Source organism: Rhipicephalus microplus, chromosome 7 (genome assembly GCF_043290135.1).
Source record: "Rhipicephalus microplus isolate Deutch F79 chromosome 7, USDA_Rmic, whole genome shotgun sequence".
Classification (NCBI taxonomy): Eukaryota; Metazoa; Arthropoda; class Arachnida; order Ixodida; family Ixodidae; genus Rhipicephalus; species Rhipicephalus microplus.
Genome location: NC_134706.1, coordinates 66542311 through 66643764, shown reverse-complemented (window position 1 = coordinate 66643764; position 101454 = coordinate 66542311). Strand labels below are relative to the sequence as shown.

Below are 101454 nucleotides of genomic sequence, written 5' to 3'. Positions count from 1 at the left end.
CACAAAGCTAGCATTACTCGGCCAGAGTTTGTAAGACTTGGATGGACAATTTAAAACCGCGCATGCGGAGATGCCGCGGTATACCTACCTGTAGTGGTCGAGGATGACTGTGCATAAAAATAGGTCTTTGTCGACAGATATGAAAAATAACATCACTTTTATTTCACACAACAATGTCTGCCTCTTATACAGTGTAAAAAAAAAAGGTGAAGTACTGCAATACTTTATTCGAAGACCCCGAAACATGCGCTTTTGGGCACATCAAAAACCAAAATGAAATTCAAAGGAGAAAGCGAGTTACGATCACAACTCAAAATGAGGCATTGCAAACAAACATAAGAAAACACGACAACATAAATGTATTTGTTCCCATTGTGTCGTCGAAATGTTCATGAACCCTATGTTCTTGCACAATGATTCTCTATCAGATAGCCACCATGGGTACCAACATCTTGATCTGTTAAACAAATGTTTTCTTATTTTTGTTGCCATCCCCCCCCCCCCTAAATTGAAGGGGGTATTCAAGATAAGTAATGAAAGTATGTGTTTTTCTAAAATAGTCAAGGTCTTAACAAACATTTTGCTGGGCCACCTATATGTGAACAAGCTTTCCATATGGAGGCCAAAATGCTTTTTGACAGTTGTAAACCCACCGAATGCTCCACATGGCATCGATTCCCAACGTACGTGAAACCTCACGAATTTCTTTTTCGTCATGCCTCTTCCCCACCAGACGATTCAGTGTCAAACCGCCGACTTCGTAAACAACCTAACATGATGGCACTGAAACTTATCTGTTCAGTAGACTACACTAAGCTTCACAAATGGCATTCCCCGTCACTCCCACATCAAGAGACAAGAATGCAGAAACAAAGCTGCGTCTTCATTAAACATTAAAGACATGAGAAAGGAAATGGTCCTCACGATGTAAAACGGAAACAAAATAAAATAAAATCACATACTCATGTCGCATGGTTCTAAGATGATCGTATAGGATACTAAAACACAATTAAGTCACATTCCCACACATACTGAAAAGGTGCACTAAGACAGAACTCGCTTGATGCAATAAAAGACGAAATATGGCTAACTTTGTTCATTATGCACAGAAAACTGACATGTATGTCATAATAAAAGAAATTAACTCAGTAATGTGATGCTTTGGGCTAGTTGGTTCTAAAAGTGAAAAAGAGGCAGTGCTATTTTTTCAAGATGGAGACGATAGAAAGGGAACAGCACAAATAGATGCAGACTTTCAACTGAAATTTTCTTGCACACAGAAGGTATACGTATGTTACGAAAAAAAATTATCGTACATTAAAGCTTGACATTAGTAAAACATTCGTCACAGAAAAAATAGTCATTCCTAGAGGAGCAAGCATAATCATGCCTGGAAACATGTCATACTTTAATGTTTCCATTCATAATTGTTCCTGCAACATGTATACTTTTCGTGTGCCATCAAATTTCAGTAAAAAGTCACAAGCTTGCCCAGACAGTGCTTTCAACCACTGTCCCAATCTGAGAAAATCAGGCCGTTTCTATTTCATTGTACAGGATAAAAGAGGCAGTGTCATCAAACAGGACCATTTGTCTATGGTTTAGGGCCTGTCGACAGGCTACCCTCACAGCTGCAACGCACTTGCCCCGGTACGGACAGGCCCTTACCCTGCAGTCCTTGCAAGGCCGCAAACACTTTCGGTGGTGAATCTTGGCACATGCATCGACATGCTCAACTTTCGGATATTATCGCATATTATGGGCACTTGGAACTTATAGTTTACTAAGTAGAAATCACAGAGAAGACAATAGGTAAATGCTACGTTGCAGCGCAGCTTCACCCTAACACACCATGTTTCATAAAGGTCGTTCAGGCTGACTGCGGAAAATGCTTCCTGGGCACCCTAATCGCATATAAACCATGGGCAACTAGTGTTTACATGTATGCAGAACCGTAGCACCGATATCTGCGAACCTTGTTTTCGTCGCATGATGCCAAACATGGGATGAAGGTCTGAATGCAAACAGGTGCGCAGACTTTGAACCAATACCGTTAGAGGAGTCAACAAGACTATATGGATTAACGTTTACCCGCACAACTTATACACGACACCAAACACAGACATTAAAAATTAAGGAGGTCTAAAACCAGATGCACATCATACAATTTCAAAGTGCCTCTTTCAAACATATGCATAGAGCATCAATTGCATTATGCATCCCAGATGCATGCAAATATTTTTTTTTTCTGGAACTGGCCATTCAATATTTTAGTGCTGTCATGTAACACGAGCTGTGGCTCCCGCAGTTTAGTTTTGAAAAAAATCCTTCCGGATTAGTGAAAAGCTGCAAGGGCTTGTTTGTTTAAAATTTCCTGCCGAGTTTTGCATGCCGAGACCGACACAAAGCATTCACGAATTAGCTTCGTGCAAATACTCATGTAGCAGCTTTTGAAATTTAGAGTTCTGACATTAGTATGCTCCTCCATCTCTTCTGTTCCAACCTGGGCATCAAAATGTAAATGCCAGAAAAAGATATATTACATTGACTTGGTCCGCATGAGCAAACTTCTTATCACAAAACACACAAAAGGAACAAACACAAATGACTGCGCTTATGTCCGAGCGAAATACTCGTACGAAAAAAGTCGAACCGTCATGTGTGCACAGCGATTCGCGAGCCAAGCAGATATGATAGCATATGCAATAGTCGCGGGTGACTTGCATAATACTTTAAGTTGGCCACTCGGCAGGTACGATGTATGCAGCACAAATGAACACTGGAGCTGTACAACAGACAGACTCGTCCGCACATCGCTGCAGCATAACAGAGAAGCCAACCCAAAGCACGTGACGCTGAAATTTGCCTAGTTCAGTCCTCATCCGACGAAAGGATGGCAGCCCGTTCAATGACCCGACGGGGTCGGGCCAGGTCCCGTTGCCGGCTCGGTGATTGTAACGGTGGCGGTGACAGTGGGTCACTGGAGGAATTGAGTGACCGCCGTGGCCGGAGGTTGTAGCGGCCACCAGTAAGTTGCGCTGCTGCATCAGATGGCACCGGCGACGGCGGTGGCACCGGCTGCGATGTCAAGATGCGCAGTGCTTTCAAACTCGGAGGAAAAGCACGTTATACACATTCACAACAAAAAACGAAACAGAGACATTGCTCTTGCGGGAAATGGGCAGCAAAACGCAAGAAACGCATTATCCCGTACCCACATTTCTAGAACCAGAACAGTCTTCGCAGCTCTGCTCGCAAACCGGCACACGCACCTGACGCGTGAACTTTCCGCGCTGCTGTTTTGTTTTGCTTCACTTGCCGTGGCCCATGGGATCGGACACAGCGGCGCACCGTTGCTCTCAATAGCGCGCTGCCGAAGCTAATCGCGGAGGTGACACACATGCTGCAGCGAGCCGCAAAGAGTAGCAGCTACTGACGCGTTGGCCTTTTCTCCTTGCTCGCTTTCTCCATACTCTGTGTGTGATTGTTTTGCGAATGCATGAGCCATCATGCAAGATGGAACGGCCGCGCCGCTAGTTCTTGCGTCAGCTGTCATGCCACTTTGGAGAGCAAGTGTCCATGGGGAGCTGCGAAACTGACCTGGTTCTAGAAACGTAGATCCCGTACTACCCCAAAAATGCAGAACTGTATCAACGTGATTCCATTGTACCTAACAGTAGTATATTATTTTTAGCTTCCATTATAAGAATAGTTCAAAGGAATTTCGCAGCAAAGCCGCAGGCATGGAGGAAAAAAATTGCCGGTAGCACAAGTGCAAGGCACGTGCAGCAACCAGCCAACACAGGTAGGTGACGTAGGCTTGTTTACACTTTCGCCGCCTTGACGTCTGCATCGCGAGGGGCTCCACATTTCGCTCAGTCGTGCAATTTTAAGTTTTTAAGTATGTTCTAGGCTATGTTTGCCCTTGACATTTTTTAGATGTTGTGTACGTCTCCAGATAGATCTATCTCACTGATTATCTCACCATCAATATTTTGAGTCAGAGCTCCTTTAACAAGCTTTTACTGTACCAGGGGTACATAGCACATTTTGGAGCAATTTTCGTAGCAGCAAAATGTTACTTTCAGAGAACTAAAATACAAATTTGGAGCAGGTTATAAAGATAGAAACATCCATTTTTTATCATTAAATACCAAATATAGAGCAGTACAAAAAAGAAGGCTTATATTTAGAAAAAAAGAAGAAATATGTATAAGTCATTCATTATCACCCAAATTGTGCAGTGTGAACATGAGCACTGCTATTTCAATGAAAGTAGTATTTTGAACCCTCCCCCTGAGCAGTGATGAAGTCCGTATTAGCATTTGCTGCACCTGTCAAATCATTTGACAGACTCTGTTCATTTATATATGAATCTGCCAAGCTCGTGACCTTGAAATTTGGGAGATTCGTAAACCCGAGAATCAAGGGTGGCAAAAAAAATAACACGGGCACACAATTTAGTTTGTTTTTGTATTTTTTTACAGAAGCAGAAATATCATACACTGCTCCATATTGCCACGTGCCAGTGGCAGTCGAGGCTGAGAAGGAAGAAGTTGTGGGCTACTGAGATTAAAAGTAAACAACCGTTTGCAACATCGTGACAAACTGGTGGAGGTGATGGGTCCTTGGACGTCCCATGCGTGCTGGTCCTGGACCGGAAACAACCAACGCCACTACACCAGGTTCTGCTGAAGTCCATTGAAGCAGCCGTCGCCTCCAAGGTCTACCACCCCAATACAGTCCCCTGGCAAGTTCAGCGAGGGAAATGTTTTCCACGACCGCAACCGAGACTGAACATGCAGATGACCCATCCGCTGCCGTACCGCGCGTTGTCAACATGCCTCGCACGCCTAACGCTTTCCACGGCAATCCCAGTGAGTATGTGGAAGACTGGTTGGACCACTTCGAACGGGTGGCTGCCATCAATAACTGGGACAGTCGCCGTAAGTTGAAAAACGTCTACATCCCCCTTCTTGATGCAGCAAGGGTGTGGTACGACAACCATGAGGCTTCCTTCACAGGTTGGCCAGAGTTTTATCGGCTACTTCAGGAGGCCTTCAGCAACCCCGAGCGAAAAGAAAGAGCTGAGCAGGCACTGTCTACACAATTTCAAATGCTGAACGAGGATGTCGCTATGTTTGTTGAAGAGATGTCGCGACTGTTCCAACGAGCCGACCCGCAAATGCCAGAGCCCAAGAAAGTACGACTGTTAATGCGCGGCATAAAGGAACAGCTTTTCGCCGGCCTCGTGTGCAACCCGCCAACAACGGTCTCTGTTACCTCGGGGATAGATGCTGCTCCGGGTCGCTTGCAAGGCACATTTGACCAGGTAAAGTAACAACGGCGCATGCCCGTGGGCTCGGCCACGGTACCAGATATCTATCGCCAGAACCGTGGGTGGGATGACACTACTTCAAGACAAAAAAAAAATTTATGTGCCACTGCTAGGCAATCAACGTGGTAGCTGGCAACGCCAACGTCCGCAGTACGACCGAGCTTGTTCGTGCGAAGAAAACACGGCATACGCTTCTAGATTTAGTTCCTAACTAGTCATAACCTCGTTCAGGATAGAAAATTGCATTTCGCGCGATATGTTCGTGGCTATAGCAATGCATTTGTGTCTTGAAGTTTCGTCATCCCGCCGATAGGTATTCGCTACGATCAGCGAACCGATGAGCGCGCAGCATTATTACTTTACCTGGTCGATCGCATGTCGTGAGCGTAGGGCGGGTGCCTAGAATATTTTAAGTACGTATATTCTAGGCACTATAGTTAGGGTTTGTGCGCTACAGGTGGACGACGTGGCCTGCATTTCTCTTTGGAATTAGCACACCTGACAAAATTTTGAGGCTGGCTGAGCCTTTTGGCACAGCGTGGTGCAATTTCAGCAACTCTCACGTTTCAGGCGCAGCAATTGGGAATTGCATCAAATTGGCACAATTGGCGCAGCTGTTGCACCCCTGCTGTACCCCGACGACGGCATAGGGTATACTCAAGACAGCTCCACTGTAAAATAACAATAATAAAACATTGCAGCCTACCGGAGCCGGAGGCAAGGAAGGTGTTCCAAACATCGACCAGCCTCCCCATGCCGAACGCAATGTACTGGCTGTGCTGGTGGCGGCATCCGAGTCCATCATGGCACTTGACGTGGCACTGTGCTTGGTGTTCGTGTCTACAAACGCATTATCCCCAAAATAACTGTTGCTTGCACCACTGTAGCGTGAATCGTCTTCGCTGCTGTCATCATCGTCCCAGTCATCGAGGGACCACATGCCGGCGTCGGACTCCTCCGACTCCGATGACGACTCCGATGACGACTCCTCGGTTGTGTCGGTGCCTGCGATGAAGAATGAAGTGCGAGGCATTTTCAGCAATATTGCATTGAGCACCATGAATACTGTAGAATCAGCGATGTACTAATTAATTCAAATGAGCACTAGCAATTGCTCGGGAAGGTAGAGTCGGCCACAAAATAATACCATGGACCACGCAAGCGCATGGTGAAATTGCTGCCATTGCTCTGGCGATTGCATAACCAGGGCTAAGCTCTTAACAGCAGATGGCTTGTTGCCAATAGGCAGCTCATATGAAAATTTTGCAGTGCCTCACATGGTCCACATTATTTAAGGGCAGACCGGGCATGGAGACTAGCGTAAGTAGTAAACGCACTTGACTTGTGAAGATTGAACAATTGGCTGAAAACAGTGCTCACAAACACTGCTGTATTTTGCCTGACGAGAGTCTTTCCAGCAATGTGTTCATCTATAGAAAGCTGAATTTCCGAACTAATATTTTCAGTAGTGTTCAATTCTGTACAGTCACTCCAACGCAGCATTAGGCTTGGCCTTGCATGCCACCACACAACCAAACAAGTGAGATTAGCTAACACCTGACCTACGAATCCTGAAACTGAGTTTTGCAAAACGTTCTACGAAGGGCATTTTAGGGTTCCGTGAACGGTCAGAACAGATGCGACCTGCTCGCATTTTACCCTCAATAGCGCAATTTATTTTCTTGGATGAGAAAACGTGCATTGCCTTTTGCCTTTAACGAAGAAATCGCACACTGTATCCACACACTGGGAGTCTGCGGGTGGTGAGAGACCCACGTAATAGCAGCACTGAAAACTTGTCCAGTGCGTGCCATGGAATTTGCATGGTTTGTGGACCCGCACAAACAGAGCTCAAGAAGCGTATGATGGGGCGTTATTTGGTAACACATTTAGGAAAATTACTGTATTTACTCGCGTGATGAACCCACTCGCATAATGAACCCACCCTCCACCTTGATCCTTGAAAAAAGAAAAAAAAAACTTTAAAATGTATCTGTTCATTTTATTTCGGCATGATAGTCAGTGCCGTTAATCATCCAAGCAATGTTAAATTAAGCTATTATATGACAAAATAACAATGCAATGAAAGCAAAAGAAAGTTATGCAATTATGCTAAACAGTTGCGAGCAGCGCGAGCGCGGACAACGTCAATCAAAATTTGAAAGCCGCACCTTGTACGACAAAGCGCCTTCTGCAGAATACAGAAGAAACCTCTTTGCTGATAGCGCCACGCAAACACAGCGGCACAAAAACAAAGCCCGTGACGTCCAAAATGGCGCTTGCGCTGCGTCACGGAACACACCGCGCGCTCGCCATCTCGGACCTATGCAAAGCGCAAACCGCACCCATTGCGCCGACAGTTCGTTGTGCACCCGCAAAGTCTAATACAACGTTTGTGTGCCGCCATCCGATGCTGCGTTTTCGTTGTTGGGTTTGTTGTTGTGAACTTAGTTGGGGCACCTGCTGCGCAGGGCGCGTTTCGCCGGTACGCTAGCTACAGGGCTGGTCACTAACAGCATGCGCTGGAGCATTGGAACCGAGCGGGTGGACGACACTTAGGCGTCGATCCATGCACTGTCACTACGGGACAAAACAAAAAGAGCGTCGGGCTACAAAAAAAAAATTTGCCGCACATTTTACGGGTCAAAACAAGCAAACTCGTCACCCGAAATTTTCGCTGTTATAACTTTCGTGACTTTTTTTTAAACCACCCCCTGAATTGGCATCAACTTTTTTGTAAAAAAAAGGTGGGTTCATTACACGAGTAAACACGGTATAAGTGCGCTAAAAACGAGACACAAGAGCGAAGTGGACAGGATGACAGAGTGCATGAAGTGCTAGTAATTTATGCTCGTGAGCGCACTATGTAACGCGAGTGCAGGAATCAATCTGATAGTACCTCAATTTGAGATACAGTAGAGGATGTTGAGTGTTCAAACGACAGTGAGAAGCACCTCAGCACTTTATTAGTAGCTCAAAGCACATTGGCGTTCATGAGGCACAGTCTTCATACACACCCATTTGACATAGAACTATGACTGCTTTGTAATCAAAATGCACAAAGGGCCCTTTGATATGCACAAGCAGCGTCGCCTCTTGCCAGCAGTGGGCCATGTGAACTCAGCCTTTTGGTCGGTTTATCGGTCAATGGCCATTTGGCGTGGTGGCTGGCATGCCTTTTTTTTTTTTTCGGATTATAAAAAAAAAAGTTTCTGTACAACCAGCGATTCGTTCACTTTAACACGATGCTTGCGCTGTGCGGTGCCGGTGCTAAACAAAAAGAAGGTTCTACGGCCGGTAACCAAGCATTGCAGAGGAAATAGTTCCCTTTAACTGATTTCCGTTTACAAAGAGTCTACTGTACAGTACGTATAACCCGATTACAACAGACCTCCATAGTGAACAGGAATTCGGTCTGTTGTAAAAGAAGTATGTAGAATTCAAGTGCTGTTACAAAATACTTTTATGTAAACACTGAATGGCTCTGTTATAACCACAAAGAACTACAAAAAACTGACCTTTTGAAAAATCGGATTTTCAGTTGTCAGAGCACTTATCCTATCTGATTCCAAAACCTCTTTCCTGAGAACTATCCGTAGAAGTGCTGTAAAATGTTTTCGTACCTGCCGAGGCGGCAAAAAAATTATCGCAAATCTCACAAAAACAGACAAACAAACAAAAAACGTTTTTCAAAAACATTACAGCTTCACAATGGCACAACCGGGCATGCAGCATTTGCTGCTTGCTTGTTGCAAGGTCGCAGCTGTCAAAGATTCCACTGGTACTTAGTGACGGCTTCACACTACTCTTTACACGGGTCGACATTAGTTTAGAATACAATTTCGCTTTATTTTACAGTAGTGCCCCGCACATGTTGCAACATTACAGACGCGCTTAGACCGACTGCATGCATAGTGTTGACTTGTTCTGCTTATCAGCATTTTGGACCTTGTGACGAAGCACACCGTGATACAACTCTTTTTACTCTCTATTGAGCATGACGTACTCAGTTTGAAACATCAAGCACTGCAGCCATGCACACCGAAACCGAGCTTTCTGCTTGATGTCATGGCTGGGCTTCATAGGCTTCAATTATTGTGGGCAAGATCATCATGCTAGCGGACATTTGAAAGCGAAGAAGCCATAATGTGCTTTGTCGAAAGCAAGAAATTACACCCAGGATTCATGCTCGTCTACATGACAAAAATCCTAGGGTTTTCAAAGACTTTCAAGGCTCTGTGCGAGTTTCAAGGCTCTGTGTAGATAAGGTCTGCCTTCACTTCCCCTTTTTGTTTATTTGGCTGTTTGCTTTTCAAATTTTCGTACTGAGCCTGCATATAACGAAATCCTCTTTATAAACGAAATTTTTCCAGGGATTCGTCAGTTTCGTTATATCCAGGTTTAACTGTACAGCAAAGCAATCCCCTTTGCAAAGTAACTCGAAGTGGCCCTTGCTGCTCTCAGTAGCGGCGACAGCCTTTCATTGCCGTGCGGCCTTTTGAAGTCATTCAAAGCTCGCATTTCGAAGTCTTCACAGGCGCACTGCCTCCGCTTTGCGAGCTCACAACACTGCGTCTTCAATGCAGCAACATCTACAGGACTGGCTAGCGAGATCACATGTCGTCTTGAATCTGCTGCCCGATTTGAAATGCGCGCCTTACACCCGTTTGGTCAAGGCAAGATCAACGTAACCTAGCAGTTGAGCCTATGCTAAACGTTTTCCACGATACGAAATGCCAACTAGTACAGCACGATGTAGTTTAAGACAACTTCGTTTCAAAAATCACGCTGTATCTACGAAGCGAGTGATGATGAGCAGGCAAAGCATCAGTATCGTTCAGTGTTACTGCAAATCACCGCTGACATTGACCACTCACGCATGTACATGAGTGACAAAGTAGTTTACAGTTATATATACAGTGGAACTCTGATTATGCTACTTTTAGGGGACCACGCACAACCGTAGTATAACCCAGACGTTGTATAATCGAAAAACTATGATTATAGATCGCGACACACAGCCTTGCCTGAAAAACGGGTACAAACTGCTTGAATAAGCCCATGGCACGACCTTCTGCCTCTTCAATGCGGGTAGATTAAATTATTGTTGCGAGTGGTGGCTAATGGCAGCAATAATTGGCTGAAGGAGGTCCGAGCGAATCTTTATTCTCAGCTTTAAAAACAATCAAATCCAACACGCACCTTTCTACCGACTAATAATGTCCAAAAATTGCCTGCGCGTGAAAACGAAACCGAAATCGTGTTGCCGTGAGCCTGCCATAAGAAGAGTCAGATGCAGTGTCATCGCTATCGAATAATGGCGACGCACAAAGAGTTTCCGTACAATGAACTCGTGTGCGACTGAGCTGTGCGCGTTGCAATTTGTTGCCTTGTGAAGTGCAACTAGTGGTGTCCTGCTGTTGTCATGAACGTTGACATCAAACGAAAGCAATTTTGCATGGTGAAAGCAGCTGCGTTGTGCCCTTATGCGGGCGCAAACCAGTGACTGCGAGTGTGACAAAGGCAGGAGATCAGCCGTATGTCGGCCAGGAAATATTTCCACGAACCGAAAGAGCGAAAATATCAGCTTTTTGGTCAGCTGAACCTACTCCATGTCGATAGAGCTTGACTAGTTAACGACCCCGGATACGTATTCACGTGATTGAGGCGTATGTGGAAGTGCATTAACTTCCGGGAAAATAAATTTTCCATTCAATGAAGATGACTACTTTTCCTGTAGTCCTCCTTGGGGTACGCAAGTTCATATTTCGTGAATATTTGGTCGACATGTGATTCGAGTAAAAGTGGTTTTTCATTACGACGTTGTCTCTATGGGAATTTCGCCAAGACCAAACTGATTCGTCGTAAAATGCAGGTCGTCGCGAAACCGGGGGACGTATAATCGAAGTTCCACTGCAAAAGGTTTATTGGTCCCAAATGGTATGCTGCGTTGTGAATTTCATTTTACCTTCATTATTACTGCTTTGTCATACCAGATCAAGTCTGACTTTTGCAAAGAGGAGGAGGTGTGTGCCCATTCCCCTGGGTGGTTGCCGGTTGTTTCCAGGCATACAAAATGCATCGTGCAGCATATCGAGACGTCATACACAGCGCGAGCCAGTCCTCGTTATCATCAGCGTCATGGCGTACAGCGGGTACCTTGCGTGGGCTGTGCTAGCAGAAAGAGAATGTTTGGTCTAAAAAGCGCGCGTCCATCAGTGTCGTGATTGTCACTAACGGTGGCTGCAGCACACTACGCCAACACCAGCGGACAAACCTCGACCATAAAGAGCTCCGCCCCTGAAACTGCAAGTTCAGTTGCAGGTCGACCGAGGCAATGAGAGAAATGCGCAACGTAGATGCCCACCTCTGCGGTTTGTGAATAGACAGGCAGCAGGCGGAATGTTCAACGGAAACCAGTGCATTGCATCTCCCTCAGGCGGCGTCCATGTGGTGGCTGCATACAAGAGGAATAAAAGCACACCACTGGTAAAATATGAATGCAACCAATGCATCTTGCTCTGGCACATACTATATGTTCACTGTTTGTATTTGCAAGGGCACTGGACAGAAAAACAATTTATCGTTTAGAATGTTCACAAATCCCTATAAACAGGGGTGGAAGGAAGTGGGCTTCAGTCTTTTGGAGAAGCTTTGGGTGCCAAAATAATTCAGTTTTGGAGTAGCTCTGAAGAAGCAAAAGGTGTCTTTTAGAGCATTGAAAATTAGTTTTGGAGCAGATTTCTCGGGCCACACATCACTGTTAATTCGAATTTTCCCTTTCGGGTAAACAAAGCATTTCAGTGGTTTTTACTAAGCATGCAATGATGATGAAGCGACCAGACTTACCAGAAATTTATATATAGCACAGCAACTCAAATAAAGAGCATAAGCGGCATTCTGGACAGCTACTACACCTCAAACGAATGAAAAAATTGTTAAAATGTGATTAAAACACCGAATTCAACATAAACAGCAACACAAGACTAGAGATGAGCTACTATATAATAAAAGCTACCTATCTTCATATTAAACCCATAGGGCTCTATAAAATTAATTGTAAAAGAACTTATGTTTCTGTCATTGAAGTGCCACAGCCGACATGAGAGCCACAAGGAAATTCAGATGCATTCGCCGCGCCATTACTAGGCAATTAAGCGAAAATTTTTTGTTACGATAGGGATTATATGGACACTCGAGAGGTTTTCGTCGTAACCTCCATGTTCTGCATAAAATACAAGTTGGTACCAATACCCCTGCACTGCACGTTCGACCCGCACGTAAAATTACGCAAACTGGGGTGATGAGCGCTGCTCCAAGCAGCGATTAAACGATACGGCCGATCTCCGTCGGTGGGAGGGCGCACACGTTAGCATCCCATTGCGTTTTAGAACTGACGTCGAATGCTCAAGCAGAGAGGAGACACGCCGCAAGAGCATGAAAAAACACGGAGAAAAGGGGGTCGCTCGACCAGCAGCCGTGAACTTTGATTCCAATCAAGGGCGTGGTTGCGATAGCTGGCGCGCGCGATATGGGCAAGCATCAGCGCACGACTCATAAACCGTTCTACGTGGTGCGCTTTCAGCGGGAAGAGACTGTGTGATAAGAGCGTTTCTCCCTGGAGTGGACGCTCTCATTCTCTTACACCAGTGTTATATAGTTGTGAGTGTCGCGACGTCGGATCTAAAAGAGTTAGCTGTCAGCACTCGTATTGTCACGGGATCACACAGTCAACGAATGCAGCAGCAGCTGTTTTCATGAGTGAACTTTTTATTTGGGCTCACCTGTGCCTGGAAAACTAAACATCACTCTACAAGCATTACACGCTGTAGACCGATAACAGCGAACCTAGAGCGTCGGCTGTCAATAATCTGCCACGTAGCAAACTGAGGCGGCATTTATACATGTGCCATTGAAGATTCCAGTGCCATCATAAGCTAGCGGCCACGTAAGTTCCAGAACAAACTGTAATGTACCCGTTGCACGCGTAATCTCATCGAAAGGTTCTAAGATTATCTAGATACCGTATTTACTCGCGTAATCCTCGCACTTGCATAATTCTCGCACCCCCCACATCGCCCAACAAAAATACGATTTCTTTTTTTCCTAAATAATTATTGCACCCCCAAAAACTGCCGGCCGCAATAATGTTGCCTGCTCGTTACAACCACTGATGATGATAGCGCGTGCCATTACTTAAGCATCAAGCGTAATATTGCACGAAGATTCAATCTAATCCAAGCCAAGCCAAAGTGGCAAGGGCGCATTGTGGCGTGTTTTATATGCTGCGTCGGTAATCTTGTCACGTTATGGGGCGATACTGAAGGAACACAGCTGCTTTCAAGTTGAAAGTGATAAATCATGCACTAAACAACGGCAACAGGGCCGTCGTTAGGCCCTTCGAAGTCTACGAGTTTTGTGTTCGCTAGTGGTGACGGCAGCTGAAAGCCACCAAGACGCGTTGGGCCTGCCATGAGCCTAAAACTGGGACTGATGGTAAACTTCATTTCTTCGAAAGAAAACAGCGGACGATTCTGTTAAATAGCCATCAGCCCAATACTGACGTCCTACGTTTAACTTTTGAGGGCTCCTGTTGAGTCACGAATGCTACCACTACGCCCGCAATGCCCACAAGCTTTCCGTATGGTATTCCAAGTCTCGACTATTTGCTCGCACTTTTTGTCTCAAATAAATCTTGCCTTGTTTTGAACCTGTGCTTTTATTGTGGAGGTAAGTTTTAATTAGTACTTCTCAAAGCTTGCTGTTAGTTGCTGCTGTGAGAATCCCGATATGAGGCCACTTCGTTTTCTGTTTTGCTCTGTAAGTTTTCGAGGAAAGTTTTCCCCGCGTAATTCTCACACCCTCCAACTTTGCATCGGTTTTCCGCCAAAAAAAGTGCGAGGATTATGCGGGAAAATACGGTATGATGCACACTTCCACTCTCCTAGACTCCACGCACAAGTGCTTGCTCTCCCTGCATTCTTTTCACTCGGCCAACAAACCCTTGACCCCACCCCTCTTTTTCCTCACTCCACCCACACGTGCTCACACTCCTCCCATCTCTTTACTACACCCACCAGCACTTGCTCTCCTTAGCTCTCCTCGACTCCACCCGCATGCGTTCACTCATTGCTTTCCGTATATTACTCTTTTCATATTTAAGCCGCACTTCAATTTTAGTTAACCGGAGATGGGTACTTGCCCAATTCAGTGGTACATACCCACTAGGGGCTGCAAGCAGCGTTACAGCAATAGCACTGGGAGTACCTCAACGAAGAACAGCGTCACTGTTCCACCCTCCATGTCATACTCTTTTTTTTTTTGCATGTTACAAGAAGATTTTGTGCTAAAAATGCAGGATGCTCTGCAGGACATTCAAACCATTTTACCTAGCATTATCTAATCAAATACTTGTAGAAAAGTCAACAAATAATTGCAAGAAACAACTTTCAAGCAATTCACAAAATAACAAGATAATCATCCACAATACCAAGGTAACAAGTCACAATTATACACTGACCCAACACTTCATCAAAAGCTCCTGAATTTCTTTTTTTGTCAGAGCGTGCTATCATGTGGCTCCTGGCAACAACGCAGAAATGTGCATTCCATATTTTGCTCTAAACTTTCCATGCTGTATTGTTCACATGTTCTCTCCATGGACGGTGGGACACACACGCAGTTCATTATTTTACGTGAGTTTCTCACGACAGGCAGGCAGTGGTTTAGAGTATACTAGGAATTGGGAGGGCTTGTGCGTCTGTACTTGCCTGAGTTATCTTGGAATCGGTAGCGAAAGGTTTTTTACGGAAGCTTTCCGCAGCAAGTACCACTTCCGTATCAAGTCCGACAATACGTATAAAGTTCCCACTGTAATCGGAATGCCGCTTCCCCTCCCCTCTCCAGCACTCTCACAACCACTCACTAGTTGAGGGATCCCGCTCCTGCTGTGGCTGCTCGGGGCTACCAAAGGGTGACTGGTAAGTGCGCAAACTTCGCATCTGGGCCTGCAGGTCCAGCAGCAACTGGTTGTTGACGGCGGCCAAGTCGCGGAACGTGTACAGCTGGTACAGGTACATGCACAGGGCCAGCAGGCAGATGAGACGACGGGACAGACTGATGTGCGCACCCAGGGGGCTCTGGAATGTTCAGCAGAAGACAGGGGCTAACTGGGAGCTGATGAGAAACATGCGGTGCCATCTCTGATTGAATTGTACTGATATGATTCCGCATCGTACACTTCTAAGCTTACTTGATTTTTTCCTTATTTTCAGGCCTTCTTAGAAACGGAGCATTTTCATACATTAACATCACACTTCTGCCACAAACTGGCTAATGCGACCATGAAAGTAGATATTAGATAATATATCTAGAACTACTGTTTTATTTTAGATCATACTAGGTCATATGATATTCAAACAAGCCACGATCTGCAGGTTGCAGAGCCAACGACACAATAGAAGCAAGAGACAGCCATGGCGATTCAGTGTTCAACAGCAAACGACGCACTCGAACACTTCGACATACTTCGTATCTTTGTTGGAATGCAGAGCTGAGTGAGCGAACTTTGCAGAACACATTGAAGAGAATAAAGTGCAGTTTAAACTGACCAGCTACTTTGATGTTGCTCAATGAAACCAAGTTGCTGCTGAAGTAGGCACATTTTCCTCTTATTGTGATAGCAATTGTGTGGACACTCTCGGCAAATTATTATGCAGGTGCGATTATGATGCCGAAAAAAAAAATCAATTTCTATGACAGTTTCAGGCTTACATCATTAGAGATCAAGATGCTAAGCCGGATTTCATGGGATTCAAGCAGGCCAGCGTTGCATGGATGCAGCGAAGGGGGAAGTCACATCTTCAGAACAGCATATAAATTTGAAATTTAATACGAAATCGGAGGAAGAACTTGTTCCGAATTCGACGGTAGTCTACCGAGATGTTTCATGGCCTGGCAGACTTCAAATCAGTGATAGGTCGGCATGGGAAAATCGGGAGGCACTCACATCAGACGCTAGTGGTGCTGCTCGGTTCACGGCGTCCTGCGAGGCCCACTTGACGATTGATCGCTCGATCGCCAGGTTGAGGAGGAAGAGCATGAGTAGCCAAGGGCGGGCACCAGCCGTCCGCTTGGAAGTGGTCATGAGGAAGGACAGCACTGCCGCCAGGGCGTAGTATCCCAGGGAATGCAGCGTAGCAAACTGGTCCACAAAGAAAGCCTGCAAGCACACATTATATGAAGAGACGATGTGGCGAGGGTTTGTTCATTTGACAAGCATGCAACACATTAAATCATACACAGTACGATAAAAGCTTGTCAATTCAACTTCACAGAAATCAAGAATTGTCTGAATTAACCGAATTATCAAAAGTAATGAGAAAGCAATACACAAGTGTCTTTTACAACAATGCATTTACAACAATGCATTTACTTATTTCATATAAAAACAATGTAATATCGGCAATTTTCGTCATTCAGGACTACGTTCACAATGTGACCAAGGCTCAAGACTCCGATGTTTTAAGCCAAATGGCATTCCAAATACATTCGAGATTAGGTACATACCATCCCCATCACTTGTACATCGCTATAATTTCGTGATCAGCGCGATCATGAATTTCGCTAGTGTAGTTGAACGCGCTATGTAAAATTGAAACAAGTTTGCACAGCCACTGCAGCCTCAATCACCAAAAAATGTAATTGCGGTAAGATTTTGGGTGGTGATCACGTCTTTCTGAAAGCCCACAGCCATTTTGGTTGTTTCCGAACGCTGTTTTTGCTTTTTTGCATTGCAAAATCTTGCCGCTTCGTGCACTTCAAGAATTATTCACATTTACCTGGTTCCGATTAAACAGATACGAATAATAATAAATGAGCTTGAACTGAGCAATCAGTGCTTGAACTGATAGGCTAGTTAAGGGGGCAGACTGGTCTTTGGGACCAAAAAGTGACCAAAAATTCATCTTCAAAAAATTTACATATTTGGTTCCTGCAAGTATTTTTCTATCTCTCTGCAAATTTTCACACACCAGAGAATGGAAATTTTTTTTGTAGTCTCATTCTAGCTGCATAGATTCGTGGCGCTGTTGACATGCAGAACCTGCGAAAAAAATGGGGAACAGACTTCGAGGGTTCTTTATAGTTGGCCGGCACCTGTGTTAGGAGCTCTGCTGTGAATTTATGAGCAACTTTATGAGGATTGCAAAACATGCGCACCACGATTGTTGCTTTTTGAAAAAGCTGTGTGTTCGCAGTTTTTTCCACTTTTCTCGAAAAAAAAGTAAATTTACGGCAGTTTAATTTTGAGGCCTCAATGTCTCTGCAGCTAGGGCAGATACAACAATAATTCTTTTTGCAATGGGAACCTGAATGCAAGTATGAGAGCAGAATTTAGAGCACAAGTCTCTTTAATTGATAACTCATCAAAATTGTAACACAATTCCAACTGCTCAACTGCTTTTGAAGATGAATAGTTTATTTTGCTGTAAATAAACTAAAAAGGGCCTAAAAACAAAAAAACTCTGGCATACTTTCAATCTACTATCGTCATTAGTCTATGTTGGCATATGTCTAGTGGCTAAGGTACTCGGCTGCTGACCCGCAGGTCGCGGGTTCAAATCCCGGCTGCGGCGGCTGCATTTCCGATGGAGGCGGAAATGTTGTAGGCCCGTGTACTCAGATTTGGGTGCACGTTAAAGAACCCCAGGTGGTCAAAATTTCCGGAGCCCTCCACTACGGCGTCTCTTATAATCATATGGTGGTTTTGGGACGTTAAACCCCACAAATCTAATCTATGTTGGCCTTAAACAATAGGGGGTGAACTTAAGTTATCTCAGGAAGATGAGTAAAAAAAAAACTAGTAATTAAATGTTTGAGATCAGCAGAAAAAACTGCATAATCTCATGCAGTTTGATCACGATCACTGAAGAAATAAATAAAAAATGTCTAAGACCAGTCTGCCCCCTTTAGTTAATTATTGCCATTACTTCTTTGCTGTTTCTGTTAATTATACAGTCGACGTCGGATATCTCGGAAGCCAAAAATTCCGGACATGCCTGATTTCCCGAACTCATCTGTGGCACCATCAAGTTCCCCATAGAGTCAATGTACGTATTAAAAAGACCGACAGATGCTTATAGCCATCGCCATCCGATTTTGCGGACATTTTAGCACTGACCTCAGACTCAATGTCACCGCCAACACTGCCATTTTGGTTGTTTTTACACACTCAAACCCACCATACTCGCATAACAGGGATGACCAGCAGCACCATGCTGCGCCTGCTGTACCCTCAAAACTTCAATTACTGCAATCTAGTGCAAGCCAATCCGTTGCCAGCCGTACTTAAACAAACCTGTGGTTAAACTTCACTGTGTTTGTTCATGTGTTCTTCTTTCAGCTCTGAAGTAGGTTGGATGCTGCTATGCGCCATCTTCAGCGTTCATGTTTGCCAACTGAGTTTCTAGCTGTATGACGCTGCGCTTTTCATCAAGGGAATTCAGTCAGACAGCAGTCTCGCCCGGGGAGGACAGCATGTGTGACGAGCTTCTATCCGCAGACGCGAACTTCGACAATATGCGGGCTGCCGGCGTTTAGATTCCAGCTGGAATAAACCTTGAGGGCTTTGCGGACGCTGACTAAGACCTCGAGCTGCGTGGGAAAATGACCAATGATGAAATCATTCATTATGTTAGGAAGGATTCCAACAACTTCGACACCGAGATCAAAGAGGCAGTGCCTCCACAGCCATTGAGCTCGGAGTTGATGTGAGCACTGACGCAGTCATCAGGGTACAGCGACAGCAAGGCATTAGCTGAAATCAAAGGCACACATCATCATTGGCAAGTGGAACGTCGTGCTAATGAAAACAAGCAATTTTTTTTTTTTCTTGCGCCTAAGTGTTTACAAATGTGGCAGCGCCGGTCACATAGAATTTTTTTCTCTTTTTTTCGTTTTTTTTTATATAAACGCACCTAAACGATGCATTTGCTGAATTGCAATGAGAATCCAGTACTCCTGCCATGATAACCCTCTCTGTCAGCGAAAAAAACCCATTAGAAAAGTGTGTCTTCACTTTCATTCGTTTTTCCAGACATTTTCGTGGTCCCTTAAGGGTCCGGGAAATCGGATGTCGACTGTATACTGTTTCTTTGTTTGGAATCGCGTGTTACATGTAAACCCGTCTAGTCAGGAACAGACACGAAGACAATCAAAACAGGACGCTCACCCCGATAAAAGCAAAAAGCGAGACGTTTCCGCTACCGCACGGAATCTTTGTTCACAAATCTCCTTTTCCCGAACGACGCTCATTCTACATTCCCAAATTCGGCAGAGCTAATTGATCCTCAATGACAAACAAATAACCCTTGCTGAACACTTGACCCAAACGGGCCTGAAGGGTGTCTACCTCACCTGCACGTAAGAGAGGCGGAGCAGACTTGTGTCGAGCATCTCCCGGTGCTCGTGCAGTGTCGAGTGCGCATTGGCCAGCTCCTGCCTCAGGCGCTCGGTGTTTTGAAACATCTGCTGCTGCCGTCGCATGAGCTGCGCCTGCGTCTCAGCTGCACGCCTCAGCTCGGCAGTGGCACGCACGCTGGTCGCGCCCAGCTCCGAGATGGTGTGCGCCGCCTCTGCCTGCCACTTGCGGCTGCGCAGAAACGCGCAAATCACCTGCGAGATGCGAGTGCATAGCCAATAATCACACTTTTGCAAAGCTGGGTTACATTAGCAATTTACTGGCTCATTGGTGGGCTCTTGACCACACATATACGTCACCGCAAAGTTTCCTCAATTTAATTATAGGGGACTCCGGCGCAACGATCGTTCAGCGACCATAAGAATAGTGGGTAGTACACAAATGCACACAAATGTGGGCTTCAAACGCACTTGTGGCTTTGTTTATTGCTGTGTTTTGGTTTTGTTTTCAATAAACGAATGAAGCATTGTGAAGTTTGTGAGCAGATTTCAGCTCGTGAGCCTCGAAGGTTACAGCGGTGAAGTGCAACTGCTGAACATTTGCAGACTGTCGTCTCGCGACAAAGCGGCTCCAAGCCACGCGTATAGAAATGGAGTCAGAAGTACAAACATTAGACAAATCCGTGTACTACCCGTCATTCCCATGCTCACTGAAGCGCCGTGCATTGCAGCTCCCATAGACAATCAGGGCCAGAGTCCCGTCTAGTGTACTTATAGGAAACTCCATGCCCATCATGTGTCAGTGCGTAGCTTGTACACTGGGTGCCGCGACCTCTATTTATGGAGAGAGATGGCGCACAACTTTGTGTAGTCGCGCACTCACTCCTTTTATAAGTAGAGGGCTAGGCGCTGAGTCTACATTCCACGCGCTTCATCGCGCACGTGTGATCAGGCCTTAATGTCCCAAGGCAGCAGTGAAGCTGCGAGAGAAATCTTATCGAAAGTTCTCTCACAGCTTAACTGCTACCTTGAGTGCATTTCTCCAGATTACTGTATTTACTCGCGTGATCCTTGCACAATTCTCGCACCCCCCCACATTGCCCAACAAAAATACTTGTTTTTTTCCGCAAGTAATTAGCGCACCTCCGAAAATTGCAGCCCTAATGTCGTCTGCTCCTTCCAACCACTGATGATGATAGCACACGGACAGTCGGGCACCATCTTTTATGAGTTATGCGCACTATTAAAGGGCCAGTCAACAGGCTAACAAACACGCAGGAAAAGCTCTGGCATTTTTCCCGCACATGACCAACCTCCTTCTAAGTGCAGTGACATCAACTCGGCGATCGGCGACGTGACGCAGCACGCCGATTGGTCTAATTCTGGTCTTAACAACGGATGATGACGTCGTCACCGATCGCTGAGTCGACTTCACTGCACGTTGAAGGAGGTTGGTCAGACGTATGAAAGAAGTGCAAGCTTTTTTGGGGGGTGTAAAAAAAGTCAGAGCCTGTTGACTGACCCTTTAAGGGGACAAGGTTAAGCAAAAATATTGAAAAAATTCATTTTCTTCTTTTTGCCTTATTTTAAATCTGCAGCCTTTTTTCAACCAGAATCAGTCATTTGTTTGCCTCAGTGCAATTTTTTTTCTCTCAAAAAGACATATTTCAAAACTTGTGCAGCGGGCCTGCCCTTCCCCTATTCTTGCGTAGCAAGGGGTTCTTTCCAGTTGAAGCATCATAGCCGTACGAAGAGGTTATAGTTTGCAAGCTGGAGTGCATTTGGCACATCCAGAAAAGAATGGGCCCATAGCTGGAGAAATAAAAAAAAAGTAGAGGCATCAAGCTTTCTGCAAGAAATCTATATCTGGACGGGGACGTGTTATGGGTGCCATCATTGGCAAACAGAAAAACTATTATCGTTTGGCCATTAAAAGAAATAGAGCCGGCTTGAAGGACATAGGAAAAGCTGTTCGAGCAACATATTTCCGCATAATATTTTCACATATTGATCTAACGAGGAAGCTAGCAATCAGCAGTGCAAGGGCAAATTCATCGACAACTCAAAGCACATCGACACAAGTAACGCAAATGATATCTGCGGAGACCTGCAAGAAGCCAGAACCACAAGCTCTGGCTAGCTTCCTGGTTAGATCAAATGGTAGAACGATCGCCCCAGAAAGGCGTTGGTCCTGGGATCGATCCCCAAACCAGCACGAATTTTTAGGCAACTGAGAAGCTTTTCCTGCTGAGAAATCAGTACGGATTTCTTTGTGGCTTCGTGCTACAAACAGGTGGTTGTCTATTTTCCCTTTCCAACTCAGATGTGTGCGAAACCACAGACCACTTAAACACAATTCGATTGTTTTTTATCCAAAGAGCTTTCGTTATTTGCAAATTCCACCTGCCTGCGTGTGGGTGAAGAACTGGGTGTACGATGTTGCCAGGGGTTTCTCGAGGAACTCGGACAGGGCTGCACAGCGTGACAGGGGTTGCGACTCGCGGCATTGAATGGGTGGCTTGCCCATTTTCTCCAGAAAGCAGCTTGTGAAGGCAAGCGCGAGACGACCCTGTCACAGGCAATAAAAAGGATGGTATAACTGTCCCGGCAGTGCATTCCAAAAACAGTGCTATGTGATACCACCTCTAAAATACCGCCACGCTGCCGTGACTACATTGAATAGGATTGAATGTTTACTTTCCTGTGAAGTACATGAAAGATGGTGAAAGTAAAAGCAGTGCTAAAGAAGCTTGACTGGCTCCCACTACCAACAAAAGAGGTCATATGTAATGGCACATAAACAAGAAATTAAAACAATAAATTAAAAGCATGATATACTGCATGCCACTGTGAATAAGCACCACAGCATTAATCAGAGTTATTGCATAATCTAGACGCATCCAACAGTTTTTTAAGGAAAATATAACAGGTTAGAAGAGAATATATATCTGAATACCTGTGCTACAAAAGTGTAGAAGTAGATCGAGCACGTACAAATGGGTAAACGACATATAATTAATGGCCAGCATTTTACGAAAACAATGATATAACATCAGCTTACATATTTTCTAGATTAACACTGCATAGCAAGTGGTCACCATACTTTGCACATGAAATGGGCATTGACAAGAGGTTATGCTTACGCGTATTGTATTAATTCTATGAATTTTGTAGGCTGCAGCTGGATAGTCAAAGGACTAGATAAAGAGTCAATCCTTCATTGGGGCTAATTAGTGCCCAGAAAAACAAACACAAAAGCACAACAATAGCAGCAAGCACACATATAGGTTATCGGGAAACTATGCTACACATGAGATGAATCAGCTCTACGTACATGCAGTATAGCAGATTCCAGTGATTTCTGGAATGCACACTGATAAACACATCACATTAACAATCTCATTAGAATGGCCAATAACATTAGAGACGCTTCCCACGCAATGAGCAATAAGTTTTACAAGGGTTTGCTAGACAGTGTGAAAAAAAAAAAGACTAGTATGCATGTCAATATACAAAAATACTGCTGCCAAGAAAATCACTACACAAGCCAATTTACAATTAGTATAGCTACATCATCTAAAACTGAAATATTTTAAAAAAAGCTGTGGTTTTGGGTGATTGAACACTTTACTATGCATACAGTACATTTCTTCCTACAAAATTTTCTCAAACCAGAGCACTAAATAACTGAAAGAGTGATTAGTGGTGGGTGTGCATTGACAATTAGCTGCGAAGTGTATACTTAGTGGCATCTGGTGGCACCAAATTCATAATAACCTAAAACAAGTGCTGTCTGCGGCACATCATATTTGGTAGCCCATTTCATGCTCTTCACTGGGTTGAGAAAGAACAAAGTGCTTTGAAGTTATTTCTCTAGTCGAGAGCAGTGCAATGCCAGCTAAACAGAAGAAGTGACAACTGTGTGTAAGCAGGAAGATGGTTGCAGCCGAGCAAAACTTAGCAGAATAATAGATGCACTGAGAGATTTAGTCGGGCAGTGCATCTTCCACATGAGAAGAAGCAGGGGTGGTGGACACTTGTTAGCACTACGCAAAAGAAATGAACCCGAGTAGGAGATCTGGCGACACGCCACTGTTCGTCGTCACATGCCTCCTTCCCTGTGTGTCTTTGTTCTTAGCTGTGCTACAGCTAAATGAAAATGACACAACAACAAGCCCACATCACTACCATTAGCCAATGGGCCTAGGCCAGCCATGTAATAGATTGGGCCAGCCACAAAATGCATAGTACAAATAGCCAATGGTTAAAAAGAGCAATTAAACAGTAACCATGGGATTAAAGATACAGCAGAGGTCAGCAGTAAGTTAGATGGTGTCATGAAATAAGGTTCACACGGATAAGATGGAACCAGCTTCCACAAGATATGGTAAATTGGAGATCATTTGAAGTGGACCTTTGCCGTATAATGGGCACGACATAGGCTGATGGTAAACATACCTAAATGAAATACATGAAGCATAGCAATGTGTAACAGGCAGAATTCCGGCAAACACACAGTTGTTTTTAATTAACCCTGTAAACTTGATAACAGGAATGTGGGCCTTTTATGGTAATCACAGGACAGCATCCATGCCTCGTTCCCCAACTTCCACCACTTGCCGATCATAGCTGGGTGCTGAAGTGCGCGAACATAAGCAGTAATAAAAAGCTACCTTACGATGAATGAGCTGCGTAACAAAACCTTTAAGAGAAAAAAATGGGGGCACAGATATAATGCAATTTGAACACCACTTCTATGCAAATCATTGTGCATTTAGTAGTCTATTCACTACAGCTTCATGTCCCCAATGAGTTTCCAGGCAAAGTGACAACATGACAATGAGAATGGCTTGATTATGACAGCAGCAAAAATTGTGTTTGGATAACTCATCTCGGATCTGTTCCAATATTACCCTTACTTTATGCAGTGATGTACTATAAGACAGAGGAAAAGGGGAGTATGATTTTCCTTGGCTGCTTGTTATACTTCACAACTGCAAGTAACTTTTCCTAGCATAACTGCTGCCTTCAGAATGCTACACATTGCTCCTGGAGGTCCCAGCCTATAGAATTTGAGGGTGTTCTGTAAAATAAAAGCAGTATTGAACACTTAATAGTATTGCGAGAAATTAGGTTCAGCCACTTACACAACATTACCTTCTGACACTGTTTTAATGCAAAACAAAAGGTTCCCCCTCGTGCGTGTTTTTGTACTACCCGTGCTAAAATTTGCGGCCCAGTCCATCCATAAAAATTTGCTATCTTGGCTGTATAATGTCAAATTCATTTATTTAAATTATTAAGAGCACGCGCCATGACGAAACTGGCAACGGTGTCACCTGTAAAAAAGTCGAAAACATAAAACAGCAACTCGTACCACCGCTACGATTGCTGTTGCGGTTGTGATCAGTGACCTAAAACTAAGCATTCAACGACGTATCCTGTGCAAGTAGGGTCTGTTTCAGTCGCGCTTATTTTAGATTTTTATTGATTAATATGCGGAGTTTAACGTCCCAAAACCACCATATGATTCACAGACGCCGTAGTGGAGGGCTCCGGAAGTTTAGACCACCTGGGATTATTTAACGTGCACCCAAATCTGACGATTATTTTGGAGCTGTAGGCCTTTCGGTCCCCGATTCATTTCATCATGCTATTACTTTGTAACTGTTGGTCTCTCGGTCCCCAATACACTTCGTCACGCGGAATTCATGAAGTACCCTTCCCCCCACCCATGCTTTTTTTAATTCAACGTTTAATTAGCGGCCCGTCCTCATTGTGTTCACGCTTACACCACGTGTATGACAATTTTTCTGACTGATCAATTGTTACCAGAAGATGATCAGTTAACACGCGAAATAATCTAAGCTGAATCGCTCGGTAGGCCGGCGGACAACTGTGTTTCCTAATCGTCGATTGCACTTCAGTCAGGTGTTCTGTGACTCATCTGTGAAAAGCTCGCCGATCTTCGTAAAGATAGCTCGGTATCGAACACTATGTACGGTGATGACGGTTACACAATGTTTTCGATATAAACGTCGTCGTAGGTTGGAGCCTTTTGTGTTTCTTTCGTGCGCTATAATCCGCATCGTGTTCATGCGACAGCAAGAGCGCGCGATTAACAACACCGTGTTCACGTGCGCCTAGATAAAAGCGCGCGCAAGCCAACCCTGCAATGTAAAAGCAGTGCGACGGATGCATGTGTCATACCTGTAAATCCTCGGTGAGCTCGTCGCATCCTCGTTCGAGCCGTGAGACCGCGTCGCTCCAGCAAGCGCCGTACTCGGGTATTTTGGCCAGCACGGCTTTGTAATGACGCTCGCCCTGCTCGACGCCGCTCGGTGCCTCGAACGGGACGGGCTCACTCGCGACAGCGAAGCAGGCAGCCGCCACAAACCACGTCAGAGAAAATTGCCACGCCATTTAATCTGAACTCGATAGTATCTTTCGTTGTACACAATGGGCGAGCTACACCAGGTGGTACCAACAAACGCTACCTCGTCAACGCCGGTGCCATTCTTGTTCGAAACGGACGCCGGCGATTGAATGGGTGATGATGATAGCCACAGAACAGCAATAATATTCGTGGTGATGATGATGACTTGCCACCTGACGGCCTGTGAGGGTAACCTCTACCAAGCCTGTTTGTTTTGTTGTAATCTTGCGTTATATGTTGCGTTCCAACATACTTACCTCTTTAATTTAGATGGCAAAGTGTTTTCTAACACCAAGCCTAACGCGGATTGTGCCGCCACTAAACTGTTCTCACAGCTGCAGATTTGGTTTCGATTGCTCTGAGAGCACGTTTTAATGTAAAGTAATGCGCAGTCATTCGTGCATTTCGCTCAGCGCTACTACATTGAAACATCGCACCAGGTAGCTTAATTTCAGGCTTTGCTGAACTTTCTGAACGCATGGCTGCGCCCGGCAGGACATAATGGTTCTCTGGTGGAATGCGCTGGTAACCCGAAAAAAAAAAAAAAAAACTAGCTCTACGAGACCAAAGGGGCATTGCCGTTCTAAATTAATGAGCACCGCACAGAGCCGCGTCCCCGCAAATTTTGCATATTAGCCGCGCACCCGACATAGCGACAGGACACATAGCTTCAAAAGTGAGGTTTCAGGAGACAATTGTTATAGCGCGAGCTCAGAATGACGACAAAGGGGCAAGACAAAGCTAACTTCCAACTGAGTATATTAGTAAAAGCGGCAAAAATTGGCTCAGCATGATTTTTTGTTTGTTTTTTCTCGCAGAAAAGCATAAAGTTAACATGCCCTTCCGAGTCATTGTAACAGGAAGGGGAACGTGGCAAAAGCAACTTGGCTTGTTTATACAGGATTATCTGAAGTGTCTGAACATACATGAATATACATGAACCATTACTAATTCAAAACTCGCAGGCACTGATTGAAGTTTAAAACAGTCAAATCAAACTGATGTGTACGGTTTTTCAATTCACATACTCACTGCCTCACGATGAGTTACTATCATCATGGCCTACGAACTAGTGCAAACTTCCAGCTTCCAAGTTTTAGAGAGAGGGCAGGGATAAAGGTACTTAAACAATAAACAACCTTTCATAATGTGGCTGTAAATGCCTCAACATTCATTCTTGAGAATTTTCATTTTTGGTCAGTGGCATCTGACATGTATGCGCCGATTTTCGCCGTCTTGTCTTGAAGATTGTGCGTACAGGACCAGCGTATGGTATGAGACATGACAAGAAGTTTAATTCCTGAGGAAAATAATGAAAGGAGCCTTATAGGACTCACCATCAAGTCGGTAGCCCACCCAGGATGGAACTGGGGCCCAGTAACAATCCCAAAAGTTAAAGCCCTCCATCCTCCAAGTTCATTGTTACCAAGTTGTTTGAATTAACACTTGAACACACATAAAGGTTGTAGAAAATCCCTCTGTATGGTATTCTTGACACCTTCACTCACCATTTCAAAGTCGAACATACCCCCCACCCATCTTTACATTTAATTTTCTTATTAAGGTTTCATCGCTTTCGGTGCGATAACTCTGCTCAACTGTACAAACCCAGGAAAGCCTCGTTCTGTGAATGCGACCTTCAAGCTCATGCCAAGACCAATGTCTGCATAGCTTGTGAACACCAGTGTGCCACATCCGGGACAACATCCAGTGGCTCAATGTGCTGTCACCGCCAAGTTCACTGCACGTTCGTGCTCACCTTGGGCAGCAACGGTGCCGAGCAGCATCCATATGTGTTGTGTAGAGATGGAAGACGTTCGCTCCCTTGTCGTGGCACATAGTTATCACATGTAGATATCTCGTCACCGTTGACAAAACCAAGTCACGCACAATAAAGTGAAGTCTCTGCAAACAATTAGTGTCATACGTACTTTCCTAAAGCAGGTGAAATTTAGGTATATCACTAAAGGTTTAACACCACTCAATCACGGCAAATATTTTGACACAACAAGAATAACTTAGCTCTTCTATGTAGGCCTGCTCACATAGGGAGGCTATGGACATTTCAGATAAAAAAAATACAACATGCACAGTTGCCCTACTCAAGTCTTTGTGAGCTTTTTGTTTTCTGCCTTTAAATCCGTTGAGCCTTGGTATAACAATGTCATGCCCGCAGCGAAAGAAATCGTTTTATCATAAAGTTCGCTGCACCAAGGTTTTTGTCTAAGTTGCACAATTTACATTGCATATCCCATTACCCTCCACATAGCCCCATGAGCTTTCATAAAGACATCAAAGAAAATTTTAGCAGCAACTCGAACACTCATTGTTGCACAAAAGTGTCACCGCCACAATTATAACATAACTGTTTTTTTGTACAAACAAATGCAATGGATTTTCGAGATGTTGAAATGTCGATTTCGGTGTAAAAATAAATGCACGGTGTGGCTGATTTGGACATTTTTGTATCCGTGGTTCTGCATGGGGTGAAATCTATTTTGCATTCGCTTGGCCTGCCTTCGCAAGATCCTCAATATTTCGACAATTGTATGATTTCCCAACTTGACTTTCTCACCCATGAAAATGTGCTGCTTCAAAACTGTCCCACAAAACTGCTTCGTTACATTGAGCACAGAAATAGATTCCTTTCAGTGGAAACGAGTAGGAGCTATAAAAACGTGCCTGACATAGAGAGCTGCATTCTATTGAGGCTCTATCACACTGCGCAACTCGCTCAGTACGTTATTTTCTTATTCATATGTGTTAATTATATTCATTACATAGTATGTAATATTAATCTGCCTTTCCATTTTTTTTTCTCTTTCAATGAGAGGAGATTGAACTGCAGCATGAAAATATACGGCAAGTGGAAGTTGTTTACATGCACATGTAAAGGTGATACATGAGATATAAAAAGGCATGTAGTTGCAGCTTATTTTATGACTCTACGTCATGAATGGCATCCCATGACTGCACATGTGTGCCTTAAAATCAGGGAACAAATAAGAACAATGTCTTGATTTCAAGTAACTAATGAACACTGTTAAATGCCAGCATAAGAACTGTGGGAATTGAGGCTAGCCCGCTGCCTTTGCGCGGGCTTTGCCACTTTTTCTGCCGTTCTCATGTCCCGACATGTCGTCTCCCCTCCTTTGCTGCCTGCCGCGCTGGGGGAAAGGAGTGACGTTTAACCCCCCCTCACCCGGTAGCGGATGTTGACTGTGGCGCTGCCCGCGGAGCCTCCCAAGGTTTTCGCGCGCTGCGTCGGGAGCGGGCAGACAGATACTCTCCGGGACTGCAAACGGTGAGCCACCCAATCTTTTCCGTCCGTCGACTCCAGTCGCTCGGGGCCCGTCAAACTTCGCTGACGCCTCGCGCCCGAGGCGAACGCTCACCTTTTGTTGCCCCACTGCGTACGCACGGCCGAGGGGCAGTACGGTGTCCTAGTGCGTGGCCTAGCTACGCCGACCCGTCTCCCTCCGAAGCCAACTCGAGCGCCTTTGCCCTCGCTCGAGCAACCGGGCCTTGGTCCCGGTGCCTCCATGTATCACCTTTACCGCGGAAACGTGCTCGTGGCACCCTGTGTAGTACTTTTATGCCCGTGGCGTGGATAAGCCTATTTGCTTTTCCGCCGTGCCTTTGCAACGGGCTGTACTGCGTTTGGTGTTGCCACAATAAAGTGTTGCGACTTTGAGCAGTATCGTGTTCTCGCCACGGCGACGGTTAACGCGTGCCCTGCGGCTCGCTAAGACCGGACCCACGCTGGTGGCCGTACTCCTTCGGGATACGTGTACACCACAGAACAAACAAGGCAAGCAGACTCCTGATCAACAAACCCATCTTTATGCATCACAAAAGAATGTCTCAATCAACCCCTGTAAAAGAATCAATGAAACACACATACAGTCGGCCACAAAAATTTACAGACCACGCGAGTGCTTGGCCAAAAGCCTCTTCGCGGTACTCCCGCTACGTCAGCGGCAATCGACAGCACCGCAGCGCCCAAGATGCATCCCTCCCTTAATCTACACTCAAACCCCGACATAACAAACCCGGATGTAGTGAAATATCGGCTATACCGAAGTAAATGAAGAATAGTATTAGGAAAATACCTTTATAACAAATTTTGGGATATAACAAACTCATTTTTATAAAAAATGCAATTTTGTTATAATGAGGTTTGAGTTTATCTGTTTTCTGACTGGGTACAAATATTTTTCAACTTTTACTTTAGAACACGACGTGCCTTTTGGCATCTGCGTCTAAGTACTCCTGCTCAGAAAGCAGTTTACGAGCACAACTGTTCTTTATCACAAAGTGACACCTAGCCAACGGATGAAGCATGTCGTGATAGTGATGATCCTGCTATGAAAACAGAAATGTGATGGTCGTACTGCAGATAAGCGCTTCGCATGAAAACTGCCAACACTGCGCTATGCGGCAGTAAAAAACTGAAAGGCCACTGAATAACAAGACCCATTTCGGGGCTCGCACTGCGGTCGACAGTAGATGGCGCATCGCTAGGTGGCGCGAAGAGGCAGTTTGGCACACATCGCATGCTCCGCAAATTTTTGCGGTTGGCTGTACATAAAAAGGGCCTGCGATGTCAGGCAGCTGGCACCATATAAAATTAATCACCGGGACCTTGAAGACTCGTCAAAAACATCAGAAGAATGAGGCTTATTCCATGTCAGAAAAAAAGCCACTTAGCTGTTTCATTGTTGATGCTGAATTAAATTGCCTCGCATAGTTTTAGCACATCGGAGGGAAATCTTAATTAATTTCCTAATTTACAAGTCTATCTGATATATCCAACTGAAGCATAAGCAATTGTGAGCTGTACATGAAGGCCTGCTGTGCAATCGTATAGTATCTACGAAAAATTACACACGCATTTTTACATACAAATGCTTGTATAGCGGACGGCAGAGCAGACATGTAGCCAAATGCATTTTTGAAAGGCTGCACAAAAACACTTTGCATTTGCCGCACAGCAAAGCAATTCAGAAATATAACGAAATACATGTAAGACGAGACTCGCACCAGACTTACTTAATATTTTGTTTTGCTTACTCGATTCATAGAATGATAATTGCTGTTCTAGAACTTTCCAAATGCCACGGGTGTGGTCAGTTAATTAAATACCCTTTTTCAACAAAGACAAACCACATCAAACATTCAGCATAATAACAATGCCTAAAGTGCAAATCAGATGTCAATATAACTTTAGTTGCCAATAAAATGAGAAATCTAATGAGGATCAAATCAAATTACACCATCGTGATCAAGCTTAACAAGGCGAATAAACTCGGTGAGTGATAGCCGTAGCAACTACAAAACAACAATAATAGGCGGTTTCCAACTGATGCCACAAGTCTGGCCTAACACCATCGCAATTCATGACATCTCTGCTCTCGACAAACCTTGCAAACATTGCGCATACGCATGTCACAAGAAGCTCAATACGTCAAAAAAGCAACAAGTTACAGTTAATCTCTGTACAGATCTACGTACCTACTATGTACAGTACATACAGGCTTGCACATTGACCATTTAAGCAAGCTAGTACCAGTACTCAAAGCCAGCTGCTAAGTACTCGCTCCGGACTAGCACGCGTTGTAGTTCCAGTGCAACGAAATACATTTGCATAAGTGACAAGACTTCTTAAATTACGCATCGGCAGACGTCACAAATGAAACATCTTGTGAAGGCGCTATGACTGGCATCACCGGGAGTTGCCAGGATTTGAGGTACGTTATCACAGGGCACACGCTTGAAACCCTCGCATTAAAAGGCTCGCAGATATGTCTGGTGCTGAGATGACAACAGTGTCCACCAGATGGACGGCCATTGCTGAATACACTTGGGCTTTGTCACCTCTTAGCAGAAACGATGCCGAGGTCTGCTTACGCTGCGTTGAGGAGAAACATCTTCAGTTTGCAGGTGTCGTGCGCAATACTCCGAGACAGCTGTGAAATCCACATATGCAGAGCCGCAGGGCATATTGAGCTAAGCTTCATCGTCGCAAGTTTTCAGCTGTCTCCACGGACAGCGTGCACTTCTGAGCCTCTCTTTTGAAAAGCAGGGCCTCTGAAATTCTTCCGCTACATGACGGAAAATAAGCAGGCGTGTTTCGGAGCCAGCACAGCTGCGACCACGACTCTCCTGTGTTCCTTTTAGACTCAGCTTCTTCTTTTAGTCTTCACTGGTGTTCTTCATTCCGGTCTAACAAGGCCTAAGTAACCTGGCGAGAAATGTTTAAGTGACACCGTTTCGACTTTCGATAGACTTTCTACAGTCATGCGCTTGCAGGTGCTTCCCATTTCGCAACTGTGGAGATTGTCACCTAGACCTAATGTAAACATTCTCAGGAGTTTCCCACTTGTAGCACCGGCGACGGCTGCTTTGAGGAACCACCCGAAGTCTGCTTTGCACCGTCTCGCCGTTTGCTGACCATCATAAGCACGATCAAAACGGGCAAGTACAGCAGGCTTAGCCGAAACAACGCACGTGACGTCGCACTGTCGGGTTCGCGGTAGAAGTTCCAAGCATGGTAGAGCATGTAAGCGTTCAACGGCAACGAGGTGGCAGCGAAGGTCCACGTGGTCAGTCCACTGAGAGGCGCCGCCGCACAACACAACCCCGCGAGGAAGATGCTGTGTCGCAGCGCAGTGCGTCGGCACAGGTCCGGGTGGGTCACAGACATCATGCGGTAGCCTGCTCGTGAGTAGTCGGGCCGCAGGTTCCACGAGAGAGCATTGAAGTGCGGGAACTGCCACGAGTAGAGCATCGCTCCCAGCACGCAGGCACCTGCAAATTGCAAATTTCCAGCAGCTACACTAGGCTTTCAAACCTGCCACAACACTATGACCACAGTGTCCGTGCTTCTATAACTGGATTGACCATTGCAAAGGTGGAGCACAGCTGTATCGTCAGTGTTCAAGATGCACAGACTGTGAGATACGAGACTGAATTTCCTGGCAAGGCGCCAAAACCATGCGTCACCGTTATAAACTCAAACGTTGATATAACAAACATGGATATGAAAAATTATCAGTAATAACAGTCAATGAAGAATAGCTTTGTCAGAGATACAGTGTTACAAATATGTTTGCAATGAATTTTCAGGTATTCACTCAAACCTCATTATAACAAAGATTCATCTTTCATAAAAATGAGTTTATTATATCCCAACATTCGTTATAAAGATGCACTTTGAACACTGTACAGTGTGGACTGCTTATAACGCAACCACTTATAGCGCAGAACTGGTTACAATACAGTCTTTTTCGACTCCCGTTTACCCTGCCATAGAACCTCATGTACTACAGTCGATGCCGGATATATTGAACTCGAAGGAGATCGTGAAATAGTTCGATATATTGAGAACTCAATATACAAAATATGCATATTTAAGGCCTAAATTGGAGGAATTCAGGCCTCAGAAATCATTACAAGAGCTAACATAAAAATTCGCTCAAAACATGGTACAAACTGCAGGTTACCACACTTTATTTAGTCTGTAAACTTGTCTTGCTTCTTGAACACTATCAAGTTCGAGTCATTCTTAATATCATTGCAGCTTTTCAAGTAAGCAAACTTAGCTCCTTTGGCCACTACGTTGATTGACGCAGTACACTGATGCAAGCTTTGTAGCGTATAAAAAGCTTTGTTACCGGCAAAAGGGAAGACGTTGGCACATTCATAACTGCACGGCTACACTTCCAAGGCAATGGCAGCTAAAATCTCAGCATCGATGCAGTCAGAAACGTCGTCATCTGTACCGGTGAAGTCGCTACGATTCGAGATGGTGCCCAGAAACGCTGATAAGTCGCAGAATTCATTGAGGCATCATACGCCATTGTCAGGGGTCATGACGCACCGGAAGTCATCACCTGGCCCGCAAGGAATGTTTACGACGGTGTTTTACTAGATGTCGCTCCAAACACCAGTCATAATTTTTATCGTTACGTGCGGATCAACGTTCAGTACAAGTCCCATATGAGGATTTATCAGGAACGAGGCGAGAAGGCCACAAGGCGCAAAAGATGCAACACCAAGTTCGTCGAAGTTCTCGCTGTCGACATGTTGGCGATATCGATGTCACTGTGGCATTGTAGCTGGCGGATGCTGCTTTTAGCGGCTTTGATGCATACGGCACAAAATTGCACATCTTAAAGGCCACAGTTTTCAGGCTAGCAGGCCATTGTGCGCTAACAAACAAGGAAGGGAATGTGAACCACATGCGAACACTGCACTGAGATCACCAAGTCACTTCGCATTCTCTTTCAGTGCCCTTAGAAATCGGTCTTTTGGAAAACATTATGCCCACGCGCTAAGACCTGCATATCGCGCATCAAACATACCGATGTACTTGCAAGTGCCGCGCAATAAACCAGATCAGCGCGATGAAATGACACCGTGTTTTCGTCGCCTGCGCACGAAAAAGGATCGGAACTTGTTGGAGTGTGGCTTGAGATTGATCAATATTTGCCAGGAAAAATGCACTTTCTGGGCTTCGCCACGGCGCAACGTTCGATATAGTGGATGTCCCGCTGAGCAGGAGTTCGATATACGGGTGCACTGGTCCCATACTTTTGTGTGGAAAATTTAAAGGGATTTTTGAACTGTTCGATAAAGCCAATAATTATATATATCTGAGTTTGATATATCCGGGATCAACTGTATACTCATACCACTTATTGTGCACTCCGCCAAGATAAAAAACTGGTTACAATGTGGTTGCCGGAAAATCTTTGTGACAAACACAGTTGAGGAAAGGACGCATCATGCCCATGGCAAAGCCCACCCGATCGACCTCTTCTTTCTTTCGAATGCTGCTCTAATCCCCGATAATGATAATGTGCTCCTCATCTTTTACACAACTTGTAAAAACGTGGTAGAGAGCGCGTCTCTGAAAGGAGCCTCGCACTGAGGAGCGTGGGACGAGGTCCTCACGGAGGACGAGGGAACGCAGAGTGAACGAACAAAGGGCGGAGGAAAGACAAAGAAAAGAAAAAAAAAAACCTAACACGCTGCACGAGCTCGCCGAGGACGACAGATAAGCCTTTACACCTGCACCGATGCGGCTACAGAACGTGTCGCTGGCGAGGCTCCACCCGCGCGCAGCTCAACAGGGCACGTGCGATACCATCCTTATCAACTGCGCTATATAGTTTCCTGTCGGCAAAAGCGTCGTCGCTATCGAGCTTCCTACAAATACCGCGCTTGCTACCTCAACTGTAAATTTAAAACCTTTTATGATTATATGGTGCAGGCCTTTACTTTTGCTGCCAGTGCGTGACCTTACGTGAGCTTGGCGGGCTTTCGTCATTGTTGATCTCCCGACTGTGAACGTGAACTCCGTATCACGCACACTTTTCTTGGTTCAGTGCTTGAGTGCGATCTTTTCGATGCCGGATATTCATGTCTTGGACAAACTTCCCAAGAGAACACACACAACGACAGGCTAGGCCAAATCGGCATTTGAAACTCTTTTGTGGTGGCTGCACTTGAAGGGAAGGGATAGATATCGTTAATGAAAACAAGGGTGACACATGTACCACTCGAATGGTGGTTCGCAATTCGATTGCGATATCCTGAAATCAGGTGCGCACCTGTGAAATCGAACAATTGGCGTTTCAGCACGTGAAACTCCGGACATGATTCGGCACTTTCTGTGTAATGCGCATTAGCGAAGTGGTACTTTCTTTTGGCAATTCTTTTGTTACTTGGTACTTTCTTTTGTTAGACACTCAACGACTTGCGTTATAAGCGGTCTATATTGTATTTATTGTAAGACTGCGTTTCATTTACTTCGTTATAACTGATATTTCAAAATATCCTGGTTCGTTATATCACAATTTGAGTGTAATGAAGCTACTTTTCTGGCATATGTGACCTTACTATAGTTAGGTTGGAGTGTAGATTATCCACAATTAAAGCACTATAGCCATTTTTGCCAGCTCATGTGACAATGTGCCCATACCAAGGGTGTCAGCGGGGGCATGCCAAAGAGGCCCTTGCCCAAATTGAGCTACACCAGCACCCTCCACCATGGCACTACACAGCTTCGCGGCCTCCCGCCTACCCCCCCACCCCCTTGAGGCGAAATCATGCTAACGCCCATGGCCACTATCAGAAGCTTGCTCAAGCAAGTTTCCTGTTTTTTTTGTTTTTCTATGCCACTGATTGTCTTGTGATGTTTTCTGTGGGCATAGCTGCAATGAAGCACTAGCAACTTTGGCTTTGCATCACGCCAAGATGCTACTCACAAACTAAGAGTGTGATTTTCTGTTACAACTGGAAACATTTCATGTCTAGTTTTCTTGCTACTGTTGCTATGAGGAAAGCCTAGATTGTGGCGATTGAGAGGGACCACTAATTAAGAGCTTTCTTCTGTCCCTACGTTTGAAGCAAGTAAAGGCTGACGTACATTCTAGCAGTACAGGTGCAACGCTTAGACATTATCTGAAATGCTTAGACACTTGAACATACCAGCGTCGAGGGTGCCCGTGCAGGCAGCCCACCCCATGAGCGGCGGGATGGCGCCCACCACGGATCCCAGCCAGGTGTTGACAATGGAGCAGCGCTTAAGAGGGGTATAGGCACACGTGTAGAGCAGCAGGTTGGCACCGCCCAGCATGGCTGTCAGGCCGTTGGCACCCACCGACAGCAGCCACAGGCCCAGGCCTGCTGTCCCCACCGAAAAGCTCACAGCATGCAAGGGGCTGTCAGAGAAAAAGCGGCCAACACATTCAAACAACGTCACATTGCGACAGTGAACAGTACAGCAGCCTAAGCTTTAGTTATCAAATAAACTATTTATTAGATAATTTTACACGCTGCAAAAGCTTGTCTCTTCATAATGAGTGTACAGTATTTACTCACTTAATGAACACACTTTTTTCTCGAACAATCGGAGCAAAGTTGGAGGGTGCGTTTATTACGTGGGATAAATTTTATGAAAACATTTTCGAGAGGAGCGAAAACTGAGGTAATGCAAAAAAAAAGTTAGGCCGCTTATCCTATTGCAATCGACATACGCGTACACTGTTTAAAAACAGCTTCTTTGTTGCACTTTACTCATCTTCGGTGGTTGATGGTGCTATCTTCTGCAAACTGTCTCTGGGCCGCTGGCGCACACCATAAAAGCGTTTTTGCGGCTATCTGTTCTCGCAATCGTTTAACCGCAACAGTGGTATCTGCTGTGATCTGCACGGGCGCCGAAAAGCTTGCGCTACATCGCATTTTGCCAACTTCGCAGCAACCTTGCACGACGACTGTGATGCCACCATTGACATTGTAGAATGTAACCAACATTGCAGCAAGCTATCCCCCAAAGCATCAAAATTAGGTTTGTGCGAATAGTGAATTTTAGATTCAAAGCGAATTCAAAGCTAATAGTGATTTTGGTCGAATAATTTCGAAACGAACTCGAATAGTATATATGACATATAACGAAAAATGGGCCTATATATTATGACCTAACTAACCTGCACAATATTTTTTTAATTAAAAGAAGGCTTCTATGCAAATATCTTTGTTTTTTTTCATTCAAAGGAAGTCAATAGAACTTTGAGTAGTAGCAGGATTTGACTTTTGGCAGGATATGAGTGATAATCTATGAAATATGTAACTTCTTAATATTTATTATACTTAGATCATATAAGTCCTCTTAGAACGCTTTCATACTTAACAAAATGATGAATCAATTTAGGGATAATATATAGTTTAAAGGAGCCCTGCAACACTTTTCAGGTAGCAATGGAATGCACTCACTATAGAAGCTTATTGCCTCACGAATTCACCACCCCAACATTTTTACAATCTCTCCAGTACGAGTGAAGTTGCCAAGATTTGTCGCCCGCTGCAATCGCATCTTCTCTTCTTGTCCCGACGAAAACGCTGGAAGCTAAGTGGAGAGAGATGGCATGGAGAAACGTGCACTTTATGACTTCGAGCACATTCCCTCTGCTTTTTTTTTTTTTCTTTTCTGTCGAATACGCGGCTCTTTAGTGCGAATGCACACGTATGCGTGAACAAGTGGCGGGCTCCCGTGGCGGCCCCAGTAACGACAAGCGCGCAATGCTCAAATCAGTCAATGGCTGATACAACGGCTTTGACGCGCTATAATGCTTGGCCCATGCGTTCTTGGTAGGCTCGGTCACCGATCAGTAGCATTTTCTGACTATGCCCAAAAAGTGTTGCAGGGCCCCTTTAAAATTGAAGTGAAGCTTCGCGGCAGAGCAGATTTCTCCTAGATAGGTGCTTTTACCCACACTGCAGTGAAACCATTTTTACAGGCGGTTACAAGAGAATTAATATACACCTATTCGTTTATTGGGAATACTTCGAAATTTTCAGTAATGTAAATTTAAATCAAAGCAAATTCAAGTACACTACTATTCGTTCGAATATTCGATGCATTCAAATGCTTCAAATATTCCTCTATGCGTGGATAACAAGCGAAACAAGAATCGGGGGTTCTACCATGTTGCGAAAATCGTCACGATTTTTTCTGGACGTCAAACGATTTTTTCTGGTTTTCCAGAAACCTGCTACGCGATAGCAACGAACGACCCTCCGCGACAGTAATTCCTGTAATCGCTCGAAAATCTCGTGCCTTGCAGTTGGGCTTTTTCATATTCACAGGAAGTGACCGTGGATCGGTTGGCGCCGGAAGTTTTAAGCACACAGCGAGTGACCTTCGCTTGCTGTGTGCTTATCAGCTGCGATGTCTCTACAGTCGCATCGTTTGTGAGCCCCACTGTGGCACACAGATAAGACAAGGAACGTGCCGCGCACAGATAGAAAGAAAAACAATACAGCCCGCAGCAACGGGCAAAGGGGAGGGGAGGGGGGAGCGAGCCGCGGTGGCCTAGGGGAGTCGGCAAAATAATAAAAAAATGCAAGAAATCCAACAGGCGAGGAGGCACCAGGTGTCGATTAAAGGAACTGCAGTGGATGAATGTGAATGCAGTCGGTACATTTATTACGCGGTGGAAAAAAATCCAAATTCTGATGACTGAAGTTGGGGGTGCGTTCAATATGTGAGGGTGCTCACTACACGAGTAAATACGGTATTCACTGATCATGCATTCTGTGCAATCAACTACACACCCCTTGCCTGTCATCTCTGTCACTGCTGCTAATGCTCACTTCAACGACTACTCAACCTTATTCTATCTCTCTCTCTCTTTCTCACTTCAACAACATGTTGTTAACCAAGTCATCTTTTGTGTCTCCCATGCTGTTTGTAATCTCTGTTACTGCTACTTTGGATATGTCGGCTGGAATATGGCACAGCATTACATAGAACACCATGGTTGGAATTTCTGCGTTTCAAGTACTGCTCTCGGTCACAAATTCTATAAAAATTCTTGGCTGTCAAGTTGGAAGTGCAGCTTTTAAAGGGACACTGAAACACATAAAAAAAACGAAGTTGTGTGATGATTTGTAATTACGTGTGGTGAACTGGAAAATCAAGTCTAAAATCTGTATAAACCAACTCAAATAACTATACTTTGTCGTAAAGAAGAAACAGGTGCCGTGACCGCCATTGCTAGTCTCGCCGCCGCTGTGATTGGTCGAAGCTCTATGACATCACTGACAGGAACATGAGGACAACGGACTGCGCTCGCCGGAAGGCGATGCCAAGTTTATCTGTTGAAATCGGGTAGCGGTTGTTACTATGGCGAACTCTGGAAGTTGTAACGAGTTCGCTGCACATCTGTAAATGTTTGAGCCAGTAACCAATGTAAGAGCGAGGACAGAAGACGATGTCAGCGCCGATGATGCAGCGCAGAAAAGCGAGTCCCAACCAGCCACCTTCTCCCGCGTTTGAAACATAAAACATAAGACTGGTACGTATGATGCTTGTCAGAGCTTAATTTCATTGTAGTGATCTAATACATATAATACATTAAACCGCAGATATTAAATCCGATAAAGAGCAGCAGCATCGTCACTCGCTTTTGCCGCATATTGGCATGGTCCGTGCTACGTGTGGGCAGTGCGGAAACATCAGCGGTTCGTGGGTTTCACTGCTAAAAGTTCAGCGTTGTTGATGCAGTCAATACCGCCCTTCACAGTGGGCAAGAAGCATTTGACGAGTCAGTGTGCCACATGTAATGATCGAAATCAAGAAAGCCTTTATTTAGACCAAGCGCTGCCATGAGGCAATGTTACGGTGGCAATTAAATGTTGCCTGGATCACCGTATGAGTGATTGTTGCATCAATGCTTCCGGATTTTGACAGAAAAAAATTACCTGAGCCAGAGTCTAAATAAAGCACCTGGGTTACCAGTCTCTTTAGTTGGCTATCAAGACTGGCACTGATATATTTTCTTTAAAGGAGCAATTGCGAGCTGTTGCTGCAACATGGAGATCGTGGCCTACTGGGTCCCTGAGTGAGCAAAACTATGATGAACAGAGTCTGCGTGACGGCTCTCGATATGCGTGTTCCATAGCGATTCGAACTGAGCGTCGCGGAAGCGAGGCAGCACAGTGGGCTGACCACGGCTGCGGTAATCGCGTGCTAACCAACTATGGGCTGCTATGGCACATAAGTTGTCTTACAGCCTTGCCTCAGTTTTTTGTTTTTGTGAAGGCAACTCATGGTGGCTGCGAGGGCCTCCTCAGGTGCAAAAACACAGAAGGGACTGTGTCCTTGTTCAGTCGCACACACTTCATCGTCGATCCCAGTGACTTTATCGCAGGTTTGAAGTTTTATCTTTCAACTGCAGCGGTCCATTATGCAGCCATATTCTGATCCCAAGGAAACTTATAAAATGCGACCTGAATGCGATCGAAAGTGCCGCAATATACTGCGCAGTAATTCATCATCACGAGTCCATTTCAACCCCGCGCAAACACAACTAGTGAATGTCAGAAGACGAAAACTTCTAATCAAAAAAAGAGAATGGTACAATGGCGAGAAATCCCTATGAATTAGCAATAGTGATGCTTTGCTAGGGAGCAGATCGCACCAGAAACAAGTCACAATACCGAAGTAAATAAGCTAAGCTGACTGAGCGAAGCAGGTGGCGTGGGGGCTCGCTCCTTCAATGGCATCACCTCCCTAACCCGTCTACTTCTCCCAGGCTCCGCCCCCCCCTGCGCTTTGCGCTCGCAGAAGAGGGGGGGGGGGGGGGGGCATTCTTTTGGTTCGCTTATAGCGCTATCGTTTAATCGAAAGTCGCGAAAAAAACAAGTCATAGGCACATTGTAAGATGTCGCAGATACCAAATTCGTAATAAATTCACGAACGCAGAACCGCTTCATGTCCCTTTAAAGAAGTGCAGCCTCTACACGAGTCTGCATGGTATATATGATAAGTTAACTTTTGTGCACTTTGCACAAGGCAATGACAAGTTTGAAAAGCAGACCAAGGACAAACTCAATTTCAGATCACCTTGACAGTGCTAGTAAGTTTGCTGTTGCTCATGTTGCGGGCCTAAGAAAGTGTTCCCCGATAAACTCACTTGAACCAAATACTCCCCTTGCGCAGCACATTCCTTGCTGCCACAGCAGGTGGACACTGATAATACCATATTTTCTTTCTTGTAAGCATACTGTGCGATATTCAAGAACACAATTTAGATACCCTCATTGCATACTCTTGTACCAACATCTCTTAATCACACTGCTTACTAAATTTCCGTACGGGACATACCTGAGGAACCCACGTACCAGAACCCGATTCTTTGTCCTGTTCATCTGGGAGTCATACGGCACCTCCAGAAACTGGGACAAACAGACACGGCAACAGTGCACTGAACATTCAGGTCAGCGTAGTCACAGCAAGACATGAATGCAGGAAGACCTCACTCGAAACGCAGTCTACGACGTAGAAATGCATATAATCCTATGATATAGCGGGAATGCCACCACAGTCGAACATACTTACACTCAGACCTCGTTATATAATGATCCCGCACATAACAAAATATCGGTTAAAACGAAGTTAATGAAAAACAAGTCTTGCATTAGATATAGCATTAGGAATATACCTTTATAAAAAATTTTCATTTATGACAAGCTCATTTTCACGTAAGATGCAACTTTGTTATAACGAGGTTTGAGTTATAACAATTTCAGACATAAAAATCTATCGACTATAGCAACCATATTTCAATGCAATAGCGATTTCCTGTACTACCACCTAAAACTGCATTTACATATAACGAACATTTTTCAAAGCCTCTTACATTTACAACAAACACTTCCAACATGGTCGCAGTAAAAATATGGTGCATATGAAGTGAAAAAAAAAAAGTTAGGACAGGCATAAAAATTTGAAAAGAAAAGGAAGGGGGAGGGAATCTAGAGCTCCCCTCTGGCTACGGGCCTGATTCCCACACTCCTACTAGGAATGGAACGTTTCTCTCAGTGACGCAAAATGCACCTGGTTAATGGCATTCGCGGAGCATGAAGTCAGCGTTGTTCCGGCCACCGTGAACAGCACGACCCAGGGGTCAAGGGCTCCAGGTGCGAGGGCATAACCTGCCAGCGTGGTCGTCACCACCAGACCTGCGCGTAAGGCAGTGCGGATATTACTCAGATGAGACCACCAGAACATGAGCTCGTGGCATTCTCACAGCTTAAGCATGCATTTGCTGCACCCACTGTCGACACCAACCATTTTCTGTCTATACCTCGGAGATCGTCACGAATCCTCGACTACGGGAAGACGTGGAATGACGAGACGCGCTGGTCTGTAGTGGTTCGCAGTATATGTCTATTGGCTAGTGTGTGCCATGACCAATTTTGTCACATGAGAGTTAATGGCTCCTCTCAAATAGCAGTGTAATCAACGCCTCAACGTGCAACAAGAAGGTCTTTTGCCTTCTTAGTAATCACTTGCAGACAGTTGCAGACTCGTACACACCTCACACCAACAACATGAAGCAGGATCAATCCTGACTTCTCCACTGTATGTCCACACTGTGGCAATGAATATAACGATTTCGACCACATGCTCTGGCTCTGCCTTGCCAACGTGGATACAGAATTTTCTGACCAGTCCTCCTCGGACTCCGCCCTTCAAAGCGCAGAGCTCATTGCTCAGCTCAAGACTGTCCAGAGGGCCCGGGCCATCGCCGAAATCTACCGGTCACGAATTGGGCGGAGCTCCCGAAGTGATTGGCGGGGCTTTCAGCACCGCTTTCTTTCTTATCAGGACCTCAATAAAGTTCATACTCACTCACTGGTAAGTGCAGAGAGCAGTTCCAAACAATTGTGAACTTAGTGGAAGTATGGCGACAGATACTACCGCGACTAAAAGAAACGCAAACAGTGTGGCATCAATGCACATTGCCATTTGCATTCCTTTCAAAGCAGTTGTAACATGGCTAGTAACAAAAGCAAAGTTGATTTATCCACAATACATCCAAGAATGACGCTGGTGTCTCTTTATCGCTACCGATTAAGAGTGCGATGTAAACAAATGCAAACAGTGGAGCAGTAATGCACTGCACTGACTGCGTTTCTTTCAACTGCCCCTGCATGAGTATCAGGAATGCACACGCTCGCATGATGGCCAGCGTTGAATGCAACCGGTACAGCTTGTAGTCAACTCTGTTACAGTGCACACCAACTGTCGCATAACCACTTATAGTTTAGTACCAGTTACATGTTTTTTTTTACTGCTGTTTACTGGCCTATAGAACATCACATACACTTACGACTTACTGTGCCACTTACGTGAATATGAAATATAATGTGGTCACTGCAAAACCTAACCCACACATGCGGTGGTGAGTGTGCTGTTCAAATGAGGTGTGCCGCTGGGAAGAGGACGATGAGGTCGTTACGAAAGATTGGGGGGAGGTGGAGTGATGAAATCAGAGGCAGAGGGAGGTAATAAAAAAGAGACCATGGCAGTGCTGTACGGGCTCACAGAGTGCAGAAGACGGGCGATGGCAAAGTAGCCTTCGCACTGATGTGGCTCCTGCTGCTTGCCGGCCACTTGTGCACTTCTCATGTGACGAGCGATACCGTCCACTTCGAGTTTCCTTTCAGATATTGTCGTTATCGCAGTTGCTACAGATATCGAGTTTGCTGCCTCGTCAAGAAATTTGTCGCCTCTCACATCGCACCTGCGAACCTGAACTTTGTATCGTGCATGCCACTCTTTGGCCAAACCTTGAGTGCAATCTTCTCGATAGTCGATCTTTATTTTTTCATGCACTAACTTCCCATGACAACATACCGACCAGCAGGCTACGCCTAATAAGCATTGGTTGCTTTTTGACAGCTGTTAAGCGATCAAAGTGGCAGTTTGATACGGAATCAATGAAACTCTTTGCGGTGGCTGCACCTAAAAAGAATCATACGGTTAATGAAAACAAGGGCACGAATGGCACATGTAACATTCAAATGGCGGTTCACAATTTCGCTGTGATGTCGTTGACATCATGTGTGCGCCTGTAAAATTGGAACGATCGGCACTATTCAGTGCATGAAATTTCAATCATGATTTGACATAGTTTCTGTGTAAAATGTGTAATCGAGGTGGTCTGAAACGCACTCGGTGAATTTTTTCAATTGTGCGTTCTTTGGTTACTTTTTTTCCCCCTTTCGATCCGTTGGCAACACAAGACTGGATGTTAATTTTTTAACATTTGTAAGTTTGAATAGTTGTAAGAACTGTGCGTTGCACGCCTCGCTTCTTCGACATACAATGCCGCATGCTCAACATGTCTTATGCTTGTGCAGCTTTTCAAGAGAGTTGTTTTGGTTATAGTGCAGTACCACTTGTAGTGCAGACATACACGGCTTCGGTGACTTACGTTATGAGCTGTCTATGCTCATAACGAGATTCAAACATCCTCGCATTAGTACTTGTTGGTAAGTGTGCACTATCAATTAAGGTTTAGTTATGTTGTATTCACAGCAGTAACAGTGGGCCACAAAATAACACAGACCCCATGAGCGTTCACCCAAACTGCAATCTGCCCTGTCTAGTAGTAAGCCATCTACTATCGAAAACACTGTTCAGTCAATTGCGCAACCTGAGCTATGTTCTAAACAGCGGATGACACACCACTAGGCAGCACAGATAGTGATTAAGCCACGCACTCACATGGTCCGTATAATCTTGAGGCCAACTGAATATATTAATGAGGCTTTCAACTTTGAAGTCTCGTACGTTTCTGTTCTGTCATTGTTGTCTTCTGAGACTGCATTAGTAGCTGCAGAAGAATGCCCACGCAGCAGAAATCATCCAGCCCAGAAACTATATCACAGCTCCAGTAATTTATCCTCCCTCTCTTGCAAGGCGGCACAAAGCCTCACAACAGCAGCCAGCCCAGCAGTTCTGACAAAACTCTCTACAACAGACTGGCCTCCCCCACCTGTGAGTCGAATCTTGCTCAGTGCCATGTAGTAGTGGGGCAGCCGTGCAGGGTCCAGGTGGCGCCGGTGCCACTCCTCACCGGGCTCGATGGATGCTTGCCGGACAGGCTCCGGGGAGAGCACAATGTCCATGCCATGGCTGATGGCCGCATCCGGGACGCTCATCAAGCAACCCGTTCTGGCCACGAACAGCACCGGAGGCTCCAAGCAGACAACAGGAGTGAGCTCTTCGCCGGCCTTAGCTTCTTCCACGGCAACCATGGGCACCGTCGTACTCGCCTGTCGAACCTACGGAATTGGCCACACTGTGATTGCGCAGACTGCTGCTATAAACATACATGCTAGCCTAGACAAAGAAAGGAACGGCAGGTCGCAGATGGACAGATAGCAGTGTGCGTGAAGTTAACGCTGTAAGCTTGGCTTGTATGATACGAGAGACAAAGTACGGCTTCATCAAGGACAACTGCGAAATCCTCCTGTTTGACTGCATGCATAGAGGAGCCTCTGTGTGAGATTTAGCTTTTGAGACACTAGCCTCAAATTCTGAGCAAATGCTCCCTTCACTTTTTAGCAAAATTTGAAATATGGGCCAATAAGTGATGAAGTGCCGCCCTCCGGAGCATTTTTTTTTAACCTGTTCTCTGTTACATAAGCCTGCAGTGGCAGTTCCCAGACACTCGTGTCTAAACATCTTTAGATATGGCCATCATTTCATGGTACCTTTTTACATTGTGATGTCTTGGGGTTGGGCTTTGAGTTGTGAAAAATTGTCAAAACAGTTGAAAAACCTCTTTCCCTTTTTGCCATAACCGATCAAGAGTCACGTGAGAATCCCCCCCCCCCCCCCCGGATTCAATAAAAACAGTAAATTCACGCGTAATCCATTAGGAGTACAGGGGTGCATTCCTTTTAGAGGCTTTCTCACCGTCAACATGAGTTTTTTTCCGCAACTGAGCATGGCACCTCCCTCACCCCTTAGATCTTGTGCAAATTTCTTTCATTGTGCAGGGGGTACTTCCTCGGGATTTCATGGTAGTGGTAGCATCAAGGAAATTATGCAAAACTAACTATTACTGATACCAAAGTTAAAAAAAAAGAAATGCTGCCATCTTTCAGCAGAAGTTACACGTGACCTGGGACGCATCACTCCTTAGCACAACCTACGGGAATGTGAAGGCTAAAGCATCTTGAAGGGACACTAAAGGCAACTATTAAGTCGACGTTGATTGTTGAAAGAGCAGTGCAAAAACTTCGTAATGTTACTTTTGTGCCAAAGAAGGGCCTATTTTGAAATAAAATCACGTTTTAGTAGTCCGCATCGGGTTAGCGCACTTCAAGTTACCCGCCTCAAGAAGCAGACCGACTCACGTCAATGTTGCTGTGCACAACGTTGCCTGGCTTTACTGCGCTAGTAGCAGCAGAGCGAAAGCAGCGGGAGCCACAGCAGTAACAAAGGTTAGTGGCTCCGAGATCGCAGACGTTTTTTGGTTCAACTGCACCCCGCTAGATGGCCCCAGCTGTCCAGTGTATCTACGCGAAAATTGAATTTTTGAACCACTTGTGCCATTCCCCATAGTAACATCTGGCAATTCTTTTTTCCATGAATCAAACACAAATGAACAAGCAGCATTTCATTGTGTCTCTTGATGCATGAAAGGTTTTTTATTTAGTGCAGCTAGATTGATTACTAGTGATTAATCATAGGGGGTCCATCTGGTGCCATCAGGATCATTTTGAGAAGGTCGTACTGGGGCCCATGTGTTCTTGTGCATTTACATTAATTTCTCAGGGAGTAAGGCACTGTTGTTGATAATATTGGCGTTTTAGATGTTGTCATACATTGAGCTTTCAGTCTGACGTAAATTGTTATTTGATTATAGTATTCCTTTAAGCAAGTTGTGCTTCGACAAATGTAACAGAAGCAACCGCTAGGCAGACGTGTCATCTACAAAAAAGAAGAAGAAGGTGTTTAATGAGAAGGAGGGAAGGTCGGCCTGGGAAGTGGGTTTCTAGCCAGCTACTCCTCATGGGGGTAGGGTGAAAAAGGAAAAAAAAGAGGAGGGTATGATGAGGGGTGATGGGATATAGCACAATGAGTCAGTAAGGCACTGTTGTTGATAATATTGGCGTTTTAGATGTTGTCATACATTGAGCTTTCAGTCTGACGTAAATTGTTATTTGATTTCAGTGTTCCTTTAAGCAAGTTGTGCTTCGACAAATGTAACAGAAGCAACCGCTAGGCAGACGTGTCATCTACAAAGAAGAAGAAGAAGAAGGTGTTTAATGAGAAGGAGGGAAGGTCGGCCTGGGAAGTGGGTTTATAGCCTGCTACTCCTCACGGGGGTTGGGGGAAAAGGGAAAAAAAAGAGGAGGGTATGATGAGAAGTCATTGGGATATAGCACAATGTCTCGTTCAGTGTACGACATGCACAGAAGTTTATATTAGCAGATGCTCTAAAGACAGGAATCTACAAAGGTGGTGCTTAAAGACTGCTCATGAAAAAACCGTGTCATAACCCGAACTACACCATGTCTATGCTGCAGGCTGGTTGTACCAGACATACCGTTCAAGATGGCTTTAATAGTACACGCTATTCACTCGAAATGAATTAGGTCAAAGCGGTATTTCGTCACAGTGGGCCTTTCAATGGCAGTTTTGAGATATCACTTCTCACCAGGTTGCAAGAAGCTACTTACCGTGTGCGGCCGGTAGACACTACGAAGGTATCGAACACTTCCCCTGGTCTTCAGTTGGGTCCGAACCAGGCTTGGCAGCGACAGCATGGCTAGACACGACATGCCGCTGCCGTCACCTGCGAGCCGCAATTGACAAATTTCATCCAAGTCTTGCAGGCTAATCACAGTAGCTCCCTCGATCACAACTATGGCCCTGTGCACTAAATAGAGGAGAGCCCTCTCCTCCAGTATTTCAAACTGCACCTCATGTTCTTCCATAATGTCACATGATGCACTATTAACCAAGATCGAGCCCAATCAGGTTCGTATTTCTCAAACATAATTTGCCCCATTTAACACTTGTGCAAATTGTGACCAAGAAATTTGTCCCCATAAAAATCACCCGAGTGACACCGGAATCAGCAATTGTGATCCAGTGCTGCTGTTACAATCAACCACAACAGTTTACGGACCACGCGAGCACGTGGCCATGAGCTCCTTAGAGACATATTCTCTATGTAAGTCGCAATCAACAACAGTGCAACACCCAAGACGCATCTATACCTTAATGGATGCTTTGGTAATTTTTTCCCCCTTTCACTTGTGTATGATACATGCTCTTTGGCTGCCATGGCACTGTGCTTCTGTCTCGAGAGCGCTCTGTCAGCACAACTGTTATCAACAGTTATGCTGACTGTTAAGAGTCAGCAGAACTGTTAACAGATACATACTGCCCAATGGTACACCATTCGAAGCTCATTCTCGTAGCTTCGATTATGCTGTCAAAGTAAAACTGTGACACTCGTACCACAGATAAGCACTCCACTTGAAAACGATAAACTAACAATGCTCTGTGTGGCAGTACAAAATTGATGTACCAGTGAATCCCACAAAGACCTATTTTTGGCCCAGCACTGCAGTTTACAATAGATGGTGCACCATTAGATGGCACGAACCATAGCGCTTCCTATATTATACACTAGAAGGAACTCTGGTGCTGGTGTTTATGGGAGCTGCAATGCATGGCACTTCAGCGAGCATGGGAATGATGGGTAGTACACAGATTTGTCTAATTTTTGTACTTTCCGCTACGGCTGGATTCGCGTGCCTCGAAGTTGCTTTGTCACGAAACGACAATCAGTAAATATTCAGCGGTTGCACTTCACTACTTTAACTTTTAAGGCTTCCCATTGCACATCGGCTCATAAAGTTTACAATCGTCCATTCTTTCATTCGAAATAAAACCAAAACACAGCAATAAACAAAGCCACAAGTGCGTTAGAGGTCCGCAATCACGAAGACTAGACCAATTCGTGCGCTACCTTTCATCCCCATGGACGCTGAACGATCGCAGCGCCAGAGTCTCCTCTAATTAACTTTAGGAAACTCGAGTCTAAAATCTTTTGTGTTTGACTGTACATCATAGATCAGCGGCATCGTCAGCTGAATAGCACGAACAGTTTGAAGAACAATGCTCAACAAAAACTGCCAACACCTTGTCAGAAATGAACTAGTGTCTTGAGTGCGACGCTACATCATCTATAGCAAGATGCAAGCCCTGCAAACACAATGCACAAATACAAGGAATGCTACAGAAGCAACTACCACCACATAATTTCTTGTTATCTGCAACATTTTATTTATGATGTAGAATCACCGGAAATGGAAATGTCGTAGGCCCGTGTACTCAGATTTGGGTGCACGTTAAAGAACCCCACGTGGTCAAAATTTCCGGAGCCCTCCACTACGGCGTCTCTCATAATCATATGTTGGTTTTGAGACGTTAAACCCCACAAATCAATCAATCAGAATCACCGGAAATACTCCTCCGTCAGCAAATTTACCAAAACCTGACAAAGTTTGTATCTCTAAAATTATATTGATTTCTCATTTATACATAGCAATCAAGTATATTTCATTCGCGATTCAAGAGGACTTCATTTTTACGACAAGCTTTCACTATTTTGAGCGCTAATACATAACTGCATCAGATGTCCCTTTCTAAAACACATTTACTAAAAAGTAAACAAAGGTGGCTACATGTGTAAACAACATAGCAAACAGCGTCGCATATGCTTGTCAATTTCCACTATATTTTTGTTTTCAACTATGGCAGACAACGGAGGCCACTGAAAATATGTGAAGATACCATAAAATGGTTCCTTTAAACGTCGACTGCGTCTTTCTCAACAAAATGACTGAAACATTTAACACCTTGTTGAATAGTGGCAGTTTTTTTTTTTCTGGACTACGGTAGTCGGATAGTAAATAAATAGTCCAGCAGTTCGAAATGGTACGCTTTTCGCCGAAGGCAGCGATCACGACTTGCGTAAACAACGAACGATTACACCAATGATCAGCTATGAGCGAAACATTGCGAACTGGTATTTCGCATCAGATACACACGGATAAGACTTTAAGGTAGTGTGGACAAACGTCCACACAACCCGAAATCCGGAACGTCAACAACTTGAAAGCTGCAGGTTTGACGTATGGCAGACACTCTCCAACTCGGCTGCATGCATCGATTCTGGGCTGGGTTGAACGTACGATCACGAAAGTGTGCTTAAGTCAGCGGGCAGTAGGCGAGTGCAACGATTGCAGGACGAACCTCGTACACTGCTAAATGATAGCTTATGCTCCACTGCCCCTTATTCCACGCAAAGGTCAGCGGGCAAGGTCAGAAAGTGCATCGCTAACAAGCAGAACGCGGGAACTGAACATCACACAGTAGCCGTATTCGTACAACATTTCCACAGTTCGATCTATTACGTCTAAATGTCGCGGCGCTTGAGCCAGATCAGTGCACAGCGACACATTTCAAGCGAATGTGCGGTTTTTACTGAGTTAGTTTAGGTACACTCAAGTTCGCGCACCGCGTTGAGCCTCTGAAGTAAAGTGCGCCATCTAAACCCACCTTAAGGCGGCTTTGAATTTTATCAATTGTCGCGGTAGCTCGCGTTTGACCGAAATGAAGAAAATGAATTACCGGTGGCCGCGACCACGCTGTCGTATCGCCGAAAGAATAAAAATGAAAGTGCAGTTGACGGCGGCCATGACAGCCATCAGATGACAACGATGATGATAGTGACGTGTGGCAATAAATGTTAGTGTTTATTTAAATATTTACTTTTATTTAATACCTCGTATAGGTCCAAATAAACTCGAAAATTATTTTGAAACTAAAATATGTACATAATAGTTTTGAAAAAAAATTATTTTGCAATGCACGTGTAGGGGGGAAATGTTACGGCAGCAATAATTATTATTCATAGCTTTACGACTTAACAATTATTTGCCGAAGTCTTGAGCCAGTGTGGCTCATTAAAACTTGCAAACTTTTATATCTTGTGAATTTCGTTTCGGTTTCTCACATAGAACGTGCGCTCAAAGCGAAGTTGACAGTACCAACCGCACTCAAAATATTTATTGTGCGATGAACAGATGCACGCATGCACACACGCAAAGTTCTTATCAAAAGAGGTGTCCCTATAAATCACTGCCCGCACATGAGAACACTGGAATCTCATCTTTCTTGGCTCCTTATTTTTCTGACAACACCCCCCAAAAAACATGTGGGTTACCTACACACACACGTGAATATTTGCATTTAGCGTAGCGGAGTAGAAGCTTCGGTTAGATGGCTTTTGTTAATGACGGCGCATATAACAGCACGCGAACTGCTAGATTAGTGCTCCCGACACCCAACCATATTTTTGTTCGACAGGGGTGCTATTCTGGACATTGAGCAATTCCGCGATGTATTCCGCCATTGATCGATGCTAATTGGCCAAGTAAGCTGCTGCGACCTCTCTGATTGGCTTAAAATGCCGCCATTACAAAATTTAGCAATATGGCGGAATTAGTTTCCAAAATAGTACCCCAGGAGAGCAAAATATATTACGCCCTACTGCAAAATGAAGACCATTTGGAAGTCATGGGTCACGTTTCGTACTCTTTTTTTGCCTACGTTCGCATGCTTTTCAGCTTTATTTTTTGAAAACTACACAACGCCTACAGCATGCTGCAGACTGTCCTATTAGCAGATGCTACCGCTCGTTTGCTTCATCTCTCTAAACATGCATGCAGCGATGCTCTTAATGTATACGATCCTCCAAGGCAGGCCTTGTCTCTGAGCTAGAATCAACATGTTCAAAAAAGGCTGAGTAAGCAACACTGTAAATAGCTTTATTTGTCAAAATTAACGTAAGACCGAGGATGAAATATTCAGTGCATAATATGATTTATGTGGCATTGCACAGCATAACACCAACACAAAGTATCGTGTTGAGATTGCAAACACTGGAGAGGCAGAACACAAACATCCACTTCCCCTTGTTTCATTTATAAAGGCATCACAAGTGGGACAGTCAACAATAAAATATAGATATCTGTATCAGCATAAAACATCATTGATCTTTCCTATATAAATTAAGCATACATTTGCTACACTCTACATGCTCAAGTAAAATTGCAGTGTGTGGATAGCTAAAACTAAAGGCACCTTTAGAGATGTATGAAATGTTTGCACTCGCACTAAAGCTAAGAAGCACTTTGTATTTTTGAGATCACGATGCGAGACTCCCGAAATTAGGCACTGCATCTGCATTGTGTATCAATATATATCAGAATGAACTCTCTGTACTTGCACTAAAGTTACAAAGCTCTTTGCATTTGTAAGGCCATAATATATAACTTCTGAAATCGGGTAAATATATAGTATCTATAAAAAATAAACCATTATAAAAAGCCAGCAACTGCACTTGCATGCATGTTGTAAAATCACAGCATTAAAATATTGGGCATTCTATTCATCGTAAATTTAAGCTAATGTCTAGCAAGCAGTCTAAAAAATATTAATGTGCAAGACCACACAGACTTCAGTTCAAAGTCGTTGAAAGGCACATGTTTCGGAGATTGCTATTATGAACCGGGTTAGATTTTGGTGCTTGTAACCACCCAGAATTCTGTACTAAGTCATTGTAAGGCACGTATCACGAGAAAGGCCGTATTACGAATTTGGTTCCAGATTTAGATTTTTGTAAAATTGGTTGATGGTCTCCAGAACAGAACGGAGGGCCACCACATACTCCCCACAGTCGGCATGGAGCTGTTTCGCATAATCGGGATGCGATGCGTCCTTTGGGCTGGGAGCAAGCTCACGCTTGAAGGTCCTCAACGAAGGCATTGCATGGACAGCGACGGCAAACAATTTTTGAACGATCCAGTTGTGGTACTGCTTCAGGGTTCCATTGTACGCCTTGGTGGCACAGTCGGCCAAGTTTTCATTGCCCCCGTGAATCTCAGAGAGGAAGTTAAGGATGAACTCCAGGGCCCTCTTGAGCCACAGAAGGGCTTCAATGGCTCGGCCAGATGTCGCGTTCCTGCCTTCATCGACTTCCTTCTGCAGCATCGCCATCAACCGAGCAAAGCCATTCTTGTCTGTGTTGTATTTCTCGTTGAGTTTGTCTATGTTTCCCTGGATGTCGGCCCTAATCGGAGAGAAGACCTTTCCGCCAAGGACGTTAAACACCGGAAGTACGGATCGGCAGCACGCCAGGAACTGGGCAGTTTCGATGCTGGACTCGGATGGTTCCCTAATATGGACGAAGCTGGACTCCATGATCGAGAAGAAGGTGCTGACGTCGCGGGAGCCGGTGACGTCAGCGGGCAAGGAGGAGGGCGCACCGAGACCCTCCTCGCTCACATTCTGCTCTGAGGTCATGGCCTCTTTGCGGTGACGTAATACGGTATACGCCTCTAGTCCACCTGCGACAAAAGAGAGCAACCGCGTGACATTATTCCTGGCAAACTACCACACACACACACACACACACACACACGTTACTCGCTAACTAGTGACCATAGTTTTTCTATGCTAGTGACCCCCCACCCCCCACCTTTACTGAATCCCTTTGTGACACTCTACTGAATCTCTCCTATGACCCTCTGCAGCGCACCTGTAGGTATCATAACGGATATCCGCTTCCGAGTAGCAGCACAGAACACCTACCGTAGCAGCAGGTTGAGGCAAGTTTGATTACTTCTCGGCCACCAAAAGCTGTCCAAATGTGATGAGTGTTTTGATTTGGCCGTTTGGCAAAGGATTAGAGTTCTCTTGATCAAGACGGAAGTCCGAGCTAGCTACTAGTGTCCACGATGCACACTACGTTTGAGACGATCGAATGCCAGCTAGTTTACTACACCGCCGCAATTCATCACGTACAAGCTTGCAGGAAATATAACAAAAGGGTTCACCTCGCGAATCAACCTCCGCTACTCAGGCCACGCTGGTGATTGTCGCAAGTGGTCGTGTAATACTGACTGCTAAATAAAGGACGTAGGTGCGCGCAGCGGCACTTACCTCATGAATTTTATCAGTTAAACGTGTACAGGTAGAGCAGCCGATGACCCGCACACACGCTACCCGCCCTTGGCCTCCGAGACTACCGCTGCCAGTGTTGTCCATGGACTCAACGAATGCATCTGATAATAGCTACAGGGCTAGCAAGGAGGTATCTATAGAACCTCTGGAGTGGCAGTTCCGGCTGCCGCCAACGGGAGCAAATGAAGCCGTGGGCGGCCATATTGCTAGATAAAAAAATGAGATGGAAACCACTTTTAAGTTACACCAACGAATGAATGCCACTTCTTGTTTATTATTTATTTATTTATATTTATTTAGCAATACTGCTAGCCCCAACTTGGGGCCATAGCAGAGTGGGTGTACATAGTACAACAAAATCAACAGTACAATACTGCAGTCAACACAGAACAAAGCACTTCAAACAACATAAAAAATGTTTCACGAAGAAAAAAAAAACACTAGTCAGATATAAATTTTTCAAATGCCTCGATACTGTCTGTTTCAATAATTTTGCTGTCAAGCTCATTCCATTCTTTGGCAGTGCGCGGAAAAAAGGAATACTTGAAAGTATTATTATTGGGCTGGAAAGGAACGACAGTGTGTTTATGACGTTGTCTGGTAGAGTAACCGGAAGAGAACTTTAAGTATTCACCTGTGTTACTATTTATTCGACCATTAACTATCTTAAAGAAGAACAACAAACGAGAAATTCTATTTCTTTCTGAAGTCCGTTTGAATCCCGCTTTGGCAACTAATTCAGAGACTGATGTTGGGCCGTATTTCTTGAAAATAAATCGGACAGCCTTGTTTTGGATTCTATCTAGTTTATGGATATTGACATTGGTGTAAGGATCCCAGATAATGTTTCCATAATCCAAAATGGGTCGGATAAGAGATTTGTACGCCAGAATTTTAGTGTCGTATGATGAATAGCGAAGAGAACGTCTCAAAAAATGTAATTTCATCATTGCATTATTAGATATGTAGTCGATATGTCGATCCCAGTGGAGGTTGCTACATATATGCAAGCCTATATAGATACTTGTACTCTGTTACTCGATTTAGGATGTTTCCATCAGCTGTATAATTGTAAACAAGGGGACACTTCTTATTTGTTATCGACATGGCCACACTTTTTTGATAGTTTACACACATTTGCCAAGAATTACACCACTTCATGAGTTTCTCAATTTCTCTGCTAAGCTTAACTTGGTCTTCAACTGTGTGAATAAGTGAATACAACAACAAATTACGTTATGCAAATTACGAAATGAAATTCGTAATGAAATTCAAATTATGAAACAAATTACGTTATGCATCCATTGTCAGCTGCACGCTTTCAGATCAATATGTTGTCGAGGGATGCTTTGCATATCGAGCTTGCTGGTGCACTATTGCGGTACAAAAGGGTTGTATAGTATATATGGGTTTTCAAGAAATGTGCCTGCAGATACTCAAGATCAAGAGGAACGCTACATTTGCTCGCCTCTTTCATATATGTGCTTGTGTGTGTGTGTCGGCTGATTACCAGACAACATAGATAAGGAAGTTGAAATAATTAAAGATAAAGTGAGAAAAGAGTAGTAATTAGGTAAACTGGGAGTCACCAGTAATTTTTTTAGAGTTTGTCGAATTCTAATTAATTTACAGGCGGAACCAAAACCGAATCACCGATGTCGCGTGCAACCGACAAACTCCAGAAGACGTACCCTAAATGAATCGTTTATAAGAACAATTGTAGTGGCGTTAGTTATGCATACTGTTTATCAACTTCCGTTGGCGACGTGTGTTGCCATGGCAAGCGCAGCCTTCAGAGCCTAGAAACGAGGTAGCTGACTAGCTCGATGTTTGATATAACGCCACTCATTCATTTTGGCAACTTCGTCCATCGGCGCTTTTGTTTCGGTTTCGTCGGCAAGATAGAACGGATTTCAAAGGTGTCTCATCTCGTTTTAGACACAATTGCTCATTTTTCTGACTACATTCTATTGAAGCTACGTCAAGGAGGTTGAAACGAACAGGTTTTCGCAGATGCGCTCGGAAAGCAGTAAAAATCGAAGGCGCACTGCCAGGCCACAGTCTGGTTGTCTGCCCCGTTCTGTCGAAGCAGCATTCTTCGGAGTGAATAGAACAGAGGTGGTGACCGTCTGTAGTCTTCCAACTATTTCTTCGAACAGCACGTTCCCAGGCAGAACGCAGCGCATGCCTTTCGGAAACCTAGCTGTAACAGTACGGATAATCACGGCATGGAAATTCCTCGATAAACATGCACCAAATTCGATATTCACTCGCAAAAAAAATATATATATATGCAGACACGCCGTCAGCCTTGCCTTGTAAGACAACACCAGAAAACTTGGAATTCAAAGGGAATTCAGACGTCCTACTCGTTCCAATGTTTTGATACGTGCAGACAGACCGCAAGTCCTTCGTACATAAACTTAAAACTCAGGGACAACGTCGTGTCAGCGAGTATTTAAAGCCTCAAGTTACCTTCCATACGCATGTAATACACGCATGCGCACTTTTGATATTGTTTCTAATTTAACAAAATAGCGGAAAAACAGGCGATCGTCAGCGAACGAAGCGAGAATACTTACACGTGAAAAGTGATCCCAGGCGTCATCTTGATGCGATTTGTGCAGCCTTAAGTGACGAACGAAGTCACCATGACCTTGTACAATCTTTAACTGCTTTACAAAAGCATGTCACCAGGCGAATGCGAGGGCGGAGCTATGAAGCACACTTTGTCGTCTGCTTCCAAGTCTTTCCTTTTCCGATATGGCGGTGACCGGCGTCACGTATCTGGGCGCACCTCCACTCCAGAAGACATAGACCCTTTGAGGGATACGTGCGTAGATGAACACTGGCGGTTTTGTGACAACAAAGGCCTTGATAACGATTGGCGCAATTTGAGCTCCGACCACAGCTTCTAACACTCAATAATGATTTACTCTTTTCACGCAATAATCATTTACTTTTTGTGGGGCTCCGTATTCCTCACTATTCTAGAAGTGTGGTGGTTTGGGCTGATTGCCAGTTGGTATGACACATATATTGTATGAAACTCTATGTTATGACATGACGATAGTACAGCGCGAGAACAGAACGACAACAAAGGTATAGTACATTGTCGTCGTTCTGTTCTCGCGCTATACTATCGTCCACACTACCGTCATCCAAGCAAATGAGAACCAGCTAGGTGTAAGCAGCTAGGAAGTGGTACGATATTGCGCTGGTAATAGGGAGTTTTAGTGCTGTTGATCTGCTGGCGCCGGCCGGCCCGACTCGCGAGGCACGGTGTGTAGGGGCATTGGTGTTGAGAGTAAGTGAACTCTGGCGCGCGTAAATATATGTAAACAAACACGCGTTGTGAATGAGTACTACAACGAAAGAACGTTTAATATTGCCAAAATGTATCATTCTTTTACTGCGGCCACTTAGTACTCAAAATTTTTCTCTGACTGCTGGGGACGAGAGTACCTCGTTTCGCTGCGATGGGAGATCGTTGAATGTCCTTTGCGAAATGCTCCGTTTACCTTCGTTTGCGTAAGGGTGGCCGTGTGACACGGACGGCATCTTCGTTGTCGTAAGGACGAGGGAGTTAAACGGTCTTCACGCGTGCCCGTGTGACAGGGGTATAACACTGCCATAATATAGTTTCATAATACTATGGCTGCCATTCATCTATTAACTTCTATTGAAATCCACGCCAGAGTAACATTTTCCTTTCAGCAAGAATTACGAATCTCAAAGGCTACATATTTGCCGGCTGCAGCGGCACGAGACAAGTGATGCACGATACGTTTTCATATTGTTGCAGTTACGGCCATGAAACTTGCGATACTTGTGCATTCGCCATCAATTTTTAACCCAAGGACACTTACCTGAGGCTTATTGCGCGAAACGTGGGACAATTGGTCAGACACCCAGTGCAGTAAGGTCGGCTGATGTGTCACATTTGCTGCGGCTACTGAACAAACTTAACACGCGATAGTTTTCATTTCAGCTGGTGTGTTACCAAGTCATTCACTGTGGCTACTAAACAAGCTTTATGTGATACTTTTTTATTTCGGCACTATTTCAACTGCGACTAAAGCAGCCACGTGCGACAAGACGTTGCATAAGGTTCTTATGCAACTACTGACCCTTCAAAAAGCTGAATACAAAGGCACAGCTCCACCACAGTTTGTACATATGTACATAAACATATAAACCTTTACTCAAATATTCTTATATTACAAATTTCTTGCAAACAAAGCACATCACTGCAAACACAATGCTACCTTGACTTAGGAGGGTACAAATAAAAAACAGGACCAACACTGCACTGGTTGCACTTTTTTTCTCAAATAGTACTCTGAAAGCAGACAGCTTGCAGAACTAAAGGCCAGCTTCATTAATTGTGAAAGTATGATAAGCTTGGCTACTGAACAGCCTGTATTTATTATGAAGGAATAGCACCACACTTTAAATCTTTTCGTGCAGTTCCATTTCAGTTTGCGTTACAACATAAGAAACAGTGCAGCATTGGTGTCCCTCAGACGAAGCGAGCTCAGTCACATTGAATCAACCACAAAGTGCAAACGTGCAGCAGTAGGAGGAGTTGTGGCCTATTTCAAGATGCCATTACCAATGGCAAGCGATACTTGCAGAGTTTACCAATGCTGAAGACTGATGCAACGAGCTGTTGTTATACTCTTCTACCACTTTCTGGCATACTTATAATAATAAGCAACAATCAGATCAAGAGGAACATTTTGAGACGACATTGGAAGTTTCAGCCAAAATGTTGCTGTAAAGCAAGACACACTGAAGCATGTCATGGATGTCATGTGACGCAGCGTGATTGATTTGCTTTCCGCAGCGGAAATTAAATCAACCACACTGCCAGACGAGGTGAGAGGAATGTTTCCGAGAACTAAAGGAAGTTCGAAGGGCAACGCACTTGGTGCCCACAAACTAGGATGCAATTATAAACTTACAAAACCCAGCAAGTGTAAAAGAATGGCTAATGCACTGTCTCACAGCAATAGTCTGAACGTAAAATATGCACTCTTGGAAACTTTGCCGAAAAGCGTAAGCGCTATGAAATACAAATAAACGATGATAAGTGACGCCAAAGACAATACAGTGGGCTTGGGACTAAGGGCGGGAGCCTGCGCAGGGCTTGCAAGTCAAAAATAGGTGTTCGAGTGCAAGTTGATCCAAAAACTACAATAATTACGAGGAGCTATCAGCTTCGTGAATCCTGTCTTTTATGGCGACTGCTTAATTATTTTATGCATGCGCTAACATGCAACGCAAACCGTGGCATGTCCATAAGCTGTCACTGCTGCAACACTGCAATAACTAGAGAAATGTAATAACTCACTTATAGAATTAACCTAATATTACAGAAGACTGTGAATTGGACACAATTTATGATGTCTGATAAGAGGGCACTTCACAGAGGTGTAGCACCTCACTGATCAACGAGGCTACAAATAAAACAATGCAATGACGACATTATTACAAACAAAACAATAACATGCATTTAAGATAGCTACCGCTTTAAGCTTGCAAAATTAGCACCACTATGGTATGAGGTGTACCAAAACCACCGAACAATTCAACATAATTTTTTTGGTTACATAGGACCAGCAGCTGTCAAATCTCTACATTGACAAGCTGACTCATGGGACATCACTAAAAGCTACAAGTCGGGCCAAGCCCCATTAAATTTTTCAATTCACACTTTTGATGTCTTGCACGAGGAAACAGCATATCCAAAGTTCACAGAAGGCACTGGAGTAAAATCCAGTTCTCTACTTAATATTCAATTGACTCATTACAAACCACATATAAAAGAGAGATCTGTGCACAAACACTGTACAGGTTTGCCAGGCTAATGCTGGTTTTAGATCGTACGGCTCACTAATATTTTGGCTAAAGTTGAAAACACTGGTTATTAACTTCTTACAGGTGTGCAACACGGAGATTATGCCCTACGCACACCAGATTGTGGTTTGATGTCCAATGTAACGCTACCTACATCACAGTAGAGGAAAGTCTGATGTCCCAAACGCTCGTCTCTGATGAGAATGGATGTTATGCCTGGTACCTGAAAAGTATTATCGTTATGCTTTTTGCTTCAGACAATCTTGCGGTGCCAATTTACTGCACTTGATTTAAAGTGGCACTGACATCAAATTTCAAGATCGAGATCTGCCCATCATTCGAGCACTTGGTGCGCATAGGTCTTCTTGGCCAAATCTGAATGGCATCCGTCGCATGGAAGTTATTTTAATTAGATGTCAAACAGCGTAGAAAAGCTTTGGAGAAAAAACTGAAAATAGACTCCCTTGCGACATCGGCACTAGTGCTATGTGTTCGGTGTGATACATTCCACAAATACCATCCTGAGTGACGATACTTGACATCGACGATCTGAGTGTGTTTGGAGCCGACTCCTCGCCATGCCCTCACTATTGGCTCTCCTTGCTGTGTTGAAGTGCGCGTGCGATTCATCGTGTCGCGTCGATCGATTTCACATGTGCTCAACAGCGTGAGTACGATCATTCAGAGTGACAACACGTGCCAGAATGTCGGGGAACCACTGCGCAGTGAGAACCTGCATGTCGAGGCGCGGGAAAAGGGGAAATTGCGTGAAATTTCATGCCTTTCCAAGCCACGAACCTCAACGCAGCCAGTGGATTGACTTCGTATGCGCCGATGGACAGAGGGACTGGACGCCTAAGAAGAACAACTGCATTTGCTCGCTTCACTTTGCACCGAGCTGCTGCAGGGTAAATCCTGTGTTGGCAAACGAGTTGGGTTTCACTGGCAGTATGAGGCCCCTTCTCGAGGCAGGGGTTAAAGGGAGAGGGGAAGAACGAGTTGGCGCTACTTAACCTAGCCAGCAGAAAACGCATGGAGAGGCTTTAGTGTGTACATCATCACAGACACTGCTGGACTGACTGCACGTGCGCTCCTAGCAGACGAAATGCCAGTATGCGTGACGTCACCATTTTTAGGGAAAGCTGAATCAGCTGTGCAGCGGCCTCGACGTGGCCGCGAGGTTGCGCTGACAGCACTACAATTTGGCGGGCTTTCGACCCATTTTGAACCACATTTGATAACGAATATATTAATCAATATTAAAGATATTCATTCATACTTCAGGTGCGTCTTAGGTCGCGAATCCCTACTAGAAGGTTGATAGCTACTCGTTGGCGCGAAAATCTTGACATGAGTAAACTTGATGTCAGTGCTCCTTTAGCTAATTAATGTTCACTTCCAAATTTTCCTCTATGGATGCATGAGGACAAGAAGCTTTTACATACATGCAAATAAATTACACACCGTTGCATTTATAATGATATAACACCATTGAAAAAAAAAAGAAAAAATGCTTTTCAAAGTTGTAAAGCAGCTTGAAGCAAGAACGAAAATTCTTAGGCAAATCCATGCATCACCCATCATTACCATGTTTGACCAATTGATACCAGCACACGTGTTGCCTCTAGTGATTGTAGGAAATGGTGCTATTCGAGAAATGAACGCAACTGAATTGCAGGGCTAGGTTTGGAGGATGACGGCCGACAGGTACAATAGATGTCCACCGCAACCTCCTTTAATGCGAATTCTAGCTTAAAACTGTCGCAAGGATGCTTTTCAGTCAATAACATCTTATTGAGAGCAGAGCCACACATTTGCAGTGTCTGTTTCACATTGAAATGACAAGAACGAAGAACACGCCTTGAGCGCTCAGCCCTCGATATTCAGGAACCATCTAGTAAATGATGGAAACAATGTTTCGAAGAAATTTCATGTGGAACAGCCAGTGCTGGTGAATAAGAACATGAGACTGCCCTCAGGCCTGTGTCAATATATGCACTAATACAATTCTTTGGCCCTCAGTCAGATCAAAAAGAAACTTGGTCGTACCACGCAATCACAAAGTTCTCAAAATACCCACAAGTGCTCAGCTCGTAGTGTCACCTCCACAGTGCCCAAACAAAAAATTTATCGTTGCAAGGCTCATTTACTGAGCACCATTTTGTCCACAAAACAATGAAGAAGGGCATGTTATAAATGCATTCAAGTGGAACTAAAGCTTTCAGTGAAATGTGGAGAGGATTTATTTTAGAAAAAACAAAAGCCTGCAAGGCTATCTTAAATTTTAAAGTGCTCTATTCACTTATGTACAGAGAGCGAAAGAAGCTGAGAAAAAAGCTGCTCTGTCTATTGCATGCAGCCCTTATTTCGTCTTTATTTGCTGCCTGTTCTTGTTGACTCTAATGAACATTGGCCCAACAATACTGCAAATAAATGCTTTATCTACATCTCATTTTTATGACACTTGACGTTTTAGCAGGGTATTAGCATGTCAGACGAGTTTGGACTATTTCGTAATATTCAAATCGATTAGAGTCAAGAATCTCAAGTCAGCCAGAATCGTGAACTAATAGAAAATATAAGAAGTTGGGCCAAGTGGCAACAAGTCATTTTCACCTAACTACCTGCACTATTAGAAAAGTGCACCTCCTAGACAAGCAGGTGAACGGACTAGCAACTCACTTTCTCTGGTGGGATTTGACTATACCAGGGAAAGTGCCTCAGTGTTTAAATTCTTACAACCATGCACGCAGAAGCAACCTGCCCACACATGCACACGCACTACCAGTCAAACTATGCAGTCTGCCATTCTTCATGCATGTTCAGCATTGGCATCGTGCTCAGCTGTAAAAATCTTGAGCTCCTGCCTCGATTACGGGATGATCTGTTGACCCACGCACGAAGGGCACAGGGTTTCAAAGAGCTCAAGATTTCTGAACAGGTGGCTCGAGTCCGTTTTGAACGTAGAAGTTGTTGAGTGCATCCAGCACTTCCTGCAGGGCCTGCACGTACGCTCCGCCATCGGCAAACAGCTGCCTCCGGTAGTCCGGGTGCTGCAAGTCTTCGGCTGACGGAGCCATGGCTTCTATAAACGGTTCCAGCTCGGGCATGGCTCGCAGCGCCACGGCAAAGATGCTCCTCACCACCCAGCCGTGGTGGCACTTGAGGGTGGTGGCGTACGCCACGGAGGCGCAGTCCGCGAGGACTGCATTCCCCGACTGGATCTGCTCCAGGAATGCATGGATAAAGGCCAGTGCACGGGACAGCCATAGCAGTGCATCGGTCACAGAGTTGCGGGCGGTGTTGGCACCCGAGTCGATCTCTTGCCGCACCATGTCGAAGAGCTGGTCGAAGTTTGACGGGTCCGTCTCGTACCTGGCTTGTAGCTTGCCTATGTTGCCCTGGATGTCCATCTTGACTGGGACAAAAGCCGTCGAGCCAAGCACATCGAACACGGCTAAGATGGAGCGGCAGCTGTTCAGGAACTGTTCTGTTGGAATGCCAGTGGCAGGAGAGAGGTCGTTGAAGCTGTGCTCCATCACCGAGAAGAAGGTGTGCGGCCGGCCTAGGTGATTCAAAAGGTTCCCATTGGCTACTGGACTAGGGTGGTTCACTGAGGCTACACTGGACCCATTGAGAGCAGGTGAGGACTCGTGATCAGAAAGCTCTGCACTGCCTGGTAATGGCACAAGATCAACAGGTGACGTCACGTGGTTGGTGGCAGCAGAAGACAGAGACGAAGTCGATGTGCAACCTGGTGATGTCGCACTGGATGGGACGAGTCCGGGGCTATTCAATGCAGCATCAGTGTTGTGGTCAGCTCGTTGACCATGCTGCTGCCTGGTACTATCCATCATGGACACTGCAGAAGAGGCAGCCCCAGGTGTAGTCGAAGAAGATGAGATGGAGTTGGACTTCCTTCGGCGTCGGGAAGAAGGGTGGGCACTCTGCAAAGACTTTGGAACCACAGGTGCGACGAGTGGTGGGGTCTCGTGTGGCAGTGCGGAGTCCCGAACCTCCTGGTGGGGCAGCTCGTAGGTGAAGTTTGCGTCGGCCAGGTGCATGCAGTCTTCTAGTGTAGCAATGAAGGTGTCGCAGGTAGCCCGCAGCAGGTCAGCTGCCTCAGCTGCCTTGGCAGCCTCTTCCTCCCCTCCATTCTGTGAGGTCTTGATGGTGTGCACCTGAGACAGAATACCACACTTTAAAATATCTATAGAGAAGAGCAAACGAAACCTATCAATAAATAAGCCCAGCATTACTAACTGCAGCGTACATGACTCAAGCAGCTGCAATGTTGCAAGTGCCAGGTCTTAAAGTCATGTGGCGAAAATAAGTAACAAAGCTTTCTTTTTGTTGTTGTTAAGTTTCATGCAAGGTCCACAGTATTCAAGAATACTTAGGAGGACCTCTTAACAACACGTAAACGAAGGCGAAGAGAATGTTGGCAAGCACTTATACTGACAACCAAATGAAGAGACCATTCTTTAATGAGCTCTCAACTTCGAATAGGAGTGTTTTTCACTGTTGCAATGTTATAATATTCTGCTGAGACACCTGCTTATTGGGGCTGTAGGCTAATGCCCCATGAAATGTGTGGGTTCTGTGACATAGGGACACATCTAGGCTAAACAAGCTGAGCCAGGTGCTCACTGCCCTTCCTTCCTATTTCACAGCATCAACTCGTTCGCATGAAATGTGCCGGTACACTAATTTTTCCATAACCTATGGAATTGACATCAGTCATGCCATGGCCACCATGTTGTGAAGCACTGCCTGTGCTTCAATGTGCCTTCTTTTAATATACATTTGTTTGCCAGAACTCTAACATGACCCACTTTTATTAACAAAGGAGTGTTGATTCCAAATTACTTTTCATGCTATGAAGTGAGCTGCAGCTGAGAAGGGGAGCATGAATACATATACACGAAACATGGCTTTAACGCTGAAATTGCCACTAGAGTGTCAGTAATTGCTTTTGTAATTATACAATACGCACGTGCCAGTGTGCCAAAACTTTTTTGCTACAAACCTGCTGCATAAGGAGGTCGCAGTAGAGCCGCAACTCGGCCTTCTTGGCTCGCAGGCCGCCCTCAGGGTCACCCCCACCACCTCCAAGTCGGATTGGCTGCACTGCGTGGCTGCCAGCCGCTGCCGTAGCCGCCTTGGAACTACCCAGGGCCACCAGCCACTGCTGCCTCTCAGACGGCGTGGGCGCCCGGAGGTAGAAATGCTGCTCCGATGGAATCACCAGGTCCAGCCGTCGGTTGTCGGTCGGGTGCACCACTATCTCGCATGCTGACACCTTCACCGAGCCCTTGCAGCCCTGGTTCACCTGGTGTGGAGACATTGCGTGGTGCCTATAATGAAAACTGCTCTACATCTGAAGAACTAAATCTTCGGAACACAGTTTTGCACATCACAACACTGGAGGGTTATGACAGTGCTGCCACCATTCGAGAAGGCAATGGGATTCAGTATACACCTCTAACACACTTCAGAAAAACTAAATTTAACCGATTACAAACAGTCCTTCATTCAAGATAGTGAAGTGATTACAATGAACGGTTGCTACAACAAGAATATATTTACACAATCACTAACCACTCGCAGTGTCTATTCACAGTGCATTTGTTTTCAGAACCGTGAAATTTCGTTTAGTGTGTATGCCCCAAGAAAGTGCAGTGCTGTAAATCCAGTATGCCTGACATGAACTGTAGATGCTCCTTAGGCTATGATGCGCTTATATGGACCATCTAGGAAGTACACCAGGCTCCATTGTTGCCGAGGCCACGGCAAAGCACACTAATAGTATAAATGAAGCACTGAAAAATCATCCAGGTTATTATATTATGGGCATCAAAACCAGAACTTGTTAACAAACCAAGAAAAGCATCGTTTTCATTTATCGGCCATCACCTGGCAGAGCGCACCACTGCTGGTGACGTTCCACTGGTCAGCCATTAAGACTAAGCCAGGAATTGTAACGGAGTTTAATCTGTGATGTAATTTAAAATGTGAATTATTGAGCCTCAGAACACTGCTCGTGCATAATAATAGAAAAACAGGGTGCACATGAGCCATGCATCTGACTAAGTTAGAATTACTTGTTTTATGACTAAAAACTAGGACCAACTCCCCGAAGGGAACACTGGTGGGATGCGAAGCAGTAGCGTTGCACACGGGTGACGTCGCAGGTTGAACGGCGCTAACGCGGGTGCTGCGGTGTGCGCTGGAAGATTCGTTTGATACGATGGCTGGAGTAGGTTTTGTAGGTGACGCCTACAGACATATTCGAACACGTACAACAGGCACGCCTCAGGTTTATTCCGTGTGATTCCGTGTGAACCAATGAGTTGACGATGTAGTGAGCGGCAGTCGTGGCAGGAGTTGCGGGCGAACGGATGAGGCAGCAACTGAGGACGTCGCAGCGAGAGCGCCGTGACTTGGCACTGTGCCAACACCTGCGGTGCATTCGCACGAAGGGACAGCATCACACAGGCTAGTCAAAGAGCTGCTTTGCATCTAAAACATTTGTCAAATGTCCATGTAAGAGGCTACCAGTTGGTGAGGAACGACAGCTGTCACTGTCGATGAATGCCCCTTAAGAGAGCATCTAAAAGACCTCTGACTGTTAAGAGGAAATGCTAGTATATCTTCTTATTCCTTTGAAATATGCGGACAGATGGCCAAAGGCATTTACGCATACCACCACTACGCTTAGAGCATTTTTAACAATTTATTTTCGATAATATCGCTCTCTCTCCCTTTCCCACTCAGGTGGTTGACCCTTTCAGATGCCAGCTATGAAGAACTATCTGTAAGTGCATCAAATTCATACAATGCTATTTCAAGGCACTCAATATTATATTGCAACAAAAATAAAGTCATAATAATTTATGTGTGTTGTAGTAATTATTCGTAATTTTCTTTGTAGTTAAATACCTATTTAGAGAGTAGTAAATCGCTCACTAGTCTACACACTTCAGCGAGCAGGCATGAACGTTTCAAAAGGGGTCCTTGATTCCACGCGATATGTTACACACCACACGAAAACTGACAAGTTAAAGACTTTCTTCTAAAAATTTCTAACTTACCACTGTTAGGTGGCGCTTTCTTCCGACACTTATAAATCAGCAACACATGTACCCCCCCCCCCCCCAACCCCACTTTTTTTCACGGCAAACCTTTTTCGCTCCTTCTCATTCGCCCAATTGCCCCTGCCCTCCCCCTTAATTTGCAGTTGCTTTCTCCTCCTCCTCCTCTGCTTGGTTTGGAGGAGAGGGTACAAAGCATACACACACAAGCACGAAGAAAAACAGTTGCAGCGTTGAAAAAGACAATGCTGCTTCTTGAAACATCGGTTCCAGCACCTGCCCCTCGTTTAATGATTGGTCATATTTATTCTAAAGCCATTCGTGCTCTGCTTCCGTCTAAATCAAATGAAATCTCAGGTTGGAGTACAAACTAATTTTCGGTTATGTCCACGCTGAGCAAAGAAAAATCATACTTTTGACATGGGTCACGGGAGCGGCACGTCGCATGGATTGATGAATATGTTAGTGCCTTCAGTAAACTGATCATATGTAACAGTACCCTGCAAAATGAAGTTGTATGATGACAAATTTATTATGCCAGAGATTACATTCACCATAACCTCAATTTATCTTGTTATATTATAGCCCCTAGTGAGAACAAATAGCAAATACAAGGGTTGTACACAAGTCTGTACGTAGCGTGTCTAAGGGTTAAAAAAAATCAGCAAGGGCTAGTCAGTAATACTTTTTGACTATCTTGAAGAAACTAAAAAGGGAAAATTTTCTACAGACTTAAGATTCCAGTGCTGTGGTGTGCCTCTCAATTTTTCTCAGGTTTGTGTGAGCTTTCAGTCTTAGCAGCTTTTTCAAGATCATTAAAACACCCGGGCACCCACAGACGTTCAAAGAAAACACATGCTGCCGGTAGAAGATGGCACTTTGAACGTACCGGGCCAAACTTTGTAGTCAAGCATGGCATGAAAACTTCACAATGAAAGCACAACGTTGACATCTTTCTGAACTCTCACTTTCCAGGGAAATGTTGTACCCTGGTGGTAGGCAGGCCGCCAAAAGCTACAACCTGCCTAATTGGGAACTTCACTATGAAGAGCTATCAGTGGCTAACAAATGTAGCAGTCAGGACGTTTGGATCAGTGTACTTCTTGCTTATATTACTGTTGATATTAATAAAATTAACTGTAGGCATAAAAAATCAGAAGTTAATATTTTTGATAATTGTGCACATCTACGAGAAACTGACAGACACCTGCTGAACAATGCCCTCTAAGTAAAAATAAAATGGGTGAGGCACAGTTAAGATGATAAACACTATCTTACAGGCGCGTAGCCACAAAATTTTTTTTGGGGGGTGGGGGGGACACCACCATGATTTCAGGAGGGGCACCCCTTTGTAATGGTCATTTTTCATTCTTTACGCCATGGCGAAAAAAAAAAAACGTTTTGGGAGAGGAGGCTGGGCCTGGCGCGCCACTTGGCTTGCTACCCCCTACCTTTTTAGTGCTAAGAAAGCATGGTCATATATAAAAAAAGCAGTGCAATAAAACTACAAGATCAAAGACAAGGATCAGCCTTCAGAGTCGTAATTTTATTGCGCTGTCTTTTACTTTTATCACGAACGAACAAGCTCATTTCCATATAATTTTAAAGAAAGCATAGCGTAGTGTGACAGGGAAATGAGTAAGTGAATGAAAAAAGAATGAAGAAGTTTGAACCAGTGCACAAAGTGGGCCAGCGCGTCCTCAACTTCCACCAGCCAAGCTGCATCACAGTTCAGCTGAATTACCGCACTGCAACAAGCCCAGAACTGTGCGTTCGAGAACCACGTGAAAAATGAACTATTTGGTGGAAGTCTCGAATGCAGTCCTTCTTTAGTGTTTGTGTTTTGAAAGTGCCACCTGATAACATTAAAAGATCAACGGTTGTAAGGAACGAAAATACTTAGAACGAATTTCAGCTTTTTGTTTCCTGCATTTTTCGGCACTGTGTACCATTGGGTACAATGGTACAAGGTACAAGTACTATTGGATAGAAGTTTGCTCGAGTTTCTGCAATGAAAATGTTGACGACAGTGAGATCTATTCTACTTCTTCTGGTTGAAAAAAACAATTGCACCAGCAAGGTGCTTCAGCTCCAGGTTATGCCTTTGGACTGAAGGGTACCACCTAGCCATCTGCACATGAGCAAGAATGTACACGTGCATTTAATTAATTTACTTGACCTCTCATAGACTGCAATGATGGTAAAATTAAGAGAACAATTCTGCGGACAAGTTGGTGTTACGAGAGAAACCTTAATGAAATCACACACACAAAAAGCAAAAACAGGAAAAGGGAGTAAGAGTGTTATTCGTTGTTGTTCTAGTCCCGCTTGCAATGTTTGTGCTGCTGTTAGTTTTAGCAGGTACGGAAATGCCTGCTTGGTGGTAAACTGTTCAGTTTGCGGTCACGTCACGGTAACACAGCAAAAAATGTTCAGAAGCGAACATACTGGGATAGAAATTAGCTGTGGTGCCTTTTTTTTTGCATCCTACTAGGTGCTAATTTTATGGCATAACAATTGTGGCATGGTGTCATCACTATTATATAATGGCTGGGGAATGACCGTAAAGATGGCATAGAGCTACAGCGTGCAATAGCCTGAGGAAGTACATGTGACAAAGCTCCAACAAAGGTATGACTAAGACCTACTTCACATACAAGCTGTTTCAAGTGATACCAGACAGGATATCAACCTGGCAGGGCTGACAAAACTTATCCGCGTCAACAATGACTTATCAGCACCAACAATGACTTATCTGTTTACCGCATTGTTGTTTAATCCGAAGCACAACCTCTGAAAGTTGCCAGACCAAGTGAAACAAACAGTGTTTATTGCAACTACCTTCAAAACACAACAAAATACAACTGGCATTACAACAAACATTTTTTTTTCCCTGTCGGTTTTGAAAATCTCAAGTGGATTTAGTTCTTGCATTATGTCTGGTCTTCACAAGTGTAGATACTGGTGCACCCAACAAGCTAGTTCTCAATATCGCTACAAGCAAGCTAAAAAAAGTTTTCCTTTCCAGACTTCCTAGCTGTAATACTGTGTCTGATAAAATCTTTTCTACAGCTACAAAGCTCACATGCATTGAGTGACCTAAGGAGCTTATTGCGATGCACTGTAGCAATCGTAAACAAATTCAGTTTCCTGTCAGCGTTGTGCAGAACCTTGGCTATACCCTACACCACATATTTTCGCAATGAATCTGAAGCAAGCATGCTATGCATCGAAAAGTCATTATTTGTGAAAGTTACCATGAGACACAAAAATCGTAATCAGTGTGGGCAAACATTAAAAGCAACCTTCACAACTGCTGCAAGTTTTACACGTGTTTGAGGCTTGCATTTCTTCAATATTTCATAGCGTTTTCGATAGGTAACGCACACAGGGAAGAAAGTCGGGTTAGCTCGGGCCATGATGAATTCAGCAGTTACGTATCATATGCAGGCACATTCCACCTATAAATCATATTTTGCAATGCCGTTTTTTTTTTATCTCATCACATAATGCTGAGCATTCAGCAATTCTGTAGTGCATTCGCACAGGGAAATGTAGTTACTTGTATAATTGATGCTTGACTATCATTCGTTGAATCTCTTCACATTTAACAGCAGTTCCCCAAAATCATAACACAGCATAGGACAAAGTAGTTTCGGCATAAATCAAGTGTCGCAGTGCCCTTTCGTTATTCTTCTCACATTAGGTGACGCATTCAGGTGTTCTGTAAGAATAAGCAGGCAGCGGAACGTACTTTTATATTCACATAATTTTACCGCTTTTCCTTCATTGATATCAGGTCGGAGATCCATTCATTGCGTTTAAATGGTGTGCACAGAGAGCAGCGTAGGCTCGTGCCCTCGACTTTGCACTTAACGCCGCACTCTGGGAGGCGACCGATAGGAAGCGTTTAAAAGCGAAACGAAACTTAGCCAGCTGTTCCGGTTCGCGAATGAAAGAACGATCGTGATCGTAGCGCTGAGTGGCATCATAGTCGTTCTACAATCAGGCGGTACGTAGCGCAGGTGGCTGACGTCAAAAAATGACAGGCCGTCGCGACCAGGAATGCGTCACATATGCGCTTGACAGCGAAACAGCCGCTCAGCTTCGGTCACCGGTGCTCTGTCGCGCGACACCGACCAACCCACCTCGTCTTGGGACTTGTAGTACGTGAGGATACCCTTGTCCAGGATGAACCAGCGCGGCTGCCAACCGTTCCAGTAGTTGGTCCACTTCCACAGCACACCTTCCATGTTTGCTCGCAGAGCGGGGAAGCGGCGATTTGTTCTAAACGGCGCCGAGAAAACGCCAGCGCGAGCGCTGCCGATCACCACGGGTTAGCCATGTTTCTGTTTGGGGGGGAGAGCATGAAAGTGGCCACCGATTCACACGCCACCAGCAGAAACAGTTTCGCACGTGCGCGAGTGAAAAAGGAAAGGAACCCGATTTGCAAGTACTGCTGCTGTAGTACTGCATTCAGCGCTTACGCTGCCTCCTTGCTGTGTTTTTGACAGGTGGCAAAAATAGCAATCGCATTGGGGCCGGCAGTCTTTTATCTTTGTTTTATGCAACCGGTTGAGGACTCCGCGCGTGACGCCCGTGTTGCATGGGTCACCACGCGTGTAGATGAGGCTCCGTCGCCGCTTTTTCTTCAACAACTTTCGCTGTTCATCTATTTAGGCCTCTGTTAAATTGTTGCTATTGAACTTCTCCAGCACGGAGCTTTTCGTTCTAAATCAATACTTGCTTTGTAATTATGGCGCACTCCGGTCCACCAGCTGGCCAACTAAAAGCCGTGACAGACATCCGCGTGTGCGACAATGTTTTTTTTAAATTTCTGATGTACACCTTGAATGCAAACGCCTATTTTTCGGCGTGCGTCAAGTACACTGGAGAAGTCAGCTGTCCGATTTGTCCTACACGCACGCGCAGCTAGCCTCTCCGAATGCCGCCATTGAAGTGCAGAAAGGAAGCAAAAGAGCGAAGACTGTTGCAACCACATTTTAAAAAAGCGAAGCATACTTCTGCGATTTTGAGTCTATCTATCTATCTATCTATCTATCTATCTATCTATCTATCTATCTATCTATCTATCTATCTATCTATCTATCTATCTATCTATCTATCTATCTATCTATCTATCTATCTATCTATCTATCTATCTATCTATCTATCTATTCAAACACAATAATTATGAAATGCGTGTCATCTACATGGCCACATATGCTACGCTCATAGCGCGCTCGCAGCGACTTTGCTAATGCTAGCTCCACATATACCAAATTTGGTACCATGTGACGCGAATAGACGACGAAGGTAAACGACACGTCTAAACATGATAATCATGCTTGATATGCGTGTCATGTAAAATATGACTACATGCTACACTCATAGCGTGCTCACGCCCGTTTCGCTAGCTCCACATATCCGGAATTCGGTATTGGCACGAATGGATGACGAAAGTACATGACACGTCTAAACATAAAAATCTTGTTATGCGTGTCATGTAAAACATGACTACAAGCTAAGCTCATAGCGTGCTTGTGGTCGTTTCACTATCTCCACATATCACGTTACGTGATAAATTTGTTATCACGTGATGAGAATAGACGACGACGGTAAATGACATCCGAACATGATAATCATGACATGGAAGTCATACGTACGGCATAATTTACGTCCGTTTCGAAACATTGTGCTGATTTTAAAATGATATATCGACCTTCCTCATCCGTGCCTCGCCTATCATTGATTCCCGTATAGTACGTGGGATCTGCAATTTTTTTTTTGTCCGAACCCCAAGTCGCAGTGTTTTCAGCGGTCAGAAATCCGAGAAATTTAAATATATGTCGACGAACTAAACTTCGCGAGGGTTATTGTCCCCCTAACTGTAGTGTATTTTAAACAATCGGAATAACGAAGCATTGCGAACCAACTAAAGTCATAAGTATTCATTCAAAATAAGGCAATCATGCTTTTTGCGATATCCCTAGATGTAGTTTTTATAATATATCTAGAGTCAAATGTTGTGCATTGCACTAATCCTGTAATTTCCATTCATAAACAGCCGGGTTGCTCTCCTAAACACGTCGGAGAGAGAGAGAGAGAAACATTTATTCAATGAAGCTTGTGAGTGAAGGTGGGAGGGTCCCTTATTCCAGGAACCCTCTGGCTTGGACAAATCCGCCGGGCTCGAGCGACGTCAGCATGAGGACATCTTAAGGATAGTCCCGCAAACGATGTTCTGGAAACATTTTCAGGATGCTGCCAAGCGGACGAGGACGTTTGCACTTTTTGAGGACGAGGATAGGATGTCGCCTTGTCTGTCGACACGCCGGCGTCCACCGAACAAGGCGCGAACATGAGAAACTTGCTGAGCAAGCTCCTAATAAAGTTTCGCCACTCCCTCTTAGTGATATTGTGAGCCGTGATCTGAACGATATCACGGACATGAAACACTCACGGCCATTATTGAAAACTTGGTTAACGGGAATGAAGGAACACAGCATTTTCCGCGTCAATATGTATCTTATTTATTCAAATCAGAACACGTCCACATCAAGCAAAGTATAGTGCTTGAACTTGGGGCAGCTCGCGATGAGTGTCTGCTTGCATAGTGTAGCACGGTCTTTTCGTTGACACAGACGCAATCTTCACAGGTTGTACTTGTAGTTATTCTGGCTTCTGTTCTCGGACAGCACGTTAATGAGGTGGACGAAATGGAGTCCCGCACCTAGCGAAGCCAACATCTGCGAAAAAACAAAAGAAGGAAGAGGAATTGTTGTGTCGCGTTAGACTTGTAAGCTTGAGGACAAGAGTCATGTTGAACAGCATGTCGGATCTATCTATCTATCTATCTATCTATCTATCTATCTATCTATCTATCTATCTATCTATCTATCTATCTATCTATCTATCTATCTATCTATCTATCTATCTATCTATATATCTATCTATCTATCTATCTATCTATCTATCTATCTATCTATCTATCTATCTATCTATCTATCTATCTATCTATCTATCTATCTATCTATCTATCTATCTATCTATCTATCTATCTATCGAAACACAATAATTACGAAATGCGTGTCATGTACATGACAACATACGCTATACGCTCATAGCGTGCTCGCAGCAGCTTTGCTAGCTCCACATCTATCAAATTCAGTACCATGTGACGCTAATAGACGACGAAGGTAAACGACACGCTGCGCCCCATGCGCCCACCAAGCCTCGCCGCCGTGGCGATGCTAGTATAGTGGCTATCTAGCCACTGCAATGCTATCGCTACCACGCTAAACACGATGATGATGGTAGTAAACTCGCGCGAGCACTCCGCCACTTACCACTTGGTGGTTGTTAAACATAAATGCGGCCTATCCGCGAGACATGTGTGCGCCACGAGGTGCAAGCAATTTTACAGGGAGCGATAGCAACCCCGCATCTTTCGGCTGTTTCCTTTTTAATCGTATCCTGCATCAAAATTTGCAACAAGCAGCCAGACACACATCGAGTGCAAACCACGTATACTCTGATCACAATCTGTAAATTACCGACTTGCTCTCCGCCTGCGAGAGAGACGCTGGGGTATCACTGATGATTTTTTGTCACGCGAAAACAGCCTTATCTTTGTAGCTTATATACAGGTGGACAGACGTAGGAGTCGCAGTTCTCCTCTCCTTTCTAGTTTTCCCGTCACCTACTCAACTCTTCAACCACGCGGTTAACGAAAGGAAAAGAAAATGAGAAAAAGAAAGAAAAAAAAACTGTCAGTTGAAAATAGGAATTCACGCTGTCCGATTGTTTTTATTTTACCGCTCGTACTTTTGTCTGAACTATAGGTGAGCGCGAATAACCGAGTTTCGAATTCGAATAAAATAATGTCTAATCGAATAAACCACTTCGACTTTCGTATAGCCAGTATATTTGAAGCTTCGAATAACTGGACAGGATGAATATCTATAAAGCGTGACAAAGGTCAATAATGCAAACTGGTTTGGGTGGAGTTGCTGAAACTAACGCCAACGTCTTACAGAAGGCCCTCTGTTAAAACATTCACCGATATACTCGTTCGACAGTGAGCGCATGTTTATTTGAAAGGATGTGTTTAGAAAAAGTTGTTAACGATTTAGAGTAGGAGGTACTCTACTATGGGAGAGCATAAAGCCGTCCAGGAATACCGTAATTTCTGTAGTTAGGATAATATTACGTCATTTCCGCGCGTTATAGCTCCAGCAGGAAAGGCTATAGGCAACTGTCCGGGGGACTATTGAACTGCTAGTGGCAAAAAATAACCCCTCGTCCTTCCCCCAGTTAAGGCCTTATAGGAAAAATCTGGGTTGAAAAATAATTGAGTGAGCGCCTGACCCAAACAAGGGATCATATCAATTAAAATAGCGCAAAGCACAAAGAGCTGCACTTTATATATTCAGCTATCGCCAAAATTGCTTTGCAATTTTGGGGATAGCTGAATATATAAAGTGCAGTCCCATCCCTGCTACTGAGGTGTCAAGTGAGCGCACGTTTTCAACTGCAGAAAACACCGTACCATCACGGCGAGAAAGCTTGAAGCAAGGTTATGACGAATATCTGGTTTTCTGCATGGAAATTTTTAGTCTTTCGGTGGCAGTCACTCACCGCGTTGTGTGTTCGGGGGCATGGGCATATTGTATTTCTTTGTTATTTTTTTCAATCTTCAACAAAATGTTCGGTATTCGATATTCCATTCAATGTTCGACATTTTAGGCAACCATTCGGCATGATTTGAATCGATGCAATATTTCACCAACAACCCTACTTGGAATTCCTCCTAAGCCGGTGGCAGTGCAAACTCACGTTGGGCACGAAAAGTTCTTGGACCGGATCAATACAATTGAATGAGAAGCAGTAGAAGCGTGACTTCACCTTCCAGTCATCTCAGGCATAGTGTTTCCTATCAATACACTAGAGGAAACTCTGTTGCTGGTGCGCATGGAAGCTGCAACGCACGGCGAGCATGAGAATGATGCGTAGTAGGCACATTTGTCTAATACTCGTACTTTCGGTTCCCTTTGGCTTCACATCGCTTGGGGCTGCTTTGTCACGAAACGTCAATCAGCCAGTGTTCGGCAGTTGCACTTCAACACCTTGACCTTTTAGGTTTACCAAACCATGTCAAGTCGGAAGTTCATAATGGTTCATTTTTTTACTCAAGAAAACAAAAACAACCTACAAAGCCGAAAGTGAGTTCGAAGCCCGCAAGTACGAAGACTAGACAAATTTCTGTAATTCCCATAATTTCCGTGGTCGCTGAGCGACCACTGCGCCAGAGTCCCCTTTATATATATAGCTTATCTTAGAAACTTTGATGGTTACCATGGTCTCAGGCAAACTAATGAGAGACCTTGGATGTGTTCCAATAATCACCGCAGACGGCTAAATAGACAGCTAAATGGACGGCGGCCATCTTAAGTCCCATTCCAATTCTCACGTAGCCGGCAAAGTAGACAGCTCCGACAAGACTGCATCATAGACAAATACGACGCAGGCTAGTTTGCTGTCTAAACAAGATGGTGACTCAGCGAATTGTTCAGATAGACCAATGAAGGAAAAAAAACTTTATTTCCTTCCTCCGTGGATAGACCGAATATCGCCGGAATGGTCGTCTGCACACAAGCAGACGCTTCTCCAGAAGCTCAATGTGAGAGACGCTCAATTTTTTTTCACATTTTAACACAAATTAAGTGAGAAAATACAGCTGTTATGTTTGTTTATTTTGGCTTTCTCTTCTCAACGCGAGGTGGCACCTCGTCGCGTAAAAGCTGTCTAGACATGTTCCAATTTTCGGACAGCAAGGGCTCGGTGCTGTCTTCTAAGCAGTCTGCGTAGAATGTCTACGTGCTGTCTAAGAATTGGAACACAGCCCATATAACTTTTCTCTGTGCGGAATGATGGATGTACGGATATATAGATGGAAGTAGTTAGGTATCGATGGCGAGATTCATTTCCTCTCACCGTGACAGGTGTGAACGCTCCCTCCTGCCGGACGAGGGCGAAGCTGATGGTTCCGTAGGTGGCGGCCGGAGACACCAGGCACACGGCGTACTGGTTTGTGAATAGTACGTAGTAGCAGACATGCGAGTAGTTACAAACCACCCCCTCATATAGCCCCTTGACGGTGAAGCTGCATTCACCAACCACAATGTTAGCCGCAAGTTTATATCACGAGAAGGCTTCTTTACGTCCTTACAAAGTTCGACGTTGGTGAGGGTCTGTCATAAAGGAAGGTAAACTTCGCAATGACGCACACAAGAAAAGAGAGCAGAAACTTCAGAAAAGTTTACGGCCACAACTAACAAAAATGACCGTACCATTTGATATATCGAACACATAGGTGGCAGCGCGAAACGATGACTTGTCTTCACAAGTTAACTTTTTCTCACAGAATTGGGCTTTCGCTCATGCTATTGGGAGAGTGAGGGGTGTGATTGCGAGGGCCATATAAATACATTTGCTCGCCTACCATGTGCCCCTGAATACAAACTCAATGACAAACAAAGGCAAAAATAAGAACAAAAGAAAATCTTGTGTTAAAATCTTCCCTGCATATTCATGAAGAAGCACGTGAGGCGAACTTGCGCACCGATATTAGGAACGAAAAAAAAAAACAGGAGCTTCTTTGAAAGCTTTATATAAAACTGTACGACATATCGAACTTATTCTCGTTTTTGGGCAAGCTGGATATATACGGGATCACAACTAATGAAATTTCATCTGCGCATTGGATGTACTTTTGGGAGTGGGCTGTTTTTTATAGACAGTAGTTGGCATGCTCCGTACGTGATTCTGTATCACGTGTTGTGACTTTTGTCAAAGCCTTTCCCGGCAGAGCACTTCGAAGCGGGCCTTGCATGGACATATTGTTTCCTGCGTGTACACTAGAGGGAACTGCGGAGCTAGTGTCTACGAGAGCTGCAACGCACGGCGCTTCAGCCAGCATGGGATTGATGGGTACTACACAGATCTGTCTAATTTTCCTTTTCTCGGCTCCATTTGCGTCGCGTGGCTTAGAGTCGCTTTGTTAAAGGAAATGTTCCGCAGTTGCACTTCATCAACGTTAAGCTCACCGATTTGAGCCGGCTTAGAATGTTCACAAATGTCCATTCTTTTATCTGAGACAGAGCCAAACCACAACTATAAATAAATGCATAAGTGAGTCAGAAGCCTGCAAGCACGAAGACTATGGGCATATTTGTGTACTACCCACCATTCCCATAGTAGCTGAATGTTCGCAGCGCCCGTGTTCCCCTACGGTTAAATTGTAGGTATCTCTATGGCATGGACTACCGGCAACTGGCGCGTAGCTTCATTCGCCCACGTGTACATAGTTTGACTCACGTATAGCATGTGGTGCATAAGGTATCCGGTGCTAGGCGACAGGCATGAGGCGACGAGAAGCTGCGCCGCGTTGCAGGTGAACGAGAACGCGCTCAACTGCAGCGCCGCTACCCAGTGGCGCCCGGCTGCACCGTCAGAGGACGCCACGGAGCCAGTGCGCAGCTGGTAAAGTAATACGCAGCCCACGCACTGCAGAAAAGTGGGCGGAGAGAAGAAGAAGCCAGAGAATTTCAAGATGAAATGCCCGAAGATGCAAGGGCTAGTTTCCCATAACTTGTTCTAACTTCAAGAAGAATTTTCGTAAATTTACTTAAGAAATAGAATTTCACGACCAACCAGGCACACACATGCTTCCACTCTTGAGCCTTACTTCACACGCACAAATCTTTTCATGAATTCTTTCTTTCCTCGGGCTGTCAATGAGTATAACGACTTACCTATTGAAGCGTTCTCTGATAATGATTATCTGGATGTTGATAACTATGTATCTTTTTATTATTCAGAATAAAACACACGCCCTCGACTGAGTAGTAGAGTTAAATTGTGAAATACTTTTTTCATTATGCCCCCCCCCCCCCTGATTGGTATTTCGACCGCAGTATACTGCAAATAAAAATAAAATAAATAAATTACATTAGGTTGTTTTGAAAATGTTGTATCATTGTGTTATAACTAGGCTGAAGTTAGCAAAACCAGGAATATTGAGGTCGGTTTTTATAATGGATTTAGCATACGTAAACACATCACGACCGTAACTATATGGCTGTCAGTATACAATCGTAAATGCCCGAACACAGGTAAATATATATTCGAGCAAGTTTCGAAGAAGTTTGCGCGTCACCCAAAACTTCAGTGCTTCATTGGATGTGCCGCATTTCGTGGCCCACTGCAATCGAACGTGACCTGCGCCGATTGTGTTTGACACAGACCACTTCGAAGAAGTTGAGGACCCCGTCAGCCGTCCACAGATAGTCCAGCTTGTTCCCCAGTCCCATGGTTCCTGGAGGCGGTCAGTGCTTTAGAACGGGTCCGGTGCACCTACATGACAGCGTGCAGGATTGTCAGAGGAAGAACTGAGGCAACGGTCATCATAAACCGAGAGGCGTAACGGTAAAGATGGCTACGACACCGGAACGTTGCATAATCTTAAGAGGACAGACTGGCGGGCTCGTTCGTAGTTCGTATCTCGGAACAGTAGCGCAATGAATCCCACAGACGACAACAAAGCAGAACGGGACTGTGTCCCGTCTTTTTCTATTGCCTGCCTGATTAGTCACGCTACTGTTCCGAGATATGTATAATTATGCATCATATCAGGAATACGTGCGGATCCCCAGTTACATGTGACAGAGATAGAGAAGCATGTATTCATACCCTAAAAATCACAATACAGGAGCTTCTGGTTTCAGTTTCAGTTTATTATTATTTTTCCCTCAAGATACCATGTGCATGCGGTATAACCACGTGGCCTGGTCGAGACGCTATGTAAGACGTAAGTGGTGGAGCAACACCCTTCTGTCGACTGTCTGCCGTGGTCAAGGTTTCTAGATACTTTTTCACGTTTGCCGCGGCGGTGTATAGTTGATGGTGCTCTGTAGCTCTGGAATGGTAGAGGTCCGTGTACACAGTGTACTGTCAGTACACGTTCAAAAGCACCACGTGGTCGAGATTTCTGGAGGCCACCACTAGGGCGCCTCTCCTAATCATGACGCCCTTTCTGTTCTGTCCTTAATTTTTCTTCTTTGATGGTTCGCGTCTTTTTGCATACCATTCTCTTAATCATATCGTGTTTCGGGCATCAAACCACAGAATTATTATTATTATTATTATTATTATTATTGTGCAATATCAAGCCAACCTGAAAGTTCACATCACTAATGTGATGTGCGCACCTCGGATGCATCAAAGTCTGGCAAACTGACCATTTATTCCAAGCTGTATATCATTATTTGCAATAAATCAAAGCAAGAATCGTAAAATTCTGGTCTCGTCTTACTTAGTTACACACAATATTAATGAGAAGTAACAAACAATGATGCCAAATGAAGTCGAGGGGAAGTCATATTAGAAGTAATTGTAATGTAATTGTGAAGAAAGAGAGGTGTGGGGGAAAACAGCTATCATTCGTGATCTGAAAATGACTGCCAAATGCGAACTGCCCAGTTATTATCCTTCTAGGTTCTGTTTGATGGTTCGGGTCTGCGATCACCACTCTTACTAAGCAGACGAATTCCTTGCCAATTCTAGTACACGTAGAATGAGGCAGGTATGTGGTAGGCCAGCTCTCTTGCCCTTCACCAATCACAGGACTGAGGGCTACGACAACACACTCTCTTGCGGGTGCAATTCAATGCGGCAAGAGTCGGAAACAAACAAAACACACTTAGTGAAGAAAACGCAGCAAGTATACCACGGCTCGGAATTGTCCCACGGCGATGGTCTTTCGGAGGTCGTGACCGGAGGCACCACGAAAACAGTGTGCCGGCTTGCGTGAGTTATTCTTCTTGATGATGACATACAAAGCAACTGTGGCACATGTCCACTACGGGGGACTACTGCCGAGCATGATGGGGGCGAGTACTAAGTGAATTTGTTATGCAACTTGGAAAGCCCTTCCAATGAACGATGAAGTGTCGCCTCTATGTTAGGGATGTTGTTGTTGTTGTTGTTGTTGTTGTTGTTGTTGTTGTTGTTGTTGTTGTTGTTGTTGTTGTTGTTGTTGTCATTGTTGTTGTTTTCCTCTGCACATGGCACATACAGGAGATTGGCCGAGTATAAAAGGTCAATTTTCTCGACACCGTTCTGCATTGCTTCATTCCTGGGAGTGCTAGTTAGTTTTTTGTGATCTGAAGTGCTAATTACTAGATTGAAAATATGTAGTGCACATAAAATTTAGCAAGACAGGGTTGCCGTTGAGTGGATTTGAAAAGTAGCCGTAACTGAAACGAAGAGCAGACAATGTAGCCAGATGGAGCAGAAGTAGTATTATGAATAGAGTTTGCATTATTAAACCACGAATAATGTCGCTTTTATTGAGGAAGACTACAGAAATAGGAGTACAGGTTTTTCTCCTTGCTTCCTCTTAGCGCCACAAATAAGAACAAAATACTATGAATTCGACGCGCCTCGCATTTGTAGAACATATTAGAGTTCTTGCAAGATACGAAGTAAGTTTGGAACATTTAAGCCTACAAGGCAGTACGAACATTGGACGTTGAAGCACTTTTTACTTGAAGCCGCACGTCGAATGTAACTTGTAGAGCACGCATAATACTTCGTATAGTAAATCACTTTCATTTGGTTAAATCTGCAGGTGGACTGGTGACGCTGGTAACGCTGAAGCTGGAGTGGAATCAAAGGTAAAAAGTACAGCGTAATGTGGTCGTGGTTCACCACGCGATAACGCGTGCTGCGCACCAAAATTAGGAACTTGCGTGCAGCGTTCGTAGACGGCGGGCCGCGTGAGCAGTGTTCTAGTTACACGCTTGCCAACATGCACGCAACTACGCCACTTGTATTTGCAAGCGCACGGGGCGTTGTATTTCTGTTCCTTGATGCACACCAGCCTGCTCGTGGGGGGAGAACGCGCGCGTGCGTGACCTGATACTACAGCAGCTTGTAAACAATGTTTTATCTGCAAATAACATCAGAGAAGGCTACTACGTTAATGCGCCGAAACCGAAGTTAAAAGTGACCAGAAAGTAGCAATGGTGTAACCCCCCGAAATTTTGTCGCCAGACGGTGTCGTTTAGGGGCTAATTGGGCGAATAGTAGACACCTTCGGCTACTATGTTTGGTGAAGAGGGGCCGAACAGTCAGCTTTTTGTTGGGAATTAGACGCAAAATAAAACTTGGCGGGCTTAGGCAATGGGTTATCAGCTTTCAACCACTCACACGTTACGCAGTTCAACCAGAAGGATTCGTTTCGAGTGGTACCACCTGACGGATACAATTCATTTTCAAATGCGAAGCATTTCTCAGTAATCTTCGGCGAGTTTGACCGCAAATCTATCTATCTATCTATCTATCTATCTATCTATCTATCTATCTATCTATCTATCTATCTATCTATCTATCTATCTATCTATCTATCTATCTATCTATCTATCTATCTATCTATCTATCTATCTATCTATCTATCTATCTATCTATCTATCTATCTATCTATCTATCTATCTATCTATCTATCTATCTATCTATCTATCTATCTATCTATCTATCTATCTATCTATCTATCTATCTATCTATCTATCTATCTATCTATCTATCTATCTATCTATCTATCTATCTATCTATCTATCTATCTATCTATCTATCTATCTATCTATCTATCTATCTATCTATCTATCTATCTATCTATCTATCTATCTATCTATCTAGCCGCCTTCGACTTGGAGCTCTCCTGGCCGTTTCGATAATGGTATCGATACCAAATTTTGTATGGCATAACATGACTGCATGACGAGCATATTTGACTAGCCATAACATGAAAATCATGACATGCATGTCACGAATGTCATGATTGACATGTTGTGGTCTTGCTGCTCCTGCGGTGGTTTGGTCACATGACATATCGCAAAACTGGTATGGTATGGCATGACTGCATGGCGAACATAAGTGGCAGTCCCTTACGTCGAAATTATGACATGCGTGCCATGCAGCAACATGACTACATGCCACGCTCATGATGCGCTCACAGTCATTTCACTAGCTTCACATACACCAAATTTGGTATTATGTGACATGAATGGATGATGAAGGTATATGACTGGTGCGAACAGGACAGGAAGAAATGAAGGCACATATAGACAGACAGAGCGCTAACTTCCATCATAGTTTATTTTCGGAAAGCATGTAACATTTATGCACTTGTCTGACGAATCACAGTCATGTGAGCACGGGAATAAAGGAACAACATAAATATAAATACATACGCACACATATATACACATACACTGAAAGTCTCAAGGCTTGCCCAGACGGTAATTCTTTTTTGAAAGTGCTCCTGACGGCTGACTGACACACAAATCTCCAGGTGCATCAATCTGTTCAGCTTCTATTTTAAGACGAGTGATTTTACAGTTGCTTCTACCTATTCGGGTGTTTTCAAAGATAGGGGAGCATTGATGCTGTTTACAATGTTGTGCGAGAAAACCATCACTAGCCTTTTTTCAATGTTATTTTTGTGTTCATGCAACATATCATTGATGCATCTCCCTGATGGCCCTACGTACTATTTTCCACACGTCAAGAGAATACCGTAGATGCCTGATGTCACACATTCAACAACATTATTCCTGTGTTTTACTTGGTATGCCGCAACAATTTTCTTTCCTGGTTTGGACATGTCTGCAAAGACTGATCAGCTTATTAGGCGCTGAGAAAACAACAAGAGTTTTACTATACGCCATACTATTTTCTTTAGGTTGTGCGGCAACAAGTGGATATAAGGAATCACTGCCCGTTTTTTTTCTTATTCAAAAGTTTCTTGCATGCTTTCAGGGTTACTAGTTTTTCGCACTTCATTCAATATTCCTTCAGACACCAAAAGTTGTCTTGGATAATCAGCATCCTGAAGGCGGAAAGCCTGCTGGCCCCTGCTTTAAGCTTCTACGTGCGAAAGAAATCTCTGCTTGAAATTGTCAGAATCCTTTCCGGATACTGCGCTCCTTCAGCGGGACACGCAACAAGGATTCTCAAGATTTTACGTGCTGAGTGGCTGCGGCGAGCCCGACTTCTCAGGACTCACCTCAGCACGCAGATGCACCGTGCGTAGGAACATAGGGTGGCGAACGTTCAAATTCTCAAGTATATACCTGACCCTTGCCGATCAAATGACGGGATTCCCGTGGAAACAACAGCTGTGACAGCTCCGAGATCACGTTTCCAAGGAGCGTTATAACTCGTCGAACCACAGAGGTAGTACGGTGCACATTCCCGAAGGTATTTCCTGGCCAGGAAAAGTGCACCAGGTCTTGGAGCGAGGACCCAAGTTCGCCACCGGAACGAATAGGACTAAAGTGGAGCTACTCTCAATGGTGCGGCACATTGCCAGGTGTCCACCGGAAGAAGAAGCCATGAAAATGAACTTTGAGGGTGTCGACGTTCTTAAGAAGTGTAAGCCTCAACATTAAAAATTACCGGTTAAAAGAGTTGCTTTATACCTTGTTAAAAATGCTCTGTACGTAGTACCAGCAAAAAGGGAAGGAGGATTCGCAGTGTTTTCATGTGGTATGCATGAGGAAAAAGCTAGCAATGCCATGAATGCTGTGTTCTATGATCACAAAGGAACTTTGTTGGCAAAAGTGAAGGGCCGAGATGTAGCGCTGTGCCATGGCATGAAGATAAGTGGCGTATTCAAAGGAATTGAAAAACTAGAAATACCCGTGTCGATGTATTTTTTAGTGTCAAGACGCATAAACAAGGCGTTCCGCTCAGAGTAGTTGTGTCAGACAAGCGCACGTGGCAGAAGGCTGTTGCAAGTTGTGTTTCAGACAAGCTAAACCTGCTGGACATAAATGATCCCTTCATGACGAAAGATTCTAACGAATTTCTTACATTCGTAGAAGCCAACTCTGTTAAAAGACTTAAAGCCTTCTCGGCTGACGTAAAGGACTCTTTGCCGCAAAATGAATTGTTATGTTGCGTTCAGCCATTATTGATACATTTGGGAACGTAAGATTCGGCACGGAAACGGGCACTACCAGTGAACGTTTTTCTTAAAGTTATAAACATGTACCTGAAATCTACCTTTGTTGAAAGGAATAACATCCTGTACCTACAGATACACGTGTCATCAGTATAGGATCCTGCTTAGCGCAAGTTTTGAGCAACTTATATTGCCACCCATAGAGTAGTGGGTGGCATGCTTATGCAGAAGCACAGGACATCAGTGCACGGCCGTCTCTCGAGTACACGCCCAAGCGACGCGTCTGGCAAGAGTCCTGCTGCTCTACCTATACATCCAATCAATTTCACCTGGAACTTTAAAGGGGCGTGACAATAGGAGGAGGTGCTGGGTAGCCCTCCCCGATGCTGTAGACCCCAGCAGGAAGCCGCTTTACAAGTCATGTGTCAACACACCTGTGCATCGGACCAGCCGCAGGATCAGGGGCGTACCTCCGCACGCCGACGCTACAAGGTTTGCACCACTTCAAACGACCAGCACATCCGTCCAAACGTCGAAGACTGGTTAGCCGAGTTCGAGCGCGTGGTGGCCTCGGACGAGTGGATCGACGCAGTCTAACTATACAACAGGTGTACTTCTATTTGGAGGACGGAGCACGTGCCTGGTACCAGAACCGCGTGGAGCAATTCACGTCGTGGGGCGAAAGCAGTGCCACCGGCTGCTCGGCATTGGTGTAACACCAGTGCTCATTGCCTTGAACGAGCCGAACGAGCGATCCAGGCCCGCGTCCACTGACAACTTCCACTTAAAGGCGCCCTGCAAAGCTTTTTCGTCTGTATTCTACGGCCGGGAAATTCGTGCAGTGCCTAATACTGAAATGAACACAGCAAGAATGATAGAAATCTGTACATGGTCAAGGAAGGTATTAGCCTTCAAACTTCAAAACCCCAACCGACGACGAGAACAAATGTTCCGTTACAATTTTCACTCTCCCACTGACGTTAAAGGCCGCTTCCAAACACCGTGTACCTCTTACAGAGACGCACCGGGCGACTAGCCTCGTTGTGACTCTTGTGCAGTGCTCCTATAGGGCTGTTTTGCAATTGATTTTCCATCTACGTATTCGAAAACCTGAATGTGTTTGTGGAAAGCGAAGAATAAATAATGATTTTATAATTTTCAGCGTGAAATAGTGTGGCGTGTGGCCTACCTGGAACCGTATCACGCGTGACTTGTTGCGCCGAACCAATAAAAATGCACGGCCTACGTCGTCATTTCCGCGTGGTGAAGCGTCACTTCCAATCACAAAAAGAGCCGCTGTGCTTCATCATCATCATCATCATCATCATCATCATCATCATCATCATCATCATCATCATCACCATCATCATACTCATCATCATCATCATCCTGACTACGTCCACTGCAGGAGAAATGTCGCTCCCATGTTCCGCCAGTTAACTCAGTCCTGTGCTTGCTGCTGCCAATTTATACCCACGAACTTCTTAGTCCCATCTGCCCCCCTAACCCTCTTGCCTTTTCTGGGAATCCAGTTAGTAATCCTTAATGACCAGGGATTGTCCTCTACGCGCTACATGTCCGGCCCATGTCCATTTCCTCTTCTTGATTTCAACTATTATATCCTTAACCCCCGCTTGTTCTTTAATACACTCTGCTCTCTTCTTGTTTCTTAAGGTTACACCTACTATTTTTCTTTTCATTGCTCGCTGCGTCGTCCTAAATTTAAGCTAAACCCTCTTTGTAAGTCTCCATGTTTTTTCTCCGTAGCTAAGTACCGGCAGGATACAGCTGTTACATACCTTCCTCTTGAGTTATAGTGGCAATCTACCTGTCATATTTTGAGAGTGCTTGCCAAATTTGCTCCACCCCATTCTCATTCTTCTATTTACTTCAATATCGTAGTTCGGCTCCGTGGTTATTACCCGCCCTAAGTAGACATAGTCTTTTACAACTTGATGTGCACTATTACCTATCTCGAAGCGCTGCTCTCTTTCGAGGTTGTTGTACATAACTTTCGTTTTCTGCAGATTCATCTTAAGACCCACCTTTGTGCTCTCCTTGTCTAACTCCGTATTCACGAGTTGCAGTTCGTCCCCTGCATTACTAAGCAATGCAATGTCATCGGCGAAGCGCAGGTTACTAAGGTTCTCGCCATTAACTCTTATCCCTAACTGTTCCCATTCTAGGCCTCTGGAAGCCTCCTGTAAGCAAGCGGTAAATAGCATTGGGGAAATTGTATCCCACCGCCTTACACCCTTCTTGATTGGTATTCTGCTGCTTTCTTTACGAAGCACTAAGGTAGCAGTTGATCCCCTGTAGATTTCTTGCAGGGTGTTATTATATAGTTCATCGACGCCCTGATTCCGCTGTGTCTGCATGACTGCCTATATTTCTACTGAACCAAACGCCTTCTCGTAATCTATGAAGGCAATGTATAGTGGTTAATTATATTCTGAGCATTTCTCTATTACCTGATTGATAGTATGAGTGTGGTCGATTGTTGAGTAGCCAGTTCGAAATACTGCTCGTCCCTTTGGTTGATTGAATTCTAATGTTTTCTTACTCTGTTAGCAATTACCTTTGTAAATAGCTTGTATACTACGGAGAGCAAGCTGATCAGCCTGTAATTCTTCAAGTCCTTGTCATCTCCTTTCTTATGTATAAAGATGATGTTAGCATTCTTTCAAGACTCTGGTACTCTTCCCGTCAGGAGACACCTCGTAAACAGGGTGGCTAGTTTTTCTAACACGATCTGTCCTCCATCTTTCAGCAGATCTGATGTTACCTGATCCTCACCAGGAGCTTTGCCTCTTTGCATGCTCTCCAAGGCTTTTCTGACTTCTTCTATCTCTACTGGTGGGGTGTCATCTGGGTTACTCCTAGTTCTTATAGTATTAAGGTCGTGGTTGTCCCGGATACTGTACAGATTTCTGTAAAACTCCTCCGCTATTTCAGCTATCCTTTCTATATTGGTAGTCATTTTGCCTTCTTTGTTCCTTAGCGCACACATCCGAGTTTTGCCTATCCCAAGTTTCCTCTTCACTGCTTTGACGCGTCCTCCATTTTTCAGAGCGTGTTCAATTCTGTCCATGTTATACCTTCTTACATCGGATACCTTACGCTTATTGATCAACTTCGAAAGCTCTGACAAGGAAGCTGTGCTTCACCTTAGTTAAAAAAAAAGTGGTTTTTCTAAAGAAATAAAATTATAAGAGGTTTGTTTTCGGCGTCAGCACTCGCGCAACGACATTGGTGCATTACACAGTTCGAGAAGAAGCGATGAAAACAACACGCTTATTTTGTGCCGCATGACTGCTTTAGAAAGTCCTAATTGGCGTAACAAGATTTCTGCAAGGTGTTGCTGAGGTACTGCTCTCGCCTAAAAATTTATTACATGCGTGAGAGCCGACGAAGCTGCCAAGTGTTTTTTTTTTTTCGTGCTTTTCCTTTCTCAGTAATCGTGCCAATTATACTGGCTAATTCACATTTTACGGCACACCTTCAAACGCTTCCTTATCATTTCCAAAGTTTGGGGTCCACGCCCCTGGCGCAATCTGTCGGCAGTGGTAACGATGCCCTTCCGTGACCGAATACGAAGTAGCTTTGAGAATCACTCCTGAGAAACACCCCTGAGAACAGAATCACACCTGAGAAAAAAAGATTGTTACCAAAACAAATTCCCGATGTTATATAAAGCAGTGACGCAATAGAACATTCTGGCAGAATAGCGCGTCGCGCTGCAAAGCGCTTGGCTTACTTGTTAAGCACTGAAGCTCTTTCCCCGTGCCATAGCCTCCGAAATAGTGCGCGCCCGCCATTTTGGAGGCCATACCCGTGAAACCAGGCATGGTGTTCTGTTGGTGTGGTGCCCGACTGCTGATGAGCTGGTCACGGGATCGAAATTTTCGATGGAGGCGAAGATGCTGTAGGCCCACGTGCTTGGGTTTAGACGCACATCAAAGAACCTCAGGTGGCCGAAATGTCCGGAGCCCTCCAATTCGGCGTCCCTCATAACCGTGTCGTGGTTTTGGATAGGCTCTCTTCCAGCCTTTCCGTAGGTCAATCAGGCGTGGATGCTGGGTGCCTCGGCGTCCTTCTTGCCGGCGGGCCCTTTTAGCCAAGAGTAGCTCGATGCAGAATACCAACACGGACAATGACGAGCCGACAATGTAAAGAACGGCGTAATCGCTGAAAGGCATGTCGAACTGAACGGGGCTATTGTCACTTTGCCCAGAAAACTGGTATCTTAGTTTCATGCCGTAAATTCCAGACTCTTCAATAGCCAAGAGCAGACGTCGGTGTTGGTACCTGCAAATGACGAACAACTGTATTCGTGGGGGAAGTGAGCGAATAAGTTTTCAACTATAACTCCGATTTGTGAGATTTATGTTCGCTTCATATAAGTTCACTTGTATTAAGCGCGTTGTCGGGTAAGGTGAGATGAAGACCTCACAATAAGCAACAAGTATCTTCAGCAAAGTAAGCTAGTTGATGCACTATCATAGAAGTTTCGTGTGCCGTCTATTTTATCTTTCCAAGTTTCAAATCTATCGCATTTAGGATGCCCCCAGTTTTCTTGCTCGCAAGGAAAAAAGGCACCCCTACGGCGTACTCCAGTGGGTCGTGAATTCGCAGCTGCTGGCAAGTGCTGCTTTAAAGTTCTTAGATGACGAAGGCCTCCAACTACCGGCAGAAACACAAATAATACTCATGTGATGCACTGAATAAAAGCAGTAAAGATGTATTCACCCCGTTTTTCACAAGAGAAAATGGGCAATGAGTGTCAGTCGGTCTAACGAGGTTTTAAGCGAGCGTCTGTTTATGAGCAGGTTGAAATTCCTACCCGTACAATACATATCATAGTAGCAGCAATTCTATAGTCGTGTCACTGGCTTCCCACGGCTTTCTAATAAGCCCATCAACGCGTGAACAATGTCAGGAAAGTTTTCGAAAATTGATGCGTCTCATAGTCTCTCATGAGAGCAATATTAGGAGAATGGTGCGAGTGCTCTATCATGCGATTTAAGATGGGTTGGAACGCCGCGTCCTGGCGAAAGCATGCGGGAGGGTGGAGCGTCGGAACGTTAGAATAAAGCGACGACGCGAATTGAGAATGTCGAATGGTTTTGAGAGTAGAAAGGCCACTGAAGGACGAGACCATTCTTATAATGAAAGCTCAAGCATTGATTGCAGCTAATCTCGGCTTACCTTTGAGGCAGCCTTCTATGTATTGGAAAGAAGAGCAGGTTTGTAATCAGGTTGTCTTCTCCAAGCACGAGACCCATCGGCAAATTGTTGCCGCTGTCAAACTGTCGGCAGTAGTGTATGAAAACGTGGGTGCCATTTCGAGCTCGAGAAATGCAGTCACTGGAAATATGCGTACTCTTGCAACCACTTTTGCATTTCTCCATTGCTCTGCGCAGGGATTTCATGTAAGTCGTGTTAATAAAGCGAGACCTTTCAACAGCCTTGGACAATCGGAGGTGCATACAGGGCTGTACGAGCCCAGAGTCGAGCAGTGAAGTCAACTGCGCAGAATGTCTTATTTCAGAGGAGTGCGCCGGAACGCTCCTAGATGCTGTAATATCTGTCTGAGTGAACTGCACTTGAAAAAACATGGCAAATAACCAAGAAGCTACCATTACACGAACGGCTGTCGATGCTGTTTTGGTTGGCTGGGGTGTAGACTGACCTATGTATGTCGCCAAAAAATATACTGCCCACGCCGAAATGCTGGGCACCTTCCTCCGAAATTGGCGAGCTTGAATGTGAAGCAAAATCAGGAACAACCCTGCCACGGGAACGAGTATGAATGTTACTGCGAAGAAGGACAACCAGGTAGAAGCGAAAGATGGTGTCAGGGGTCCACCTCGACGTGCTAGAAAACAGGTCGACATCGGGGAAAGCATGGCGTAAGCAAAATACCCACTCCGCTGTGTGAACGTTGAAGGGGTAAGAACCAAATGAACGTCTTTGCGTAGGACGAGAGAATCATTCTGGCCATAGTTGCATCTCTCCACCAAACTATTGTTAAGGTCTGTGTAGAGCTCCTTCATAAACTCGATCATCGAACCAGCTGGTCGAAAGCACTCGTTCACGATGTCGTCATGAAGGGCAAAAGTAACAAGACCATTCTTCGGATACGTTCCGCGGGCAGGCAGTTGTTGCACGATGATGCGGTCGTCTATATTTGCATGCACTCGGCGCTGTCCGCAGTGGCTGTACGCGTCAACAGGTCCATTCCATTCAGTGTCACTCACTGTGATCACTTGACAAATATGACCAGAGAGGTTCTGAAGTACGTCATCGTGTCTCATTACTGGAAATATCCACTGAACGTTCGAGTGATACTTTTCGAATGAAGCAATATAATATCGAAATATACGCACCGCTGACAGTTTTTGAAAAGAAGCCAGAACAAAGCCAGGCCTAGGAAACTCTACGCCTTCTTGTGTGACGTATGCCTTAAAATTGCCAATGCAGCCCCTGTTCTCGAAACAGTTCCACGACGTCAGAGGTACTGTAATGTTTCGCAGAGAATTCCTCCACCACACGATGTCCTCTCCAAATACAAACATGGCAACAGGCGTAGACGAGTCGGAAACTGCGTGTAGATACTTCGCAACCAAAGGACTGGTCTCAGCTGTGATACTGCGAGCACACAAAACGAGAAGAATCAACAAAAATAAGTGAGTGACAATCATAACTGGTGGGTTTATGTGAAAACTCTAGCTTAGTGGCACGTAATGTGAGCAGGAACACAAAGAATACCACGAATATAGGGGACTCCCTGATACTTGTTCTTGAACATAGCATGCTGTAGTTCTTATTATTGTTGCTAGTTCACGTACCAGGGGAACGTTTTCACGTTTCATAGCTATCCGATTGAAATTAATACACTTTAACTTGCAAATCTATACGAGCCAGTTTAGTCTTTCTCTCATGAGTTTATTTTTTTATGATAATATATACTGTTTGATCTTTTGAAATCACGTGGACGAAATAACCGTTGTGCACGTTCACAAGCACAGATTATTCAAGATTACTGCTCTTAGAGACTGGGGCGAGCGTGGAATTCGAAGATCGATTTTAACGCGGCTATTTCCCTTGCTTGTACAATGACAAAAACATTGTTGTCCATAAACGACCTGTCCAAGGCGAGTGAATATGGCGTACGTAGAGTATATTGTAAACGCAGTTTTGCTTTAGTTTATCCCGTGCGCCGTGGGAGAAAGAACAAAGTCCGGTCAAGTGCTGCAGGCGGAGATTGTGAAGCTCGCAGTGATGCACTGAAAGTCAAAACGACGTTGAGCAAAGCGGGAGCTCACACCGTAACATAGTCAACCTGGCCTTTAGAATATAGCCTGAAAACTTCGACGAGAAGTCACTCGTTTTGCCAGAAAAGCGAGGTCCGTGAAATGAGCACACAAAAGATCTCCCACGTACCACTGAGTGGTGCTGATCATGCAGGAAATATATGTGGTACATCATCAGCTTTGGTTAGCCCGATTCTGTATCGAAATACAGTGCGAACTTGAAGAAAAACAATACAGCGTAAAAGCCTTAGCACACCGTACGCAGATATTGGCGCCCATGGACAGACGGACATAGCCTTCAGGAAGCGTACACAAATCTGAGAAAATGTGGTGGCATGCACAATCTGACCGGGCACTGGACTGGTGTTGTTGCCGACAGGGTGGCTTTGTGACAACTGCAGTATTGGAGAAACAGCACGACACAACTTGGAGACAATCGACTGTCTTTTCAGCTCGTCCAACCTATATCTTCCGTTTTCTTTAGAGATAAGCCAGCGCATTTCTGCTCTAAGTAGTGGTGCAGAAAATCTATACGAGACAAGTTTTTTGTTTTCACTTATCATGTGACTCAGCTGCAGTTTCCCGGCATTTCAAGTTGTGTTCTTCTCAAGAAATGCGTGGTCCTATAATTAACATCTCACGTGTGATATGGTTTTGACACGCTCAAATTGTGCAACGCGTTCGTCCACAGCGCGCCGTTCGACCCGAATCCATGCACTGGACAGTACAGGTTTCTGGACAGTAAAGAAAGCTTCAGAGCTCTCGCTATAGCGTGAACAAATTGTGAACCGGGACTGCAGGCTGATTGTGGTGTGGCTCGCCGACTCGAACCGTTGTCAAGGGCTACGCACTTGCCTACTGGCCCTCCGGACTACTTGAAAATTATAGGTTGTGAGCCGCATTTTCCCCGACACGATGGGACTATACTGGTGGCGACGGAACGTATAGTGTTAATTAGGCAAATTTTTTACGCCATTAGAATTTCTTTGTTAGTGACAAGTTACGAACTATACTCGATGTCATCGCAACACGTACCAGGGTATGCAGATGCCTCGAGTTTGCTTCTGTAGCCAGTAACGTGCCTCTGCGTATTGGTTGGTTTAAAGAAACATTGGTGTCCATAAAAAACCACTATTATGTGTGCGCCACAAGATGGTGATGACGATAATGGCCTAATAGCATGGCTCACACTCAATTCGGGAAATTGGCCAAGAAACGAGCAGTTAGATAGAACAGATCACATATTACTTTTCAATCTAATGAAGCATAAAATGGCTAGAAGAAATGAATTTTTATTTATTGAGAGATTTGCAATCAAAACCACCTTGATTCGGTTCACAACATAGCAGCCAGCGTCCACTACATCTTCCCTCCAGGGATAGTTACATGTTCAACCTGCGCGTTGGTTTCACGGCACGGCTAGAACGCACCCGTTTAGGTTCACCACATTGAGGCGCACTTGCTTGCACAGGTCGAGTATGCACTTCAGGCGAGGGACGCATCTTCCCAGGTGGCACAGGTGATGCGCGCGGAGTACTGGGAGACGATGCTTCCGGTGCTGAGGTTGAAGCTGATGCTCTTGGCGTACTTGATAGCAAGGTTTCATGCGTCGGTGATGAAGCCGTTGCTGCCCTTCGTGTCCATTGCTGCCGTTGTTGTCCTTGAACATTTTGGTCACCTACAAATGGCCCCAGATGGCAACGGTTCCTCTGGACAACACCTCTTGGAGTCTCGAACACGTACGACCTTGGTCGCTGAGCTGGGCTGAGGACTCGACCACTGCAACCTAAATCCTTTATTCACACGTCCTCCCCCATACTAAGAGGGATAAGAGGAGTAGCAGTATGACAGCATTTCTAGTCCTTCGCTTGTTGCAACGTCGCTGCAGTATTCTGGGCTTGAAATTCCTTGAGATTTGGTAAGGCCGGAGAAGTCGTTCAGGAAGAACGGGAAGACGAGTTTCTAGTCTCCTCCTCATGATTAACTGAGCTGGAGAGACGCCCGGAACTTCAGGTGTGTCTCGGTATGCAAGTAGAGTGAGGTACGTATCCAAGCTTTTCTTCAGCAAATATTTCACTGTACGCACCATGCGCTCTGCCTCTCAATAACTCTGAAGGCATCGAGAGCTGCTGATCTTGTGGCACAATCGATACGCCGTTGCAAAGTCGGCGAACTCCTTGGACGAGAATTCAGGACCATTGTTCGTCCGCATAACGTCTGGTATTCCAAAAGGAGCAAAATAACTCTTGACCGCAGCAACCACCGCTTGAGTTGAGCTGACGGGATGACAATGCGGCGATACAGTAAGAGTAGCCCATCGTGCACACAAGCAGTTTTTCTGGCTCCTTCCTGTATGGTGCTAAATGGGTCGGAACTTTCTTATTAGACGGCAGTCTTTCTCACGATAAATGCTAGTAGAAGAACAATCACTATCTTGAACTTGGAGACGACGGATCTCGTCCAGCTGGTTCACCAGTTGTGGAGGTAGATCCTTGAGAATTTCCGCTATATAGACTTCCAAGCTGCTGACTGCTTTGGAAGTCATCGTAGTTGTAGTAGTCATCGTAAAAGTAGTAGTAATCGTAGTAGTCATCGTAGCAGTAGGTAGCCACCTCTCGCTTAGTCCTTAAAATGTCCACGGTCACCACTCTCGAGAGGAATGCCCAGCTCGCAAGGCCATATGAAATTCCTACAAGAAGCAAGGTGCCTTTAATGCTGTTTGCCGGGCCAAGCATCGGAAAGAGCTGTTAGGCTCAGTTGCGCGCTCAGTACGCGTCGGGCACAATACGCTGACATTCACGCGAATGGTCACCTCGCACATTTCAAGATAGACTCAGGAGCCGAAGTAACGGTGGTTTCACCTTCTTTTCCGGCACTACCTACTGTTTTGGATAAACTAGACGCCGAGGTATCTGGTCCTGGAAATCAAAGGTTGCACGTTCTGGGATCTTTGCACGTTCTGGGAGAGACACCTTGTGGCGTAAAAAGGTGTCTCTGCAAAGAATGTATGTTATCAAGAAACAGACGACACACCTCTTTGGATTACCGATAAAGGAAGAATTGGGCATCGTTTCGTTTTTGGATTCTGTGGATGGTATTCCATCATCCGAAGGAAAAATCTTTCGTGGGTTTGGGGGAAGTGCAAGAAGAATACCACATACGCGTCGCTCAAGATTCTCGTCCCTTTTCATTAAGTGTTCCACGATGAATACCTCTGTGTCTGCTCGAGCAGGTGAAGAAGGAATTGGATGAAATGGAAACCCAAGTAGTCATTCGCAAGATGACACGCCTACCACATGGGTACCGCAAGCCATCGGGCGGGTGCAGGCTCTGTGTCGACTTGACAAAGCTTAACAAGGTTATCAAGCGGGAACGCTACATTCTGCCAACAGTTGAAGACATTTCAGGCCAGCTTGGTGGGGCACGAATGTTTTCCAAATTCGATGCACGATCTAGCTTCCACCAAATCATAACTCGTGAGAGCGAAAAACTGACGACATTCATCACACCTTTTGGCCGCTATTGCTACAAGCGTCTTCCTTTTGGCGTTGCGACAGCACCGAGCATTTCCAACGCTTCATGTCGAAACATCTCGAAGGCATCACTGGAGTCATAAACATGATAGACGTCATATTCGTCTTTGGTAGGAACCGTCAAGAGCACGACCAGCGCCTAGCTGACGTCTTGGCGTGTTTAACTCAAGCGGGCGAAACTCTTAATGAAAAGAAGTGTCAGTTCAGAGTCTCTTTTGTCAAGTTCGTAGGCGTCGTCGTCAGAGAACAAGGAATTCGTCCAGACCGAGACAAAGTCAAGGCTATCATTGATCTCCCTCCACCAATCGATGTTAGTTGTGTTAGCCGATTACTTGGAATGGTAAACCATGTAACTCGATTCATTCCAAACCTGTATGAGATCGCCGCACCTATTTGTGCACTCCTCAACAAGAACAACGCGTGGAGCTGGAGTTACAACCAAGAGCAAGCGTTCAAGAAGATAAAGTATTCGCTCAGCTCCAACACATGTATATATACAACCCTCATTGCCAAGCTACAGTATCGGCTGATGCAAGCTCTCATGGCCTTGGTGCCGTCTTACTCCAAGATCAACTGTCAGGAATTCAACGTGCAGTTGCCTATGCTTCCAGATCTCTCACTACCACGGAAAGACGCTACAGTCAAACGGAAAATGAGTCTCTGGCTGTCACATGGGCTGTCACCAGGTTCGACCAATACCTACGTGGACTAAGGTTTGAGGTCGAATCCGATCACCTTCCGTTTGTAGCTCTCCTGTCAAGCAAAGATCTAGACGTCTTGCCCCCTCGAATTCAACGTATGCGGATCAAACTGATGCGCTATCAGTTCTCTGTCAAGTATCTTCCTGGGAAACTGCTAGCGAATGCCAACTTTCAAGAGCACCCTGTGGCTTGCCAACTTCACGTTATTTCCTTGTTGTGCATGCGTCACTCGGGCGCAGAGGTGAGTGAGAGGCAAGATGGTTCTACACTATATCTTCTGGAGTGGAGTTGCGCCCCGATAAGAGACGCTGGTCGCCGCCATATTGGAAAAGGAAAGACTCGGAAGCAGACGACAAAGTGCGCTTCGTAGCTCCGCCCTCGGTGTGGCGTTTGGAGACTGTGACATGCTTTTGTAAAGCAGTTAAAGATTTTACAAGGCCATGGTGACTTCGTGCGTCGATTATGGCTGCACGATTCGCATCAAGAATACACCTGGGATCACTTTTTACGTGTAAGTACTCTAGCTTCGTTCACTGACAATCACCTGTTTTTTCGCGTATTTTATTGAATTAGAAATTATCAAAGGTGCGCATGTGTGTAACACATGAGTATAGCTGTATGGAAGGTAACTTGATGTTTTAAATGTTCGCTGACACGACGTTGTCCTTGAGTTTTAAGTTTATGGACGAAGGACTTGCGGTCTGTGGCTGCACGTATCAAACATTGGAACGAGTAGGACGTCTGAATGCCCTTTGAATTCCAAGTTTTCTGGTGTTGTTTTACAAGGCAAGACTGACGGCGTGCATGCATATTTTTTGGTGAATGAATATCAAGTTTGGTGTATGTTTAGCGAGAAATTCGCAAACGTAGAGAACAAGTCCACGCAATCATTATTCGTGTTACAGGTTTCCAAAAGACAGTGCGCTGCGTTCTGCCTGGGAACGTGCTGTTCGAAGAAATAGTTGGAAAACTGCGGACGGTGACCAGCTCTGTTCTATTCACTGCGAAGAATGCTGCTTCGACAGAACGGGGCAGACAACCAGACATCGGCCTGGCAGTACACTTTCAATTTTTTTTTTGCTTCCCAAGCGCATCTGCAAAAACCTGTTAGTTTCTACCTCCTTGACGCGGCCACGAGGGAGGGGGAAACACCTCTCCCAACACATGGAGTGGCACAACCTAACACGATGTCCATATATGGTCCCGGCGCCCTAAAATGTTGCCAAACATGGTCACGAACGCACCGCAGATTCCGGAGTTCTCCCGGCGAGAGGAGGAGCCTGAATGGGGAGGTGGGGGTGGACGACACCGTCGGTCAAGAACCGGTTCTTTCCCAAACTCATCTTGCTTGGTTCCCTAGGGCCGGTTGTAACAGTCTCTCGCGCGGGGGGGGGGGGGGGGGGTGAAGATCTCGATGGGCTGAGGTTTGCAGCCACTGTCCGGAGAGATCAGCGCCGGCAGTCGGTTTGGTGACGACCATCTTTGATGAAGTAGAGGGCAACACCTGCTTCATTGTGGGCTCAACAGACATCACATACGCACATGAAAACACAACTACTCAGCCGGTGAGCGCCGGACACCTCCGCCAAACTCCACCAGGCAATTTTCCCCTTTAACTGATATTAAAGGAAATACACAATTTATTCAAAATGTTACTCACACTTAACTGATATTAAAGGAAATACACAATTTATTCAAAATGTTACTCACACTTTAAGGTGACACAAAACAACAACACTGGCAGCACACCGAACCCGAAACCCTGGATAGCCGTGTCTTCAACGTTTTCAAACAAGTACACCTAAAAAGTAAAAAAACAATCACTAGCTCTTGTCTAGGTCAGGAAAAAAAATGCCAGAGTTCTCGAGACATCCTCTCGCGTCAGGGGCATCGACTTAAGCCATCAGCGTTGCCATGGAGTACACCCTTTTTGTAGCGTATTTCAAACGTATATTGTTGCAAAACGAGGCTCCAACGCAGCAGGCGGCCGTTCTTAGAGGACATGGTCTGTAGCCAGGTGAGAGGACAGTGGTCCACTTCCACAATGAACTTGCTTCCGGCAATATAACAAGCCAGTTTCTGGACTGCCCAAACCAAGCACGCACATTCCTTTTCGCTAGCGCTGTAAACCTGCTCGCGAAGGGTGAGTTTCCGGCTAACATATAGGACGGGATGCTCTTGATCCCCCTCATCCCTTTGACTAAGAACTGCCCCCATGCCTCTATCGCTAGCGTCGCATTGGACTATGAAAGGCCTCGAGTAGTCCGGTGAACTAAGCAAAGGTTGGCTCGACAAGGCCGATTTCAAAACGCGGAAAGCCTTTTCTTTCTCCTCATCCCAGTCGACCATTTGGGGCTCGGTCTTGCGCAACGCGTCAGTAAGAGTGCTGGCAATGTCGGAATATCTAGGGATGTACTTACGATAGTAACCAGCTATTCCAAGAAAAGCCCGAATATCGGTTTTCGTTCGGGGCTGGGGAAAGTCTCGGATAGCTGCCACTTTCATTTCAGAGGGACGGCGATGCCCTCGACCGATAACATGCCCGTGATAGAGTACCTCTGCTTGTGCTAGCTGACACATGGGCGCCTTTACCGTTAAACCTGCTTCGCGTAGGCGTGTCAGTACTGCTCTCAAATGCGTCAAGTGTTGTGGCCAGGACGAGGAAAACACGGCGACGTCGTCCAAGTAAGGCAATGCGAAGTCTTCTTGACCCCGCAAAACCTTATCCATTAAGTTTGAAAAACAGTAAGGCGCGTTCTTTAGGCCGAAACTCAACACTTTAGGGCGGAATGTCCCCAATGGTGAAATAAATGCAGCATACCGGCTCGCCCTCTCGGTGAGCGGCACCTGCCAGTAACCTCTCACTAGGTCTAGCGTTGAAATAAATTCCGCGCTGCTTACCCTCTCGACGCGTTCCTCAATGTGGGGAATTGGGTATGTCTGATCCTTGGTGATGAGGTTTAACTTACGATAGTCTACGCAAGGACGCGGATCTTTGCCGGGTACCTCCACAAGAATTAACGGGGAAGTGTAATCACTTTCACACGGCTCAATCACGCCCAATTCCAGCATCCTGTTAACCTCTGCTTTTATTAGCTCAAGCCGGCGAGGTGACACCCGATACGTCTTAGATCTTACCGGTTCCGACGAGGTAAGCTCTATGTCATGAGTGAGGACGGATGTTCGGCCTGGCTCGCTTACAAATCTGTCCTGAAACTCGGTCAAAAGACCACGCAATTCCTGCTTCTGCTTCATTATCAGCTGTGACTTTGATACTAAATCCTCAACTCTTTTCTCGATCGGGACTTCGTCCGATTCGGGAGCTAATTCAGGAATTTCTGCCGGAACCTCTTCCAGAACATTTAAAGTCATGTTCACGATGGCTTCCCTCTCTTTATAGGGTTTGAGTAAGTTGCTATGATACACCTGGTGTACCTTACGACTTCCTGGTAATTTTACCACATAGTTGGTGTCAGACAATTTTCGAGTAATCTCGGCCGGGCAGACCCATTGCACTTCAAGCTTATTCTTTTGGGAGGGCCTCAACAACATGACCCTGTCTCCTACAGCAAAGTGTCGCGCTTTAGCTGTCCGATCGTAGTAAAGCTTAGCCTTCTGCTGTGCTTTGGTCATCGCACTTTCGGTCAGTTCTTGGGCTTTTGTTACACGATCCAATAAGGTGAGGACATATTCCACTACTACAGGATCATCACCCTGACCTTCCCACGGCTCTCTCAGCATACGAAGAGGAGACCGCAGTCTGCGGCCGTAAACAAGTTCCGCTGGCGTAAACCCTGTTGTCTCATGTGGTGCAGTTCTTAGTGCAAACATCGTTGCAGGTAAGCACATTTCCCAGTCAGTTTTTCGTTCAAAACATAAGGCTCTTAACACTCGCTTCATCACGGAGTGAAGCTTTTCTATTGAGTTCGACTGCGGATGGTAGACTGAACTATGCAATAATTTCACGCTAAGGCACTCGTGAAAATGGTGCCCTGGTCTGATTGTATCTCGGCAGGAAAGCCTACCCGGGCAAACACGGACAGAAGTGCGTTCACTACTTCCACGGAACTTAGCTCTTTTAGCGGGACCGCCTCTGGAAATTTAGTAGCTGGGCAGATTAAGGTCAGGATGTGACGGTAGCCTGAAGTTGTCTTGGGCAAAGAACCTACTGTGTCAATTACCAACCGACGAAAGGGCTCCGTGATTACGGGTACCAGCTTCATTGGAAATTTTGCCTTATCTCCCGGCTTACCCACTCGCTGACACACATCGCAAGATTTTACAAACATCTCTACATCTTTAAAGCAT

The 101454-nt window shown here is 45.0% G+C and overlaps 4 protein-coding genes across 5 annotated transcripts; all 4 read right to left on the bottom strand.

The window, feature by feature from the left end:
- Positions 1-2545: 2545 nt before the first annotated feature.
- Positions 2546-26311, bottom strand: LOC119179469 (uncharacterized). The gene is made up of 8 exons (XM_037430546.2): positions 25967-26311; positions 22164-22325; positions 19754-20011; positions 16347-16559; positions 15264-15477; positions 11706-11795; positions 6045-6343; positions 2546-3078 (listed from the first exon to the last, which is right to left on the bottom strand). The coding sequence occupies exons 1-8, from the start codon at positions 26177-26179 to the stop codon at positions 2872-2874; spliced, it is 1656 nt and encodes a 551-aa protein (XP_037286443.2). The 5' UTR covers positions 26180-26311; the 3' UTR covers positions 2546-2871.
- A 5846-nt stretch (positions 26312-32157) lies between these two features.
- Cox10 (Cytochrome c oxidase assembly factor 10) lies at positions 32158-51310 on the bottom strand. The gene is made up of 7 exons (XM_037430510.2): positions 51217-51310; positions 48249-48364; positions 45551-45839; positions 42601-42725; positions 41869-41939; positions 36690-36922; positions 32158-33002 (listed from the first exon to the last, which is right to left on the bottom strand). The coding sequence occupies exons 2-7, from the start codon at positions 48348-48350 to the stop codon at positions 32560-32562; spliced, it is 1263 nt and encodes a 420-aa protein (XP_037286407.2). The 5' UTR covers positions 48351-48364; positions 51217-51310; the 3' UTR covers positions 32158-32559.
- Positions 51311-52972: 1662 nt separating this feature from the next.
- On the bottom strand, positions 52973-54730 carry LOC119179554 (pleckstrin homology domain-containing family A member 8). 2 transcript variants are annotated; one of them, XM_037430657.2, is made up of 2 exons: positions 54592-54730; positions 52973-53996 (listed from the first exon to the last, which is right to left on the bottom strand). In XM_037430657.2, the coding sequence occupies exon 2, from the start codon at positions 53950-53952 to the stop codon at positions 53239-53241; it is 714 nt and encodes a 237-aa protein (XP_037286554.1). In that variant the 5' UTR covers positions 53953-53996; positions 54592-54730; the 3' UTR covers positions 52973-53238. The 2 variants fall into 2 exon arrangements, with proteins under 2 accessions (XP_037286554.1, XP_037286555.1); XM_037430658.2 differs by having other exon boundaries at positions 54486-54614.
- Positions 54731-62895: 8165 nt separating this feature from the next.
- Positions 62896-71940, bottom strand: LOC119180311 (pleckstrin homology domain-containing family A member 8-like). The gene is made up of 3 exons (XM_037431478.2): positions 71717-71940; positions 65504-65806; positions 62896-64655 (listed from the first exon to the last, which is right to left on the bottom strand). Exons 1-3 carry the CDS (start codon positions 71819-71821, stop codon positions 63399-63401), a joined length of 1665 nt encoding a protein of 554 aa, XP_037287375.2. The 5' UTR covers positions 71822-71940; the 3' UTR covers positions 62896-63398.
- Between the last annotated feature and the right edge of the window lie 29514 nt (positions 71941-101454).

Coding starts and splice junctions, on each gene's coding strand:
- LOC119179469 (XM_037430546.2), bottom strand. CDS start 26,179: ATGGCGTGGCAATTTTCTCTGACGTGGTTTGTGGCGGCTGCCTGCTTC. Junction 22,326..25,966: donor AGCTCACCGAGGATTTACAG/GTATGACACATG, acceptor TGCCTGTGACAG/GGTCGTCTCGCGCTTGCCTT. Junction 6,344..11,705: donor TCTATTCACAAACCGCAGAG/GTGGGCATCTAC, acceptor TCTTCATCGCAG/GCACCGACACAACCGAGGAG.
- Cox10 (XM_037430510.2), bottom strand. CDS start 48,350: ATGTCGTGTCTAGCCATGCTGTCGCTGCCAAGCCTGGTTCGGACCCAA. Junction 45,840..48,248: donor GTGTCTACCGGCCGCACACG/GTAAGTAGCTTC, acceptor CCAATTCCGTAG/GTTCGACAGGCGAGTACGAC. Junction 33,003..36,689: donor CACGGGCACCCTCGACGCTG/GTATGTTCAAGT, acceptor TGCAATTTGCAG/GTGCCTGCGTGCTGGGAGCG.
- LOC119179554 (XM_037430657.2), bottom strand. CDS start 53,952: ATGACCTCAGAGCAGAATGTGAGCGAGGAGGGTCTCGGTGCGCCCTCC.
- LOC119180311 (XM_037431478.2), bottom strand. CDS start 71,821: ATGGAAGGTGTGCTGTGGAAGTGGACCAACTACTGGAACGGTTGGCAG. Junction 65,807..71,716: donor ACTACAAGTCCCAAGACGAG/GTGGGTTGGTCG, acceptor TCTCCACACCAG/GTGAACCAGGGCTGCAAGGG. Junction 64,656..65,503: donor GCGACCTCCTTATGCAGCAG/GTTTGTAGCAAA, acceptor ATTCTGTCTCAG/GTGCACACCATCAAGACCTC.